General features: G+C 34.6%; 1 protein-coding gene across 1 annotated transcript; it reads right to left on the bottom strand.

The window, feature by feature from the left end:
- Positions 1-44,918: 44,918 nt before the first annotated feature.
- LOC142336518 (oxysterol-binding protein-related protein 9-like) lies at positions 44,919-115,598 on the bottom strand. The gene is made up of 19 exons (XM_075385420.1): positions 115,488-115,598; positions 115,365-115,415; positions 115,027-115,108; positions 112,811-112,887; positions 100,819-101,076; positions 100,071-100,100; positions 99,941-99,991; positions 99,817-99,853; positions 98,927-99,221; positions 80,507-80,792; positions 71,236-71,455; positions 70,702-70,864; positions 69,929-70,311; positions 61,901-61,990; positions 55,615-55,699; positions 55,401-55,497; positions 54,854-55,074; positions 52,430-52,565; positions 44,919-45,267 (listed from the first exon to the last, which is right to left on the bottom strand). The coding sequence occupies exons 1-19, from the start codon at positions 115,590-115,592 to the stop codon at positions 45,124-45,126; spliced, it is 2,811 nt and encodes a 936-aa protein (XP_075241535.1). The 5' UTR covers positions 115,593-115,598; the 3' UTR covers positions 44,919-45,123.
- Positions 115,599-144,179: the final 28,581 nt, after the last annotated feature.

Here is a 144,179-nt window from a genome sequence, read left to right on the forward strand (position 1 = left end):
TTTTTCAGGATTTTGTTCTTTTCAGCAACATTTCAATGGTCAATACAATACTGTCCTTTCAAAGCACCTGAAGACATCTGGATCTAACCGACAAAAAAGAATTGTTCTCCCCAACATCAAATATGGGTACCAAAGACAAAACTAAATATTAATAATAATAATAATAATAATAATAATAATAATAATAATAATAATATTAATAATAATAATAGTAAAAATAATAAAAATAATAAAAATAGTAATATAGTTCATGCCGATTTTCGTTGATTTTAGACAGGCAAAAACAAAAAAAGTAGTAGAAGACGTTTTGTTTGCATTTTAATCTGAATTAGGGAATTTTTTCAAAGAATTAAAATTTAGATTTTTTTCTTATCTCAAGTTTATAATTGATTGATTTCTACTCATAGGGCAACTTAATTCATTCATTGTAATATGAGAAATTATATTTTTTCTGGTAATATAACTCACCTATTGTCCTCTAAAAGAAATGCCAAAGTACCAGAAAAGGAACTCCTCTGATCAAGAGTCTCACAGAAGCTAGAAGCCCAATGCAATATTAACAGCTAAGGTTAGTACAAAAATAGGAAGAACGAAAGAAAGAAATCAACTATTACAAGAACAAGATATCGAATAAATTCTTTTTCAACAAACATTTGAGATAATCAATCAAACTTTTTAATGTTGTTTTGTCTTCGCAAACAAGATCAACAATGAAACCATTACCAATCAAGAATTTCAACATCGCTCATTCTCTTACGCAAATGTATTCTAAGCTGGGGCTTCAATCAGGGGTGGTCTCTTGAAGAGGCCAGATGAGGCGCTCCCCGCAGTCAACAAACCTTTCGTCACGCTGATAAAACCTGTTCAGATACCGAGTAGTCAATTCAGCGTTGACCGATTTCTAAACAAGTTTCAATTCCACACTTTATAAATTGTATACTTTTTGTTAAAAAAGCTACGTCAATTGTAAAATTTATTGTGCAGTTGTTTTTTACAATAAAAAAGTTTTTGCTATATCGGGCACCATCAGGAAAAATGCCACTCAAATTTATTCTATTTACAATTAAAATGATCTAAATTCACTTAAAAAAAAAAGTAGAATGAGAGGTTCTCGGAATATTGTTTATTGGTGAAACCAAAATTATCAGCAATGTCGTTTTCTAGTAAGTTTTAAATTTTTTATTTGAGATTGTTGATTTTGTTTATTGAGTTCTTAGTGACTTTCTATCGTTTCCGTAACCCTTTTTGAACAATTCAATATTTTGATTCCCTAAAATGTAATTTTCAAATTGAGCAACATGACAACTGTTGACTAGTTTTTCAATGTCAACTCTCGGCTACGGTACCCATCGCGCGTGTTAAGCATTGGCTTCCTTTGCGCTATATGTAGCGCTTCAAGAGTCATGACTTTGTGGCATATTGATCTATTATACGCCAATCAAATGCGGGTGATATGCCACAACATTGGCTCACATGCTGACCTACTAATGAGTTCTTTTTTTGATGCTCTGACGTCCGCGTGATTAAATGTCTGCAAGTTTGCCCATCATGGGTGGAATTGAATCTACTACATGTTATTTCGTATACCGCGTGTGATTTTAGATGCTGATCAAAACTCGAATTTAGTGATGGTTAACAGGTTTTTAGTTTCCGTTTTGTGTAGATCATTGTATGATTGGTTATCTTGTGCAATTTTCCTTAAGTATAAAGCTTAATTGGCCTCTATGCTATTGGAAAGGTCTGGATATCTATCTATGACAACCGTTTGATTTGTATTCCTCTGCTGTTTTTGTTGTCTTTTTATGTTCAACTAGAATTTTTACAATTTCAGACGACTTGTTGCGTTGCTCAGATGAAACATCGCTTATTACAAGTTTTTATTCATTATCTGAAACACAAACAATTAAATATAAACAATTACATAGAACAAATGATTACGATACAACAGAAGGTTGAATAAATGATTACGATACAGCTTTTTCGAGCGCTTTTTTGGGCACTTCGGACAATTCGCCTTTGGAAACATCAACTTTTCCAACAACAGCACTGTAATGGTTTCGTTCTGCGAGTTCAATGTGTTAATTGTTGCTTCCGAAAGAACAGCTTGCTGCTCATTCATTAAATAACATTCTGAAGAAGCAACTAAATCTCGAGCAAAGACAGTTGTTTCCCGTCCACTAGGATATTGGACTGGGACAACATTCTCGCTATTAACATCTGCTATTTTTACAGCTTCCACGAGAGAATCAGATTTCTCAGGTACGCTGCCTTGCCTTTAAACAACGTCAAAAATTCTCTGAAACTCAGATACCGGGTTAGTTACCCCAAAACGAAGACGATTGAATTCTTAAAATTTTCCCCAAACTTCAAAGGCTATGAACTGCTTATCTTCTTCTTTCAATGTTACCCGATGACAAGCGCTATAAAGAAACATCAACATTCTCCAACAATTGCACTGAAATAGTTTCGTTATGTGAGTTTGATGTGTTTTTTGGTTCTTCAGAAACAACAACTTCCTGCCCCTTAAATGCTGTCTCTCAAAAACATTCTGAGGACGGCGCTAAGTCTCGATTAGAAATAGCGCTTTCCCGCCCACAATGATATTGGACTTGGACAACATTTGTGCTAGTAACGTCTGTTATTTTCACAGCTTCAACGAGAGGATCAAAATTGCTTCGTATAAATTTTTTCAGGTACGATGTATTGCCTATAAACAGCCCCACTGGGAAATTAATATTTTCACACATTTTCCGCGAGAATTGGACTATAAATTTGTCTATAACGTTAAACAAATAGACGTTGCCTGACTTAGAAGACGAAATCCTGAGACCAACTAGATCTATAGATATCCTGTCAAACGGTTTTAAGGCCTTAATTTAATGACCAGAACGGCTCGGCTTGTAAAAATTGGGTTGTAATTGGCAACAGGTGTCACATGTGGCAATCACGAACTTAATGTCCTCGAGAGCGTACGGTAAGTGTTTAGATGTGATGTAGTGCCAAAATTTAGTCACTCTAGGATGTGCTAATTTATAGTGCAAAACCATTCTTTGTTTTTTGTCTTTACGTGAGCTATCCTAGAGAGAGCATCAACTCCTATAATTTTGCTTTCAAGTCTGTATTCAAATCAATAGTGAAATTCAGCAAGTTCAATTTGTCAGCGGTGGAGCTTCCCGTTCAATAACTTTGATTTTTGCTGCGAAGAATTAAATGCGATGCTCTTTTGATCGGTGTTAACACTAATCGTAAAAATCATCAGAAAAGTGGAAAATTCAGTTCATGCAGAAAGATTCAATACTGACTAAGGCTTCAATTTCCGCATCAGAATGATTCGGCTTATACTGCAATAATGTTGGCAAAAAATAACGCTATTGGTCTACCATTTTGGGATAATGATGAACCAATGGCGTTCCCAGAAGCGTCGGTTTTCAGGAAACAAACGACCAACATCTGCGCTGGGAAAAGTTGAACATGCATCAGCGATCTGCAACTTGATGCATTGAGACAAAAAATGACCAAAAAACTACGCGGAAAAACACTTTGCTTTTGATATTATAAGAGCGGCTGACTTTTGCTTGAGCTTTGCTGGACCTATTTCTCATTATACGAAAAAATCCAATTAAACGTCGCAGTTCTTTCAAACTGTCAGGAACTGGATGCACCTTCGGAGCCTTCAGTCTCTCTGAGTCCGACCGCTTAGAACTTGCTATGACAATTTGGCCTAGAATGGAAGTTTCCGTTAGATGTTTGTCCACATTTCAGTTGATTCCTTCATTTTCGTCAGGGAAACAAAGGCTTCAACGCTCTTGTCATGCTCATTTTTGGGGTGTCCGCCAATTCATCCATCGTAAAGGTAAAGGTACGTTCTCTATGGCTTGTTTCGGTCAAAGAAACCGTTTATTATTCTCTGAAACGCAGGTACCCCATTAGTTACCCCAAGAGGAAGACAATTAAATTCTTAAAATTTTTCTCCAGACTTCAAAAGCTGTGAACAGTTTATCTTCCTGTTTCAATGGTAGCTTATGATAAGCGCTCTTTAACTCACTGTTCGAGAAATTTCTGATAAGCGTTGTTCGGCAGTTCCTCCATAATTGGAAAGAGGTACGCGTCAAAACTGGTAAATAAAATCAGTGTTATGTCGATTACCACGCGTAGTTTTTGGACTTTTACAGCAAACGCCTGAGCTCGCCATGGATATGTTGTGCAGTGAACAATTTCTTTCTTTGCAGATCCAAAAATTATTTTGAAAAACTCTAAATCTTCTTTTATTGAGTGTCTGGATTTTGTTGCGATGGCTTTAGCCTTATAACTGTCAAAAAGTATCTTCGGTTGGTCAACTATCATTGGTCTAAACTCGTTACTTTCGGCAATAGCAGCCAAATTTGAAACGTCCAACTGAGTCTTCTTTTCCCCAAACTTAATTAAGTGTGTTTCATGTTGTGAGAGTACATCCCGGCCAATGATTGAGCTAATAATTAAGTGAATAACTTCAGAGGAGGAAACAGTGTAATAAAAGTTATTCCTGCTCACTAAGGCACTACAAACTCCATGAGCTGGAAATTCTGCTCCATTAGCAAAACAAGATTTTGACGTCTTGGCTGGATTGGTAATTGCAACTGCTCGCACGCATCAGTCCCTGTAAAGGAATGAATGGAGCTGGGATCAATAATTGCTCTAACATGAAGGTAGTTGTCTTCGCCAATAAAAACAAATTTGAAGATTCACTTGGGAAACCTTGTCACTCCGCTTTTTGTCTTTTCACTGCATAGTACAGAAGCTATTTATTCATCGTCATTCGAAGCAACAGATGCAACAGTTGATTTACATGATTCTGCCCAATGCCAATGTTTGCCGCATATCAGACACGCACTTCGTCGTTCTGGGCAGTTAGTCCATGAACAATCCTCCAGACCACAAAACCCACTTTTATGATTCGAAGTCTTTTAAGGTTGAGCTGTGTTTTATTGACAGCAGCGATATTTCCGACGCGTGCTTTAGATATAGATGGCAGAGTGTCTGAGCTGGAATTGAATGAGCGGGAGAAATTGGTAGATACTTCGATTGCATTAGCGAGCTAAAACCATTTCTCAAGCGAAGCTTCCGTGTCCGTCAACTCCAAAAGTTGAACACTTATTGCATCAAATTAAGGACCCGATACTAAATCATCGCAAAAGAGTATATCCCTGTGTTGCTGCACGGTGAGTTATGTGCATTCAAAGCGCTGAAGAAGAATCCGTAGTCGCTCCAAAAACGTTTTTATGCACTCATCATCTCACTGCTTGCCAGAAAGGACTTGATGTCTTGCTTATATAGTTGTCGAAGACGTCTTGAATTGAGCATTCAGAATACCAATTGCGTCGTCAACAGTAGTTGCTCCCGAGAGAATTGTGAAGAATCCCGCCCTGCGTAGGATCTGAGAATTGTCAACTTATGAGAGTCTTTCGTAATTCCATTGATTGTTAGACCGTCTACAAAACCTTCACCAAGTTTCCACCAAGACCATTTTTATTGGGCTGGCTCCATTGGAAAATCAGGAGGACCAAACGCCATGACAGATGTTGAATAAAATTATTGATTTGCTCAGATGAAATACCGCTTATTGCAAGCAATTATTCAACATCTGAAACATGAACAGATAATTTTTAAGCATTATGTTTAACATGTGATTACGATAAAACAGAAGGAACTCAATTATCATTACAAGCTTTGGGGTGACACAAAACAAAATAATCGACTGAAAATTTTTCAATTTTCTGATTAGCAGCGCTTGACGACCATTTTTCAGGATGCTGATTTTTTCGTTATTTTTTTCGTTAGTTTTTAGGGCGTCGTCAAAGTTGTGCCATTTGCTTGCAAATCAAAAAAGCCTATGGATTGTATCCTCCACAATATTTCTTTTATGCGGGAGAGGGAGAACAGCTACGGAAAAATAAAATTGTTTCAGTATCTGTTGGCTTCTGGTGCCATTTACACGAGATTGTTTGCTGTTGATCAAAGTAGACTGCCAAATCCAGGAAAACTAGTCCATGTTTGGATCCATTTTTGCCATTGTAAATTCCAAATTTTTATGCAGAGTGTCTCCTATTTGAAGCAATTCATTTGGGTCTTCTTTTACTGTGTAATTTGCGTTATCTACGTTTGTTTCCATTAGTTTTCATATTTTAGTTTGATAATCAGTTGGTGAATTTTCACATTCAAAGCATCTCCAATTAACATCCACCACTTTTTGTTTTTGCTCTCTACTTATGTTTTGAACTTTAATGTGATAACAGTTATCACATATGTCGCACCCGACGGCGTTGCTATCCCAAACCGCTTTTTTAATGACATGTGCGACATTTTTGTTTGGAGATTTTTGTTTCTCTCAAGCTCATCTCACCCTCATTAGTAAGTTTTTCTTCAAAATTTTTAATCCAAGTTTTGGCCAAGATAAACGCTATGGAACCCCCCCCATTGCCAAACCGTCTTTTTGACAGTACCAGTTACCATTTTTTTGAAAATAAAAATTTGTGACTCTTAGTTTGAGTAGCAGTTACAGTGTCAATCTTTCAGTATCAGGAGGAGTGCCACTGGAATAAAGACATATTACAACTTAGAATGTTAGATTCTGAGAAAAGACCGGATACACCTTCTTTCTGTTTTTGGAAAAATATCAACTTAAGCAGTTTTGTCGGCAACAAATAGATACAACATAACTTAGAAGATATTGTACATCGATATATTTAAGACCATATCGAATTATTGGTTCGATGAAAGAAAGCTATTAAAGAAAGAGAACATTTCTAATTACGAACTTCCTATTTCTTGAAACAACAAACACATGCTACTTCTTCTTCTTCTTTTGTGATTGCAACAGCTGCAAAAACTCGACATGACATTGTTTTCCAAGTGCTCCTTGAGAAGAAAGACCGTACCAGCCGTCTGAATCTACCATTTGACACCGTTCACATTTTTGAGGATCAGAGACCATGGCGCGCTCCAGCAAAACTATTGAAATTCTTTGTTATTAGGTCAACAATATCAGATTCAGGTTGTTGCTGGGAATTTAATTTAACCATTGAAAATTAAAATTTTCTTGTAGGCTATGAATACAAATGACCAAAGTTTAAAAATGCGGTCAGAAGTAAGTTTCTCGTAAAATGGCTTTGACTAATCTTTTTGATGTTCAGTGGCAGTTGCCTTTTCAGAACGCGCTTTTTCATACCAGCCCTCTAAGCCATGTCTGAAGGTTGAGTAAAAAACTTTCTCAACTTGAAGGAAATGGAGATCCGTGTGCGCCTACTGTTGAAGCTAAAAAACTGGGAAGAAGTTAAGATTGGTTGGATAAACTCATTTTTAATGCGCATCTAGTTTGTTAAAAATTTCTGACAATTTTAACAGATCTTTAAATTTTTCCAGGAGCAGAGAACGCCTCATGTTCTTTCCAAAAAATTGACTTCATTTGACTAAAGAGTGCATGTATAATTTTGGCGCTGTGTGGAGGTTTTTCTAGGTGCATTTTTTCAGTCCTTTTCTGCGACCAAAAATAGCATCTCCATAATATAGGAAAGTGAGTTGACTGTAGGCAGCGTATGTATAGTTGTAAACACTTGGTAGATTATTGCGGACATTTTAAAGCATTGTTTCCCTATATAAGGAGTTGAAGGCATTTCCAAAATCTAGTTTATGTAAAACATCAATTTTCGAGAGGGCAGTGACAGTAAATTTCCGAAAACATGTTCTGCTATTTCTGCACCCTTGCGATTTTCGCAGCAATCTTTTTATTAACAAAAATATGTATTGGGTGCGTTCTCGGCTTTGGGCGTTTGAAGAACTTCGTTTTGCATGTAATATGACAATTTAACCATTAAAGGCTTCTTGAACCAATAGCTGCACGTGCAATACTTTTTGTGATTGCAAACGCTGCAGAAAACTGGACATTGTTTTAACAATGACGCCGGATACAGTATCCCCAAAGCTGTGGCTGTAAATTACCTACAATAACAACGGGTGTTAGATTCCGGTCAAGAATAGGGCCGGTTTTCATAAAGATGGGGCACGCAAGCAAATATTTCAACAACTAAGGCAGCTAATTAAGAATTTTTAAAAAATAAATAATTGAAATGGGATATAAAACGGGTCGATAATCTGCATAGAGGCTCAAAAAAAATTCTGAAGTGATCTCAGTGATTAAAAATTGTTGGTAAATTTTATCAGACTTATTGAAATTTTTTGATGCTTTTAATTTTCGGGCTTTTAGATTTTGGCCTCCGCAGATGCTGTACCCTCGTTCAGACCTAATCCACTCTCAAGGCGAGCAAGATCAAGCGACTCCACCTCTGTAACATCCGATAAAAACTGCCTACATGTCTCTCATGGTACAAGTGTAAGCCCGCCGGTTTTCCTGCCGTATATTCTGTAGAGTTGACTTTGTTCTAGCACTGAGGGTATACGTCCTGAAGCTATGGTTTGCTTAATCGAATGTTTGAGGTTAGCCTGACGGGAGAATCTCCCTGCGCTCCTGGGAGAAGAAAAACAGTACCAGCCGTCCCACTCTACCATTGTACCACATACGTTTTTGTGACGTTCAGATACCCTGGCTCCCAGGCGCTTACCAATTGAAATTCTTGGTTGTTGATTCAAAATTTTTTTCCGGTTTCTGCAGGTAATTACATTTATTTATTGGGAAGCATTTTTGTCTTGAAAGCTGTTAAAACAATTGACTTGAAAAAGACAAATTTTAAAAACAAGCTCACGGTTGAGTTTCTTGTAAACACGATTCGACTGTTCTTTTTGTTGTCTAGTGCCAGGTGCCTCTTCGGACTTCGCTTTCTCATAGTAGCTCTCTAGGCCATGTTTGGAGATTAAGTTAACAATTTCCTGTCCAAAGTAGTGAACTACAGTACGGTGTGCACTCACAAGTGATGTTAAAAAGAGGGAAGGGCAAGTGTTAGCGGAGATGATACGCCAATTCCACCCCTTGAGCAGGACAAGACTGCTAGGAGAAAAGCATTTTCATCCAGATTTACACTTGTTACCATCCTGTTCTGATTTCGAAATAGTTTTCTAGTTCTCCAATAAATTTTGTCCTAAAAAGTAGAGAAATTTCAGATTATTGAAGCTGTTTTGAAGGTGTTTAAAAAAATGACGCGCATCTAATTTATCAACAATCTCGGACGATTTTGACAGAGCCTTATTTTTTCTGAGAGCAGAGAATGCATCAAGTTCTTTCCGATTGGGGCTCGTAATATTACAAGAGCGTCTTTCGTGGTATCTTTCGGTGCATAGTATTTAAAATTGTTTAATTTTTTTCTCTTGAGCATGAGTTGGTTATCCCAAAAAACATAAGCCTTATTTTACAAAGTTAAGACCCAAGTCGAACACTTCCACAGATCTTTTAACTTGTTTTAAATCTTGTAGAACAATTTTGTTGTCATCTCCCAGATTGCCATCGTCCACGTGCCATGTGTTGAGTTTTGACTTGATTTGATTAACCAGCGCCTGTTACGTCTCAGAGAACAATGAAGGCGTTTCTGCGTCCCCCTGTTGAGTCCATTCCTCCGATAAATTAGTAGCTATTCCACAAAATAGGAAACTGAGCTGACTTTAGGAAACGTATTTTTAGTTGTAAACAATTGACGTACTGTTATTGCTTACTTTTTAAAGCAAAGTTTCCCTATTTATTGAGTTGAAAGCGTTTTCAAAAACTAGTTTAATTAAAACATCAGATTTGGGGGAAGGCAGTGGCAGCAAAGTTCCAAAAAAGGAGCTGCCTTTTCTGCATCTTTGTTATTTCGGCAGCCAACTTGTGTATTGAAAAATTATGTCTCGCGTTCCTCCGTGGCTGTGGCACGCACATTTGGAAACAGCTCTACTTAAAGTATTTCCAACAGCTATTGGTCGAATACCACCGTCTTTTTTAATCAGTGTAATCGGTTTTGCTCAAAAGAAAGGGCCACTGTTTCAGGTTTTTTATTGTCTGAAATCACTAGTGGTTCTGCAGTTTTGTTAAGTTTTTCGAAAATTCTATAGCTCCATTACCGAAAGATTTACAGATCAGATCTTTCAGAACCTGGGTGCTAGACCGTCAGGTCCGGCTCCCAAGCCAAAAACAAAGCTTTGGGTGCTTTGCCAACAGCTTACGGTAGTTGCTTGTGTTGTATGTGGCAAACTTGTCGTCAGAAACGTCAATCAGATGCTCGTATGTTGCCTAATTCAATGTAGCGTGTTGTTCAATGTCGTTAATTTTGTTATCGGTGTTAGTTTTTTTCAGTCAAACCCGAAGAGGGTGACATTGTTTGCTCTCATCCTGTGTTTTGTGAGTAAGCTCAAGCTGGCCGTTTTTGTCCCAGCCACCTTGGGTTGGCTTAGAAAATACATAATTAACGCAAAAAAAACGTAATCCACTTCTGAGCGTTGTGGGGTTCACTTATTTTGACGTGAATTGTGTCCATGAGACAAATCGCCAGTTGAACAGTTACCTCTTCAGGAACGCGATTGAGGAAACGCGTTTCGAACAATGTAACAGTCCTATCAAGGCTCAAGCTTTTATCTGAGTGATCAGTCTCACCGACAAGTATTTTTTTATGCTTTTTGCACATCTGAACCATGCATCCACGTTTTTCAGAATCGTTTTGAGTTACGCCAGCACAATTAAAATGTTTCCAGAAGCTACAACAATCACACTGCATCCAGTTAACGAGTCCTGAAGGTCTTGCACAGTTCTCTGCAGTGCATACGAGTCAAATTCGGCGGTAAAATTGTAAAAAGTAATAATGAAAGTGGGAAGGTGTGTGCGCGAACAGATATGCCCCCTTCGGGCTAAAAAATACAAGAAAATAATGGGGCAACATTAAAAAATTGCGAAGTGAAGAAACAAGCTCACGCGAAACCGACTGACGGCCCGATTGTGCTGAAGCCTCATTTCAAAACGAATACTGGAGAGTCCGAGTTCAACTTTTCACCCCATTCTGCAGTTACGTCGAATCATATTCTAACTATTTAATAAGTCAATCACAACAATTAGGCTAAAAATTTTGTACAATAACCATTTTCATACCGGAAGCCGGTGAAAAATTATTAGGGATTTGATTGTCTTTGCCATTGGCGTAAGGTGAAATATTAGTCGCACAGCAGAATTAGGAGTAGGTTGTACCTCATCAACCAATCATTTTCGCAAGTCAATAAAACAAAGAACTCTTGCAGGCGATATCCAGCTCCATTTTAGTAAATAATGTGGTATGCTATTCATTCATTGTGGTCTGTGTATGATAATGCCGACAGTGAAGCAACTCTTAAAGAGGCCAAAAAAGCATTTAGTTGTCTCCACTGTCGGTTAGCTTTTTAAAATTTGTCCTGCTACAAGCTGTGTGGCTCGCAATTCATACAAGCCTCATCTGACCAGTTGGTCGCTGCACATGCATGCAGTCTCAAGAAGTTACTACCAAGAGAGATCCAGTTACGATGGCAATGTAAGATGTAGCTGTACTGCAATGGATTGATCTCATGCGCAGATTGAACGTAACGCAAAAAACGTTTTCTGGTAGACATCACGGAAATTTTATCACAGATTCAACTGTTGCCAAATAAAATATTAAAAACTTGGCATTTGTTATTAGGAATCCATTTGATTTTCGGAAAAAAAACCGGTTGAAAGTGTACTATACGGAGAATTACAATAACCGATACCGATAAGAACAGAAAAAAGGTAACTCCAGTAAAAGGACGTGATCAATCAATCCCATTGCTGCTCGGGAAAAACTTCCCGACTGTAATAAAATGAAATCTAACAGACTCATCAATTCAACAATTCGGGTAAATTTTGCGTCTTTGAATAGATCTTAACTACTAGCTGCATTTTGGACATGTTTGCTCTTGTTCAAAAACTCAGTTTTTCCGTGTTTAATATTAGTTTTGGTATTTGCAAAAAGCAATGTTTCTTCTGCTATTAATTGAAGTGAATTTGATGAGCAAAATCGAGGAATCAACTATGAAAGAACAACAAAATCATCGGCATTGAAATAAATGTTCAAACGCCGTTGAGAGATTTTTCTGGCAAATGATGACAAGAAAAAGCAGTGCACTCAACATTTGTCGCTTGTCCCGTTATCTTTTTTGTTAGGAAAGAAAAGATTTCATCGATGACAGCGGTTGATCAAATCACCTGTTAGTAAGACTGGAAAATTTGATAAAACTCCTAAACGGTTGGAAGGAAGAAATAGCACATTAACATGTTCAAAGTAATCCAACAAAGAAGAGATTTTATGTCCAATTTTTTAAAAAAGAAGAATTCAAGTGTTGCAACTGATCGGTCCGATTTTGCCGTGAAAGCGATAAAATTGTTTGTAAATTTTGGTAGCAGAGGACTCTTTCCTGCTTTTATTTCCAAAGCACTCTGCTGCGCTTCACTCACGGCTTTATCTAAAAAGAAAGGTGGGGTGTGTCCGATAGCAGTTGGCGAAGTGCTGCGACGCCTCATAGCAAAATGCTTGGTAAGTGAAGCTAAATCAGGAGCAACTGAGCTATTTGATAGTTTGCAATTGGGTGTCAGCATTAGCGGAAGCGCTGAAGCAATCATTCGTCAAAAATTACATACGATAACATAGTCAGTGCTCAGACGGACGAAGGCGTGCTTCAAATCGATTTCCAAAACAATTTTAACTCAGTCAAGCGTTCACACTTATTAAAAGCAACTTATGAATTTATTCCTGGAATTGCCGCCTTCGCCAATTTTTGCTACTCCCAGCACACACCACTCTTTTATAACAATTCAATCGTTCAAAATCAATCGGGTCCTCAGCAGGGTGATCCGCTGGGACCGTTTTTGTTCTCCTTAACGTTATGGCCAATCATACAGAAGATCAAGACTTCAGTTCCGGGTTTGTTACAGCACACTTGGTACTTAGATGATGGGTTTATTGCTGGGTCTGAAGATCAGATCAAATAAACGCTTGAAATCCTAGCCAATGAAGGCCCTGAGAGGCCTAATCTTGAGAAAAGACAAATGTGAGCTCTGGTCAATTAAAGATTTACCCTCCGTTGATCAGGCAGTTAAAAATAATTTGGGAAACGAATTTGAAGTTCTGGGTGCTGCAGTTGGTTCAAAAGACTTTGTCGCTTCTTGTTTGAAGAGGAAAATTCAGAAAATTTTATCTATGTTGGACAATTTACATCACCTCAACGATCCTCAATGTGTATTGGGTATCCTTCGTTACTGTTTGGGAACTCCGAAACTAGTATACTCTTTACAAACTAACACTCCATCAAACGAGATGCTCGAAGTATTGAAAAGTTTCGATGACGGCCAAAGAGAAGTGTTGGATCAAATTGTTGGCTCAATTATTGATGATGATGCATGAAAACAGTCTTCCTTTCCTATCGGTTTGTCGGGACTAGGCTCAGACAGTCACAAGAACAATACAAATGTGCATTTTTAGGCTCAGTTTTAGCCTCAGACGAGCTGGTCAACAAAATAACAAGTAGAAGTCCCTCAGAAAATGACACTTTTAAAGAGTTACACCAGAGTCTGGAACCAATCAGACTCCAATCACTGTGCCTGCCTCATTCCTGCGCGTGGCTTGTCGCGCCTCCAACTCCCGCTATAGGTCTACAGCTTTCGGCTAAGGAATTTGAAGTCAGTGTCAAGTACAGGCTCGGGATCGCGGTTTATGATCAAGAAAGAAAATGTTCTTATTGCAAGTCAGGTAAATTGGACACATTTGGTGACCATGCAGTTGCCTGCCATGGAAGGGGAGATGCGATTTCAAGGCATGATAGAATTCGCAATCGCATAGCTTCCGCCTGTTCAGCAGCTAATTTGTCTCCAGTAATTGAAAAACGCAATCTCATTGCGGAAAACAGCTCACGCCCAGGAGAAATCTATCTGCCTTCTTGGAAATCTGGTCAATCTGCTGCTCTAGACATAACTGTAACTTCCTTTCTGCAACCGAACATTATTTCTCATGCAGCAGAGAAGTCTGGCTATGCAATTGGAGCTGCTGAAGATCAAAAATACACTCAGTATGAAAATAGCTGTACTCAACACGGAATTTTGTTCGTCCCTCTGGCATTCGAAGTTTTGGGAGGTCTGTCGAGGACTCTGAAGAAGGCCCTACTACGCATGTTGTTGTTAGCTGATAGCAGAAATCATCAGTCAGGGGGACAATCCATTGACTTCAACAGAGCAGTTCAGTCACTTTCTGTTGTCATCATACGAGGGTCAGCTAATATGCTGTTGTCGCGAGCCCCATAGTTGAAGGCAGCAATTAGTTGAACTTGTCTGATAATCAGCGACCCGATTGTGTGGGACACAATGAGAAGATAACTTTTCCTAGGTGCTTGTGTTGAGCTGAATCAATCTCTTGATAGATTAGAAACGAGCCCGAATTTTTATTGAACTCACCAAATGAGAGGGGAGTCTTCTCGTAAGCAATGTCATCCAACAGTAGGGTACTTGAGCCCAGTTCATTAACGTGAGGAAAATAAAAAAAAACGAAAGTTAAAAGGCTGAGGGAGAGAGGAAGAAATGTCAGAGATCGGAGAAAACATTAAGATTGTTAATACGAAATAATCAGCAAACATTTAAATTTTAGATCAATATAAACCAAGATTATTTGATAATGGAGACCACGCAGATTGCAAGAATTCAGAATTGCTGTTGTCAAAAAAATTCAAGTGTTCATATGGGTCTTCAAGCATCGCTTTGCTATAAAATGATTAATGATTTTGATTCCAGATAACGTGCTAAATTTGTATAAATAGCTTTTTCATTGGAATTGGTAGATTGCTGCGGGTTGGTTATAAGCTGGTATTTTTATAAGATTAATGAACCAAAACTAAAATATTTGAAAAAATGCCTGACAATGTCATCAAATAATTGTTTGTACAAAGAATCAGACCTGCCAAACTAATAAAGCTAATAAGTCCAACTTATAAATTTATAGCAAAATTAGTATGCTTTATTGGCTTCTGATAGTATTTAAAACTAATTGTATCTTTACGTGAAATGCTTATTATGAGGCATTGGATATCGAGTAGACAACATCGCTAAATGATATCTCAATGAAAAACGCCACTGTCATGACAGATGTTTGATTAAAGAAATAAATTTTAATAACAACAGCCACAGCTTTACGAAACGCTCAAGTTTTTCCAACTCAAAATTTTGAACAACTCGTTTTTTTGAGCGTATCAAAGCACAAAAAGATTGAACTCAAAGATAGACTATTGTTTTTCATCGTCAAAGAACTGTTAGCTGTGTTCAGTTACAAGTCTTGATTGAACTGGATGCTTTTTTTAACATAATCGGACTTATTCATAAGCATATTTTTCCATGTTTATATCTCATTTTTAAGAATACTCGATTATATAATTACTAAAAGATTCTGTACTAAAGTTGCTCCAGTTTCGATAGTCAGTTTTGTTTCAAAGGCTTCAAACTCTTAACATTAGATATTGAGAAACTTTAGACACCATAGCCAGATCCCTTAAAAATGAAGACCACGAAATAGGCTGATCCCAGGATGAGGTGCGCGACCTAAGCCAGCTCTGATCAGACTATCCAGACCAAAATTCGATCTGATCGGACAAATTTGAGTCGTGCACTTGTGGTACCAGACCATCTTTAGTCGCGCACTGGGGGTGCCAGACCGACTTCGGTCGCGCACTGGAGGTGCCAAACCCACTTCGGTCGCGCATTGGCGGTACCCTGACTGACACTTTTGACTGTTGAAGTAGCAGTAATCATTGTTACAATATTTTGTTTTCAGAAAAATATAAGTCATTTTTTTGGACATGGTTTATGAGTTTTTCAGTAAAAAATATTAGTTTGAAACAAAAATGTCTTCAGCTCAACAACAATTATCAAAACTTCGTCTTTGGCGTGGTCTTTGATATTCATCAATTAAAATTGGGAAGTGCTCTTCAAAAAACATTCCCAGTGGGTTTAACTATATCTTCTTTTTTCGGGGGAGTGGCCGTTGTTTCGGCTGGAACTCGTGGTTCTGAGCAGGCTTTCCAGACTATGGAAAGATTTCTGAACAGACCGCGCAGACTCTGGAAATAACTCTGATCAGACTGTCCAGACCATAAGTGGTGCCCTGATCTGACCGTGCTGACTATGGATGGGGTCCTGATCAGACTATCCAGACCGTAGACAGTGATGCCAGAATCTGTGGAGTGGTCGCGCTTTACCCCCCCCCCCCCCCATGCGCGACCCAAGTTGGTCTGATCAGGGCTCGCTTGGGTCGGGCACTTCATCCTGGGGTTCAATGCCAGAAAGTGTTTTTACATGAGCTGATGTAGCACATGATTTATGCGTGAGAAAAATAGCAAGCTTCACTGGGCCAAATTCATTAAATAACAACGCCAATTGCTATCGGCGTTGTTGAAGGACAATATTGATAAGTTTTTGTCCCAAAAAACTAAAAAAAATTTAAAGATCAGGTAGACATCAAACAGAAAACTGCTCATATCATCAACAATTTGGAAGGTCAGTTCCTCGTGGGCGATAAAGTGAATTATTGAGACATATTATTTCACCAAAAAAACACCCTAATTGAGAGAACCTCCGCTTTCTTTTTTGAAGCAGTTTGTTTTCAATGTAGATTCAAATGCGAAAGCTAATCCAGCTGCAATCGTTCTTTCTTGCGGAGCACTTAGATAGGGTTAGCCTGGTGGGCCAATTTTATTGAAGATAATCTTGATATTCATAGGGGCTTCTGTCAAGACCAATTGTTGAAAATTTATCGAATCAATAACAGTTTGATCGATTGAGCGTTATGAAGGCAGGTTTCAGAAATAACTTAAACATTCCAGACCTCAATCTATAGTTTCTTGAAAGCGACGTAAATTCAATCGATTGTTGACAGCATCCGCCAATCAATTTTTTTTTAACAGATTCATGTTTACGTATTTAACTAAATGTTTTCATGTTTTTTGGAAATGAACTGCAATAGTTTTATGCTAGCCCGCCTTTTTCATCTTCAGAAACTCAGAGGGCTTCCCATACTGAAATTTGCAAGATCAAGTTAAAGCTTTATTGTCTCTAATTTTACTATAAGTATAATTTTACCAGTTTTTGGGTGCGCTCTTTGACCGATATTTAACAGCAAATAACCTGGCCTAAAGTTTATCCAAACTTGCCAAAAATTTGTTTGAATTTACGATAAATTGAGACAAGTTGCTGCTTTTTAATGGCATCCCAGAAAAAAAAACACAAAACTGTTGATGTCTGGTGTTCAAAAAGCTCTTAAAACATTTAATATAACAATTTTGGCCGCAATCATGTCAAATTAAACCAAAAGTTCTATCTTGGTTCTGTAAATTTATTTTCTATTTTCGTAACTCAAATAAATAGCAATTATTTTAAGAGCATCTGAGAACAACTGATATATTTCGAACACTGTCACAATCTGGAATCTGAAAAAAATGTAAAAAGAAGGAATTTTTAATAAAAAAACCGAGAAAAGTTTTCAGCACATGCAGCCATTTTGATCAATTTTTTAAAATTAATTAACATTGTTTGGCTTTCGGTGGATTTTGAGACAATGAGAAGCAAGAACAGAAAAATAGTTCTGAATTAATCTGCATTGATTCCTTGTTAATATTTGTTTGAGAAAGATCATGGAAGCTACGAAGATAACTATTAACGAACTCTACAACACTGGTAACAATTATGTGTTTTAGATATAGTTTTTGGGGTGGAGGATGGTTGAGTCACGCGGTTTATATTACTTCTGAGATGGCGGGTCATAATGACATTGACTGAAAGTAGACAGCATTGTGCATAGCGTTAAAGGCTTTCATGGCGAAATTTATTCGTCAGAATACAAAAATCTCATGTCATTCTCTTCAAAGTTCAGAACTTCGATCACGTAAAACCAATCTCAAATAAAACTCATCTAAAACAAGAAAAATTTTGAGCCTTGCGTCTGATTGAAACTACGGACAGCATGTCAGGAATTAAAATACATGTTACTGATAAGTAGCTCTGACATAAGTTCTTAGGTTTCAAGAAATCAACTCAGTATCAATCGAATGTTTACAATATATAGAAATAATTTTCATTTTTACGTCAAATAAGTATATTTATAACTTATTGTTCTCGATTTTTTTGGGTCCCAGACTAATATATGCGGGATCAAATAAAGCCACTGTACCTAAAATTTTACCATTAAGAAAAAATTTTGAGAATTTTGATCTTCTGGCAAGATCTGAAGGAAATTTGGCAACAATTATAGTCTAATTGACCTGAATTTTGTCCAAATTTGACAAAATAATATTTTTACGATCAATTTTGGCAATTTGCGCCTTTTTTTCATCTCGGACTAACCACTAGACAATTTCCCAAAAATATTGATGTCTAATATTCAATAACATCAACTATTCCTACAAAAGATATTTTGCAGCTTTTCATATCAAATTTTAAAGAAAAACCGCTATTTTCCTATTTTTAATTATTTTAATTTTGAGCAATGCCTTTAGCGAGCGACTTTATCGATCGGGAAATTTTTCACTATTTACAAATGATAAACGTAAAAAAGGGGATTCGAGAAAAAAATTCGAGAAGATTTTAGTTGCTTGGATCAAAGTTTGAAACTTGATATACACTGTTTGTCTTCAAAGATTTTGAAATTATTAAAAGCAGGAAAAAAATCGTCCGAAATCTGTCTGCGCGGATTAATGGCTCACGAGTTCTTGAGCAATTCCTGATAGTTAAAGAAAACTATTTACAAACTTCGTATAACCAGCATTGAACAATTTAAAAATAATTGAGCCCAGAAGCAAAATTGACAAAAAACAGACCAGAAATTGCTGTTTGCGCATTAACTACTCTTTTCTTTGCAACCTTTAGATTTGAAAGATAAGAAAACAAGGCGACTCGGTAATGTGCCATCGCACACAAGGTTCCGACCCCGCTCATCTACAATTTTGGCTTGATTGTCTACCAAATGAGGAACATAGAAAAACCCAAAAATTCAAGTATTTTAAAAAAAATTGGTATGAACGAAAAGAAAATCTCCAAAGCAAATAACTGTGGTGGAGTAAAAATAGCGCATTAGATTGATGAGATATGCAAATATTAAGAAAGCGAGTCAAGACGAACAACAAAATCAAACAACAGCAACAACAAAAATTAATTACATCAAAAACTGCATGTCCGTTTTAAAAAACGATACTTAATAACAAAGTCAAAATACCGTCAGATAAAACTGATATTAAACAAAATAACTTGTAATTCAAAAGAAAAGATTAGGGAGTAGTCAAAAAAAAGGCTTGGTAACAATTAGACAATAAAAAACAAAAACAGTACAGTTGAAAAATTCGCTTTTTTTTAAAACGATTAATTTCGAAATAATGAAAACCATTAGAAAGCAAATAAAATATCCCATAGATGTACGAATACCACTTTTTCCATAGAAGGAATTAAGAGCCGCCGGTATTCTATTTTTTACGCGGTTACAAAAAGAACATATAGACAACAAACCAAAAATCAAACAAAACTTGGCAGAAAACGCTTTCGAAACCGTAAAGCCATACTATGGCCTTCAAGATGTGTTCAATTGCACTTTCTGCAACCACCAACTATTTATATTGTGACTTCTCATTAATGAAGATAGGTCACAAGTAGACAAAAATGGAAGACAAAATGCAAAAATAAGTAACACTTTAAATTTTTTTCGAAAAAAAAATATTTCCAAAAACATGAACGCCATTAATTACAGAATAAAAAATTAATTAGATTAGTATTTTCTTCTAAAGGAAGCTCTTGAGAACTGCATTTATCCAGAATATGTCTTATGTCTACAAAAAGAACGTCAATCAAGACAAAAATCAAAAATTAATTTGGTTTTTTTTTCGTGTCGAAGCCAGTAAAGTCAACGAACTATTTAAAAACATTAGGTTGTGTGACACCAATCCCCTTTTGAAACCTTCCTTTGACAATAATATAGTCATAATTGGCCTGTAATTAATGACACTAGATAAGAACCCGACAGTAAAAGGAACAAAATTGCGAAGTTAAAAATTGATTTTTTTTCAATTTCGAAAAAACTGTTTTCAGAGTCATAAAAGCTATCAGCTATCTACTAACATCAGAATATCGTCTCATCTATTCTTCTATGAAAAGGCAACGAAACCGGGTCTTTGTACAGTAAAATTTCAAGTTTTAATTAACTAAAGTTTTAATTACAGAGCACTCTGAACGGAACTTGAAGTAAAAAAAGCCCCCTTTTGAGTCTACAAAAATTGTGTTAGTGGTGTTTGGGTCTGTATTTCCTGTAAATTAAATCAAAACGAACTAAAGAATCTTATTTCGTGCTGTTTTTGAAGAAAAAGTCTTAATTTTGAAATACTTAGCCAGAGTTTTTGACAAAAAAAAACAAATATAGCCTACAATATTCTTGTATTTTTTTTGTTTTTACAAAAAAAAATCAACAACACTTTCAGAAAAATTAACAAATTTTAGCAAAATTGGCGAAGTTTTATTCAAAAATTTCGGAAAAAGTGAATAAAATCTCGCCGGAATTCACACTATTTTCTCCAAAATTTAAACCTCGATAACTCCCTGTAAAAAAACGAAAATTAAAAAGATCTTTTTAATTCCATATTCTACGCTGCACAAGCTTTCTAATGATACCAGTCTCAACTCTCTACGATGAATATATCGATCGGCCAAAATTGACTGAACAAAAAAAAACCCGTTTGAGTATATAGTTCCTTCCCCCTCAAGAGGGGTCAGAACAAACAGTCTTTAGAAAACATTTGTTTAGCTTGATCATGGTTTCTTCGTCATTGACTTTGTTCTGAGTTCAATTTTTTATTGCTCAATCGCTGACATAAACCAAACACCTTGAAATCAATATTGGAGCGTTTTTTTTTTCAAGGGTGAGCAGATCAGGTAACACAAGTGAGCAGAGTATCAAAAAGCAAAGTAACTCAAGGACAGGAAATTCTACTTTGATTTAGGGACAAGATATTAAAACGTTTTCGCTTAAAAAAAATCACATGCAGTGTATTGTCTGCACTGTTTCTATTTAAACCTTTCACTTATAATTCGCCACTGCCATTATTGATTACTAAAGTTTATTGGCCATTTTAAAACTGAAAGTTGTTCACAATTCAATTTCATTTTATTATTGTAACTATCAGTTAGTTCAAAACAGAGATGGCAAAATTTTTGACAATCAGCCTACAAAATTATTCACTAAGGTAGTGTAGAGATCTAAAGTGAGCAATTATTAGAAGCACTTATTTGATGAAAGAAAGCGCAAAGGACTTTTTAAAATATTCGAATGATTTGATTTAACGAGAACTTTAAATTCGTTTTTTAGTTTTCAAGCAGCTTAGATATCTCCGCTTTAGATTTTGAAGCAGATTTTAGTAAAATAAATTTAACTATAATTCAACCATTTTCAAAGCATCCTTCATGTTTTGAATTTTGAGTATAAGCAACAAAGAAATGATACAAGAAAAAATCTTTGCACGGAAGCATATATGTTCAACTTTATGGGAGATGCAGTAGTTTTCTCAAATTTTTGGAATATTTTATGGTTATATCAACGAATCAATTCCCAATTCGAGTGATTTTCAGAGAACTTCAATGCCTTTTAGATAATAGATGCTACAAAAAATTTTAGAAATTTTCATTATGGCACAAAAACAAAAAAAATGTCAAATAAGAATTTTCAGATCAGTGCGCCATAGTTGAGAAAAATTTGCTTATCAATCTGACAAGTGTTTAATCACTAAATCATAAAACAATCACCTTCAATTCAAGAAAACGACAGGACACACAATCTCAACAAACTTTGAGAGCAATTAATGACTTCTAGAAATATTTTTCACTGATATAATTAAGGTCCATACAACTTATACAAGAAATTTTCTCGGCTTTAATTTTTCTTTAAAGAAAATTAAAAAAATTAACATAACCGACTAACGTCGGGCAAATTCCTCTCAAACGACCGGCGAGCGGTTGGCTTTGTCATTAGCTAGCCACGGTTTAGTGAGATTTAGCTTGACTCGACTCTGCAACTTTTAGTTTTCTAGCTTTGTTAGTAAATAAATCAAACAAAAAACTGATATTAAAAAAAATTTCAAAATTTTACAAAACTAAAAACAAAAACCTTCCAGATTTCGCAGTGAAAATGTTCCGAAATATTTTTTGTCTCTGGAGTTATGTCAAATAATTCATCTTCAAGACTTGAAAAGCTTCGTTGGCCACTAATGATCGTTAAACTCAGAAAAGGACAAAATTATTCAAAAATTTCAAAAACAATAGCAATTTAAACAGAATCTTGCTAAAATTCAAGATATTAAAATCTTTGAAACAATTTAACTGTCTCAAGAGACTTTCCAGTATCTATGTTCCAAGCTTTAAATAGTTTCACTGGCTTATGAAGATCCATAAACTTGGAACATGATAACAATTTTCAAAAAACTTGAAAATTACTTTTTACCAAAAAAGTCCTAAAGCTAGTGAAATTAAAATATTGATAACCATTCCATTAACTCTAAAAACTATGCAATAGCTTATCATCAAGCCTTGAGCATGTCCCTTGGACCCTGGTGCCGGAAAAAGTTATAAATTCAAAAGGATTAGTAAAAACTTGCAAAAATTATTAAAAAATAGAATTACAAAATTTTCAAAAAAATTGATAAAATTTGTAACAAATTGAAAGCTATTCCATGGCAAATGAAAATTTTTCAGTAATTTTTTATCGAACCCTTAAGGACGTTTTCTGGCCCCTGCGTCTGAAAAAACGCGGATAAGTAAAAACAAATTGAAAAAATTAGCACGTTTTGTCAAAAAAAAGCTACAATTCGTAATGTGAAAATCGTGGAAAACATTCCACTACATCTAGAAACTATACAGTAACCTATTCTCAAACCCTAGAGGAGGTTATGTGGCTCTTGAGGCTAGAGAAACTTGAAGACCGACAAAATTTTCAAAAAAATTGATAAAATTTGTAACAAATTGAAAGCTATTCCATGGCAAATGAAAACTTTTCAGTAATTTATTATTGAACCCTTCAGGACGTTTTCTGGCCCCTTCGTCTGAAAAGACACGGATAATTAAAACTAAATTGAAAAAATTTGCACTTTTTGTCAAAAAAAAACGCTAAAATTCGTGATGTTAAAATCGTGAAAAACTATCCATTACATTTAGACACCATACAGTTACCTATTCTCAAACCCTAGAGGAGGTAATGTGGCCCTTGAGGCAGATGAAACTTAAAGACCGAAAAAAATTTTCAAAAAAATTTTAAAAATTGGTCATTTTAAGAAATTGAAAAATTCCATTATATATAAAATTTTTTCAGTAATTTAATATCAAACCCTTAAGGACATTTTCTGGCCCCTTCCTCTGTAAAAACGTGGATAGTGAAAAAAAATATCCAGAAAATTGAAAAATTTTGCAAGGTTTGTCAAAAAGGCTAAAATTTGTGATGTTAAAATGTTAAAACCATTCCACTACCACTAGAAACTATGGAGTAAACTATTATAAATCCCTAGAGGAGTTTCCTTGAAACCTGGTGCTGAAAATACTCAAATGACAAAAATTGTCAAAAAGCTTGAAAAAAATTGTGAAAATTAGTATAAATTTGCGTGTTTTTAGCAATCGGTTGTTCGTCGTCGGGGTCGGTGCATCGGGGCCTGATTGGGGGGGGGGGTCACCGGGGGGGGGGGGCAACAGCGTGGTGGGGGGCGGTGTCGGCAATAGTGGGGGGGTCAACAGTGGGGGTGTCTTCACCCTCTAAGAACCGCCCTTCACACCATAAGTATAGGTCTCCAAAACAGTTTGAGCTGAAACAGAATTGAAAGGCTCTAAGAGCACTTAGTGCTCGCTGGGCGCTACCTGTTTATCCCATTTTTGAGGACGAAAAGTCAATAGCGCCAGACGAAAGATTGGTCTAGCGAAAAATCGCATAAGACCGACAGGACTAATATAATTGCTACTAACTTCGTTTGAGAGCAATTAAAAATTGCCTATAGGAGTGATTCTGTTTTCAGTGAACTTTTTCTTGTACGCATTTGTAAAATAGATCGTTCTGCTACCTTGCGATCATTAACAACTTCAGTATTATTCAAATCTCCAACGTGATCCAAACAAAGCGCAAAGGACTTTTTTAAAATATTGGAATGATTTGATTTAACGAGAAACTTAAATTCGTTTTTTAGTTTTCATGCAGCTTAGTTATCTCCGCTTTAGATTTTGAAGCAGATTTTAGTAAAATAAATTTAACTATAATTCAACCATTTTCAAAGCATCTTTCATGTTTTGAATTTTGAGTATAAGCAACGAAGAAATGATACAAGAAAAAATCTTTGCACTGAAGCATATAAGTTCAACTTTATGGGAGATGCAGTAGTTTTCTCAAATTTTTGGAATATTTTGTGGTTATATCAACGAATCAATTCCCAATTCGAGTGATTTTCAGAGAACTTCTATGCCTTTTAGATAATAGATGCTACAGAAAATTTTATAAATTTTCATTATGACACAAAAACAAAAAAAAATGTCAAAAAAAGAATTTTCAGATCAGTGCGCCAAAGTTGAGAAAAATTTGCTTATCAATCTGACAAGAGTTTAATCACTAAATCATAAAACAATCACCTTCAATTCAAGAAAACGACAGCACACACAATCTCTACAAACTTTGAGAGCAATTGATGACTTCTAGAAATATTTTTCACTGATATAATTAAGGTCCATACAAGAAATTTTCTCGGCTTTAATTTTTCTTTTAAAAAATTTAAAAAAATTAACATAACCGTCTAACGTCGGGCAAATTCCTCTCAAACGACCGGCGAGCGGTTGGCTTTGTCATTAGCTAGCCATGGTTTAGTGAGATTTAGCTTGATTCGACTGTGCAACTTTTAGTTTTCTAGCTTTGTTAGTAAATAAATCAAACAAAAAACTAATATTAAAATTTCAAAATTTTACAAAATTAAAAAGAAAACCTTCCAGATTTCGCGGTGAAAATGTTCCGAAACATTTTTTGTCTCTGGAGTTATGTCAAATAATTCATCTTCAAGACTTGAAAAGCTTCGTTGGCCACAAATGATCGTTAAACTCAGAAAAGGACAAAATTATTCAAAAATTTCAAAAACAATAGCAATTTAAACAAAATCTTGCTAAAATTCAAGATATTAAAATCTTTGAAACAATTTAACTGTCTCAAGAGACTATCCAGTATCCATGTTCCAAGCTTTAAATAGTTTCACTGGCTTATGAAGATCCATAAACTTGGAACATGATAACAATTTTCCAAAAATTTGAAAATTACATTTTACCAAAAAAAGTCCTAAAGCTAGTGGAATTAAAATATTGATAATCAGCCTTGAGCATGTCCCTAGGACCCTGGTGCCGGAAAAAGGTATATATTCAAAAGGACTAAAAAAACTTGCAAAAATTATTAAAAACTAGAATTACAAAATTTTCAAAAAAATTGATAAAATTTGTAACAAATTGAAAGCTATTCCATGGCAAATGAAAACTTTTCAGTAATTTACTAGCAGGCCCGCAAATGCATCGCAAGAAAATCATTTAAAAGAATAGGTTTAGAACTGAGACTTTTTTCGTACCAGCTCGAGCTGTAAGCCATGTCCCTCGTTCAACAGCCACAGGTATTACGTTACGTTACCGATGTGTTTGGTTTAGTATATTATACCAAGTAACACCAATTTCTTGATTAAAGACTTAATTGGCTGAGCTGTCTTGCATATTTAAGTACCGCTAAGACCGCTAACGAATTTCTACATGATGGCAGAGCTCAACTCCTATAAAACAATAATCTACATGTTTAAGGTGCGGTAAAACAGGCGAAGAGCGGATGAGAATAAAATCCTAATTTTTCGAAAAAAATTGCATCTTTAGAGATCACATTTCATACTCCTAAATTACCTATAAAATCCAAGTCCAACACTCTAACACAAATGAACGATTCATCTCCCCCATACTCAAAAGAGCTGCGGCATTTACAGCTGAAAGCCCCGAGGGGATTACATGTGCTGCAAGTGCCGACCAACTGGGAGCGCAGAAGCTGGAGATGAAAAGTCCAAAAGTGTCCAAGTGAAGGACTTGGCCAATCTACCTCCATCATAATTGGAGGTGAACATTAACAATCTATTACAATAGATGACGTCGTCACATACGACGTAATCTTAAATTCGTGCTTAAAGAAAGTGAGAAAAGAAAGTGAGAAAATAAAGTGAGAAAAGAAAGTGAGAAAAAAGTGAGAAAAAGTGAGAAAAGAAAGTGAGAAAAGATAGTGATGAAAGAAAAAGAGAAAACAAAGTGGAAGAAGAAAGTGAAGGAAAAAAGTGAGGAAAAACAGTGAGAAAAGAAAGTGAGAAAAGAAAGTGAGAAAAGAAAGTGAGAAAAGAAAGTGAGAAAAGAAAGTGAGAAAAGAAAGTGAGAAAAGAAAGTGAGAAAAAAGGAGGAAAAAAAGAGAAAAGAAAATCAGAAAAGAAAGTGAGAAAAGAAAGTGAGAGAAGAACGTGAGAAAAGTGAAAAAAGAAAGTGAGAAAAGAATGTGAGAAGAGAAAGTGAGAAAAGTGAGAAAAAAAGGGAGAAAAGAAAGTGAGAAAAGAAAATGAGAAAAGAAAGTGAGAAAAAAAACGAGAAAAGAAAAAGAGAAAAGAAAGTGAGAGAAAAAAAAGAGAAAAGAAAAAGAGAAAAGAAAGTGGGAAAAGAAAAAGAGAAAAGAAAGTGAGAAAAGAATGTGAGAAAAGAAAGTGAGCAAAGAAAGTGAGAAATGAAAGTGAGAAAAGAAAGTAAGAAAAGGAAGTGAGAAAAGAAAGTGAGAAAAAAAAGTGAAAAAAGAAAGTGAGAAAAAAAAGGGAAAAAAGAAAGTGAGAAAAGAAAGTGAAGAAAGAAAATGAGAAACGAAAGTGAGGAAAGAAATTGAGAAAAGAAAAAGTGAAAAGAAAAAGAGAAAAGAAAGAGAGAAAAGAAAAAGAGAAAAGACAGTGAGAAAAGAGAGAAAAGAAAGTGAGATAAGAAAGTGAGAAAAGAAAGTGAGAAAAGAAAGCGAGAAAAGAAAGTGAGAAAAGAAAGTGAGAAAAGAAAGTGAGAAAAGAAAGTGAGAAAAGAAAGTGAGAAAAGAAAGTGAGAAAAGAAAGTGAGAAAAAATGAGAAAAAAAGTGAGAAAAGATAGTGAGGAAGGAAAAAGAGAAAAGAAAGTGGAAGAAGAAAGTGAGGGAAAAAAGTGAGGGAAAAAAGAAAAGAAAGTGAGCAAAGAAAGTGTGAAAAAAAGTTAGAAAAGAAAGTGAGAAAAGAAAGTGAGAAAAGAAAGTGAGAACAGAAATTGAGAAAAGAAAGTGAGAAAAAAAGTGAGAAAAAGGGGAGGAAAAAAATGAGAAAAGAACATGAGAAAAGAAAGTGAGAAAAGTGAGAAAAGAAAGCGAGAGAAGAAAGTGAGAAAAGAAAGTAAGAAAAGAAAGTGAGAAAAGAGAGAAAAAAAGGGACAAAAGAAAGTGAGAAAAGAAAGTAAGAAAAAAACGAGAAAAGAAAAAGAGAAAAGAAAGTGAGAAAAGAAAAGAGAAAAGAAAAAGAGAGAAGAAAAAGAGAAAAGAAAAAGAGAAAAGAAAGTGAGAAAAGAGAGTAAAAAAAGAAAAAGAGAAAAGAAAGTGAGAAAAGAAAGTGAGAAAAGAAAGTGAGAAAAGAAAACGAAACGAAAGTGAGAAAAGAAAGTGAGAAAAAAAGTGAGAAAAGAAAGTGAGAAAAAAAGTGAGAAAGAAGGGAGGAAAAAAATGAGAAAAGGAAATGAGAAAAGAAAGTGAGAAAAGTGAGAAAAGAAAGCGAGAGAATAAAGTGAGAAAAGAAAGTGAGAAAAGAAAGTGAGAAAAGAGAGAAAAAAGGGAGAAAAGAAAGTGAGAAAAGAAAGTGAGAAAAGAAAATGAGAAAAGAAAGTGAGAAAAAAAAACGAGAAAAGAAAAAGAGAAAAGAAAGTGAGAAAAGAAAAGAGAAAACAAAAAGAGAAAAGAAAAGGAGAAAAAAAAGAGAAAAGAAAGTGAGAAAAGAGAGTAAAAAAAGAAAAAGAGAAAAGAAAGTGAGAAAAGAAAGTGAGAAAAGAAAGTGAGAAAAGAAAGTGAGAAAAGAAAACGAAACGAAAGTGAGAAAAGAAAGTGAGAAAAGAAAGTGAGCAAAGAAAGTGAGAAAAAAAGTGAGAAAAGAAAGTGAGAAAAGAAAGTGAGAAAAGAAAGTGAGAAAAGGAAGTGAGAAAAGAAAACGAAACGAAAGTGAGAAAAGAAAGTGAGAAAAGAAAGTGAGCAAAGAAAGTGAGAAAAGAAAGTGAGAAAAGAAAGTGAGAAAATAAAGTGAGAAAAGAAAGTGAGAAAAGAAAACGAAACGAAAGTGAGAAAAGAAAGTGAGAAAAGAAAGTGAGAAAAGAAAGTGAGAAAAGTGATAAAAGAAAGCAAGAGAAGAAAGTGAGAAAAGAAAGTGAGAAAAGAGAGTGAGAAAAGAGAGAAAAAAGGGAGAAAAGAAAGTGAGAAAAGAAAGTGAGAAAAGAAAATGAGAAAAGAAAGTGAGAAAAAAAACGAGAAGAGAAAAAGAGAAAAGAAAGTGAGAAAAGAAAAGAGAAAACAAAAAGAGAAAAGAAAAAGAGAAAAGAAAAAGAGAAAAGAAAGTGAGAAAAGAGAGTAAAAAAAGAAAAAGAGAAAAGAAAGTGAGAAAAGAAAGTGAGAAAAGAAAGTGAGAAAAGAAAGTGAGAAAAGAAAGTGAGAGAAGAAAACGAAACGAAAGTGAGAAAAGAAAGTGAGAAACGAAAATGAGCAAAGAAAGTGAGAAAAGAAAGTGAGAAAATAAAGTGAGAAAAAATGAGAAAAAAGGGAGGAAAAAAATGAGAAAAGAAAGTGAGAAAAGAGAGAAAAAAAGGGAGAAAAGAAAGTGAGAAAAGAAAGTGAGAAAAGAAAAAGAGAAAAGAAAGTGAGAAAAGAAAAGAGAAAACAAAAAGAGAAAAGAAAAAGAGAAAAGAAAACGAAAAAAGAAAGTGAGAAAAGAGAGTAAAAAAGAAAAAGAGAAAAGAAAGTGAGAAAAGAAAGTGAGAAAAGAAAGTGAGAAAAGAAAGTGAGAAAAAAAAGTGAGAAAAGAAAGTGAGAAAAGAAAGTGAGAAAAGAAAGTGAGAAAAGAAAGTGAGAAAAGAAAACGAAACGAAAGTGAGGAAAGAAAGTGAGAAAAGAAAGTGAGAAAAAAACGAAAAAAGAGAGTAAAAAAGAGAAAGAGAAAAGAAAGTGAGAAAAGAAAGTGAGAAAAGAAAGTGAGAAAAGAAAGTGAGAAAAAAAAGTGAGAAAAGAAAGTGAGAAAAGAAAGTGAGAAAAGAAAGTGAGAAAAGAAAGTGAGAAAAGAAAACGAAACGAAAGTGAGAAAAGAAAGTGAGAAAAGAAAGTGAGAAAAGAATGTGAGAAAAGAAAGTGAGAAAAGAAAGTGAGAAAAAAAAGTGAGAAAAGAAAGTGAGAAAAGAAAGTGAGAAAAGAAAGTGAGAAAAGAAAGTGAGAAAAGAAAACGAAACGAAAGTGAGAAAAGAGAGTAAAAAAGAAAAAGAGAAAAGAAAGTGAGAAAAGAAAGTGAGAAAAGAAAGTGAGAAAAGAAAGTGAGAAAAAAAAGTGAGAAAAGAAAGTGAGAAAAGAAAGTGAGAAAAGAAAGTGAGAAAAGAAAGTGAGAAAAGAAAACGAAACGAAAGTGAGAAAAGAAAGTGAGAAAAGAAAGTGAGAAAAGAGTGTGAGAAAAGAAAGTGAGAAAAGAAAGTGAGAAAAGAAAGTGAGAAAAAAAAGTGAGAAAAGAAAGTGAGAAAAGAAAGTGAGAAAAGAAATTGAGAAAAGAAAGTGAGAAAAGAAAAAGAGAAAAAAAAGAGAAAAGAAAGTGAGAAAAGAAAGTGAAAAAGAAAGTGACCCAAAAAATTGAGAAAAGAAAGTGAGAAAAGAAAGTGAGAAAAGAAAGTGAGAAAAAAAGGAGAAATGAAAAGGAGAAAAGAAAAGGAGAAAAGAAAAGGAGAAAAGAAAAGAACAAAAGAAAAGGAGAAAAGAAAGTGAGAAGAGAAAGTGAGAAAAAAAAGTGAGAAAAAAAGTGAGAAAAGAAAGTGAGAAAAGAAAGTGAGAAAAGAAATTGAGAAAAGAAAGTGAGAAAAGAAAAAGAGAAAAAAAAGAGAAAAGAAAGGGAGAAAAAAAAGTGAGAAAAGAAAGTGAGAAAAGAAAGTGAAAGTGAGAAAAGAAATTGAGAAAAGAAAGTGAGAAAAAAAAGTGAGAAAAGAAAGTGAGAAAAGAAAGTGAGAAAAGAAAGTGAGAAAAGAAAGTGAGAAAAGAAAACGAAACGAAAGTGAGGAAAGAAAGTGAGAAAAGAAAGTGAGAAAAGAAAATGAGAAAAGAAAGTGAGAAAAAAAAGTGAGAAAAGAAAGTGAGAAAAGAAATTGAGAAAAGAAAGTGAGAAAAGAAAAAGAGAAAAAAAAAGAGAAAAGAAAGTGAGAAAAAAAAGTGAGAAAAGAAAGTGAGAAAAGAAAGTGAGAAAAGAAATTGAGAAAAGAAAGTGAGAAAAAAAAGCGAGAAAAGAAAGTGAGAAAAGAAAGTGAGAAAAGAAAGTGAGAAAAGAAAGTGAGAAAAGAAAACGAAACGAAAGTGAGGAAAGAAAGTGAGAAAAGAAAGTGAGAAAAGAAAGTGAGAAAAGAAATTGAGAAAAGAAAGTGAGAAAAGAAAAAGAGAAAAAAAAGAGAAAAGAAAGTGAGAAAAGAAAGTGAAAAAAGAAAGTGACCCAAAAAATTGAGAAAAGAAAGTGAGAAAAGAAAGTGAGAAAAGAAAGTGAGAAAAAAAAGGAGAAAAGAAAGTGAGAAAAGAAAGTGAGAAAAAAAAGTGAGAAAAGAAATTGAGAAAAGAAAGTGAGAAAAGAAAGTGAGAAAAAAAAGTGAGAAAAGAAAGTGAGAAAAGAAAGTGAGAAAAGAAAGTGAGAAAAGAAAGTGAGAAAAAAAAGTGAGAAAAGAAAGTGAGAAAAGAAAGTGAGAAAAGAAATTGAGAAAAGAAAGTGAGAAAAGAAAAAGAGAAAAAAAAGAGAAAAGAAAGTGAGAAAAGAAAGTGAAAAAAGAAAGTGACCCAAAAAATTGAGAAAAGAAAGTGAGAAAAGAAAGTGAGAAAAGAAAGTGAGAAAAAAAAGGAGAAAAGAAAAGGAGAAAAGAAAAGGAGAAAAGAAAAGGAGAAAAGAAAAGGAGAAAAGAAAAGAAGAAAAGAAAAGGAGAAAAGAAAGTGAGAAGAGAAAGTGAGAAAAAAAGCGAGGGAAAAAAAGAAAAGAAAGTGAGAAAAGAAATTGAGAAAAGAAAGTGAGAAAAAAAAGCGAGAAAAGAAAGTGAGAAAAGAAAGTGAGAAAAGAAAGTGAGAAAAGAAAGTGAGAAAAGAAAACGAAACGAAAGTGAGGAAAGAAAGTGAGAAAAGAAAGTGAGAAAAAAACGAGAAAAGAGAGTAAAAAAGAAAAAGAGAAAAGAAAGTGAGAAAAGAAAGTGAGAAAAGAAAGTGAGAAAAGAAAGTGAGAAAAAAAAGTGAGAAAAGAAAGTGAGAAAAGAAAGTGAGAAAAGAAATTGAGAAAAGAAAGTGAGAAAAGAAAAAGAGAAAAAAAAGAGAAAAGAAAGTGAGAAAAGAAAGTGAAAAAAGAAAGTGACCCAAAAAATTGAGAAAAGAAAGTGAGAAAAGAAAGTGAGAAAAGATAGTGAGAAAAAAAAGGAGAAAAGAAAAGGAGAAAAGAAAAGGAGAAAAGAAAAGGAGAAAAGAAAAGGAGAAAAGAAAAGAAGAAAAGAAAAGGAGAAAAGAAAGTGAGAAGAGAAAGTGAGAAAAAAAAGCGAGGGAAAAAAAGAAAAGAAAGTGAGAAAAGAAAATGAGAAAAAAAAGTGAGAAAAGAAAGTGAGGAAAGAAAGTGAGAAAAGAAAGTGAGGAAAAAAGGAGAAAAGAAAGTGAGAAAAGAAAAAGAAAAGAAAAAGAGAAAAGAAAGTGAGAAAAAAGGGAGGAAAAAATGAGAAAAGAATGTGATAAAAGGAACTGAGAATAGGAAGTGTAGGAAGTGAGAAAAGGAAGAGAGAAAAAGAAAGTGAGAAAAAGAAAGTGAGAAGAAGAAAGTGAGAAAAAGAAAGTGAGAAAAGAAAGTGAGAAGAGAAAGTGAGAAAAAAGTGAGAAAAGAAAGTGAGAAAAGAAGGTGAGAAAAAATTTAGAAAAGATAGTGAGAGAAGAAAGTGAGAAAAGAAAGTGAGAAAAAAGAGAAAAGAAAGTGAGAAAAAAAGTGAGAAAAGAAAGTGAGAAAAAAGGGAGGAAAAAATGAGAAAAGAATGTGAGAAAAGAAAGTGAGAAAAGAAAGTGAGAAAAGAAAGTGAGAAAAGAAAGTGAGAAAAAAAAGAGAAAAGAAAGTGAGAAAAAAAAGTGAGAAAAGAAAGTGAGAAAAGAAAGTGAGAAGAGAAAGTGGGAAAAAAGTGAGAAAAGAAAGTGAGAAGAAAAAGTTAGAAAAGATAGTGAGAGAAGGAAGTGAGAAAAGAAAGTGAGCAGAGAAAGTGAGAAGGGAAAGTGAGAAAAGAAAGTGAGAAGAGAAAGTCAGAAAAGAAAGTGAGAAAAGAAAGTGTGGAAAGTGAGCAAAAAATGTCTTTTTGATAGTTGCTCTCAATCTATCTATTTAGTAGCATTTCTTAACTTTTTACTCTTAACTTTTTTACTTTCAACTTTTTGAGTTTCTTTCTGTCAGACTCTTGGCTTTTTGTTTTATAGACAGAATAATTCAATGTTGTCTGAAACCGCTCAACAGCGACCATAATTTGCTGCTCAAATTTTGTGATCTCAGCTTTAAAGCTTTGCTGCAGTCCTTTTATTGGTAGGGCACTCATTTCTGAAAGTTATCTTTAACGAAGAAAAGCGAAGAACTTTTTAGCCAAGAAAAGCGAAGAAAAGTTTTAGCGAAGGAAAGTCAGGAGGGTAACTGAATTTCAGGATAAGTGTCTGAGACAATGAAAAAAATCTGAGCAAAACCTCACAACACTTTAGACCAGTTAAGGGAGGAAAAAAATGAGAAAAGAAAATGAGAAAAGAAAGTGAGAAAAGTGAGAAAAGAAAGCGAGAGAAGAAAGTGAGAAAAGAAAGTGAGAAAAGAAAGTGAGAAAAGAGATAAAAAAAAGGAGAAAAGAAAGTGAGAACAGAAAGTGAGAAAAGAAAATGAGAAAAGAAAGTGAGAAAAAAACGAGAAAAGGAAAAGAGAAAGGAAAGTGAGAAAAGAAAAGAGAAAACAAAAAGAGAATAGAAAAAGAGAAAAGAAAAAGAGAAAAGAAAGTGAGAAAAGAGAATAAAAAGAGAAAAAGAGAAAAGGAAGTGAGAAAAGAAAGTGAGAAAAGAAAGTGAGAAAAGAAAGTGAGAAAAGTGAGAAAAAAAGCGAGAGAAGAAAGTGAGAAAAGAAAGTGAGAAAAGAAAGTGAGAAAAGAGAGAAAATAAGGGAGAAAAGAAGGTGAGAAAAGAAAGTGAGAAAAGAAAATGAGAAAAGAAAGTGAGAAAAAAACGAGAAAAGAAAAAGAGAAAAGAAAGTGAGAAAAGAGAGTAAAAAAGAAAAAGAGAAAAGGAAGTGAGAAAAGAAAGTGAGAAAAGAAATTGAGAAAAGAAAGTGAGAAAAGAAAAAGAGAGAAAAAAAGAGAAAAGAAAGTGAAAAAAGAAAGTGAAAAAAGAAAGTAACCCAAAAAATTGAGAAGAAAGTGAGAAAAGAAAGTGAGAAAAGAAAGTGAGAAAAGAAAGTGAGAAAAGAAAAGGAGAAAAGAAAAGGAGAAAAGAAAAGGAGAAAAGAAAAGGAGAAAAGAAAGTGAGAAAAGAAAGTGAGAAAAAAAAGTGAGGAAAAAAGAGAAAAGAAAGTGAGAAAAGAAAGTGAGAAAAAAAAGTGAGAAAAGAAAGTGAGGAAAGAAAGTGAGAAAAGAAAGTGAGGAAAAAAGGAGAAAAGAAAGTGAGAAAAGGAAAAGAGAAAAGAAAAAGAGAAAAGAAAGTGAGAAAAGAAAGTGAGAAAAGAAAGTGAGAAAAGAAAGTGAGAAAAGAAAGTGAGAAAAAAGGGAGGAAAAATGAGAAAAGAATGTGAGAAAAGGAAGTGAGAAAAGCAAGAGAGAAAAAGAAAGTGAGAAGAAGAAAGTGAGAAAAAGAAAGTGAGAAAAAGAAAGTGAGAAAAGAAAGTGAGAAAAGAAAGTGAGAAAAAAAAGAGAAAAGAAAGTGAGAAAAAAAAGTGAGAAAAGAAAGTAAAAAAAGAAAAAGAGAAAAGGAAGTGAGAAAAGAAAGTGAGAAAAGAAATTGAGAAAAGAAAGTGAGAAAAGCAAAAAGAGAAAAAAAAGAGAAAAGAAAGTGAAAAAAGAAAGTAACCCAAAAAATTGAGAAAAGAAAGTGAAAAAAGAAAGTGAAAAAAAGAAAGTGAGAAAAGAAAGTGAGAAAAGAAGAGGAGAAAAGAAAAGGAGAAAAGAAAAGGAGAAAAGAAAAGGAGAAAAGAAAAGGAGAAAAGAAAGTGAGAAGAGAAAGTGAGAAAAAAAAGTGCGGAAAAGAGAAAAGAAAGTGAGAAAAGAAAGTGAGAAAAAAAAGTGAGAAAAGAAAGTGAGGAAAGAAAGTGAGAAAAGAAAGTGAGGAAAAAAGGAGAAAAGAAAGTGAGAAAAGAAAAAGAGAAAAGAAAAAGAGAAAAGAAAGTGAGAAAAGAAAGTGAGAAAAGAAAGTGAGAAAAGAAAGTGAGAAAAGAAAGTGAGAAAAGAAAGTGAGAAAAAAGGGAGGAAAAATGAGAAAAGAATGTGAGAAAAGGAAGTGAGAAAAGGAAGTGAGAAAAGGAAGAGAGAAAAAGAAAGTGACAAAAAGAAAGTGAGAAGAAGAAAGTGAGAAAAAGAAAGTGAGAAAAAGAAAGTGAGAAAAGAAAGTGAGGAAAGAAAGTGAGAAAGAAAGTGAGAAAAAAGGGAGGAAAAATGAGAAAAGAATGTGAGAAAAGGAAGTGAGAAAAGGAAGTGAGAAAAGGAAGAGAGAAAAAGAAAGTGACAAAAAGAAAGTGAGAAGAAGAAAGTGAGAAAAAGAAAGTGAGAAAAAGAAAGCGAGAGAAGAAAGTGAGAAAAGAAAGTGAGAAAAGAAAGTGAGAAAAGAGAGAAAATAAGGGAGAAAAGAAGGTGAGAAAAGAAAGTGAGAAAAGAAAATGAGAAAAGAAAGTGAGAAAAAAACGAGAAAAGAAAAAGAGAAAAGAAAGTGAGAAAAGAGAGTAAAAAAAGAAAAAGAGAAAAGGAAGTGAGAAAAGAAAGTGAGAAAAGAAATTGAGAAAAGAAAGTGAGAAAAGAAAAAGAGAGAAAAAAAGAGAAAAGAAAGTGAGAAAAGAAAGTGAAAAAAGAAAGTAACCCAAAAAATTGAGAAAAGAAAGTGAGAAAAGAAAGTGAGAAAAGAAAGTGAGAAAAGAAAGTGAGAAAAGAAAAGGAGAAAAGAAAAGGAGAAAAGAAAAAGAGAAAAGAAAGTGAGAAAAGAAAGTGAGAAAAAAAAGTGAGGAAAAAAGAGAAAAGAAAGTGAGAAAAGAAAGTGAGAAAAAAAAGTGAGAAAAGAAAGTGAGGAAAGAAAGTGAGAAAAGAAAGTGAGGAAAAAAGGAGAAAAGAAAGTGAGAAAAGAAAAAGAGAAAAGAAAAAGAGAAAAGAAAGTGAGAAAAGAAAGTGAGAAAAGAAAGTGAGAAAAGAAAGTGAGAAAAGAAAGTGAGAAAAAAGGGAGGAAAAATGAGAAAAGAATGTGAGAAAAGGAAGTGAGAAAAGCAAGAGAGAAAAAGAAAGTGAGAAAAAGAAAGTGAGAAGAAGAAAGTGAGAAAAAGAAAGTGAGAAAAAGAAAGTGAGAAAAGAAAGTGAGAAAAGAAAGTGAGAAAAAAAGAGAAAAGAAAGTGAGAAAAAAAAGTGAGAAAAGAAAGTAAAAAAAGAAAAAGAGAAAAGGAAGTGAGAAAAGAAAGTGAGAAAAGAAATTGAGAAAAGAAAGTGAGAAAAGCAAAAAGAGAAAAAAAAAGAGAAAAGAAAGTGAAAAAAGAAAGTAACCCAAAAAATTGAGAAAAGAAAGTGAGAAAAGAAAGTGAGAAAAGAAAGTGAAAAAAGAAAGTGAGAAAAGAAGAGGAGAAAAGAAAAGGAGAAGAGAAAAGGAGAAAAGAAAAGGAGAAAAGAAAAGGAGAAAAGAAAGTGAGAAGAGAAAGTGAGAAAAAAAAGTGAGGAAAAGAGAAAAGAAAGTGAGAAAAGAAAGTGAGAAAAAAAAGTGAGAAAAGAAAGTGAGGAAAGAAAGTGAGAAAAGAAAGTGAGGAAAAAAGGAGAAAAGAAAGTGAGAAAAGAAAAAGAGAAAAGAAAAAGAGAAAAGAAAGTGAGAAAAAAAAGTGAGAAAAGAAAGTGAGAAAAGAAAGTGAGAAAAGAAAGTGAGAAAAGAAAGTGAGAAAAAAGGGAGGAAAAATGAGAAAAGAATGTGAGAAAAGGAAGTGAGAAAAGGAAGTGAGAAAAGGAAGAGAGAAAAAGAAAGTGACAAAAAGAAAGTGAGAAGAAGAAAGTGAGAAAAAAAAAGTGAGAAAAAAAAGTGAGAAAAGAAAGTGAGAAGAGAAAGTGAGAAAAAAAGTGAGAAAAGAAAGTGAGAAAAGAAAGTGAGAAGAAAAGTTAGAAAAGATAGTGAGAAAAGAAAGTGAGCAGAGAAAGTGAGAAGAGAAAGTGAGAAAAGAAAGTGAGAAGAGAAAGTGAGAAAAGAAAGTGAGAAAAGAAAGTGTGGAAAGTGAGAAAAAAATGTCTTTTTGATAGTTGCTCTCAATCTATCCATTTCGTAGCACTTTCTTAACTTTTTACTCTTAACTTTGTTACTTTCAACTTTTTGAGTTTCTTTCTGTCAGACTCTTGGCTTTTTGTTTTATAGACAGAATAATTTAATGTTGTCTGAAACGGCTCAACAGCAACCATATATTGCTGCTCAAATTTTGTGATCTCAGCTTTAAAGCTTTGCTGCAGTCCTTTTATTGGTAGAGCACTCATTTCTGAAAGTTATCTTTAACGAAGAAAAGCGAAGAACGTTTTAGGCAAGAAAAGCGAAGAAAAGTTTTAGCGAAGAAAAGTCAGGAGGATAACTGAATTTCAGGATAAGAGTCTGAGACAATGAAAAAAATCTGAGCAAAACCTCACAAAATTTTAGACCAATTAAGGGAGGAAAAAATGAGAAAAGAAAATGAGAAAAGAAAGTGAGAAAAGTGAGAAAAGAAAGTGAGAAAAGAAAGTGAGAAAAGAGAGAAAAAAAGGGAGAAAAGAAAGTAAGAAAAGAAAGTGAGAAAAAAAGTGAGAAAAGAAAACGAAACGAAAGTGAGGAAAGAAAGTGAGAAAAGAAAGTGGGAAAAAAACGAAAAAAGAGAGTAAAAAAGAGAAAGAGAAAAGAAAGTGAGAACAGAAAGTGAGAAAAGAAAGTGAGAAAAGTGAGAAAAGAATGCGAGAGAAGAAAGTGAGAAAAGAAAGTGAGAAAAGAAAGTGAGAAAAGAAAGTGAGAAAAGAAAACGAAACGAAAGTGAGGAAAGAAAGTGAGAAAAGAAAGTGGGAAAAAAACGAAAAAAGAGAGTAAAAAAGAGAAAGAGAAAAGAAAGTGAGAACAGAAAGTGAGAACAGAAAGTGAGAAAAGAAAGTGAGAAAAAAAAGTGAGAAAAGAAAGTGAGAAAAGAAAGTGAGAAAAGAAATTGAGAAAAGAAAGTGAGAAAAGAAAAGAGAAAACAAAAAGAGAAAAGAAAAAGAGAAAAGAAAGTCAGAAAAGAAAGTGAGAAAAGAAAATGAGAAAAGAAAGTGAGAAAAAAACGAGAAAAGAAAAGAGAAAAGAAAGTGAGAAAAGAAAAGAGAAAACAAAAAGAGAAAAGAAAAAGAGAAAAGAAAGTCAGAAAAGAGAGTAAAAAAGAAAAAGAGAAAAGGAAGTGAGAAAGGAAAGTGAGAAAAGAAAGTGAGAACAGAAAGTGAGAAAAGTGAGAAAACAAAGCGAGAGAAGAAAGTGATAAAAGAAAGTGAGAAAAGAAAGTGAGAAAAGAGAGAAAAAAAGGGAGAAAAGAAAGTGAGAAAAGAAAGTGAGAAAAGAAAATGAGAAACGAAAGTGAGAAAAAAACGAGAAAAGAAAAAGAGAAAAGAAAGTGAGAAAAGAAAAGAGAAAGCAAAAAGAGAAAAGAAAAAGACAAAAGAAAAAGAGAAAAGAAAGTGAGAAAAGAGAGTAAAAAAAGAAAAAGAGAAAAGGAAGTGAGAAAAGAAAGTGAGAAAAGAAGGTGAGAAAAAAATTGAGAAAAGAAAGTGAGAAAAGAAAGTGAGAGGAGAAAGTGAGAAAAAAAGTTAGAAAAAGAAAGTGAGAAAAAGAAAGTGAGAAAAAGAAAGTGAGAAAAGAAAGTGAGAAAAGATAGTGAGAGAAGAAAGTGAGAAAAGAAAGTGAGCAGAGAAAGTAAGAAAAGAAAGTGAGAAGAGAAAGTGAGAAAAGAAAGTGAGAGAAGAAAGTGTGGAAAGTGAGCGAAAAATGTCTTTTTGATAGTTGCTCTCAATATATCTATTTCGTAGCACTTTCTTAACTTTACTCTTATCTTTTTTACTTTCAACTTTTTGAGTTTCTTTCTGTCAGACTCTTGGCTTTTTGTTTTATAGACAGAATAATTCAATGTTGTCTGAAACCACTTAATGGCAACCACAATTTGCTGCTCAAATTTTGTGATCTCAGCTTTAAAGCTTTGCTGCAGTCCTTTTATTGGTAGAGCACTCATTTCTGAAAGTTATCTTTAACGAAGAAAAGCGAAGAACGTTTTAGCCAAGAAAAGCGAAGAAAAGTTTTAGCGAAGGAAAGTCAGGAGGGTAACTGAATTTCAGGATAAGTGTCTGAGACAATGAAAAAAATCTGAGCAAAACCTCACAAAATTTTAGACCAATTAAGGGAGGAAAAAATGAGAAAAGAAAATGAGAAATGAAAGTGAGAAAAGTGAGAAAAGAAAGTGAGAAAAGAGAGAAAAAAAGGGAGAAAAGAAAGTAAGAAAAGAAAGTGAGAAAAAAAGTGAGAAAAGAAAATGAGAAAACAAAAAGAGAAAAGAAAAAGAGAAAAGAAAAAGAGAAAAGAAAGTGAGAAAAGAGAGTAAAAAAAGAAAAAGAGAAAAGGAAGTGAGAAAAGAAAGTGAGAAAAGAAAGTGAGAAAAGAAAAGAGAAAACAAAAAGAGAAAAGAAAAAGAGAAAAGAAAAAGAGAAAAAAGTGAGAAAAGAGAGTAAAAAAAGAAAAAGAGAAAAGGAAGTGAGAAAAGAAAGTGAGAAAAGAAAGTGAGAAAGGAAAGTGAGAAAAAAAGTGAGAAAAAAAGTGAGAAAAGAAAGTGAGAAAAGAAAGTGAGAAGAGAAAGTGAGAAAAAAAGTGAGAAAAAGAAAGTGAGAAAAAGAAAGTGAGAAAAAGAAAGTGAGAAAAGAAAGTGAGAAAAGAAAGTGAGAAAAAAGTTAGAAAAGATAGTGAGAGAAGAAAGTGAGAAAAGGAAGTGAGAAAAAAGAGAGAAAAGAAAGTGAGAAAAAAAACTGAGAAAAGAAAGTGAGAAAAGAAAGTGAGAAGAGAAAGTGAGAAAAAAGTGAGAAAAGAAAGTGAGAAAAGAAAGTGAGAAAAAAAGTTAGAAAAGATAGTGAGAGAAGAAAGTGAGAAAAGAAAGTGAGCAGAGAAAGTGAGAAGAGAATGTGAGAAAAGAAAGTGAGAAGAGAAAGTGAGAAAAGAAAGTGAGAAAAGAAAGTGTGGAAAGTGAGCAAAAAATGTCTTTTTGATAGTTGCTCTCAATCTATCTATTTCGTAGCACTTTCTTAACTTTTTACTCTTAACTTTTTTACTTTCAACTTTTTGAGTTTCTTTCTGTCAGACTCTTGGCTTTTTGTTTTATAGACAGAAGAATTCAATGTTGTCTGAAACCACTTAATGGCAACCACAATTTGCTGCTCAAATTTTGTGATCTCAGCTTTAAAGCTTTGCTGCAGTCCTTTTATTGGTAGAGCACTCATTTCTGAAAGTTATCTTTAACGAAGAAAAGCGAAGAACGTTTTAGCCAAGAAAAGCGAAGAAAAGTTTTCGCGAAGAAAAGTCAGGAGGATAACTGAATTTCAGGATAAGAGTCTGAGACAATGAAAAAAATCTGACCAAAACCTCACAAAACTTTAGACCAGTTAAGGGAGAAAAAAATGAGAAAAGAAAATGAGAAAAGAAAGTGAGAAAAGTGAGAAAAGAAAGCGAGAGAAGAAAGTGAGAAAAGAAAGTGAGAAAAGAGAGAAAAAAAGGAGAAAAAAGTGAGAAAAGGAAGTGAGAAAAGAAGGTGAGAAAAGAAAGTGAGAAAAGAAAGTGAGAAAAGAAAACGAAACGAAAGTGAGGAAAGAAGGTGAGAAAAGAAAGTGAGAAAAGAAAGTGAGAAAAGAAAAAGAGAAAAAAAGAAAAGAAAGTGAGAAAAGATAGTGAGAAAAGAAAGTGAAAAAAGAAACTGAGCCAAAAAATTGAGAAAAGAAAGTGAGAAAGGAAAGTGAGAAAAAAAAGTGAGAAAAGAAAACGAAACGTAAGTGAGGAAAGAAGGTGAGAAAAGAAAGTGAGAAAAGAAAGTGAGAAAAAAAAACGAAAAAAGAGAGTAAAAAAAGAAAAAGAGAAAAGAAAGTGAGAAAAGAAAAAGAGAAAAAAAGAAAAGAAAGTGAGAAAAGAAAGTGAGAAAAGAAAGTGAAAAAAGAAAGTGAGCCAAAAAATTGAGAAAAGAAAGTGAGAAAAGAAAGTGAGAAAAGAAAGTGAGAAAAGAAAGTGAGAAAAGAAAGTGAGAAAAGAAAGTGAGAAAAGAAAGTGAGAAAAGAAAAGGAGAAAAGAAAACGAAACGAAAGTGAGGAAAGAAGGTGAGAAAAGAAAGTGAGAAAAGAAAGTGAGAAAAGAAAAAGAGAAAAAAGAAAAGAAAGTGAGAAAAGAAAGTGAGAAAAGAAAGTGAAAAAAAAACTGAGCCAAAAAATTGAGAAAAGAAAGTGAGAAAAGAAAGTGAGAAAAGAAAGTGAGAAACGAAAACGAAAAAACTGAGCCAAAAAATTGAGAAAAGAAAGTGAGGAAAGAAGGTGAGAAAAGAAAGTGAGAAAAGAAAGTGAGAAAAAAAACGAAAAAAGAGAGTAAAAAAAGAAAAAGAGAAAAGAAAGTGAGAAAAGAAAAAGAGAAAAAAAGAAAAGAAAGTGAGAAAAGAAAGTGAAAAAAAAGTGAGCCAAAAAATTGAGAAAAGAAAGTGAGAAAAGAAAGTGAGAAAAGAAAGTGAGAAAAGAAAGTGAGAAAAGAAAGTGAGAAAAGAAAAGGAGAAAAGAAAAGGAGAAAAGAAAAGGAAAAAAGAAAAGGAGCAAAGAAAAGGAGAAAAGAAAGTGAGAAAAGAAAGTGAGAAAAAAAAGTTAGAAAAGATAGTGATAGAAGAAAATGAGAAAAGAAAGTGAGCAGAGAAAGTGAGAAGAGAAAGTGAGAAAAGAAAGTGAGAAAAGAAAGTGAGGAAAAAAAGAGAAAAGAGAGTGAGAAAAGAAAAAGAGAAAATAAAGTGAGAAAAGAAAGTGAGAAAAGAAAGTGAGAAAAGAAAGTGAGAAAAAAGGGAGGAAAAAATGAGAAAAGAATGTGAGAAAAGGAAGAGAGAAAAGGAAGTGAGAAAAAAGAAAGTGAGAAAAAGAAAGTGAGAACAAGAAAGTGAGAAAAAGAAAGTGAGAAAAAGAAAGTGGGAAAAGAAAGTGAGAAAAGAAAGTGAGAAAAGAAAGTGAGAAATAAAGAGAAAAGAAAGTGAGAAAAAAAAGTGAGAAAAGAAAGTGAGAAAAGAAAGTGAGAAGAGAAAGTGAGAAAAAAAGTGAGGAAAGTAAGAAAAAAAAAGTTAGAAAAGATAGTGATAGAAGAAAGTGAGAAAAGAAAGTGAGCAGAGAAAGTGAGAAGAGAAAGTGAGAAAAGAAAGTGAGAAGAGAAAGTGAGAAAAGAAAGTGAGAAAAAAAGGGAAAAGAAAGTGAGAAAAGAAAGTGAGGAAAGTGAGCAAAAAATGTCTTTTTGATAGTTGCTCTCAATCTATCTATTTCGTAGCACTTTCTTAACTTTTTACTCTTAACTTTTTTACTTTCAGCTTTTTGAGTTTCTTTCTGTCAGACTCTTGGTTTTTTGCTTTATAGACAGAATAATTCAATGTTGTCTGAAACCGCTCAACAGCAACCATAATTTGTTGCTCAAATTTTGTGATCTCAGCTTTAAAGCTTTGCTGCAGTCCTTTTATTGGTAGAGCACTCATTTCTGAAAGTTATCCTTAACAAAGAAAAGCGAAGAACGTTTTAGCCAAGAAAAGCGAAAAGTTTTAGCGAAGAAAAGTCAGGAGGATAACTGAATTTCAGGATAAGAGTCTGAGAAAATGAAAAAAATCTGAGCAAAACCTCACAAACCTTTAGACCACTTAAGACCTGCCTGCCCTAATTAATTTTAATCACCAATGGATGCTCACCAAATCGTTGGCCATCTGGGATATGCAAAAAAGGAATGATAATATGTAAAAAGAACAATCAGTATTGCATTAAAGCAACTCAATGTAACGATTAACCTCAGTTAAATGTCAAAATATCAAGGTCTCACACGCGTGCACGCAAACACAATTACATACACACACGCTTGCGCAAACAGGTTAACACACAAACGCACAAAGATAAAATTCAGTGGTTGTACTCCAAGCCATGGTTAACGTCAGTTAAATTTTATCAGTTGAAGGTCACAAACACACACACACACACACAAACAGAGTTACATAGACGTAAGCGGTCAAGTAAAAAAAAACGTTCGAAAACAAATTGAACGTTTGAAAAGCAAGCAAACGTTCGAAAACGAATTGAACGTCCCAAAACCGAAAAGAGCACAAACACATACACACACATACGCATGCATGCTCACGGACACACGCACGCACACACATAAAACCAAGCCACAGAACACGCTGCATGTTTAAGGACCGTTAAAACATGTGAAGATTGGCGCTTAAACATGGTGGTATAGGATGCATGCAATACGCTAGGCTGCATGTTTAAGGGACGTTAAAACATGTGAAGATAGGCACTTAAACATGGTGGAATAGCATTCGAGTTAGAATTAATATATAGATTATTGAACCCTTAAGGACGTTTTCTGGCCCCTGCGTCTGAAAAGACGCGGATAAGTAAAATCAAATTGAAAAAATTAGCACGTTTTGTCAAAAAAAAGCTACAATTCGTAATGTGAAAATCGTGGAAAACATTCCACTACATCTAGAAACTATACAGTAACCTATTCTCAAACCCTAGAGGAGGTTATGTGGCTCTTGAGGCTAGAGAAACTTGAAGACCGACAAAATTTTCAAAAAAATTGATAAAATTTGTAACAAATTGAAAGCTATTCCATGGCAAATGAAAACTTTTCAGTAATTTATTATTGAACCCTTCAGGACGTTTTCTGGCCCCTTCGTCTGAAAAGACACGGATAATTAAAACTAAATTGAAAAAATTTGCACTTTTTGTCAAAAAAAACGCTAAAATTCGTGATGTTAAAATCGTGAAAAACAATCCATTACATTTAGAAACTATAGTTACCTATTCTCAAACCCTAGAGGAGGTTATGTGGCCCTTGAGGCTGATGAAACTTGAAGACCGACAAAAATTTTCGAAAAAGTTATAAAATTTGGTCATTTTAAAAAATCGAAAAATTCCATTATATATAAAATTTTTTCAGTAATTTAATATCAAACCCTTAAGGACATTTTCTGGCCCCTGCCTCTGTAAAGACGTGGAGGAGGTTCCTTGAAACCTGGTGCTGAAAAAACTCAAATAATGACAAAAATTGTCATTTTCTGGCCCCTGCCAGTAAATGACAATTAAGGACAATTTCTGGCCCCTGCCTCTGTAAAGACGGGGCGGAGGAGGTTCCTTGAAACCTGGTGCTGAAAAAACTCAAATAATGACAAAAATTGTCAAAAAGCTTAAAAAAAATTGTGAAAATTATAAAATTGCGTGTTTTTAGCAATCGGTTGTTCGTTGTCGAGGGCGGTGCACCGGGGGCTGATTGGGGGCACCGGTGGGGGGCAACAGCGTGGTGGGGGGCGGTGTCGGCAATAGTGGGGGGGGGGGGGGGGTCAACAGTGGGGGTGTCTTCACCCTCTAAGAACCGCCCTTCACACCATAAGTATAGGTCTCCAAAACAGTTTGAGCTGAAACAGATTTGAAAGGCTCTAAGAGCACTTAGTGCTCGCTGGGCGCTACCTGTTTATCCCGTTTTTGAGGACGAAAAGTCAAAAGCGTCAGACGAAAAATTGGTCAAGCGAAAAATCGCATAAAAAAAGACCGACAGGACTAATATAATTGCTACTAATTTCGTTTGAGAGCAATTAAAAATTGCCTATAGGAGTGATTCTGTTTTCAGTGAACTTTTTCTTGTACGCATTTGTAAAATAGATCGTTCTGCTACCTTACGATCATTAACAACTTCAGTATTATTCAAATCTCCGACGTGATCCAAACAAAAAAAAATTAATTTGAACGAATTGTTCTGCATTTGATGGTTTGAAATTTTACCAGCTATCGTGTATTACCCATCACGTTTGTTTTGGTTTTAGCATGATAACGGTAACTTCAGTCCAATTAATCGACGACAGATGCACATCCGCAAGTTATAGTTGAAATAGTTTTTCAGTACTTAACAGATCTTGAAGAATCCAATTCACGTGCACAGCTATTTTACTAGCAAAAACAGAATCTCCACAACTTTGATTTTATTTTGAGGAGGGCGGGGGTGTGTAACATAAGCTTACCACGGCTTATGCACATTCTCTCCTTGTGTTAATTAAATTTTTGTACACAAATAGCGTCAATAGTTCAAAAATCTGAAATCCAGTTGCCTCGAAAAAAAAATTGCTTCCTGGCTAGCTCCGTCTAGATTGTGAATTTGCACCTCAACTCTTGTAATGAACTCATCATTTTCAGGCGACAGCGAAAGAGTACTGTACGAAGAATATATTGAATCTGAATTGAACATAAAATCCCATTGAGAAATATTTTCACAGCTAATGGATAAATTAAGGAAGGCAACTAATTTAAAATATATTTTTACACTGATATTTATATTTTCTGCGATTATAAAGTCATGTAATATTAATAATAATAATAATTATAAGAGTAGTTGTCGATTAGCCATTGGCACCATTTAAGTTGATGTTAGTTGCTCAGAAGATGCTTCAGTTGCTGATGACGCAACTGTTTTTGATTTGAGTTCTGCGACTCTCGTACTCAGGTCTCTTTTGAAGCGATAATAGTCAATTCCATTCACATTTTTGTACACTTCGAAGTACTGAAACAGAGAAGATTGGTAAGAAGCATGTTCAAGAAATCGACACAAAACCGTTTCAAAGCTTCACACAAATGGACACAAAATCGTTATAAGCTAAAAATTACAATGCACCTAACTGATACGCACGAACATCTCTTAATTGGCATTTAACTACTAAGCTAACTGGTAGTTACCGGAACCCTTGCAAGCTGATTATGAGGCAGAACTTGTTTTGAAATCTAACCTAGGTTCAGAAAATTACAGCTTCGCAGCTTTAAAAAGACAGCGCTCAAATAAACACAAGCCGACTAACGTCAGATAAATTGCTCTCAGACGACAGGCGGGGCAATTTAATTCAGGGACTGTATCAAGGATAATTTTTTATGAGTGCAAAAAAAACCGCCAGCGAACGATTGAACCCCGAATTCCGGAGTTCTCGGCAGAACCATTAACCACGAGGCTATCAAGGCATTGTACTTCACTCTATTACAATCTCTCTCTCTCTCTCTCTCATTTTAGCAACAACCTTTACTTAGGAGTGAGAGCAATTGATCAAACTCAAAAACTAAGAAAGGAAGCGTGAAAAATTCACTTGAGAACTCAAGGAATGTCCTACAACAAAAACGTTCAAGCAATATTGACGCAAAAATGTCCCAAAAAACAAGAGACAATTAATAACAGCAGAACACAGGCTATTAACCAAAATAAGCATTTCCGAAAAATTCATCCAACAAAACGAATAGTGAGACGCCAAAGCCCCCTAAATTTTGAAAGTACGGGGTGTTCAAAAGTCACGAAATTGCTCTTTGCACCTTTAAACATTGACTACTGAGCAATCATTGTAAAGTATGCACTTCAGACACCAGTCAAGTTCTAAGAGGAAGATAAGAAGACCAACCGGACCCAAATCATATGATACAAACTTTGTTCAAGAACAATTTGTTGAATAATAATCAAAACATAGCTGGCAGATCGCCAGACATTAGCCGCAGTAGCTTCGTAGATCTGCACTTTCAAAAAGATAGTAAACGAAACAGACCAAAAGTGAAACTTGATTGGGAAAACCGTTTAGAAAAAAATCCCAGCAAAAAAACTAAAACGTAGCCGGCAGATTGCCAGAAAAATGCCGCGATAGACGCTTGTGGCCTTTCATGAATTGAAGCAACTAAAGAAATAAGATAGACAAATTGACCACAAGTCCTTTATTAGACCACTAGACTTTTTGGTTAGATTCTGATTGTCAATTTTATGAACACACACGCTTATTCAAAATTAATATTCGAAATCAAAAACTCAAGACTCTAATACTCAAGAACTAGGGCACATACGTTTCGCAATAGTTAGATGCACACTATTGACCTTTAACTAGTAAATGCTCACAAAATTTATAGTTCATTAAGCGAGTTCAGAAGTCATTTTGTTGAGTGAGGTAAGTCACACAATTGACCTAAAAGCAGGAAAATGACGTCACGCACAAAACTCAAAGCAGCAGAAATCACTTAAATTGGAAACGTCAATTCCAAGAAGTCAGGTCGCAAGAATCATCGATGGATCGCAAGGATCGTCAATTTCAGAGAGAGGAAGTCATTTTTGAGAGTGAGGTAAGTCACCTGCAGATTTGAAGTGATTGACTTCATATGATCTGAACAAAATAAAAATCTGAACAAAATCCGACGAAATAAAAAAACATAGCAGGACAAGTCCTGACGTACAATTCAAAGAATTTTGATTGACTAAACAAAAAAGTAGACCTAGAACGGACTATGAGTGACCTGGAAAAATCATTTCTAAAAAAATCAGATCAAAATATTTTAAAAAACCGAAAAATCAATGTAAAAATGCTGCATGGGCACAAAAACCACTAGTGAGAAATGGAAATTTGGTTCAAACAAAAAACAAGGTCTAGAATGAACTAGGAATGGATTTGGAAAACCATTTAGAAAAAAATCCGAACCAAAAAATTCGAAAAAACAGTACAAATTAAAGCGAAATTGCCGCATGTGAAAAAACCACTACCGAGAAAGCGAATTTTTGTTCAAACTCCGTTTTTCACTACTTTAAAAATAGAGCAAAAAATGTCACTCCGCAAAACCACTCGTTTTTTCGCTCCACTTCTGTTTCGGCGTGACTAAAATCACTACTAAAATTTGACTTCAAAAAACATGTGTGAACATATTTTAAAAAAAAGACAGCGCCCCAATACAATTTTCAAATTCTTTGAATTGTAAAAAGATAGCACAAGTCCTGAAACAATTCAAAGAATTTTAATTGACCAAACAAAAAATACAAGACCTAGATTGGACTAAAAATAGATTGGAAAAACCAATTAGGAAAAAACTATTAAAATCGAAAAAATCACTTAAAATCGAACTCATTATGCCGCATGTGAACAAAAAACACCCAATAAAAAAATGCTCTTCAAAAACCATTTTCTGACTCTACTTGACGCGGCAAATGAACAATGAAAAAACTTCACGCTGCAAAACCATTCATTTTTTCGCTACACCTGTTTTAGCGTGACCAAAATCATCGCTTCAATTTGACTTCAGAAATCAAGAAAATGTGTGAACAGGTCTTAGAAAGACAGCGCCCCAATACAATTCAAATTCTTAGAATTGCAAAAAAGGAGAGCTCCTAAATAATAGCCGTTGAGAGGCTGACGGCGGCTATTAAAAGGGAAAGAAAACGATACCAACTGACTGGCTTTTTCAAAGATTACCAAATTGGTTGAATTTGTTGTGCAGATTTAGTTAGATTACGCAATTATACATAATCCACTGTTTACAACATTTATGAATAACAAGCTGAATGCCAATACCATTGAGCATTGGCTCTCATAAACTTTTATAATCTAATGCACTATGACTTTATACCTTATTGTCGGGCTCATCCGTTCATCTATTTCTTTTGAGTTTAAACTTGACCGTAACAACTATATTGCGTACGAGAAACAAATTTCAAATAGCTGAAAAGGTTATTCAGGTACGTAATTCCATTGAGGTTAAACAGTGAGTGAGGTTAGTCAGAAGTCAAACAAGAAAATCTTGACTTATCTAAAACGAAAAACGTAATCAAAGGGTAGAGCGAATTTTAAAAAAAAACAAAACAGGACAAGTCATGACCTACTATTTAAAGAATATTCATCGACTAAACAAAAAACTAGACCTAGAATGAACTATGAATGGATTGGGAAAACCATCTAGACAAAAATGCAATAAATTTCGAGAAAAAAAAACAAAAACAGAAGTCAAAATTCCACGTGGGAACAAAAAACCACTAGCGAGAAAGCAAAGCCAATTGTCGTTCAACCACCGTTTTCTCATTCTACTTTAGAATTAGAGCAAAAAAATTTCACGCCGCAAAAGCAGTCTCTTTGACAATCCAATTTCTGTTTTGGTATGACCAAATAGATCACAACAATTTTACTTCAAACATGAGAATTTTTGAACAGATCTTTAAAAAAGACAGTGCTCTACAATTCAAATTCGTTTGCACATAATGTTTCCACCCCGTTCATCCACATTCTTGACTTAAGTGGCTACCAAATGATGAAATAGAAAACTTTCAAAAACATACATATCGTTAAATAAACCACTAAAGGATTAAAAAAATGCCACGTTAGAGGGTCGAAGAAACTTGTTGTTAATAGGACTACTAGAAAAGACATTAATAGAAACCAAATAACAAACAATAATTACGACCAAAACTCGATGTCTATATTAAAGAAATTCATATAATCAAACTCGCATCAGATAAAACCTAAACGAAAACAATTAACCGATACTTCATTAGAAAAGATATGGGACCTGTCCATAATCGACTGGATAACAGGTCGACAGAAAAGAGCGAAAAGGTTGCGAAGTTCAAAAGTAGCTTTCCATTTTTGAAAATAATTAATTTCAAAAAGATTATTATCATTAAATTTTAACTGAAATCACTAAAATGGTAAATTATATTTCCATAGGAAGCAATTGAGACTTATCATTATCTAGTGTACGTCTTACGACTACAAAAAGAACGACAAACACCGGCAAAATTTCGAAAAGTCAATTCAACTTTACGCGACTTGTCCCAAAGAGCATTAAAAATGTTCAATTGCGCAATATTTCAAACACAATGAAACCTACCATTAATGTTATAATTCAAAACGAGAATCCTTTAAAAGGTACAAATAGAAAATCTCGTAAAACATTTTAAGAAATCTCGTAGTAACAGTAGTAACAAGGCCGAGAAACACAAGGTTGAAATTAAATCCGGTAAAAAGATTAAATTATAGCTCAATTGGACCTGCCAAAAAGGTGGAAATTTGACAAGGAAGCAAAATGAACCTATAAAGTACGCAATTATGCTCAAAAATCAAACAAAAAATGAAAACTTGTAGTATCAAAACCAAGAAACTGTTAGTTAAATATAAAACTATTACAGACATTAAAGTATTACTCACAGGAAAAGGGCTTCCGCCTGTTTTTACTGAAAATACGCCAGTGGTTGAAAAATGCTAAAATACTGGAAAATTTCAGAAATTCACCGACATTTTCTTTAAACAGATATATTCAAATTCATAGGAGACTGAAAGCATTGTTCAATTATACCTCATAAAAAATCCAATTGCATTTTTGATTGCGGAGACTAAGTCATTGGAATACAAAAAGTGTTGGACTAAGTCATTGGACTACAAAAAAAAATGAAAACAAAACATAAAGAGTCCATAAAAATTTACGAAAATAGTCGGTCAGGGCCATAAAATTAACTCTGAAACCATATTATAACGTTATATATATTATATGTTTGCTGGGGCTTCATTTTTGTAAAGTCAAAATTTTTGTAACATAGCTGGCAGATTGCCAGAAAATAGCCGCAATAGATTTGTAGACCGTCAGTCTAAAAAAAACAGTAAAAAAGACAGACCAAAAAAATTCGTCTTTTCATTGAAGGCTGATCTGTTATACTTTGATTAAAAATCTGTAAAGTTATTGCTGTCTCTATTAGCTGATCTCAAATAACCTTCATTTAGAGTGACACACACCCATTTGACCTTATCTCTTTGAATTAAAGTAAATAAAAGTCAATTACAAAGTGAGGAAGTCATTTTTGAGAGTGAGGTAAGTCAAGTGTGACCAAAAATTTAATCACGCGCATGAACAAAAAACTCGCTCCACTAAGAGCGAAAAATGACGTCACACATTGAACGAATGAACAAAATTGCATGACAACAGTTGAAATTGCATGAACGAATGAACAAAAAGTGGCTGTGACGTCATATGGTCGTAACAAAAATCATGACGACGAAATAAAAAAAACCAAGAGAAGGCCAATAATAGCCCCAGCTATCGCTGTGCGGCTATTAAAAAAAATTGAGCCGTGATTTGAAATTCTTGTCAGTAATTTACATAAAATCTATACAAGCGGAGTGTTTTGAAAAAAGGCCGCGCCCCATTAAAATGTCGAGATCGAGATCAGCCCTGATATTGCTATCAGTCTAAGTGCCCTCTATGTCTTATAGTTGAGACCATAGGTTTGAGTTTAACACAAGCTTAGACTTTAGCTCGAGTTGAGACTATCTGCGGCGAGGGGGGCTTCGCCCTTGGTTCCCCAAGCTGTTTCTCTGATAGCTCGAGTTAATAAAATCAATCAATCTAAACCAAAATTAAAATCTAAACAAAAACAATAGAGTAAGTAAAAGCCATAGTTGTGACTGGGTTTCCCATTCACAACTAAGGCATAGATAGAGATATAACCAGAACTATAGTTAGAGATAAAATGTAGGGTATCAGTAGAATAAAAAAGAAAATTTTAATTTGTGTGAAAACATGAGACAAATGCCCATTTTTGATGATGATTTGAGGGCTCCAGATTGTGCAAAAAGAGTATTTTATAAAATCCTAAAATTGAGATAAGCATTAGAGATAATAACTATGAACAAAGTTCGAGTAACTGGCATCTAAAATCGGGCTTTATCCCGTTTCTATTTCTGATTCGTTTTTTGATACTGACTCTGTTCATTTTGAATTGCTTTGCTGAGCAACTGCTGTCTAAAAACACTTAGCAGAATGAGAAGAGAACTAGCCTAGAGAAATCAAAAAGATTTCACACAAAATGTCATAAAGGCGGCAACATGAGATAAAGCAAAAAATTTTTATCCAACTAAGCAAAAAAATAGCAGGACAAGTCTTGACGTACAATTCAAACAATTTTCATTGACTAAACAAAAGACTAGACCTAGTAGGGACTATGAGTGAAATGGGAAAACCATTTCTAAAAAAAATCAGATCAAAAAATTAAAAAACAAAATCAAAGTTAAAATGCAGCATGTGAACAAAAAAAACCACTAGCGAAAAAGTGAATTTGGTTAACACAAAAAACTAGACCTAAAATGAACTATGAATGGGTTCGGAAAACCATTAAGAAAAAAATCCGATCCAAAAAATCGGAAAACAGTAAAAATCAAAGATGTGAACAAAAATCACTAGCGAGAAAGCGAATTTTTGTTCAAACACCGTTTTCTCACTCTACTTTAAAATTAGAGTTAAAAAATTTCACGCCACAAAACCACTCGCTTTTTCGCTCCGCTTCCTGTTTCGGCGTGACCAAAATCACTACTCCAAATTGACTTCAAAAAATCATGAAAATGTGTGAACAGATAAAAAAGAGCGCCCCAATCAATTCAAATTCTTTGAATTGTAAAAGAAATAGAAGCGCTATAATAGCCGGCTGAGAAGCTGAGGCGGCTACTAATAAACTCAGGCCAAAAAACTCGGATCCAATAATTCAGCAACCCTCCTATAACTTTAAAGATAAAATCAATCCCACAACCGTTAACAATTTAAACATTGGTGAAAATTAGATAAAAAAAACGGAAAATGTGAATAAAACTACGCAATCTCGTCTCCTATTCGCAAAAATTTTAAACCTCGATAACTCCCTGTAGCGAAAATAAAAAAAAATCTTTTAAATTCCATATTATACGCTGGACGGGCTTTCTAATGATACCACTCACAACTCTCTACGATGAATACATCGATCGGCCAAAATTGACAGAACAAAAAAAAGAAATAACACATCTGACTATATACTCCCCCCACTAAAGTGGGTCAGGACAAAAATCCAAGAGCAGGCCAATAATAGCCTCGGTTATTAGTTATTTCGCTGCAAAATAGTAAGACGCTAGCAACTGTGTACATACATTTGGCTTGAACTTTTCGTTGTTCTTCTTCCTCGCACCCTCCTCTGCCCTCTGCACGTCCTCCAAAGCCTTTTTGTGCTTCTGTGCCTCCTCTATGTTCTTCTCACCCAGGTAGTGTGTCACGTGCCGCCATTTACTAGAGACAAAAGTTACAAAATTAAGCATATATTTGATATATTACCTAACATTGACAAATACTAAGGATACGACATTAAACGTATACCTGGCAGATTAACGGAAAACTGTCGTTATTGATTCCCATCACCTCGTTTGAGAATGAAACACTACCAGAAAAAAATTTATTGCTACACAAGAGAAAAATGTTATGTTCACTTAAATTTAGACTCTAAATTTAGAGTAAGTAAAGCTAATATAAGAAATTTTAGAAATTTCCACTAAATAAATTCTGTGGATATATAACGCTGCATTCCAAAGAAATATGGAGAAAAATCTTTTCATCAAAGATTATCTAAATGATGTATCGTAAAGTGATAACGTTAATGCTCTTGCAGCTTGGTCTTGCATACCAGGATAACTTTAACCGAACATTTAACAACATAGCTGGCAGATTGCCAGAAAATAGCCGCAATAGATTCGTAGATCGGCAGTCTAAAAAACCAGTAAAAAAGACAGACCAAAAAAATTCGTCTTTTCATTGAAGGCTGATCTGTTATACTTTGATTAAAAATCTGTAAAGTTATTGCTGCCTCTATTAGCTGATCTCAAATAACCTTCATTTAGAGTGACACACACCCATTTGACCTCATCTCTTTGAATTAAAGTAAATAAAAGTCAATTTCAAAGTGAGGAAGTCATTTTTGAGAGTGAGGTAAGTCAAGTGTGACCAAAAATTTATCACGCGCGAGAACAAAAGAACTCGCTCCACTAAGAGCGAAAAATGACGTCACACATGCAATTCAGTTGAAATTGCATGAACGAATGAACAAAAAGTGGCTGTGACGTCATATGGTCGTAACAAAAATCATGACGACGAAATAAAAAAAAAACCAAGAGAAGGCCAATAATAGCCCCAGCTATCGCTGTGCGGCTATTAATAAACCGACTAACGTCGGAAAAATTGCTCTCGATTGACAGGCGGGGCAATTTAATTCGAGGGCTGTAGAGTGCAAAAACATCAGCCGAAGGTAGGGCTCGAAGCCCGACCTCTTGAGTCGGCTTCCGTCACCTCGACGGAGGTATTAACCACCCGGCTACCAGGGCCTTGTCATCTACTCTCTAACAATCAGTTTTGTTTGAACAAACTTTAGTTCGGAGTGAGAGCAATTGCAATCGCTCAAAAATCAAGAAGTGAGTAAAAAAGTCACTTGAGAAGTCAAAGATTATTCTAGAAGAACAGCGCAAAAAACGGTCAAGCGAAAATCTGCATAAAAAAGACACAGACCTTAACAATGATTGCTTCTCATTCGAGAGCAATTAAAAATTTCCTAGTTTCTCGAATTGGATTCTTCACAAATCAATCAGTATTTGTAACAATTTATACGCGCCATTTGAGTGAGAGCTGTGTTACAAGATATTTATGGCCAGATTTTCGCGCCATTGTCAGACATATTATGAGTAGGAACGGCCAATTCCTTTATATAAATAGCATGGAAACAAAGTCAAACATTAGGTGACTGATTGGAACAAGATTTAGCGACTTACAAAATTATTCCAAACAAGGGGGCGAGTGTTAGGGGTTGGGGAGAGGTCAAACCACCCTTCATAGCATGAAATTTTGTCTCTGAACTGCTTCGGTGAATCGCATACTTAGATAATAGTGAGCCGTAAGACTACGCTAACTTAATGCCCTCCGGACCCTAACTGTTTCTAATGTTTTTGAGAACAAAAAGGCAAATTGTAAGATGAAAACATTAAGCAACTAATGTCGGGGAAGAATTGCTCTCGAACGAACAAGCAGGTAGAAAAAAATTAGCTCCCGCCGGGATTCGAACCATTGGCCTCCGATTCATTACCAAAAGCACTGACCACTCGTCCATCAGACCCTTAGTATTTATATGCTGCAAACAAATTTATTTTAGCAACACGCTCTACTTTGGAGTGAGAGCAATACAGATCACTCAAAAATGAAGAACGAAAGCGTGAAAAAGTCACTTGCGAAGTCAAAGAATGTTCTAGAATAAAAACGCAAATTGGTCAAGCGAAAAATTTGCATAAAAAGGCCAACATGTTTACAATAATTGCTATGAACTTCGTTCAAGAGCAATTAAAAACAGTCCGTCAAAAAGTCGATAGTACAAAAAATCGCATTTTGAAAAGACCAGCTGGATTGATATAATTGCTACAAACTTCGTTTGAGAACAATTAAAAACATGGTTTAGGCAAATTTTTAATTGCACTTACAGACCCGTACGACTTGTGTGTCGGCATTTAATGAAAAGAGCAATACTCTAAGGACAGCCTTACTTTCTTGATTCATTTGACAACTGTTCATTCAGAGGTCGCACTCTCTTCTTTGAGGATTTCATCTCATTCGTGTCCACAAACACAACTTCTCCCGAGGTGCCAAAAGTGCTGGTGAGAAGCCCTGTCCACAGTCCCTGTATTGTGCCTATCTGCTTGTTGCCTGCCTCGAACACCCGAACTCGCACAGAATCACGCTCGATACTCGTGAATTTGAGACCACCCTGGAAAAAGACAACAACTTGTTCTCAATACCTAACAAGATACACAAGTTTTAACACAACTTGTGACCCCAGTAACTGTAGTTTCCGAGAGCATAAACTATCTGTCCAATGAAACAGAAACGCTTGATTTGGTCAAAATTTAGGGCAACTTTAATTTAAGAGCGCGAGAAGATGTATCTTTTTTTAACTTGTTTGTTTTCCTTTCAACAACTTGGAACTATCCACCTAACGTTTTATTCGCCAAAACATAAAACAAAAATGTTTTCCAAAACAGCAGAAAGAAATTTCATTTCGCAAGTTGAAGTATATAGGTTAAAAATACTTACTCTAGTTCTGAACTCGATCTCTGCTTTGTAGCCCGATTCCAGGCACTCCAGCTGACACAAGCCACCCAACTCAGACCACGGCACTGCCAAAATGTTTCTAAACACACTTCGCACTCAAAAAAGCAGAATTTAGTCTTCCAAATGGGAGCGCAAAACAGATTGTGTTGTTGATTATTTAAAACATCAGGAGGTCTGAGAAGGTGGAAACACTCACCTTCCATAGGCACTTGGAAATGTGACTCGATATGACTCATTGTGGCCCAGAAGTTTAATGATCGCTTCTCCTACCATATCAACAGCTGAAACAAAACACGCATTCAGAAAAAAATATTTGTCAATTTTGATATGTACACATAACGAACATCTTTTGATGGAAAAATAACATTACTATTGGAAGGGCCATCACAAGTTAAACTCAGAAGCTTAAGACAAAATTGTCATCAAAGGACTAAGTACCTCTAAGGATTAATAAGGACATTGCAAAAAAAAGACATTACAAGTCAACTAACACAAAAAGATGAAATAAGTAAATAGTTTGGTGACAGATTAACATTAAGCTACACAATCACTGCATCTACATTTCAAATTCAGCCTGCAGGGGTTTTTGCAATCATTTTTAAAATAAGTAGCATGTAAAGTAGGAACAACAGGTTAGCTTGTATTGAACTTGAAATAGCTGATAATGGGGCTAAGAAGCTCTACGGTGTAATTACAATTCAAACCATTTCTTCAATTGACATAAATCATAAAAGTCACCTAAAACCTGACGCAAAAGAGTAAGCAGTCAAGTCACTGAAAAATGAAATCAAACTGTCGCAAGAATCATTGGCGAGGACAACTTCGGGAAACAGTAGCTTGACAAGTACTGAAAAACAATCCCGGAAATTGATCCCACTTTAAACTTAAAGTCAAAATCTCCGACTCAAAGAAATAAATGAAGTAAACAAAAAGAAATAAACACCGAAAAAAGAACCAGATTGCCGCAATAGCTACGAAATAGACTTCCTCGCTCTAGAATTCAGATGTAAAGATACAGATATGTTGATGAATCTTTATAACACAAGAATTTCTTTGGTATTAAACAATTTAAAGTAAATTCCAGATTTAAAGTGCTAGCCATTATTTCCAGCGAAGTAAAACATTTTCGATCACCAATCTATTCACGCAAATGACACAAAACTGACAGAAAAATGAAAAATGACACCACGTTCCCGAATGCTTGTAGTAAGAGGAAGAAGCAATTTTAAAAAAAATGAACTATTCAAATTTGCTGCGCGAAACAAAAAAGCGTCAGATCAAAAAAGCGTCAGAAAAATGAAACCAATCTATAACTTCATTAAATAAACCGCTTCAAAGCTAGAAAAAGTACAAAACGAAACACCTCCTTTATTGAATTTATCATGTAATTCGAATATGAAATCAGCAAACAAAGATACCTTACCGGAAGTATTTTGTGAATGTAAAAAGATTCCAAATCAGCTGTCTATGATTACTGAGAGCAAACAGAAACACAAAAGTTTTAAAAAGTTTTTCAAAAAGTTTAAAAAACAAACATTAAATGCATTCAAAATCTATGGTAATAAATTTTCCAGAACAACAACTCAGCTTAAACCGGCACTTCAAAAAACATTAAAAAATCATCAAAAATCACCCAGTATTTGATGTTTATCATTAGCGACCACCAAAAAAGTTAAATTTGGAATTTTCAACTTTATATCAACAATAGAAACGGTTACTTACTTTAATCAAATCAACACCCCACAGAAAAGTGAAAAAACCTGAAAAATTAGAGCAATGACTTAAAATTTTGAAAATTGACTTTCATAATTTGAAAATCAGCCAGTCCAGCAAACTCAGTATTTTTGAAACACCAAAGACAGCTTAATGGCTTCACCTCGCCTTATTGCCTTCCGGCTACTCCAGTTCATGTAAATACAAAAAAGGTGCAAAATTCTTACAAAAAACAGCAGGCAGATGGTCGGAATATCTGCGATAAAGATTTCCGTGCTCTAGTATTCTGATATAAATAAACAGATGTGTTGATGAAGTTATGTACACCCCTTAAACTACTATGAAAAAATGTTTCAGCGATAAATTTCTATGGCTTCTTGAATTTCATTCCGCAAACCCTTTTCAAAAGGAATCTTCACAGCACAAGAACTTCTTTTGGTATTAAGTAATTCCATTAAAATCCCAGATTAAAAGTGCTAGAAATTAATTTGCGTGAGGTAAAACACGTTTGATCAAAATATAAGCAAACAAATGACCATAAGAATATCCTTAAATAGAATGAAAAAATGAAGCCACGTTCCCGAAAGCCATTAATCTTAATACTAATTTCAGCTAGCAATCACTAATGAACGTGCATAACCTAATGCTCTATGACTTAATGGTCGCGCGTTATAAAACTATCCCATTTTCGATTCTGCTCTCACTTTGACTGCATTCACTACAATTCGTACTTCAATGAAAAAGTCAAGCGTGAAAACCGTGACTTAAGTAAAAAGAAAAACGTGAGCAAAAGGTAAAGTGAATTAAAAAGGAGAGCGCTTAAATAATAGCTGCTGAGACTGACGGCGGCTATTAAAAAATTACCGCAATGTAGCTTTACTCAACTTACCGCTTCAAAGCTGGAGAAAAGTACGAAACGAAACATGGATTTATCGAACTTATCAGTATATGAAATCAGCGAAAAAGAAAATAAAGGATACCTTATCGAGATCACTTTTTTAAAAGATTTTGCATGCTTCATAATCAGTATCTAGTAACCGAAACTTGCTACTAAAAAGTCTGTAATAAACAAAGCTGTCTCTGATTCCTGAAAGCAAACAAAAACACGAAATCTTTTCAAAAAGGTTAAAAACATACTATAAATGCGTTTAAAATGTAGGGTAACAACTTTTCAAGACCAAAAACTCCGCTTAAAGCCGCAATTTAATGCCCTCTTAAACCATAAAAAATTTTCGCACGTTAACTTTTAAAGTAAAAAAATGAAACAATTCCTTTTGATGAAGTTGTATGGATTTTCCAATTTCATGGATTGGTCAACGTTGGCATGGATCGTTCAGTTTCTTCTACAGAGGCCTCTTTATTAGGGACATTTATTACACACATTGCGCTTCTTGGACTTTAAGCTAAGCTTATTTTTATTTTGTCGCAGGGGTTATATCGTTTTGCACACCCCTTAAACTACTATGAAAAAAAGTTTCAGCGTTAAATTTCTATAGCTTCTTTAATTTCATTCCGCAAACCCTTTTCCTAAGGAAGCTTCACAGCACAAGAACTTCTTTTGGTACTAAACAATTTCATCTAAATTCCAGATTTGAAGTGCTAGTAACTAGTTTGCGTAAGGTAAAACACGTTTGATGAAAACAATGAAACAAATGACAATAAAACTATCCTTAAATAGGATGAAAAAATGAAGCCACGTTCCCGAAAGCCATTAATCTCAATACTAATTTCAACTAGCAATCACTAATAAACGTGCATAACCTAATGCTCTATGACATAAGGATCGGGCATTACGAAATTATCCCATTTTAAATTTTGCTCTTTTGGCTTTGACCGCATTCAATACATTGCGTATATCAATGAAAAAGAATTTTAAATCCATTCAGTTGAAAGTGCGAGTGAGGTCAGTCAGAAGTCAAGCGTGAAAATCGTTACTTATATAAAACGAAAAACGTGATCAAAAGGTACAGCGAATTAAAAAGGAGAGCGCCTCAATAATAGCTGCTGAGGCTGACGGCAGCTATTAAAATACTACCGCACCATATCTTCACTCAACTTACCGCTTCAACGCTGGAGAAAAGTACGAAACGAAACACGGCTTTATCGAACTTATCATCTAATCAGAATATGAAATTAGCCAAAAATGAAAATAAGGGATACCTTATCGAAAACATTTTCTTAAAAGACTTTGCATGCTTCAAAATCAGCACCTAGTAACCAAAACTTGCTACTAAAAACTTGCTTGCAATAAACAAAGCTGTTTTTGATTACTGAAAGCGAACAAAAACACGAAAACTTTTTTTCAAAAGGTTAAGAACAAAGTATAAATGCGTTCAAAATGTAGTGTAACGATTTTTCAAGACCAAAAACTCCGCTTAAAGCTGCAATTTAATGCACTCTTAAACTCTAAAACTTTTTCGCATGTTAACTTTTTAAAAAAATTACAAAACAATTCCTTTTGATGAAGTTGTATGGATTGTCCAATTTCGTGGATTGTTCGATGTTGGCATGGATTGTTCAGTTTCTTCTACAGAGGCCTCTTTATTAGGGACATTTGTAACACACATTGCGCTTCTTGGACTTTAAGCTAAGCTTACTTTTATTTTGTCGCAGGGGTTATATCGTTTTGCACACCCCTTAAACTACTATGAAAAAAATGTTTCAGCGTTAAATTTCTATGGCTTCTTTAATTTCATTCCGCAAACCCTTCTCAAAAGGAATCTTCACAGCACAAGAACTTCTTTTGGTATTAAACAATTTCATCTAAATTCCAGATTTGAAGTGCTAGTAACTAGTTTGCGTGAGGTAAAACACGTTTGATCAAAACATAATGAAACAAATGACAATAAAACTATCTTTAAATAGAATGAAAACATGAAGCCACGTTCCCGAAAGCCATTAACCTTAATACTAATTTCAACTAGCAATCACTAATGAACGTGCATAACCTAATGCTCTATGACTTAAGGATCGGGCATTACAAAAAAATCCCATTTTTAATTTTGCTCTTTTGACTTTGACCGCATTCACATTGCGTATATCAATGAAGAAGAATTTTAAATCCATTCAGTTGAAAGTGCGAGTGAGGTCAGTAAAAAGTCAAGCGTGAAAATCGTTACTTATATAAAACGAAAAACGTGATCAAAAGGTACAGCGAATTAAAAAGGAGAGCGCCTCAATAATAGCTGCTGAGGCTGACGGCAGCTATTAAAATACTACCGCAACATATCTTCACCCAAGTTACCGCTTCAAAGCTGGAGAAAAGTACGAAACGAAACACGGCTTTATCGAACTTATCATCTAATCAGAATATGAAATTAGCGAAAAATGAAAACAAGGGATACCTTATCGAAAACACTTTCTTAAAAGACTTTGCATGCTTCAAAATCAGCACCTAGTAACCAAAACTTGCTACTAAAAACTTGCTTGCAATAAACAGAGCTGTCTTTGATTACTGAAAGCGAACAAAAACACGAAATCTTTTTTCAAAAGGTTGAGAAAAAACTATAAATGCGTTCAAAATGTAGTGCAACGATTTTTCAAGACCAAAAACTCCGCTTAAAGCCGCAATTTAATGCACTTTTAAACTCTAAAACTTTTTCGCACGTTCACTTTTTAAAAAAAATTAGAAAACAATTCCTTTTGATGAAGTTGTATGGATTGTCCAATCTCTTGGATTGTTCAATGTTGGCATGGATTGTTCAGTTTCTTCTACAGAGGCCTCTTTATTAGGGACATTTATTACACACATTGCGTTTCTTAAACTTTAAGCTAAGCTCATTTTTATTTTGTTGCAGGGGGTAAATCTTTTTGTAATCAAAGTTTAACTATGTAAATGACCTGAAGGCTATTGCTAAAGAGAATTAGAAATGGCGTCACAAGCGCCATTTTATAACTAAAAAAGTGATAGATTACAAAACTAAAAACTAAGGGGGCGACGTTGGCGGTAGAAGCGCCCTTCAAATCATAAAACTGTCTCCTCAAAGCACTCGGTAAATGGCATACTTAGCGACTAGTAAAGAGTAAGGCTCTAAGAGAGCTTTTCAGCCACTTAAAGCCCTCCTGTCTTCACCTGATAATCATGTTCTGGAGGGAAAAAAAGTTAAAACGGTCTGACAAAAAATCGGCCAGCCGCAAAATCGCAAATAAGAGCAGAGTACTAATATAACTGCTACAAACTTCGTTTGAGAGAAATTAATCAGATTAAGCAACATCCTCTATTTTCTATTGTTTGTGATGCGTCGCTCACCATTAGTGTTTAATAATTTCAAAATAATTAGTTGAAGACACAGAAATATTTGCTTACTGTCAACGATATTGCAGGAAATTATTTATCAAAACACGATTCGTAACATTTTTTTTCGAACAATGGGTCACTTAAAATATTGCATAAAAAGATGTGCACTTGAAAAATTTTTTTGAAGGCAATTAACAAGGAAACGTTTCTTGAAAGAACAGCATTCAGTTTTATCTGAAAGCTTTTCACTTAAATTTCTGAAAAAAAATTACTTGAAAAATCTTGATTGCTTGTCGTTTTCAAGTCAAATTTACATGAGTTCATTAGACCAAGACATTAATTATTAGCATGCAGTTTTAAACCATACATTATTTAAATAGCCTTCAACAAAAAGTATCTAGATTTTATGTGCGAACATTTGAAAGGAGGCACCTATTTTCTCAGCTGTTTACTTTGAATGAAAAACAGGCTAAATGCTCAAGGAAGCAAAAAAATGCAGAGTCCACTAAATTGCAGATCGTGACCAACTTACCAATTGAGAGGCCGAGGAACTTGGATTTTGTCCAGACATGCCCCGTCATTTCAAAATTGTAAGAGGGCGACTCCGCGTAGAAACACGAAACTGAAACAAAGAAAGCAATTCATGACGTGTAGGTGACTGCAATAGTGGTCGGACATTAGATTATAAACAGTCAAATTGGGACAGTGAATTGCGGCCCTAATTTTTCAAATTGGCTTAAAAAGGGTTCATTAAAGGCTTTTACACAAGATTAGAAAATTTGGCCACGTTTCGCGATTCATGTTCAAACCACTAAGACCCGATGGACTTGATATCAACCTATAACAATTGCAATATTATAAATACTCTCTTAATCAAATTGGCAACACCAACTTTAACGAAAATTTGATTTCGATCTACTCTTTCAAAGTTTGACTTCAATTTACTGCCCACAGTCCAAGCTCCATCAAATGCCGAACACTACAATAGCCGGCAGATTGCGGGAAGGGCCCCAAAATAGACATGCGTGCCGTAAAATACCGACAGTAACCGATACAGAAATGAGTGCAAAAATAGGAAAGCATCCCCGCCACCTAAAAAACTTACAGAATTAATTCGTTGCATCACTCAGAACATTTTTGGTTGGGTGAGAAAACTTTTGACAATGGAGAGGTTCGAACCCGCGATCTCCGGCTTAGTAAACTAAAGCATTAACAATTCGTCTATCAGGCCCTTATGCTCAGACTTAATTTATTTTTATTAAGCAAAATACCGAATAAGAGCAATTTAGGTCACGCAAAAAGCAAGAAATCAAGCGTGAAAAAGTCAATGAGGAAGTGAAGCGAAAGAATGTTCTAGAAAAAAAATAAAACGAAAAAATAGCGCCAAACAACGAAACAAAAAAACATAGCGAGACAAGAAGTCCTTAATTATAATTCAAAGCATTTTCGTTGATTAGGCAAAAAGACTAAACCTAGAAATGACTAAGATTGGATTTATAAAACCACTTTGAAAAAAACGATTAAAACCCAAACGAACAGTAAAAATGGAAATCAAATTGCTTTATTACACATTAGCTCCTCTGACCTTAAACTAATTCTAATTAAATTTAGTCTTTAAGTCCAAAAAACATTTTATTGAGTGAGGTAAATCACGCATGATTAAAATCTAATCACGCAAATGACCTAAAAATTTCGGCTTAAGAGAAAGAAATAAAGTCACGCGCGCGAACAACGTTGGAGAGGAAAAAGTCATTCAGAACACTTTTTCAGGTTTGCTGCGTGAAGATTTGTGTCAACGAAAAAAGCGTCAGTCGACGAAATAAAAACAAATAGCAGAACAACTCCTGAAAAGCAATCCGAAGAAATGAAAACGAATAATACACTATCTGACCAGCAAAACAAACGAACATTACAAATTAAAAAGGCAAAAATAGTTTAACAAATTAAGAGTAAAACAATAGCGGCTTTGATAAATGCTTTGAAAATCATGCTTTTGATTTAAAAATGTCAGATGTCAAGGCAAAAAATGGTATCGAAGACAAAAATGCTTGATAAAAGGGCAGAAGCAGGAAAAATAAAATATAAACTAGAAATTAGCAAAAAAATTACAGAAGATTCCATACATCTTCTTGATGCTTTGATGTCAATGTCATCAAACTAAAGTTGTAATTCTATTAATTTCACATATCGGCAGCGCAAAGCCGGAAAAAAATTCATTGGCGACATGATTTCTAAAATTTTAAAAACTTGAAAAAGGAAGAAAATCATTGCGAATTTCTCTGAATTATTCAAACTAATTTTGGCACCACTATTTCATTTTGCTAAAATATACAGAATTTGCAGGCCAGCAGGAACCTATTTGCACATATCAGATACAAATAGAAGGAAAAACGACAGAAATGACACGATAAAAAATTAGACGACATTAAAAACGCTGACGTTCTGCCATTCAAAGTCATCCAAGGAAAGTGTATACCTAAATATACCATTCGCCCCTAAAATTGAAAAAAAACTACAAAAAAATTTCAAAAAAATGTCAGAATTCAATAAAAGAATGCTGAAATTTCTCATTCTTATATCTGGAAAAAATTTTTTAAGGAAAAGTCGCAAGCTTTCCCGATATTAATGCATTCAAAACTATTTCGACGAAACTAAAAACTATCCATCAACCCATTTTAAGCCCTTAAAACAACTGATTGGCCCCTTATCATCAAAAAACGGCAAAAATAAACATACCGGGCAGATTGCCGGAAAATAGCCGCCGTTGATTTCCATAACTCTATTGGGATTGAAAGAAAAAATATCAACAAAAATTGATTTTTGTATAAAAACATTAAGTGCAATTTATTTTGGTGTCATTTCGTAATTAAACATACTCCTGTCTCTCAGTGAGAGGCTAAAGGGTCTAGTATCAATACCAATAAGCATTATAGATAGTAACTAAAACTTATGAGAACAAAGTTCAAGTACCGGGCATCAAAAAATGGGCTTTATGGGTTTATCCCGTTTCTATTTCTGACTTTGATTTTTTTATACTAACTCTCTTCATTTTTAAATGCTTTGCTGAGCAGCTGCTGTTTAAAAGGACTTTGAACAATATGACAGAAGAGTGAAACTAGCCTAGAGAAGTCAAAAAGATTTCACGCAAAATGTCGAAAAAGCGGCAAAATGGGTAAAGCGAAAAAAAAGTTCGACGAAGTAAAAAAAATAGGAGCGCTATTCTGATCACAAAAGCTTCAAAAACCATTTGGTCGTCACAACAATTTATCCATTTAGCCATCTTCAAACCCACAAAACTCTTCAATTACCCCTAAAGATGGCAAATAATGAAACAAGGCAAACTTAAAAAGACCAGCGAATTTAACGAAATCTTCAAAATTTACTAAGTCCTAGAAAAATGATTAAAACTAGTATAAACATAACCGACTAACGTCGGGCGAATTGCTCTCAAACGACCGGCGAGCGGTTGGCTTCGTCAGTAGCTAGCCACGGGGGGGGGGTGCACTGGGGGCAACACTGGGTTGGGGGGGGGGGGGCAACAGCGCGGTGGGGATGGGGGTCAACGGGGGGGGGGGGGGGGGGGGTTCTCAACCTCTCAGAACCGTCCTTCACACCATAAGTATAAGTATAAGTCTCCAAAACAGTTTGAGCTGAAACAGAGCTGAAAGGCTCTAAGAGCACTTAATGCCCGCTGGGCGCTACCTGTTTATCCCGTTTTTGAGGACAAAAAGTCAAAAGCGTCAGACGAAAAATCGGTCAAGCGAAAAATCGCATAAAAAAAAGACCAACAGGACCAATATAATGGCTACAAACTTCGTTTGAGAGCAATTAATTACTTTCAATTTCACCGTAAAAAGCTATCCAGCATCCCATTTTGAAGCCCTTGAAACAATTCATTGACCACTAAAGTTGAAAAAACCTCAAAAGGTCTAAAAATTTCAAACTTACCCGGCAAATCGCCGCTGTTGATTCCGATAACCGCGATCGGGATTGAAAGAAGAAAAAATAATGGAAAAATGATTTTTATAGAAAAACCATTTTAAAGTGAGAACTATTTTAAGTAGTTGAACATTCTCTTAAGTAGATGTCATTTAGTAGTTGAACATTCTCCTGTTCCATAGTGAGACAATGCAGGAGCCAGTAACAATGCCAATAAGCATTAGAGATGGTAATTAAGAACAAAGTTTGGGCAACGAGAATATAAAAATGGTCTTTATAGCTTTGTCCCGTTTCTATTTCTGATTTCGTCTTTTGATACTGACTCTGTTCATTTTGAATTGTTTTGCTGAGCAACTGCTGTCTAACAACACTTTTAGCAGAATGTGAGAAGAGTGAAACTAGCCTAGAGAAGTCAAAAAGATTTCACGCAAAATGGTGAACAAGTTGTAAAGCGCAAAGTTTTTATAGCAAAGTTGTTAAAACATTGGATGCTTCAAAACTATTTGGTTGTCACCAAAAATTGTCCATTAGGCCATATGCAAACCTTAAAATGTTCAACCTTAAAAAATCTTCAACAAATTCAAAAGTGACCTTTCTAGTAGCTTGAAAAAGGACATTTCCAGCAGCTTCAGTACATCAATCACCTAACGGACAAACAAAGACAATTGAGGGCCTCTGTTGCAACTTAACTCCCGCCAAAAGCTATGTCATCAAAAAAATGTGTAAAAACATCTAAAAACATAGCAGAAAGAATTCCTGAAACAACTCGAAGGATGACACTGGCCAAATTAACTAATATAATAAAAATCCTACTTAAAAATAGCAATCATTTTTACAAAACAGGAAAAAAGATGGAGAAGTTACCTATCCAGAAAAGCTGATAAATCATCTGATAAAAAATTATTAATAACTTGCAGCACCAAAATAGCTATTGGCAAAAACCCAAGCGACGTGGTTAGTTGTCATTCATCATAACACTACCAATCGACAGACAAACAGTCAGGAACAATTCGTAAGATAAAACGGAGGTAAGGGAAAGGAAAAAATCGAAAACTTCTAAAATTTCAAAATTTAGCTTCAAACTATGCGCACATTACTAAAAGCCTACTTCCCAGCAATTATTTTAAAGAAACATTACTAATGCCTCTAGTCAAGCATTTAACCATCCAAGGCTTTGCAGATTTATGAAACAAACAAAAACGAATGCAAAGAACTAAACAGAAAATTAAAATTTGTATTATTTATTTTGTCATAAGGAAGTCCCCAGCCAAGCTTCCACAGGCAACATTGAAGAGCAACAGCTCTAGACAACAAGATTCAACAAGAAAAACAGCTAAAAGCACAAAGTCAGAAGAAACAAGCAGAAAAGCAAAAAATGCAAAAAGCGGTCAAAATTAGCTCGAAAGAACTCAATTATCTATAACAAAAACATCTCAAAATCAAATTATTTCAATCAAAAGTCAGCCAAAACAACAAGAACAACTAATTAGAATCATAAACCTCTTAACATGTTATAAAAATTTGAAAGCGTATTTAAAAAGCACTTAAACCAACTTGAACTATAAAAAACTAGAAAACCTATTGAATTAACTAATATTACAAAAGCACACGAAGCCAAAAAAATATTTGAGGAACTAGAGTTTTTAAATGCTCGATAAAAAATAGGCAAGTCAAAATAGGCTAAGCAACTTGTCTAGTAACGAAAAATAGGTTGAGAAACTCGTCTAGTAAAAACAACGAAAAACTGCAAAACGGTTCAAAATTTCTCAATATTTGCCAATTTTCTAAAAAAGACCGCGCACCAATACAATCGAAATCGCTATATTGCAGCTATGATTAAAAGAACTACTCCTTTGCTTCCAATAATTTTCCTTAAAAGCATGGTTTTTAATTTACGGCTTCTGTAACCCAAGCGATGATCGCCAACATAAGCAATCTTTTCACATGAAGCATTTTAATTTAACAAACAAAACCGGTAGATTGCCGCAATAGCTCTGAAGGAATAGACTTTCGTGCCGCGTAATAGGGATAGAAACAAAGCTAAAAATTGAAAGTTATCGACGCCGCTTAAAAAGCTATGTAAAAAAAACAATCAGAGATGACATAAAAAGCTTGTTAAAATTCATTGCGTAGAAGCTTTTTCATTAGAGACCATTATTACCCAGAGGAGCTCCTTTGACCTTAAACTAATTCAAATTAAACTTGAATTTTAAAAAGCAAAAGTCATTTTATTGAGTGAGGTAAGTCACGTATGATCAAAATCTAATCAGGCAAATCAGCTGAAAATGTTGGCTAAAGAGAGAGAGATAACGTTCAAATGCCGTTAATGAGAGGAAGAAGTCACTCAGAAAATACCAGGACAAGTCTTTACGATTAATTCAAAGAATTTTCGACTATACAAAAATTAGACCTAGAATGGACTATGAGTGAATAGGGAAAACCATTTCCAAAATATGAACATAATGAACAAAAAAACACTATCGAGCAAGAGAAATTTGGTTCAAACAAAAAATTAGGACCAAAATGAATAATGAATGGATTCGGAAAACCATTTAGAAAAAAATCGATCAAAAAAATCGAAAAAACAGAAAAAGTGAAATTGACGCATGTGAACAAAAAACCACAAGCAAGAGAGCAAAATTTTGTTGAAGCACCGTTTTCTCACTCCACGTTAAAATTACAGCGAAAAAATTCGTAAGATAAAACGGAGGTAAGGGAAAGGAAAAAAATCGAAAACTTCTAAAATTTCAAAATTTAGCTTCAAACTAAGCGCACATTACTAAAAGCCTACTTCCCAGCAATTATTTTAAAGAAACATTACTAATGCCTCTAGTCAAGCATTTAACCATCCAAGGCTTTGCAGATTTATGAAACAAACAAAAACGAATGCAAAGAACTAAACAGAAAATTAAAATTTGTATTATTTATTTTGTCATAAGGAAGTCCCCTGCCAAGCTTCCACAGGCAACATTGAAGAGCAACAGCTCTACACAACAAGATTCAACAAGAAAAACAGCTAAAAGCACAAAGTCAGAAGAAACAAGCAGAAAAGCAAAAAATGCGAAAAGCGGTCAAAATTAGCTCGAAAGAACTCAATTATCTATAACAAAAACATCTCAAAATCAAATTATTTCAATCAAAAGTCAGCCAAAATAACAAGAACAACTAATTAGAATCATAAACCTCTTAACATGTTATAAAAATTTGAAAGCGTATTTAAAAAGCACTTAAATCAACTTGAACTATAAAAAACTAGAAAACCTATTGAATTAACTAATATTACAAAAGCACACGAAGCCAAAAAAATATTTGAGGAACTAGAGTTTTTAAATGCTCGATAAAAAATAGGCAAGTCAAAATAGGCTAAGAAACTTGTCTAGTAACGAAAAATAGGTTGAGAAACTCGTCTAGTAAAAACAACGAAAAACTGCAAAACGGTTCAAAATTTCTCAATATTTGCCAATTTTTAAAAAAAGACCGCGCACCAATACAATCGAAATCGCTATATTGCAGCTATGATTAAAAGAACTACTCCTTTGCTTCCAATAATTTTCCTTGAAAGCATGGTTTTTAATTTACGGCTTCTGTAACCCAAGCGATGATCGCCAACATAAGCAATCTTTTCACATGAAGCATTTTAATTTAACAAACACAGCCGGTAGATTGCCGCAATAGCTCTGAAGGAATAGACTTTAGTGCCGCGTAATAGGGATAGAAACAAAGCTAAAAATTGAAAGTTATCGACGCCGCTCAAAAAGCTATGTAAAAAAAAACAATCAGAGATGACATAAAAAGCTTGTTAAAATTCATTGGGTAGAAGCTTTTTCATTAGAGACCATTATTACCCATAGGAGCTCCTTTGACCTTAAACTAATTCAAATTAAACTTGAATTTTAAAAATCAAAAGTCATTTTATTGAGTGAGGTAAGTCACGTATGATCAAAATGTTATCAGGCAAATCAGCTGAAAATGTTGGCTAAAGAGAGAGAGAGAGAGAGAGAGAGAGAGAGAGAGATAACGTTCAAATGCCGTTAATGAGAGGAAGAAGTCACTCAGAAAATAGCAGGACAAGTCTTTACGTTTTATTCAAAGAATTTTCGACTAAACAAAAATTAGACCTAGAATGGACTATGAGTGAATAGGGAAAACCGTTTCCAAAATATGAACATAATGAACAAAAAACCACTATCGAGCAAGCGAAATTTGGTTCAAACAAAAAATTAGGACTAAAATGAATAATGAATGGATTCGGAAAACCATTTAGAAAAAAACCGATCAAAAAAATCGAAAAAACAGAAAAAGTGAAATTGACGCATGTGAACAAAAAACCACAAGCAAGAAAGCAAAATTTTGTTGAAGCACCGTTTTCTCACTCTACTTTAAAATTACAGCGAAAAAATTTCACCCCGCAAAACCACTCGCTTTTTCGCTCCACTTTCTGTTTCGGCGTGACCAAAATCAGTGCTCCAATTTGACTTCAAAAATCATGAAAATGTGTGAACAGATCTTTAAGACAGCGCCCCAATACAATTAAATTCTTTGAATTGTAAAAAAAACAAAGAGAACCGCAATATAGCTTCTCTCAGCTTACAGCTTCGTAGCAATAAAAAAGTGTAAGCACTTGGTGGGTGATGGGAGACTTGTTCTGCGATGAAAGCGACGTCATCACATCCTGCCCAAGGAACAGGTCCCGATTGTGGCAGTTCATCCAAGAAATCTCTACAACCACTCCTGTCTCCACTCAGTACCCGTGAAGCGTCAGTTTCATCATTGTCAGTAGTATCCTCTTGTTGTTCAATGATTTCCGACTCCTGGCAGCTAGTTTCGGCACCAATTGCTGGGCCGCTGGAGGTGGAAGGCAGCGTGTAGTAGCACTGGAACACTTCGCCTATTATAGGGTTGTAGGGCTTCTTCGAAATGGGTTTGCGACCAGTCTTGAATGCTGAGAAGTACCACTTGAGTAGCATGAGGAATCTCTCTTTTGGGGTTTTGCACTCGGCAATACTAAACATAAGCGATAATTGCTCTTGAACGACTAGTGAGAGCTCTAATGTATTGTAGCCTGCTTCAGTCGGGGTTGGGAGGAGTGTAACTACAATCGCAAAGGGGCTTAAATGACGTCATTTTATACCATTATAACCACTAATAACAAGCCAAAAAAGAAAGAATATGTCAAACCATGTCAATACGCAGATATCATGCCCTAATACTACCAACTCGATGCATTCCGAATTAAAGCATCGCGCTGAAAAAATAAACCACTCCGATGTTCTCGGCTGATGTGACGCATTTTCCAACAAGTCAAATACCAAAGTGCCGGAGAGGTGCATAAGAGGTGCAATAGATTCTGTGGGGGTTACCCTACTTCTCAATGCCAAATGATGATTGACTTACTTGCACACGTATTGAGGCGTGGCACAGAAGTCGGCGAACATTTCGAGAAGACTCCTCCTTTCCAATATCTGAATAGGAAGGGTGATGGTGGTGAGGTCAAAGCCTATCCTGATCTGAGACAGCAAATGAGTTATGATACTGCGGGGCAACGTATCCATGTCCACTGCAATCACAACACATCAACTTTTCAAACCGATCCATTTTCTTTTAATTTTCAAAACAATCATAGTTAAGTTAAGAACTTCGTTGGTAGTATTTAACTCAAGCTTTGAGCATTATTATCTATCTCGGTGATTATCTTCGCATACATACATATTTGCTTCATGGCAATTCTTGAACGTTCTACTTGTTCAAAAATTGCTGTCCACAACTTTTTTTAAAAACGACTTAATGGGAAATGAAACATTACTGCTTTCAAAAGGGTATCAATTTTTCTGCCCATTTTAAAGATTAAAAGTGCATTACATTAAGCCGAAACGAATTAGAATTTGTTTTCATTTTTACTTGAAAGTTGCTTTGAAATCAAAGACTTACAATCTTCCTCTTCCTGATCTTCATCATAAGTAGTCTTGGATACAGCCGAGGTCGTCGTAGAAGATGTTGATTGGTAATTGGAGCCTGAATTTTGACTTGAGGCAGCGCTATTGTCAAGCAGAACATCACCAACCGTACCACTGCTATTCGTACTGTTGTTGTTTGCTTCTGGAATTTTGCGGAAAGTATTGAACAGGTCATCGCAGTCGATACTCCCGTTCTAAAGCAGTTCTTTTCTTTAAAATTACAAAAAGCTCATCTTTTCAAAACTTTCAACAAATGGGGTTCATAAAACCTTCCCTGATAAGTAATTTCTGATAAGAACCTGATAACTTTCCAGACATATTTGACAAGGGCGGGTTTGACAAGAATATGCACTCTATTAGAACATTGCGCTCACCCCTTGTCATCAACTACATCTATAACTCTGCTTAAAGTTGTTAATCATCAATTCATATTGTCTTGGTGTGTTATCTTGGTCTTACTCATTTTTGCACGTTCTATTTACAAATTATGGCTCTGACTGCTCAAAAGTCAAGTTCATTATGAGTTCATTACAGTCCGAGGGGTACTGTAATGAACTCGTAATGAACTTGACTTTTGAGCAGTCAGAGCCATAATTTGTAAATAGAACGTGCAAAAATGAGTAAGACCAAGATAACACACCAAGACAATATGAATTGATGATTAACAACTTTAAGCAGAGTTATAGATGTAGTTGATGACACCCCTTCAACCACGTGGTTGAGTTAAAAGTGACAGTGTTCTCCTTTTAATCAGAGCCCGTGTAGAATCCCGCATAAGATATTTAATAGTTTTTTGAGAGTTATCGTTGAAACTAGTCAAAGACGTTGAAACACGATTTAATCCTTTAAATTACTCTAAACGTAGCGTGTCCTAGAAAAAATATAAACAGAAAGAGAAATGATTTGGATCAATTGATCGACACCCCTGAAAACTATGAAAATTAAAGAGCATACCCGGCAGATTGCCGGAAGTCAGCCGCCATTGATTCCCATAACCCCGATTACTGAAAGAACAGAAAAAAGTAAAAAAAAAAAAACTGATTGATGTAAAAACTTATAGTAAGAACTATTTTGATTGTTGTTAGACATACTCTTGTTACTTAATGAGAGCATACAAGGGCTAGTATCAATACCTGTAAGCAATAGAGATGGTAACTGTAACTACGAAACTTCAAGTAGCGGGCATCTAAAATTGGGCTTTATGGGTTTATCCCATTTCTAGTTTTGATTTCATTTTTATGACTCCTTTCATTTTAGATCACTTTGCTGAGCAACTGCAATTAAAAAGCACTTTGAGAAAAATGGGAGTTAATATACCCAAAAACCAACGAACAATTCTTGAAAGAAGTTTATTGGACTAAAAAGATAGAAAAAAAATCTAAACAAGAAAAACACTTAAATTATACATTGAAAAAATGGAAGATTCTGAATTTCGAAATATTTAAATAATCCAAACACATTTTGAGCTCTGGAATCTGTCCAGTAACTCATCTGCAAGGCATAAAAAGATTCATTGCCCGTAAAGATGGATGAAAATAGAAAATGACAAAAAATTTCAAAAAAAAAATCGAAAACAATGGCAAATTTTAATGAAAAGTTGATTAAATTTGAGATAATAATGTCGTCAAAACCATTTCCTTTGATCCAGAGGCTATCCAGTAACCCAATTTCATGCGAAAAAACTTTCATTGGCTGATGTAGCTCAATAACTAGGAACATGAAAAATCAGAATTTGAAAAAATTTTCTCAAATTGCCAAAAAAAATTCGTGTATGAAAATAATGAAAATCATTCCAGTGCACTAAGAAACTCCAAAGTAAAACACAATCAAAACTTAGAGAGGCTATCTGGCCGCTGAGAAAAAAACTGAGCAAAAAACATAATTTCAAAAAATTTGTTGCAATTTATATGAAAGAAATTGCTAAAATTCGTAAAATTAAAATGTTGAAAACAATTCCATTGCGAGTAAAAACTATGCAGTGACCTTTTATCAGACCCTACCGCAAGTTCTATTGAGGAAAGAAAAAACTCGAAAACTGACAAAAAATTTAGAAATACTTTGCCAAATTTTATCAAAAAATTTTAAAAAAATATGTCACATTAAAATGTTGAAAACCGTTCCGCATCCACTAGTAACTATGCAATAAATTATTATCAAACCTTGGTGGAGGTTTTATGGATCCGACTCTCAAAAACACAAACAATTTTCACAAAATTTTCGAAGGATGATTTTTTATTTATGTTTGCAAAACCAAAACATAACTCACAAAACGGACAAACGTCAATTCAAACTGGTGATTCAAAATGCACCAGTTTGAATCATATAAAACAAAAAACGTGATCAAAGTTAAAGCAAATTGAAAAAAACGAACCACCTAATGTCGGAAGAATTGCTCTCGAACAATAGGCGGGTGGAAAAACATTTGACCACGCCGGGATTCGAACTATTGACCTCCCGATCCCCAACCAGAAGCACTGTTCACTCGGCTATCAGGCTCTTCTTGTTGTTATGCTGCAACCGATTTTATGTTAGCAAAAAGCTTTACTTCGGCAAGAGAGCAATAGAGATCACTCAAAAGTGAAGAACGAAAGCGTGAAAAAGTCACTTGAGAAGTCAAAGAATGTTCTAGAAAAGAGCAAAAACGGTCTAGCGTCATATTCGCATAAAAAAGACAATACCTTTAAAATAATTGCTATGAACTTCGTTCAGGGGCAATTAAAAACATAGCTGAACAAGTCAAACAATAAAAAGAATTTTCATTGACTAAACAAAATACTGCGACAATGAATGGACTAAGAATGGATTGTAAAAACAATTTAGAAAGAAAATCGAATCGTAAAAACCGAAAAGCTCGAATTTTTGTTAATGACACCTTTTTTCTCGCTCGACTTTAAATTTAAAACGAAAAAAATTTACCCTCAAAACCACTCACTTTTTCACTCCATTTCCTGTTTCGGCTTGACCAACACTATCTCTTCAAATTGGCGTCAAAATCAAGATAATGTGTGCAAAAGATCTTAAAAACAGACAGCACCCCAATACAATTCAAAATCTTTGAATTATTAAAAATTGAGAGAGCCTTAATAATAGCCATGGAGAGGCTGACGGCGGCTATTGAAAATATTTCTGCAAAGACAAACATTGCACCAAAATTAACAATGAATGAGGTAAGCCATGAGTCTACCGTAAAATCGTAACTTATGTAAACGAAAAACTATCAAAAGGTAAAGCGAATTACATAAAAGAAGAGCGTAATAAAAAGCCGTTGCGAGGCTTATGGCGGCTATGAAAAATATTTTGGTTAAATTTTAATTTTCCGAAAAGTGTTGTTTTTATCCCCTTAATCAACAATTAATAGCTACTAAAAGCAACAAAGAAACAGCAAAACTAATTCCAAATAAGGAGAAAAATGGAAAAATAACTACATTTTTCAACACTATGTTAAAATCTTTGTTGTTAATGACTTAAAAACGTTAGCTGGCAATCAAACCTCCCCAAACGCAAAAAGTAACCTCTAATTAACTAGAAATTGTCTTTCTGCAAAAAACAAATAAACTGCAAAATAAAACTCTGATAAATTAAAAGAATAATTAAAGAAATTGACGCACGTGGCCAAAACATCTCGCCCTGGACCACAAAAACAAAATGCACTGTTTTCAAAATTGAATTAAAATTCAAACTAAAAAAAAACTTCACGTCTGAAAACTGATCGTTTTCGTTCTACTTACTACTTTATCGTAACCCAAATCACGATATCAATTTGACTCAGGGACATTAAAAAAACATAACCAACTAACGACGGGCGAATCGTTCTCAAACGACCGGCGAGCGGTTGGCTTCGTCAGTAGCTAGCCACGGTTCAGTGAGGTTAGCTCTAGCTTGATTCGACTATGCAACTTTTATTTTTCATGTTAGTAAATAAATCAAATAAATGATATTTTAAAAAATTTAAAAATTTTAAAAGCTTCCAGATTTTGCAGTGAAAATGTTCAAAACTATTTTTTGTCTCTGGAGATATGTCAAGTAACCTATCTGCACGATTTAAAAAGCTTCGTTGGCCAGTAATGATCGTTAAACTAGGAAAAGGACAATAAGTCAAAAATTTTGAAAACAATCGCAAACTCTAAAATGTTGCTGAAATTCAAGATATTAAAATCTTCAACACTAATTTATTGTCTCAGAGACTATCCATCATCCCTATTTCAAGCTTTAAATAGTTTCACTGGCTCAAAGAACCATAAAACATGAACATGATAATTATTTCCTGAAATTTTGAAAAATTAAAAGTTATAAAAAAAACACTAAAGCTGAAGTCATTAAAATATTGATACCCATTCCATTAGTTCTAGAAACTATGCGACAGCTTATTATCAAGCCTTGGAGAAGATCCCTAGGACCCCGATGCCAGAAAATTAACAAAAATTCGAAAAGATTCAAAAAACTTTGAATCACAAACATTTTCTGAAAAAGGCTGATATTTAAATTTTGAAAAACATCCCCTTACATCTAGACGCTATGAAGTGACCTATAACGAAAACCCAGAGGAGGTTGCTTGGCTCTTAAGGCGTGGGAAACCTAAGAAATGACAAAATTTTTAAAAAAAACTTTAAAAAAACTATGTTTTCTCAAAAAATTGCTTATATTCGTGATGCTAAAATGCTGAAAACTATTCATTGCCGATAAAAAATCGTCATTACTTTATTAGCCTCAAGAAAGTTCTGCTCCCTGGGTAGCCAATTTTGAATAATGACACTAAATGTCAAAAACACTGAAAAAAATTGCAAGTTGCATAAAAAACTGCTGAAAATTGTGAAAATAAAAGTTGAAAACCAATCCATGACCAAAAAACATTTTCCAGTAGTTTATTATCAAATCCTAACGGATATTTTATGTTAGGCTGAAAAACCTGAATAATGACAATTTAGCAAAAATAGCAACTTTTGTAAAAAAAAAAAATGCTAAAATTCTTGGTGTTGAAATGTTGAAAGGCATTCCATTACAAATAGAAACAATACAGTAACCTATTGTCAAACCCTAGAGGAAGTTCCTCGGCCCTTGAGGCTGGAGAAACCTAAAAACTGGCAAACATTTTCAAAAAAAAAACTTAAAAAATTCAAGTTATTTAAAAAAAAAATGGTAAAATTCGTGATGTTAAAGTGTTGAAAACTATCCCATGACCGGTAAAAAATTTTCGTCAACCTATTATCAAACATTAGAGGAGGCTATGTGGCTCTTGAGGCTGAATAAACCTAAAAGATGACAAAAAATTTCAAAAAAACTTAAAAAAATTGCAAGTTGCATAAAAAACTGCTGAAAATTGTGAAAATAAAAGTTGAAAACCAATCCATGACCAAAAAACATTTTCCAGTAGCTTATTATCAAACCCTAACAGATATTTTATGTTAGGCTGAAAAACCTGAATAATGACAATTCAGCAAAAATTGCAACATTTGTAAAAAATCCTAAAATTCTTGGTGTTGAAATGTTGAAAAGTATTCCATTACAAATAGAAACTATACAGTAACCTATTGTCAAACCCTAGAGGAAGTTCCTCGGCCCTTGAGGCTGGAGAAACCTAAAAACTGGCAAAAATTGTCAAAAAAAACTTAAAAAATTCAAGTTTTATCAAAAAAAAATTGCTAAAATTTGTCATATTCAAAAATTGAAAACTAATCCACGGCAAATAAAACTTTTTCAGTAACTTATTATCAAACCCTTAAGCACATTTTCTGGCCCCTGCGTCTGGAAATGCTAAATTTTGTGTAAAGTTGAAAACATTCCACTGCCACCTAGAACCTAAAAAACTCAAAAAATGACAAAGTTTTCAAAAAACTTGAAAAATAATGAAAATTAGTATAAAATTGCGGGTTTTTAGCGATCGGTTTTTCGTCAGTAGCCACCGGGGATGGGGGCGTGCACTGTGGGGCTGATGGGGAGGGAGGGGGTGGGCAAAGTGGAGTGGAGGCAACAACGTGGTGGGGGGTGGGGGCAATAGTGGGGGGTCCACAGTGGTGGTGTCTTCAACGTCTAAGAAACGCCCTTCACACCATTAGTTTAATTCTCCAAAACAGTTTGAGCTGAATCAGAGCTAAAAGGCTCCAAGAGCATTTAATGCCCGCTGGGCCCTATCCGCTAATCCCGTTTTTGAGGACGAAAAGTCAAAAACATCAGACAAAAATCGGTCCAGCGAAAAATCGCATAAAAAAAGACCGACAATTAGTAATATAAATGCTACAACCTTCGTTTGAGAGCAATTAAAAAGACAAATGTTCCAAGATCTTGAAAAAATATAGCCAGAAGACTCTGGAATCAACTCGAACAAAAACTTGACTGGATTCCCAGGCAGGTAATCAAAAACCGCAAAGGAACTATCTATCTATTTCATTATACTAAACAAATTTAAATAAAAAAATAAGCACAAACCTGATATTTTCCTGTTGCAACTCCAAAAAATCTATACTCAACAGGTTTGTTATTATTTTTTGTTAGACCACTGACTTACACATGGTATACAAAACAACATACATAAAAGATGGTGACAGGGAAAAGGCAAGAACCATTTATTCAAAATCGCTCATTTTTGATCAATATGAGAAGCGACGTCCCATAATTTTTCTACACAGCCCTTGAGATACTATTCTGTTCAATATATGAGCAACAAAATTACATTGAAAAACGAAAGAAAACAAAACATAACCGACTAACGTCGGGCGAATTGCTCTAAAACGACAGGCCACGGACTGCTTCGTGCGAGGGTGTCGTTGGCTGCACGGGGCCCTTTCGGATTGAACCATGTGCAGGGGTGGGGATTGGGGGTGGGATGCAGTGAGGGGAGGGCTGAAGTGGGTGGGGGAGGGTTTGTGGGGGGTGAGGGGTGGGTGGGGGTCAATCTCAAAGATCCGTCCATCACACCATAAGTATAAGTCTCCACAACAGTTTCTGTGAATCGCATACATGGCAATTAGTGAGCTGAAAAGCTCTAAAGAACTTAATGCACCGGGCGCTACCTGTTTATCCCGTTTTAAAGGAGAGAGTCAAATGGTCAGACGAAAAACCTATCAGGCAAAAAACCGCAATAAAAAAAGATCAACAGGACTAATATAATTGCTACAAACTTCGTTTGAGAGCAATTAATTAAGCATAAAAAATTCTGTTAAAATTATAGATTTGATTTGTTTGTGTCAGTGAAAACTGGCTCAACTAACATAAAAGTTTCTTCTTCTAATAACAACACCCATGGAAATTCTTAATGAAGTTTATCGAGAGAAATGTTTAAAAACAAACCGACTTATGTCTCGGAGGAATTGATCTTGAACAACAGGCGGGGCAATTTAAAGCAGGGGCTGTAGCCTAGATCAATTTTTTGTTGTGTGCAAAAACAGTTGCCTACTCCGGGATTCGAACCAGGGACCTCTCGATCCCTCACCCCTCACCAGAAGTACTGTCCACTCGGCTATCAGGCCCCATTTGTTACTATACTGCAACCAATTTTATAATGGCAACAAGCTTTACTTCGGCGTGAGAGCAATAGAGATCACTGAAAAATGAAGAACGAAAGCGTGAAAAAGTCACTTGAGAAGTCAAAGATTGTTCTAGAAGAAAAGCGCAAAAACAGTTAAGCGCAAAATTCTCATTAAAAAAACACCAACACGTTTACAATAATTGCTATGGACTTCGTTCAAGAGCAATTGAACATAAAACGACTAACGTCGGATAATCTGCTCTCGCACGACAGACGTGGGCAGTTTAACTTAGTGGGGTTTAGCTTAGAAATGTTCTATGGAAGCAAAAAAAAACTCCAGGTTCGCAGTTTGACAGCCTAACCACTCACCTACAAAGGCTTTGCTTTCCTTTCGCTCACAGTCCGTGTAAGCAACAAACCTTATTTCAGAACGAGAGCAACTTAGATTACTAAAAAAAATGAAAAAGAGTGAAACATACCCGGCAGATTGCCGGAAAATAGCCGCCGTTGATTCCAATAAGCATGATTGGGATTGAACGAATAGAATATATTGAAAAAAAAAAAAGATTTTTGTACAAAAATATTTTTAAGTCCGATTTATTTTGATGGCATTTCGTAGTTGAACATACTTCTGTTTCTTAGAGAGAGGCTACAGGGGCTACTATCAACACCAATAAGCAATAGAGGTGGTAACTAAGACTTATAGGAACGACGTTCAAATAGCGGGCATCTAAAATTGGGCTTTATGGGTTTATCCCGTTTCTATTTCTGACTTCAATTTTTTATACCGACTCTGTTCATTTTGAATTGCTTTGCTTAGCAACTGATGTTCAAATTCACTTTTAGCAGAATGAGAGAAGAGAGAAACTAGCCTAGAGAAGTCAAAAAGATTTCACGCAAAATGTCGAAAAAGCGGCAAAATGGTAAAGCGAAAAAAAGTTTGACGAAGTAAAAAAACATAGCAGGACAAGTCCTGACGCACAATTCAAAGAATTTTCATTGACTTAACAAACAACTAGACCTAGAAAGGACAATGAGTGAATTGGGAAAACCATTTCTAAAAAAATCAGATGAAAAAACAAAAAAAAAAACAGAAAATCAATGTCAAAATGCTGCTATGGAGAACAAAAAACCACTAGTGAGATATGTAATTTTGATTCTAACAAAAAACTAGGTCCAGAATGAGCTGTGAATGGATTGAGAAAACTATTTAGAAAAAAATCCGACCCAAAAAATTGAAAAAACAGTAAAAATCAGAGTGAAATTGCCGCATGTGAACAAAAAACCACTACCGAGAAACCGAATTTTTGTTCAAACACCGTTTTCTCACTCTACTTTAAAATAAGAGCTAAAAAATTTCACGCCGCAAAACCACTCGCTTTTTCGCTCCATTTCCTGTTTCGGCGTGACCAAAATCACCACTCCAATTTGACTTCAAAAATCATGAAAATGTGTGAACAGATCTTAAAAAAAAAAAGACAGCGCCCCAATACAATTCAAATTCTTTGAATTTTAAAAAAAAATACGAGCGCAATAATAGCCGGCTGAGAAGATGAGGGCGGCTATTAATAAAAAGTCAAGTAAAAAATATTCCAGAAAAGCGTCAAGCAAAAATGTTGCATAAAAAGACACTCACGTTTAGAATAATTGCTTCAAACTTTGTTCGAGAGCACTTAAAAAACATGAAGAGGAAAAATAGGCAGAAAACTTGATGCGCAAATAGTGAAACTTAAGAACAGTACTCGAATAACTGTTTGCAACTTAAGAAACAGAAATTACTCACCCGTTCAAAATCCTTGAGGTTAATTGTAGTGCCATTTTGTCCGTGGTCACCTGCGTCACCACTACTCCTTTTCGTCTCAATTATGCATCCTTCCGAAACTGCCATTCTTTCAGTCCTCAAGGTCTCATCTCCATTACCAGACAAATTTTTCTGATTCGATTTTGGTGACGTAAGAGAAGTTCTACTGTTGTCAATAGCACTGGCAGATTGGCTTTCGATCACTTCAAATGTTTCCTCATCTTCGTTCACGTCGTCCTCACTTGAGAGAATTTCATCTGGGAAACCCCTGAACAGGAAGCATAATAATCCAGATAAAGGGAGTCAGTCGCATACACTTGAACGCTTTTCAATAACAGTCCGCTTTTAATAGCGTGGGTAAAATATGCATTCAAATTTATAAATAATTGCAATTAATTTTTCATATAAAAGAAAGAGCGGTTAGTAGGTCAAGAACAATTTAGACCCTTTTCTGATGACGTATAAGAAAGAAAAACTTTAGCAGAGGTAAGTAGGCAGTAATCAATGGGTGCAAAAAAACAATTCGCACCTTTTTCTGCAATGGACGAAAGAAAGCACTAAAGCAAAGCAGCCGGTACGTTGGCACAAAAAGTTAGAGTAAAATTAAGTTGCACGATCAAGAATTATTTTATTAATCGAAAGTACCAATATTTAATAGTATGTTATGGTCAACATATATTGTTATGACCAATTTATAAACCCTAATTCTAAAGAATAGAATTTATGACTAGAACTTTAGCCGTCCAAAATACAACTGAAACTGACTCCAATGAGTGAAAAGCGCCTGGAACAATTTCCACTCATAGCATTGTATATGCTATCAACAGCCGTCAAACTGCGCATTTGAGCGCCTCTTATGGACCATTCAAATCTCAACAAACGTATAGAGGCCTAAATGTAAAGTTATACTTAAACGGGTACATTTCATATATTTGGTAACCATTTAGACAAGCCAATTCAGTAGTATACATTCATACATACACATACAACGTATGCACACACGTGTCAACAAAGTTTATCACAGAAAGGTTCACCAAATGTGAATCCTCTTCAACTTTTGGAACAGTTCATAAAACTGACCAAATGCTTACATAATTCAAACTTTCAGAGTAATGCCATCGACACAGTATAGTAACTTGTACTATCATTGTTCCAACATTCCACAAATCTAATTGGGGGTTAGGTACTTTACGCGAGAATAGCTTTTTGTTAAGTCAATTCTGGCCCATGGGTATATCTTCCGGAGAGATAAAAAAGGACACCATTGGAAACCTCTGGGAACTGAATCAATCATTGCATAAAATTTACATTTAACAAAAAAACGAGGCTGAAAGTTTTCAAAATTTTCTACTCTTCTTGCGCTTGTTCCAATTTTGTTCCAATTTGGCCCGCAAGTCTTTTTGTTCATTTGCTAGAAAAAAGATTGCGAATTTGGCTTTAATAAAAAAAATGTCCGAACCTCGATTTGTAGTCCCACAGCTACAAACTTCGATCAATTTTTTTTTTAAAAAAAATGAGAACAATAAAAAATGCGAGAACGTTAGGGAGCACAATTTTGTTCGCGTACGTTTTCTCAAGCAGTGATTTTTTGGGTTAAGCTAACATACTGAAAAAAATAGTTGTTTTCCGTGTAAGTTTTTCGGTAATAAATTATTGGCCTTTGAAGCCTCAGGAGTACAAATGAAGTCTATAAAAATTATATAAACATTCTGGTAACGTTTCGAAGGCCGATATTTTAAACATAACTGACTAACGTCGGGCGAATTGCTCTCAAACGACCGGCGAGCGGTTGGCTTCGTCAACAGCTAGCCACGGTTTAGCGACCTCAGGGCGCTACCTCTTTATCCCGTTTCTGAATACGAAAGTCAAATGAGTCAGACAAAAAATCGGCCAGGCGAAAAATTGCGTAAGACTAACAGGATTAATATATTTGCTACAAATTGCTTTTGAGATCAATTAACAAGGGTTTCCTAAAAGTGCCTGTTTGATCATTTATGATAAAAAAACATTTCAACTATAACTCATTGATAATGAGGATCAGAGATGGTGACATTACGCCACATAACAGCAGCTGAAGTGCAGAATCAACAAAAAGAGAGAGAGGGAGAGAGAGAAAGAGAGAGATAAAACGTGAACGAGAAAGAGAAGGAAAGGAACCCTAACCGAAAGAGAGAGCAGGAGACAGGAATATCTTCCATGATTGGATTAGACACTGCAACATCTAGTTTTCTAACCTTGTTAATAAATAGATCATATAGAAAAAAACTGAAGCAAATTAAAAAGAAAAGTTTTCAACTTCGCAATAACAAAAACAAAACCATTTTTTGTCTCGAAAGTTCTGTCAAGTAACCCATGTCCGAGACTTGAAAAGTTTCGTTGGCCAGTAATGGTCGTTAAACTCAAAGAAAAAAATATTGAAAAAACTTGAAAAAAGAAAAAAAATTTGCAAATTTTAACAAAATCTTGCCAAAATTTAAGACATTAATATCTTAAGAACCAATTCATTGTCTCAAGAGAGTATCCAGTATCCCTGTTTCAAGCCTGAAATAGTTTCACTGGCTCAAAGATCCATACGCTTGGAACAAAAAATTTGAAAAGTTTAAATTTTATTCAAATATTACTACAACTGGAGTCATGAAAAATGTTGATTAGAATCACATTAACTCTAGAAAATATGCAGCAGCTTATTATCACGCCTTGGAGGAGGTCGCAGGGCCTGTTGCCGCAAAACAAATCAAAAACATGAAAAAATTGCAAACATTTTTTAAAAATTGCTTAAATTCGAGATATTGAAATCTTGAAAAACATTCCATTACATCTATAAACTATGCAGTAACATATTGTCAAACTCTAGAGGAAATTCTGCGGTTCTTGAGGCTAGAGAACCTAAAAATGACAATTTTTCAAAAACTTTAATAGAAATGCAAGTTTTATAAAAAAAAAATGCTAAAACTTGTGATATATTCAAAATTGAAAATTAATCAACGGCCAAAGGAAGTTTTCCAGTAACTTATTCTCAAACCCTAACGGAGGCTTTTCTGACCCTTGAGTATCAAAAAAAATCTGAATAATGACAATGTTAAAAAATTGGAAAAAAATGGCAAAAAATATCCAAAATATGCTAAAATTCGTGATGTTAAAATCTTGCAGGACGTTCTATTTAATCAAGAATTCTTCAATAACCTATTCTCAAACCCTGGAGCAGGTTCCTTGGCTCTTAAGGCTGAAAAATCTAAAAACGACAAAAAAAATTGAAAAAAAAACTTGGAAAAAGCAAGTTTTATTAAAAAAATTGCTAAAATTTGTGACATTAAAAAGCTGAAAAAATATTCTATGACCATTACAAATTTGTCAGTAACTTATTATCTAAAACCATAGGATGTTTTCCGGCCCCTGGGTCTAGAAAGAACTGAATAAGGAAAAAATGTCAAAAAATAGAAAAAATTGCACGTTTTGTCAAAAAATTACTAAAACTCGTGATGTTAAAATGTTGAAACCAGTCTATTACCACTAGAATCAATGCAGTAACCTGTTGCCAAACCCTAGAGGAGGTTCCTTGACACCTAGGGCTGATAAATACAAAAAATGGCAAAAATTTTCAAAAAGCTTGAAAAAAATTGCAAAATAGTACAAATGTGCGTTTTTAGCAAGCGGTTGTTCGTCAGTAGCTAGCCACGGGAGGGGGAGGTGGGTTGCACCTGGGGCTCATTGGGGGGTAACACTGGAGTGGGGGGCAACAGCGCGGTGTGGGGCAATAGTGGGGAGGGGGTCTACAATGGGGGTGTCTTCAACCTCCAAGAACCGCCCTTCACACCATAAGTTTAAGTCTCCAAAACAGTTTGAGCTGAAACAGAGCTCAAAGGCTCTAAGAGCACTTATTGCCTGCTGGGCACTACCTGTTTATCCCGGTTTTGGGGACGAAAAGTCAAAAGCGTCAGACGAAAAATCGGCCAGGCGAAAAATTGCGTAAAAGACTAACAGGATTAATATATTTGCTACAAATTGCTTTTGAGATCAATTAACAATGGTTTCCTAAAAGTGCCTGTTTGATCTGGCCGTTTTCTGGGACGTTTTCTGGCCCCTGCGTCCGGAAAGAAGTGGATAATAAAACATAAATGTCGAAAAAATTGGAAAAATTTGCACGTTCTGCCAAAAAAAGGCTAAAATTCGTGATGTTAAAATGTTGACACCATTACACTACCCCTAGAAACTATGCAGTAACGTAATATAAAACCAATGAGGAGGTTTCTTGACACCTAGGGCTGAAAAAAACACAAAAAATGACAAAAATTTTCAAAAAAAACTTGAAAAAATTTGTGAAAATTAGAATAAAATTGGGTGTTTTTAGCAACCGATCGCTAAAAACACCCAATTTTATTCTAATTTTCAAAAATTTTTTCAAGTTTTTTTTGAAAATTTTGGTCATTTTTTGTGTTCGTCAGTAGCCACGGGAGGTGGGGTGGGGGGGGGGGGGGGTTGTACACCGGGGGTCTGATGGTGAGGGGGGCTTACAACAGTGGGGTGGGGGGCAACAGCGCCGTGGGGGGGGGGGGGGGGGGGGGGTGGCGGCAATAGGGGGGGGGGGTCAACAGTGGGGGTGTCGTCAACCTCTAAGAACCGCCCTTCACAACATAAGTATTAAGTCTCCAAAACAGTTTCAGCTGAAACAGAGCTGAAAGGCTCTAGGAGCACTTAATGCCCGCTGGGCGCTACCTGTTTATCCCGTTTTTGAGGACGAAAAGTCAAAAGCGTCAGACGAAAAATCGGTCAAGCGAAAAATCGCATAAAAAAGACCTACAGGACTAATATAATTGTTACAAACTTCGTTTGAGAGCAATTAATTACCGAATAACGTTAGAACTCTATGAAAGAAACTTTAGTCTAAAATTTTTCAATCGCAAAAAGCTCAAGACCAAAAAAACACTACTTGAAAAATTGGATCTTTTCAACAATTGCCCCACGTCCTTTGTTAACCAGTAGAGATTCCCCCTCCCCCTTCCGTGCTACACATAAACACAATATTACTCGTCCTACAGTTTAGATAGCCAAAATCAGTTTAGGACAATTGCGGACCAATGTTCACGGCCATGCCTCTCAAGCGTTGTGGGATTTAATCCGGAAGTCGCGGGTCGGTGATTGCGGCAAACGCAACGCCCGCTCACCGACCCGCCAATACGAAATTCGTTTCGCTTTGTATTCCAATACGGCTAATTAAATGGCATGGCATACTTTATTCTATTCAGTCTAGCATAGTATGCACATGCGTGGGAAGTTATTAGTCGTCTCTGATTGGTTAATAAATAGCTCACTTCAATTCTATTCAAGAATAGACCCGCCTTTTGCAAAAGGGTGGGCAATTATTAAAAATATCCTCTTTTCACTCCACTACTTGAATTTGACCAGCAGTAACACCATATTTTCCACGCGTTCTATTTGATTTATTGCGCGTAATATTGACTTCCACGCGTAATATTGATTTAAAATACTCTCCTACTGTACTCCCCTTAGAGTTATAAAAAGGACAGCGCCCAAAACAGTTCAAATTCTTTGAAATGTAAAGGAGATTCCCTAATTAATAGCAGTTTAAGATGACGGCGGATATCATTTGACGGGTAGGATCATTATGTGCGAACGCACAAGGTCAATTCCACTGTTTTACAATGTTGTAGCCACCATCATACCCTAGAAATCCGTGGCAACTGATACGAAATTAATACAATCCAAAGCAAAAATTTAATATCCGGCTAAGAGTGATGGGTATGTTAGCACGGTGTCGTGTCAAGACAATTTACCTAATTCGATTTTTCCCAATGTCATTATACCCAACCTGCCCAATTCGATTTTTACCCAATGCCAACTTGAATGTACTCTACTGGTCAAATTACCAGAACAACTATTTAGCCGACTATGTTATTAAATGGCACATGGGACTTGTTATGAAACTATCACAACCGAACGTGGGATAATCGAACGAAAATATCAAAGAGCATTGGATAAAATGACATTCGGTACAATGGAAGCTTGCGTAAAATGGCATTGGGTACAATGGAATTGGGTAAATTGTCATATAACCGTTAAATTCTACCAAAAACGACCAATTTTGAATTGTAACTTTAATTAATCGAAACATATCATAATTCTTGATAAAAACTTAATGAAACAAAAAAAATCAACGGAAGTTTAAGGCTGCATCATTTTTGACACCCGTTTTGTCAAAAATAACTGCTATTATGATACTTCAGATCAAAGAGTGTAACTTTGCTGCACAGAAAATCACAACTCTTAATTCAAATATTCAAAAGACAACTGTTAATAAAAAAAAACAGAAGAATATATAAAACATACCCGGCAGATTGCCGGAAAATAGCCGCCGTTGATTCCAATAAGCATGATTGGGATTGAACGAATAGAATATATTGAAAAAAAAAGATTTTTGTACAAAAATATCTTTTAAGTCCGATTTATTTTGATGGCATTTCGTAGTTGAACATACTTCTGTTTCTTAGAGAGAAGCTACAGGGGCTACTATCAACACCAATAAGCATTAGAGGTGGTAACTAAGACTTATAGGAACGACGTTCAAATAGCGGGCATCTAAAGTTGGGCTTTATAGGTTTATCCAGTTTCTATTTCTAATTTCAATTTTTTATACTGACTCTTCATTTTGAATTGCTTTGCTTAGCAACTGATGTTCAAATTCACTTTTAGCAGAATGAGAGAAGAGAGAAACTAGCCTAGATAAGTCAAAAAGATTTCACGCAAAATGTCGAAAAAGCGGCAAAATGGTAAAGCGAAAAAAAGTTTGACGAAGTAAAAAAACATAGCAGGACAATTCCTGACGTACAATTCATACAAAAGAATTTTCATTGACTAAACAGAAAAACTAGACCTAGAATGGGCTATGAGTGAATTGATAAAAAACCATTTTAAAAAAAAATCAGAACAAAAAAAATAAGAAATAAACAGAAAATCAATGTCAAAATGCCGCATGTGAACAAAAAAACCACTAGCGAGAATTGAAATATTAATTCAAACAAAAACCTAGGCCTAGAATGAGCTGTGAATGATCGGGAAAACCATTTAGAAAAAAAATCCGACCCAAAAAATCGAAAAAACAGCAAAAAATCAGAGTGAAATTGCCGCATGTGAACAAAAAACCACTACCGAGAAACCGACTTTTTGTTCAAACACCGTTTTCTCACTCTACTTTAAAATTAGAGCGAAAATAATTCACGCCGCAAAACCACTCGCTTTTTCGCTCCATTTCCTGTTTCGGCGTGACCAAAATCACTACTCCAATTTGACTTCAAAAATCATGAAAATGTGTGAACAGATCTTAAAAAAAAACACAGCGCCCCAATACAATTCAAATTCTTTGAATTGTAAAAAAAACGAGCGCAATAATAGCCGGCTGAGAAGATGAGGGCGGCTATTAAACAAGTAACAAACATAGCCGGCAGATTGCCAGAAAATAGCTGCAATAACTTTGTAGATCTGCCGTCTAAAAATACAGTTAAAGACAGACCAAAAATCATCTTTTCATTAAAGGATGAGACATTATATTTTGATCTGTATAAGCTATTGTTAACCATTTGTATAAACTATTGCTGCTTCCATTAGCTGCTCTTAAAAAACCTTCAATTAGAGTGACACACACTCAATTGACCTTATCTCTTTGAATTAAATTTTAAAAAGTCACTTTTGAGAGTGAGGTAAGTCACGTGTGACAAAACACTTAATCACGCAAATGAACGCAAAACTCGCTCCACTAAGAGAGAAACGACATGGCATGAACGAATGAATAAAAAGCAGATTTGAAGTGGTTGTGACGTCATACGGTCGTAAAAAACTTGATGACGAACTAAAAAACAAGAGAAGACCAATAATAGCCCCAGCTATCGCTGTGCAACTATTAAACAAAAATACCAGTTGACAGTCAAGGTTCCGAAAAGTGTCAAAAGTACGAAAAAAAATTAACTTTATAATTCAATAAATCTTTTGAATCTTTAAGAAAATTTTCTAAGCGTATAAAAGTCTTTCCTCAAAAATCTCAATTTTAAAAATTGACTGAACGTCAGAAAATCCGCGCCTCCGCTTTGTGGGTTATTGGCAAACATGTGTCCTCTTTTTGGGAAGCCTTTATTAACTCCAAATTGATGGCCAACTGTTTTGTTGCTTATGTTCAATTGACAAACCAAATTCACATGTACAGGTATCAATTTTCGTCCAATTTGGTCTCCAGTATAGAAATTTTATAACCAAATTAAAAAAACTGCACAATTTAAAAGAAATTCTATTAATCGGATCAGAACTAATGCAGCAACTGAGCAGCCACGGCTTAGTATTTTGAGGGAAATTGCAGCAATTAAGCAGTGGTGGTGGTGGCCCCTCCCTTTGGCAGGATATAAGTACTCCATACCGCAGGTATTTAGTCTAACAGACCTTCGAGGGGATATATGCAAGTTCACTTTGAATATTCATTCACCAATAGACTCCCACTTGCAAGTGCTCGCCGGGGGCCTTCGGCACGGTTGGAGGTGAGTTTTCGGGCTTCAGAGCCTCCAGTCTCTACCACGCGTTGCTTGGTTTCTTGTATATGTCCAGCCATGCACTCTAGCACAGTGATTTTGAAGATTTCTTGACAAACAAAATAGGTCTTTGAGCAGAGGGGCAACTAAATATCTCTGCTGTCAGTTTCACTTGACTCCATATCTTTAGGAACGACAACAACCTGGGCTGAGGAGAACTGTTTTGTGGTTGAGCGTTCTGATTCAGTGACATCGATCGGGGCTGCGCTACCCTCATCTACAATTGTGCACTGTGGGTGGACACTTCTCATGTGCCCTGTCCACCACCCTACAGTCTTGTAGGTCTTATTGCACCCGGTCAATAGACATTGATAGGGCGGGTTTCTTGGGGTAGTCACACTTTCCTGAACATGATCCGTAGATTGACAAGTCAGATAATGATCATTCCTCATATGACGCTGCATTTCGTTATTTGTTGCAAACAAGCGGCAGGAGTTTCTTGCCATGCACTCCATTGTGAGGTTTCTCTAGCCGACATTTGTTACTGACTTATCAACTTCATCAAATATGCCAGTTGCCTGGGTGCTTCCACCCACCCATCAACATCTCCCTCTTTCAACAGTTTCAGGTTCAACAGTTAAAGCCCTTGCCCAATCCTCGGCGTAAGTCATTCTTTGCTTGCAGTCTGATATTACTCGATGTAATTCAGTCTCTTAATGCTGATCCATAAATTTGCCCGTTGAACAGCCAGCTGGGTTCTGATGCTCTTTATCGGGACTTTTTTCTCGAGTTCAGTCACTTTTAACTCGGATTTGCTATTGAGTTTTAGGATCATTCTCCTAGCTTTATTGAGCACAGCACTGAGTTTGTATGTTAGTATGTCTACTTTTCGTATGATTAAAGTTTCTAAGCCGTAGAGAATCACAGGTTTGATGAACATTTCTATAATCAACTTTTGTGTTCATCTTCAGTACACCACTTGTCAGTGCCGGTCTAAGCTTATACAGAGCTACTTTGCTTTGACACAGTTTGCTGACACTGCTCTGGAGGGATCTGAGTCTGTAGTGATCACGCTGCCAAGATATTAAAGTGTGTGCTACTTTAATTTGACTTTCGTTCTTTATGTCCTCGTGATCTTTGAGATTAATCCAGGACTTTGCCGCTTCGCTAGACAGAAGTCTACCCAGGATGGCCCACGCGGAGGTTACGGCGACAGTAGAGACCCTTCCGGCAATCTATTCTATCCCAATTGAAGTGTGTGCTACTTGCATTAAGCGGCAAAGTCCTCGATTGATCTCACAAATCACGAGGACTTAAAGGACGAAAGTCAAAATGCAATTAAGCAGTAAAATGGTTTACACCATTACAACAAAATTACACTCAAATGCCGAGGTGGTTTATAAATCTGATTAAAATAATTTGTTAGTTTAACCACTTAAGTTAATCACGGCATGATTAACTCACCTTATTTGCAAATGATACAAACATATCACGTATCACATCAAAGCAGTTAGTTCACTTATACCATTCAAGCTCAGCTAAAAATCGAGTACCAAGGTTGTCATAATTGAATTTTTAAAAATTCCAAAAACTTCACATAACCATGATCTGTTTCAGTTCCAAGGAAAAAAATACACCTCAATTAAATTTGCTGCCCCTTAGCATCCTGCCTTAACAATACCTCTTTCGCAATCTTGCCAAAAATTTACTTTTGGTGCTGGCCTTAAAAATATATAAATTAATTCACATTTCGAAAAATACGCATTAAAAAAGCTCCCAATTGTTGACAACCTGGCTTCAAATCCCTCCACCTGATGTAATTTTGCGTCGACAAATTCATGCTTCATGTGCTCGATGATATCATGTAAAATTAATTTGAAAGTGAAAGTGATTCTCAACAAATGCGTTAGCTTTGAGTATTTACTCGACTTACTCCTTTAAATTCATTAGGGGTAGATTAAAGAACGGATTAAAGAACTTAAAGATCAAACTGAAATCTAAGAATAGCTGGTAATGCTGCTGTCTGACTCAATTCAATATCGTATTTCACACAATCGCACAATCAGACACATACTTTTGTTCTGTAAACTTAAACCTCCCCAAAACCCAAATCCCACAATAGACTATATAGACCAGTGATCATTTTAGTTTCACTCAGATCTCCAACAATAGTCACATAAATGAGCAATGAAAAAGGCAAAGCACCTTAAATGACTTCCAGCATATTAAATGGATTAGAAGAGCAAACGATCTCAGCTTTAAGGTTGACGCATACAGCGAAACATCAACCAAAGAACGCGGAAAAGCTAATCAAGGGTTTTAAGTGACAAAAACGAAACATAACCGACTAAGACTGAGCCAACTACTCTCAAACAACAAGAATGTTAAGATCTTTTCCGTTTGTGCCCCCCAGTACGTTATGCGCCCCCCAGTTACAGAGCACGTGCCATTATATAGTGCCATTACATATTGCACCCACTAAGCGGGGGGGGGGGGGGGCTCAAACGGAAAAGATCCGAATGTTGATATTGCCCACAATCAGCTAAGAAAGTCCATAGCCACACAAGGGGAGGTGATAATTACTTAAACAATTAGGCAAATGTCAATCAAAAATGCTGAAAATGTGAGCAAAAGTCCCTTAACATAATGAATTGAAAGCAATATTGATTCAACATAGACTCCAGAGCAACCCGGGTCAACGATCACACAACTTTCTTTGATTTCGTACTAGGTCATATATGATTCTTAGTAATCATACTAGGTCATATATGATTTGTATGATTTCTTGGTAGTCATAAAAGGACCATATATGATTTCCTAGAAATCATACAAGGATCATACAAAAAAGTTCAAAGACTAAAAACTGTATAATTTTGATTTTCCATTGAAGTTGAAAAAATTTCTTGGATTTCATACAAGGTCATATATGACACATAATACAATGACTGGTGCCATAAATTCTCGTATAATGTAGTCAGAGGACTTATTAAATTAGTATATCGCATTTGCAATCCACATTTGATTTTTTGTGTGCGCTAAAAGAAAAACTTCGTGGTTTAAATGTATTCACAAAACGAAAATGACGTGATATGCATTTTATTTCTTGATTTATTTACTTTATAAATGAGCATTTATATGTATAAACTGGCTTCAGAGTATGTCAAAAATTTTGTTATTTGTTTGGACTTACTCTTTTATTTTGTGCCCAACTTGCAATTGATGTTGTACGTTAGGGTCTTTTGGCGGATCACAATGTGATTCCGGGGTATCATATATGTGATGCCCTACCGAATATAAACAAGAAAACATAAATGGTTAAAGATTTTCAAAAAATAGATGTATGATTCTTGGTATTTGTACTAGGATCATATATGATTTCTTGGTAGTCATACAAAGATCATATATGATTTCTTTGGTCTCATACAAGGATCGTACTAAGAAATCAAGTATGGACAGTATGAACGCATATATGATCCTTGTATGAAATCAAAGAAACTTCAACCCGGGAAACAATTACAAATTTTAACAAAATCTTACTAAAATTCAAGATATTATTATCTTAAGAACCATTTAATTGTCTTAAGAGACTATACAGTATCCCTGACTGAAGCCTGAAATAGTTTTAGTTGCTCATAAAGATCCAGACACTTGGAACATGATAAAAATTTGAAAAATTAAAATTTTAACTAAAAATTACTTTAACTGGAGTCATAAAAAATATTCAGCACCATTCCATTAACTCTAAAAACTATGCATTAGCTGATTATCAATCCTTGCAGGAGGTCCAGGGCCCATGATGTCGGAACAAAATCACAAACATGAAAAAAATGCTAATATTAAAAAATTGCTGAAATTCCTGATATAAAAATCTTGAAGAACATTCCATTACATCTATAAACTATACAGTAACAAATTATCAAACCCCAGAGGAGAGGAAGTTCGGTGGCTCTTGAGGCTAGAGAAACCTAAAACAAGGCAAAAACTTTTAAAAAAACTTGGATTACTTGATTGGGAAAACCGTTTAGAAAAAAAATTTCGGCAATAAAACTAAAACAAAGCCGGCAGGTTGCAAACAACTGAAGAAAAAGGATAGATAGAATAACCACCAGTCCTTTAATAGACCACTAGACTTTTTGGGTTTAAATTCGGTCTGTCAATTTTATGAGACACATACGCTCTCTAATGAAAAAGCCCAAAGTGCTTTTTCAAAATTAATATTCGAAATCAAAGACTTTAATACTGAAGAATTAGGGCATATACTTTTGGCTCTTCTCTGATATACATTATTGATCTTTAAATAGTACATTTTCAATATAAAGTTCATTAAGTGACTTCAGAAGTCGTTTTTTGAGTGAGGTAAGTCACGCTAGTGACCTAAAAGCAGAACAAATGACGTCACACTTGAAATTTTAACTGCAAAGCAGTAGAAGTTATTGAAATTGAAAAAGTCAATTTCAAGAAACCAGGTCGTAAGCATCATAAACTGACACGACGAATAAAAATCCCCGATGTCCCCAATAATAACCGCTATCGCTTCCGGCTATTAAAAACAGTAAAAATCAAAGCGAAAATGACTCAAAAAACCTCTCGTGAACAAAAAACCTCTCGCGAGAAAGCAAATTTCATACACCGTTTTGTTACTCAACTATAAAATAAGAGCAAAAACTCACGCGGCGAAACCAATCGGTTTCTCGTTCCAATTCCTGTTTCAGCGTGACCAAAATCAACGCTTCAATTTGACTTCAAAAATGAGAATGCATGAACAGATCAAAAAGACAGCGCCCAAAATAATTCAAATTCTTTGAATATTAAAAAAACTTTGTCCCAATACAATTCAAATTCTTTGAACTGTAAAATACACCCGGCAGATTGCAGGAAAATAGCCGCCGTTTATTCCAATAAGCATCATTGGAATTGAAAGAATAGAAGATATTGAAAAAAAAAAATTGTACAAAAACATTTTTTAAGTCCGATTTATTTTGATGGCATTTCCTAGTTGAACATACTTCTGTTTCTTAGAGGGGCTATAAGGGCTACTATCAATACCAATAAGCATTAGAGATGGTAACTAAGACTTATAGGAACGAGGTTCAAATAGCGGGCATCTAAAGTTGGGCTTTATAGGTTTATCCAGTTTCTATTTCTGATTTCAATTTTTTATACTGACTCTTCATTTTCAATTGCTTTGCTGAGCAACTGATGTTCATAATCACTTTTAGCAGAACGAGAGAAGAGAGAATCTAGCCTAGAGAAGTCAAAAGGATTTCACGCGAAATGTTGAAAAAGCGGCAAAACGAGGTAAAGCGAAACATTTTTTTGTTCGACGAAGTAAACAATGAACATAGCAGGACAAGTTCTGCCGTACAATTCAAAGAAATTACATTGACTAAACAGAAAACTAGACCTCGAACGGACCATGAATGGATTGGGAAAACCAATTAGAAAAAATCCGATCCAAAAAATCGAAAAAACAGTAAAAATCAGAGAAATTGCCGCATGTGAACAAAAAAACCACTAGCGAGAAAGCGAATATTTGTTCAAAAACCGTTTTCTCACTCTACTTGATATTAGAGCGAAATAATTTCACGCCTCAAAACCAATCGCTTTTTCTCTCCACTTCCTGTTTTGACATGACCAAAATCAGTACTCCAATTTGACTTCAATAATCATGTATATGTGTGAACAGATCTTAAAAAAAGACAGCGCCCAATACAATTCAAATTCTTTGACCTGTAAAAATTCTTTGAATTGTAAAAAAAAATAGGAGCGCTCAACATAAGCAATCTTTTTACGTAAAGCATTTTAATTTAACAAACATTAAGAGCAACAGCTCTAGACAACAAGATTCAACAAGAAAAACTGCTAAAAGCACAAAGTCAGAAGAAACAAGCAGAAAAGCAAAAAATGCGAAAACCGGACAAAATTAGCTTGAAAGAACTCAATTATCTATATCAAAAACATCTCAAAATCAAATCATTTCAATCAAAAGTCAGCAAAAACAACAAGAACAACTAATTAGAATCATAAACCTCCTACCATGTCATAAAAATTTGAAGGCGTATTTAAAAAGCAATTAAAACAACTTGAACTATAGAAAACTAGAAAACCCATGGAATTAACTCATATTACAAAAGCACATGAAGCCAAAAAAAAATTGAGCAACTAGAGTTTTGAAATGCTTGATAAAAAATAGGCAAGTCAAAATAGGCTAAGAAACTTGTCTAGTAACGAAAAGTAGGTTAAGAAACTCGTCTAGTAAAAACAACGAAAAACTGCAAAAATTAAAACGGTAAAAACGGTAAAATTTCTTAATATTTGCCAATTTTCTAAAAAAGACCGCTCACCAATACAATCGAAATCGCTATATTGCAGCTATGATTAAATGAACTACTCCTTCGCTTCCAATAACTTTCCTTAAAAGCATGGTTTTTAATTTACGGCTTCTGTAACCCAAGCGATCATCGCCAACTTAAGCAATCTTTTCACATGAAGCATTTTAATTTAACAAACAAAGCCGGTAGATTGCCGCAATAGCTGTGAACGAATAGACTTTCGTGCCGCATAATAGGGATAGAAACAAAGCTAAAAATTGAAAGTTATCGACGCCGCTCAAAAAGCTATGTAAAAAAACAATCAGCGATGACATAAAAGCTTGTTAAAATTCATTGCGTAGAAGCTTCTTCATTAGGGACCATTATTACACATAGGAACTCCTTTGACCTTAAACTAATTCAAATTAAACTTGAATTTTGAAGTGCAAAAGTCATTTCATTGAGTGAGGTAAGTCAGGTATGATCCAAATGTAATCAAGCAAATCAGCTGAAAATGTTGGCTAAAGAGAGTGAGAGATAACGTTCAAATGCCGTTAATGAGAGGAAGAAGTCACTCATAAAATAGCAGGACAAATCTTTACGTTTAATTCAAAGAATTTTCATTGACTAAACAAAAATTAGACCTAGAATGGACTATGAGTGAACAGGGAAAACCTTTTCCAAAATATATATGAACATAATGAACAAAAAACACCATCAAGAAAAAGAAAATTGGTTCAAACAAAAAATTAGGACTAAAATGAATAATGAATGGATTGGGAAAACCATTTACAAAAAAAAACCGATCCACAAAATCGAAAAAACATAACCGACTAACGTCGGGCGGATTGCTTTCAAACGACCGGCGAGCGGTTGGCTTCGTCAACAGCTAGCCACCGTTTAGTGACCTCAGGGCACTATCTCATTATGCCGTTTCTGAAGACGGAAGTCAAATGGATCAGACGAAAAATCGGCCATGCGAAAAATTGCATAAAAGACAAACAGCACTATTATATTTGCTACAAATTGCTTTTGACAGCAATTACAACGATTTCCTAAAAATTACCTGTTAGCACAATTATGATAAAAAAATATTTCAACTATAACTCATTAATAATGAGGATCAGAGATTATGACATTACGCCACATAACAGCAGCTGAAGTGCTGCATCAACAAAAAGAGAGTGTGTGTTTGTGTGAGGGAAAGAGAGAAAGCTAAAACGTGAACGAGAAAGAGAAGGAAAGGAACCCTAATCGAAAAAGAGAGAAAGAGACAGTAATATCTTCCATGATTGGATTCGACACTGCAACTTCTAGTTTTCCAACCTTGTTAATATATAAATCATATAGAAAAAAATGAAAGGCAAAATTTAACTTCGCAATAAAAAAGTTCAAAAAACCATTTTTTGTCTCGAAAGGTCTGTCAATTAACCCACCTCCGAGACTTGAAAAGTTTTGTTTGCCGGTAATGGTCGTTAAACTCAGAAAAGGACAAAATATTGAAAAATTTTGAAAATTGCAAATTTTAACAAAATCTTGCTAAAATTCAAGACATTAATATCTTAGGAACCAGTTCATTATCTCAAGAGACTATCCGGTATCCCTGTTTCAAGCCTGAAACAGTTTCACAGGCTCATAAAGATCCATACACTTGCAAAGTAAAAACTTTCCAAAACTTTGAAACGTTTAAATTTTATCCAAAAAGTTACTAAAACAGGAGTCATAAAAAACATTGATCAACACCCCGTTAACTCTAGAAATTATGCAGCAGGTTATTATCAAACATTGGAGGAGTTCCCAGGGCCTCTGTTGCCCGAAAAAATTGAAAAATGAAAAAATTGCAAATACTTTGAAAAATTTCTTAAATTCGTGAAATTAAAATCTTGAAGAACATTCCATTACATCTATAAATATTGCAGTAAAACAGTATCAAACCCTAGAGAAAGTTCCGTAGCCCTTGAAGCTAGAGAAACCTAAAACCTGACAAAAATTCCATAACTTTGAAAAAAACTGCAAGTTCTATAAAAAAAAATTGGGATCTATTCTGTTTCCCCCCCAGCTTAGTGAGCATAAATCTTTTGACCCACAGGCGCACGTGCAATTTCTTACATAGTAACGTGCTATATAACAACATAAAATTTGTAACTGGGGGTCATAAAAAAGACTGGGGGCCAAAACAGAATAGATCCAAAAATTGCAAAAACTTGTGATATTAAAGTTGAAAATTAATCCATGACCAACAAAAATTTTCCAGTAACTTAATATTAAACTCTAACGAGGCTCAAAAAATCTGAAGAATACCTATAAATGTAAAAAAAATTGGAAAAAAACTGTCAAAAACTATCAAAAATATGCTAAAATTCGTGATGTTAAAACTTTGCAAGACATTCCGTTCAAGCTAGAAATTATTCAGTAACCTTTTTTCAAACCCTAGAGGAGGTTCCTTGGCTCTTGAGGCTGAAAAAATCTAAAAACTACAAAAAATTTCAAAAAAAACTTGAAAAAAAAACAAGTTTTATCAAAAAATTGCTAATATTTGTGACATTAAAAAGTTGAAAAACTATTCCACGACCATTAAAAATTTGTCAGTAACTTATTATCAAACCTCTTAGGATGTTTCATGGCCCCTGGGTCTGGAAAGACCTGAATAAGGAAAAAAAACTTGAGAAAATTGCACGTTTTGTCAAAAAATTGCTAAAATTCGTGATGTTAAAATGTTGAAATCATTCCATTACCACTAGAAACAATGCAGTAAATTATTATCAAACCTTAGAGGAGGTTTTTTGACACCTAAGACAGATAAAAATTAAAAATTGTCAAAAATTTTCAAAAAGCTTGAAAAAAATTGCAAAAAAGTATAAATTTGCGTTTTTAGCAAGCGGTTGTTCGTCAGTAGCTAGCCACGGGAGGGGAGGGGGGGGGGGGGGGGTTGCACCAGGGGCTGATTGGCGGGCAACACTGGGTTGGGGGGCAACAGCCCCCGGGGGGACAATAGGGGGTCAACAGAGGGGGTGTCTACAACCTTTAAGAACCGCCCTTCACACAATAAGTATAAGTCTCCAAAACAGTTTGAGCTGAAACAGAGTTGAAAAGCTCTAGGAGCACTTAATGCCCGCTGGGCGCTACCTGTTTATCCCGAAGTCAAAAGCTTCGGACGAAAAATAGGTCAAGCGAAAAATCGCATAAAAAAGACTGACAGGACTAATATAATTGCTACAAACTTCTTTTGAGAGCAATTACACAGAAAATCAAAGTGAAATTGCCGCATGTGAACAAAAAACCACTAGCGATAAAGCGAGTTTTTGTTCAAAAACCGAATGTGTCAACAGATCAAAAGAACAGCGCCCCAATACAGTTCCAATTCTTTGAATTGTAATAGGAGCGCTATAATAGCCGGCTAAGAAGATGAGGGCGGCTATTAAAAAACCAAGAGAAGGCCAACAATAGCCCCAGCTATCACTTTGCGGGTATTAAAAACCAAGAGCCTAGCAGTTAAACATGACTTAGAGTTGCAAAGGATTGGTAATAACAAAACGGACTTCAACTTTCAAGGTATCACTCACATATCAGCATCGAAGAACTCATCAGAGCTTTCGTCTCCACTAGAGTAGGAGCACACAGGGGGCATCCCAACAGCAGCCATTTTGCCATTCTGCAATCCGGCAGAGAACGCGGCAGAATTGTCAATAAGAACGTCACTGGTATTCAGGACATATGGATTGTTGAGTTGAGAAGAGTCCACAGCGTCTGTTTTATCTTGAGGTGGGGTATCGTCCAGGATAGTGGACGGGCACATATCGCTATGAGTACTACTCTGACTATTGTCAGGCATGGGCAGCGTAGAGAATGAGGATATTGCTGTAAAAAAAATATTGAAATAACCATTGAACTAAGGAAAAATTATTTAGTTGAAAAGGATCTTTTCAGTTTGTGCCCGGGCATGTTGTCCACACCTCAGTTATTGATCCGTTTGCACATTATTTAGTTCGGAATTGGGTTGCTTAACATTTGTTGGCAAACTAAAGTCCGCGAACTAGTGCGTACCAAAATATTGCCGCTAAGTCATTAACAGCATGCGCTCTGAGAAGAACTAAAAAGATTATAGATTCCCGGTTGCTGATAACTCCATTTTATTCACACTTAAAGACTAACCTCAGAAGCATCAGAATGGCCTTATATCATGGTAATATTTCTAATTTAATGCATCATTCTATTTCGATTGTGATAAGGAACTATCACTACCAAACAATCTATCACAACCAAAATTCATTGTTAATATGGGGGTTCAATTCCTATTAGAATCAGATTGAGTTTTCCACTTTCCAAGGATGCTTATTTCCTAGACCACTTCTATGTAATGAATTACGCACGAAGCGTACATATTACTATAGCCCAGGAAACATAATATTAGTTAAACCTGAATTTTATGAAATGTATGCACATCACAACTTACGATATGTACTGATTCGATCTTGACTGAACACATTTTTCTGAAACAAAACAACTCAACACAAAATTTGTTAAACAATTTAGGACTCAGAAAATTTCTTCAAGTATGGGTTCAATTTTCAACTTACTTTGGCTATCTGTAGGTTAATGATGGCGTTGTTGATAGCATGAACAAACACCTGAAACAAGATCCAGATGAACTGGATTTTGAATGTGAAAATATTCAACAAATATTTAAATATCAAACCAGTGACTTACCTCACTTTGCTGAAGGAATGCATCGACTTTCTGAAAAAGGAGTCGAAACTCATCATGAGAGAATAAAACAGCAATTAAAAGAGAGGGACACGCAAAACTACAATCACCGAAAAATATTCAACGACAATAGATTTTTATGGCACTTATATACTATTACTGTTAATATCGTATTAATATCTCAGTGGTATTAATATACACCTCCAATTAACTTAATTCTCAAATTTATGATGTTCACTTAAAATAGATTTAGTTATTGTTGAGGTTTTGCAGAGCAATCATAAATTTTCTGAATGCTGTTTGCAACACCGTATGGTTTATCCGCTGAGGAAAGATCAAAAGCAACGTATAACGTTCAAAAAAAGTTTTCGACACCCACCATTGAACACGACATCTTACTCTTATAACTTGGAGCAATAGGCAGTCAAGAAATTGTCTTGGAATGGTTCACATCATACTTAGTAGACAGACAGCAACGCGTGGTTGTTCACAACTTTTCTTCCTGGAAGAAAATCAACTGTGGTGAACCCCAGGATTCAATTCCAAATTGTTTCACGCGTTTCATTTCCCGCTTCAAAAATCACTCCAATAAAATTGATTAAAAAAAAGGACTTCTCCAATACTCCCCTTCGAGTCGTAAAAAGACAGCGCCCCAATACAATTCAAATTCTTTGAATTGTAAAAAAAATACGAGCGCAATAATAGCCGGCTGAGATGAGGGCGGCTATTAATTAAAAGAGATCTGTTTGACCTTTTGAGAAAGTGCAGCGTCTGACTGTCCTTGTAGTTGGTGTTGCTTTCTAGTAATCAAGTCATTCGTTGACTTCTCAATCAACTGGTAATACTGATCTGCCTCTCGCATTTTATCCTCAAAGTTCTGTTCAGCCGCTTCCCGCCTCTTAACATGGTCCTCAACAGTTACTTCATCTGCTTCTTGGTTCCCCGCGACGACTGTAGTGTTTGAGGAAACCGGAGGCTCGTTCATTTGCAACCTGTTCAGGGTACGTTGCTAAAACATGTTTATCTGTGTCTCAGTTTAAAAGCCATATGAAACTCATAGTAAATAGCACGCCCGCTTCATCATCAAATAGCTAACCAACTCAAGCGATATTTTAATGTGGTTAAGTAAAGCGTTCAAGCGTAGCATTTAAGTTCTATCTTATGTCTCTGGTATTATAATAGCAACGTCTTATACAAATTACATTAAGCTTTGATCTCTACAGCTCTTGCCTGAGAAACTAACGATCTTGTTCGGCTGAAGCTGGCCGAGCATCTTGAACGTTTTTTTTCATTCTTCTGACTTGCATTATTTGATCGATATATTCTCATGAAACAAAACTTTTCGATCTTATAGCAGAGCATTACCAATACAGATTTAAGTCTCATCAGCTGTTACCTGAACCAAACGCCACCCTAATAAATAAATCGACTTTGACTTAGTTTTGTCTTAACGCCATTTTGTAAATGTATTTTTTGAATTTGTTTTTTTTTGATAAATTGCTCTATGACTCTACAGGGCAGCATCACACAAGCCTTAGAGGGCTTTCCGCTTTTTCTTTCTGGAGAATATCGTTGATGTCCTCCCACCTTGTTCTCAATATGTGTATTTATTCCGCTCAAGATAAATTCAACTACTAAATTTACCAACAGAACTTTCTAGAGTTGTGTACAATAGTAACTAACTCTTTGATGATAAAAAAGCAAAACAAACTTAAAAATCTAAGAAAAAATACTCAACAAAATAAACCAGAGCAGACGCTTGCAAACTGTCTAAGGGGCGTTATAAATGAATGACACCACAATTTGGTATCAAATGGATGGTATCAAATAATTAATACATGAAAAATCTCAATATGCGCTGATAAATTACTCCTAGTTGACGGGTGGGGGCACGCTGCGACGCCGCGGCAACCGGCCCGTTATATCTGGATTACGTCCCAAAGCGCCAGAGAGACATGGTCATGTCCAGATGAAACAACACAGTGTCCGCCATTTGATTTGTCTTGTTGATCGGCCTCTATAAACAGGCTATTCCAAAAAGCATTTTTACATAACTATCGAAATTTCAGATTTATCACCAATCAATAGGTATTAAAGGAGAATTTTTAAATTTTTAAAAAAAACTTTACAAGAGAATTTTCTGATCTTTTTCGGATCTGTTTGCAAATAATACTCACCCACTAAGCTTGGGGTGGGGGAGGGAACTGTGATTCTAAACAAGACCACATTCGGTTTTTAATGGCGGAGGTTTTTCGGGTATTAAGTTTACAGTAGTGTTTCAATTGAATAATCCGTGGATTGTTTTTTCCAGTAATTCTTAAGGTGTTCATACTGAAATTATGAACTGGCATAAATCGCTGGTGATAGCTAGGGAAGTAAATCAAGGGAAATTTGTTAGTTGAAAAAAATACTGAGGAAGCAGGATAGTTTTAACATATTGTGCCCGACCCTATCCTGCTTCCTCGGTATTTTAGTTCCTTTAATTTACTTCCCTAAGGATCACCAGCGATTTATGCCAGTTCATAATCTCAGTATGAACAACTTAAGAATTACTAAAAAAACAGTACACGAATTATTCAATTGAAACACTACTGTAAACCTAATACCCGAAAAACCTCCGCCATTAAAAACTGAATGTGGTATTGTTTAGAATCACAGTTCCCTCCCCCATCCCAAGCTTAGTGGGTGAATATTATTTGCAAACAGATCCCAAAAAGATAAGAAAATTCTCTTGTAAACTTTTTTAAAAGTTATAAAAATTCTCCTTTAATACCTATTGATTGGTGTTAAATCTGAAAATTCGATAGTTATGTAAAATTGCTTTTTGGACAGTTTGGAAGAGCCTGTCTATAGAGGCCGATCAACAGGACAAATCAAATAGTGGACACTATGTTGTTTCATCTGGACGCTCCATACATATGAAAGCACCGTTCGCTGGTTTAGGCTTAAAAGTATGAGAAACATATGAAAGCACTGAAAGCTTCGGTTCGAGACTAATAAGTGAAGGAATCATTTTTCTGCGATAGACCTCCCCATTTCTCACTACTCCTATATAAGCTCTCGTGACCTCATTTGAAGCCATCAGTGGACCTTTTGTCCCGCTAAACTGCAACCCCCGAAGCAGATCGCAGTAAATCTAGCACCCCTTCCCGTCAGCGATCGAGCGTATATTGTCTGACTTTAGTCAATTTTTAAAAAAAAATTAGCGATTAGTCAACTTTTTAAATTGAGTTTCGGGAATTTTTGATAAAATCTGTAAGATATTCAATATTAAAACACCCATGTAGATGTTGAAGGGTGCTTGATATGTACATGGAGTTCATCCATTTCTTGTCCTGCGCTACAAAATAGTGTAATACTTCATCTGGCTGATTAGTTTTAACATATTGCGCCCGTCCCTAATCAGCCAGATGAAGTATCACACGATTTTATAGCGCAGGACAAGAAATGGATGAACTCGATGTACATATCAAGCACCCTTCAACGTCTACATGGGTGTTTTAATATTGAATATCTTACAGATTTTATCAAAAATTCCTGAAACTCAATTTAAAAAGTTGACTATTCACTAATATTAAAAAAAATTGACTAAAGTCAGACAATATACGCTCGATCGACTGACGGGAAGGGGTGCTAGATTTACTGCGATCTGCTTCGGGGGGGGGGGGGGGGAGGGGGTTGCAGTTTAGCGGGACAATAGGTCCACTTATGGCTTCAAATGAGTTCACGAGAGCTTATATAGGAGTAGTGAGAAATGGGGTGGTCTACCGCACAGAAAAAGGATCCCTTCACTTATTAGTCTTGAACCCAAGCTTTCGGTGCTTTCATATGTTTCTCATACTTTTTAGCCTAAACCACCGAACGGTGCTTTCATATGTAGGAAGCGTTCTAGGTGTTAAATAGAGTGATTTTGGCGTAGGTTCGAGACCAGGTAGGGAGGGATCCTATATCTGTGCGGTAGACCACCCCATTTTTCACTACTTATAGGCAACTATGTTAGGATTCAAAGTGAAAAATCTAATCAATTTCCTTGCCCTTTTCATTTAAATTTTGGTCGTAAACTGCCCCCAATTGAGTTGAGGGGCTAAAAGATCTGAATTTCTCAATGTATAGTTCCCCTTACCCTAAAATACCATAATGAGGGCTAAAATACAGTGAGTGGGTGAGGTGGCTATAAAGTGAAAGACCCAAATATTCGACAAGCAAAAATCAAGAAGAATAGTGTGGTACTAATCAATAAATTGTTCTCAGATACTATCATACATGCTATCATACTATCATATCAAAGTAGTATCTGAAAGGACGCCAAAAGGTCTGAACTTGTTTGGTGGCGCCTAAGAGCAAAATTTTTAAATTTCCATTTATCATTACAGCGACGTCATATAGCGAATTTTTTCTTTCTTTCCTTCTCATCGATCAATAAACACCAAAAAAACCCAAAAAATCACTACTTATGTGAAAAGAAACAGAAAAATCCTGCAAGAAAAATTGGATCTTTTCCGTTTGTGCCCCCAGTACGTTATAAATATGACGCGCTCTTAGGGGTTGAAACAGTATGCACCCACTAAGCGGGGGGGGGGGGCACAGACGGAAAAGATCCGAAAATTCTTGTGATTAAGCTTCTAATTTGGTGTTTCACCAAAAGGAAGAAGACAGCTATGTAATATGGTAGATGAAATTATCTCATCAATTTATGCAATATGGGTTCAAGTTTACACTGTTAACAACAGACCAATTTCATGATAAGGGAAATATCCCATTTCGCAGAATATTAAAAAGTTTACGTACTCGCATAGTAAGCAATTGTTTCTACTTTTGTGACCACCATGCTACTTTTTTTAAGATTAGATGCCTTTATCGTTGATTAAGATTTGATTTATTTCCTTTTCATTAATAATATTACTAAGCAATTTACTAGTTATGTCCCTGCGGAGTGATTCACATTAAAATTTTAGTAATTCATACACATGCAACTCTTTCACTGAAAGTTGTTTATATTTTGTCTAATTTCATTGATTGAGTCCATATAGCGATCACCAAAAACAATCCTCCAAATCATTCGTGTGCGTTCAAACTTATTAATATCGGAATGTTTCCCAATCCTATTGATAAACACTCCTTATTTGAAAAAATGACATTAATTTATATAGATGATAGAGTTTTTCCATTCACAAATAACCTCAAGTACCTAATACGTTGAATAGTTTCAAAGATTTTTGTCATACGAATGGGTAACTGTCATTAATTTTGTTTATTTTGTTTAAACTTCATTCTCATTCTCTCATTTGCGCTCAAACAGATCAGTTGAAATTTAACTTAGTCAACTGCTTTTCAAATCTAAGCTCAACAAGTAAAGTACTCATTCGGGTCGCGAATAACGAATTTCAAAAGTGAAATTCTAACTCAATCTCGAAAGTTAGGCAATCGTACCGCAACTGAGCAATTCAAACAAGCAGTGGTCAATTGTGACTCAATTGACTTAATACTCAGCTAAGGAGCATAACATGGCGCAGTCAGCAACTAATTGACGAAAAATTCCCCTGCATATTGAAGTTTTTTGAGAAAAAGCAACCATAACACCTTTTTCGTTGGAGAAATGGACGCAACAATGGAAATTGGCATTGTTGGCTAAATGGATCCAATTGGAGATAATCTCAACGGACCACCTACGGCGGTCACATATCAACCCGAGCCTGTGTATGGAGAACCAGTGGAGAATCACGCTCAGTTATCTGAACGCAAAGAAAGTTACGAAACCAACAACTGAAGGTGACATGGCAAAACAGATATAAGAAGATTGACGAAATCCCCATTTTGTGCGGCGGTAAGCCTTGAGAGCGTTGCCACCAAAAGGCAACCTCGCTCCTCTACCTCTGTATTGTAACAGCGGACCGTAGGATTTTCAAAAACAAACACCCGCATTTCCTAATTGAAGAGTCAATGAAAGAACTTTGGCTCGTGATGGAGGAATCATTGATAAAAAACGGATAACTTATGACGTTTTGTTTTCTTCTCTTCAAATGAGCAAAAAGGAGAATCTGTGGAAAGTTTCTATGGGAGACTCATAGAACAGTCAGAAAATTGTAGCTAGGGAGATGAGGAAACAACACTAATTCGAGATACTTTCATTTTGAATATGCTGGACTTGGATACCCAAAAAGAACTTCCTAAAGAAACCGTGTCACTAACAAAAGCACTTGAAGCAGCTATTCACATGGAGATGGGAGCTCAATATCAGCAAAAGAGAAATCAAAATCTTAACACAAACGCCCAATCAGTAAACAGTCAACAATTTTCAAAACCGCAATCGCACTACGAACTACCAACATCAACGAAAAGAATTCACTCGCTATCCGACTGCTTCCCAAAACTACCAATATATCAGTGTTTGCGCAAATTGTGGTCAACACTGGAGTCACAGTCACTGTCAAATATGTCCCGCAAAAGGCAGGAAATGCAGCAATTGTGGAATTCTTGGTCTTAAAATGAAGAAAACCAAAGATATCGCAATCTCACATCGCAGTCTCAATGAACGAATGTCAACCAGATTGACGCGCCAACTACTTTGTGTTGATGAAGAATCTGTGATTTACATAACCAGTTATCAACAACTATACGATAAAGTATATGACTCCAACAACGACAGTGATTCTGATAACTATGTCGCTGCTATCTCTAGTGACGCAATAAATCAACTCGAACCACTTAAAGCAAAAATTCAATAAGAAAAAATCACTGCAAATTCCATGCTCGACTCTGGCAGTGTGTGTAGCATAATCACAAAAACATTGGTTAACAAAATCCTACAGATATAAAAAGACGCATGCTTTACAGTTGTTGATGTACACAAACTCATCATCGGAAGTGACCTTTTCAGTAGTCTTGGTCTGGCAGTGGTGTAGCATCAACCAAAAGGGGTAAATGTCTTAACAAAATTGATAATTCTATATGCAAAGCAAAACAGGCAAACGCGTTGCAATTTCCTCACCTTGTTTCAAGAATCGGACTATCAAAGACACATGTCGTTAAATCAAAGTTTCATCAAAAGTTTACAGCAAAGCATCAAAAAGGTCGTCGCGTCCCAATTTACTTACAACCTCGAGTTTGTGTTGAATTAGACCGATTACAGAAAGAAAAACATATCGAAAAATTATCTAGTTGCTCTGACGAAAATTTCATTTCACCCATAGTAATTACAGTGAAGAAAGATCAATCAGTAAAAATAGCATCAGATTCTGAAGTCCTCAACAAATCAATTCATAAAAATAAATATCAAATGCCCAACATTGAAATGTTAATAGATTCAATCTCACAACACCAAACCAACACACAAAACACTCAAGAAGCATAATTTCAATCAAAGACCTTGAATACGCATATAGCTAACTACAATTACACAAAGACACTGCAAAACATTGTAACTTCAATAACATTTGTGGAGAATCTACAGGTACATACAGATTTAAAACTGGATTTTATGGCTTCACAGACATGCCAGCTGAATTTAAAAAAGCAATGGACTACAATGCTTTGTATGCCCTCAAAACACATTGTTTTCTAGACGATATCATAATAGTTAGTACTTGATGAGAACCTGACCATATCAATTATGTCCACAAAGGTCTTAAAAAATTAGATGAGGATAAACTGCAAATCAATCTTCAAAAATGTCATTTTGCTAAGACAGAAATCGATTGGCTAGGTTAAAAATTCACACAAACAGGTATATCACTACTAGAAAATAAAAATGAGGATATTTTAGCTATAACACCAACAACCACACTGAAGTTAAAGATCATTCCTCGGATCAGTACCTTGAATAAACAAACTTATACCAAACTTAGCACATCTCTGTCATCCCCTTAGACCACTTTAAAAAAAGTGTTCCAAATTTCTGTGGACTGAGATACACACCAAACATTTTGACAGTATTAAAGATAAAATAGCGAAAAGCACTGAAAACTGCCATTATAATCAAAAATTGGATGTCAGCGTAAAGTGCGACGCCTCACGTTCTGGACTTGATGCAGCATTTGAGCAAAAAACTCCTGGTGGGTGGAAACCTATAGCATTCGCATCGTGTTTTCTCAATCCCACAGAAGAAAGATACAGTATATACGAATTAGAACTATTGGGAGTTGTCTGGTCAATTGATTATTTCAAACACTACTTATGGTAAAGATTTCAGTCATTACAGACCACAGAGCACTATTGTCAATACTTCAGGAACATCGCTCCAGTAAATCGGACAATAGCCGACTTTCTAGATGAATTGATCGTCTACTTCCTTATATTTATTCCATAGAACACATGCCAGGAGCAAAAAATGGGACTTGTGGATTACATCTCCCGAAAATCCTTTGGAAAAGCCAGCAAAATTTCATCATACGATGAACATTTTGTGGTGGCACCAAAATCCAAAGATTGTGATTTTAAATTTATTGAACATAAACCACTCACATTACATGAATTAAATAGCATCCTAAAGTCAAATTCGCCCATCTGAAAACCGAAAAATCGCAAATACAGAAAAAGTTAAGTGCACCGCATTTACCGTATCCTAATACTTCATTGCCAATTCCATCGCAATCTACACTACCATTTAAGTATAATATTCCTCACTGAAAAACGCCAATCGCGTCGCAAATGCCCTCTTACATTCTAAATTACAATTTGCACTAAATAATCTACCATTACATAAATTGAAATCCATTCACAAATTTACTGCAAATACATTGCAAAAGTCAGACAGTAAAGAATGCGAACAAACTGAACCAATTAAGCCCAATAAGCCCCATATTTGATACCGAATCAACTAATCACCACAAGTTCTTTAAATTGGGCGCGAAAATTCAAAATTCCTTCTATAAATACCGAACACCCAAAAATAATTCGCTTTTTGCCCAAAATTCTTCTACAATCAACTACTCTGATAATCACTCTAGAAATTCTACCTCAAAAATGCCACGAGGAAAGTCTGCAAAATCTACACCCACTAAAGCCCGAGTAATCTTCTCGGACAATTCACCCACTAATACAACGCCAGGGATAAACTCTTCCTATACGGAGAAAACACCTTTAACGAGCGCACAGAAACACGCCGGACGATCTAAGGCTTTCGGAAAAAATCAACCGCATCTTCAGCAAGAAGTTGTTGGCCATCCTAACAGGAAAGAACGTCATCCTAAAAGAAGTAAGGGACTGCGTGATTAGACATGACGGAGAGGCTCAAGGATATCAGTCCCTACATGTACTCATATTGGCGCGATATGAGTGTTCGACACCGTGTTTATGCATTGACGAGCACATAGTCATGCCAAAAGCTATCAAGGATGCCGTGCTAGAAGAAATCCACACCACCCACCCAGGGATCTTTGCCATGCTTTCTCAAAATATATGGCTCAAAATTTATGGTGGCCATTAATTCACTGAGACATACTAGCTAAGGCTAGTGAGTGCAAAGCTTGCACGGGAATTGGTAGGATCTTAAAACCAGTGATTCCGCATAGCAAATGGTCACCATTACCTAAAAGTATTGAACCAAATGACAAACTCGAACGAGTATTGAACCAAATGACAAGGTATAGAGCAATATTTCTTAACAGGCATTGATCGCTACGCAAAAAATAGAAAAAGTAAATAATGCTTCCAGTCCAAATGTAACTAAGTTTCTAAAGACATACATATATAATCACGGAGTACCTAGAACAATTAGATTACACCAAGCCAGATGTTTAACATGCGAAAAGTGTGAAGATTTTTGTTTATAAAACAATATAGAACCAAAATATGCCCCTGCATATGATCACAGGGCAATAGGCCCTGTTGAACGTCTTATTCAAACCATTATACAACAATTATCGTGTATTAAAGCCCATTTGAATAAAAAATTTAAATCTACAACATGCAATCATTCAAAAACTTAGAATAACTAAACAAAAAACAAATATAACACCATTTGAAGCACATTTTGGTAGAAAATGCAATATTCCAGCATCTAATATTACAACAAAATCAAATAGTAAAACGTTATATTATAAAAAAATAATTCATTATTCTTAGACGAAGATATGATACCAGGCCGATCGTACCTCAGATGCACCGTGGACTGATACTGGAATGTGCTCGGACGTAGAAATAGAACGAGTCATTGCGCCGCAAACGCCCGTGCACATGATGAACAACTGAAAATGAAGGACGAAGAGAACAGACTAATGTGGTCGAAGGTATTTCTCGACCTATACCACGGAGGGAAAGGAGTGTTCAAGTACAGATCGCACGAAAATTCACGCCGCAAATCAACAAAAGAAGAACTTAGACAAGCTCTATGACGCTTTGGCTCCGGTGAGCACAGTTGGAAAGTTCAGCCCGACAACCAGCATAATAAACGAGCCGAATAAACCGAAAGTACGAGTACGTAACTCGATATCGCTAAACTCGGAACGAAAAACGAGCGAGAAACAGAATCAGCCCACTAAGCTGACAGGAGACCACCGAAGATTAGCGAGAAAACCCTTGAACAAAAGATCCAGAACTAAAAAAAGGATCTTTTAAGAAAGAACCTTGGTAGCAAAAAGATGAAGCGATCAAGGAAACAGCCTGATGATTTCAGCGTAATATCATCAGTTCGTTCATGCATTTCAACAGCAAGCAATTTGGCGAGTGCTTTAAAAATGCAAATCCCCAAAAGAAATCCTAAGCACGACGAGGCATTTCTTAACCGGCCAGATTTGACTCAAACATTGCATTTCACTCCTGCCCAACCAATCGCAGCTCCACCATCACAACCATGTCAGGACCATCCGCGCCTCAAATAACACCAATACTTAGAAAAGAAAAACGCTCCACTCAACTATCAAGTAAGCGATACGTCTGATTCTGACACATCCTCAGTTAGTCGATGCAAAAAGCAGCTCAAGAAACAAAAGAAAGACTCAAGCCATCAGACACACTGAAAATCCAGGAAATAAAGGATACTCAAGGATACTTCCTGTATCTGATACAACATTTATAGGAACGGTCTCTCCAAGAAACCCTAACGAGCGTTGGACGATTGACCCCAATCCAAATCTTCCAACTGAGAGAGATGACTGTTCTTGAGGCTGAGCAACAATCTGACAATTCAGACAAACTATCTTAAAACTCAATATACTTCATATAATCATTTAATACATTAATATTTTAATACTATTTAACAGGAGAATAAGTACTAATTTTCTGATTTTATTTTATTAATCTTTGCGACTTCCTCAACAGGGGGAATGTCATACGGACTGGATATTTGTCAATAAAATATCCATTACCTTATTTAGTTCATGTTTTAGTTTTCCCATTTTCAAGGACAATTTATTTAGATCATTTCATAAAATTCATTTGAGTTGCAATTATCCTTTTTCAAGTTCCAGACAGGAAACTGTATTCACGTGTATAAACGAATCTAACTTCCTTTCTTGTGTATGAATAACTTATGATCTCTTTTAATTTCCTTTGATCTTAATTTTGTTTAAGCTTCATTCTCATTCTCTCATTTGCGCTCAAACAGATCAGTTGTAATTTAACTTAGTCAACTGCTCTTCAAATCTAAGCTCAACACGTAAAGTAGTCATTCGGGTTGCGAATAACGAATTTCAAAAGTGAAATTCTAACTCAATCTCGAAAATTAGGCAATCGCACCGCAATTGCCCAATTTAAACAAGCAGTGGTCAATTGTGACTCAATTGACTTAAAACTCAGCTAAGGAGCATAACAATTTTTATTGTTTGTTTTCAATGTGTTCCTTAACGATTGAAGTGGGTGCTCTCCACAAAACCTAAACTTTTATCAAGAAATTGATATTTCTCTTTTTCATTTTTAGCAAAACAGTTTGTCATTATTTGAGGTAAATCTAATTCTTCCTTGCCATGCCTGAACTGAATCAAAATAATTTTGCACCTCTTGTTCTTAATCATCATTGAAATTAGTGTGCAATCAATTGTCTGGGAAAAGAATAGCTTTCGTTTTTTGATAGGCATCCGGAATGTAGTTTACGTAAATTAGAAAAAAAGAATTGGCCCAAGCACTGCACCCTGAGATACACCAAACGTTGTTATTTTACCAGAAAAACGATCTATTCCGTTTGTGCCCTTCCCCAAATACAGTACGTCATGTACCTCCAGTTACAGAGCACAAGCCATTCATAGCCCCTCCACCTTAGTGGTCAGATAACCTATAGCTCCCCAATCACGGTAAATATACCATAATGGGGGTCTATAATTTCATGGGAGGCTATAATGGGAAACACCGATATTTTTACGCCCCCAGGCGCTCGTGCTATTTATATTTTTTTACATAATAACGTGCTATCTATAATTTGTAAGTGGGGGGGGGGGGCGTAAAAAAACACTGGGGAACTGGGGCGTAAAAAACACTGGGGGGGGGAACAGAATAGATCCGCAAATATGCTCCCACTGGGCTGTGGAGACAAACGGAAAAAATCCGAAAAGTCAGACAAACAATCTGCCGTACGAAAGAGCTCATAAAAAGAATGACCGACAGGAGTAATATAATTGTTAAAAACTTCGTAAGAGGTGAGACCGACAATACAAGTAAACAAAATTTTAAAGGTACAAACATAACAATTATAGACAGCTATGTTATATGGGGGGATGAAAGTTCAACCTGATCATTAAAATTGTCAGGCCACTGCATCCCTCCCTCAAGCTCCAAAGGTTCATGTTCTAGCTAGCATACACAAAACAACTTACCAGGTTGATCACTGAATGCTGAGCAATTGTATTTTGAATCAAATTCACCCACACGTTTTTGCTCTCCAAAGTTTGAGCTAAAACAATGATCACGTGCAAAATTATCTCAACCAAAATACCCTATTTTTCTAAACTCAAGGGATTCATCAGGTACATGTGGAGAAGTAAGAAACCAATTCAAAAGTGCCAAATTTTAAAACATGAAAAGTTCGTGTTTTACACAAGGGCACGTATTTCTGCATGGGCACGTATTTCTGCATAAGTCACTTAGCCCCACAGTGACTTCGATAAAATTCTCGTGACATGTACAACGAAATTATACAGTGTCCTTCTCAAAGAATAACTATATTGCTGCTACACAATAGAGGCACTCTTATAGGGTAACTAACTGGACATTTTCTAACGTTTTCATAATTGTGCAAATCTAGTTATTCTAATTGTTCCAACAATTTTTTCTTTAAATGGGGGAATGTATATGCGAGGCCTGCTTCTTTTCAGTCAAATTATGCACTTTCGTTTACGCATCCTAGTGAAAAAAGAGAAACATCATTTCTTAGGCCTTAAGAGCTAGTTACGATTTCTAATAAAAAGCTACAAACTATAGTGCGTATTGAAAAAGGTGAACTGTTTAAAAAATTATTAAAAATTACCATTGGAAAATAACGGGAAAAAGTTTGTGGGATGGGGTTGAAGACAATATTAAATTTTCATATTAATTTGATGTAATTGCAAGCGAGATTGTTATTAAGTTACATAAATATAATTGAAGTTGGTTAATTAAATTTGTTTGAGAAAAAAACAAAGAAAGGTTTCTTAAAAAAATTAATTACAAGGAAAATGAAAGAAAACATTTTTTTAACTGTTTCCGTGCTCTTTTCTTAGTTCGAAGACAAAAAACACAGAAAAAAAACAGAAAAAAAAACATTTAATTTCTTTTCTTTCTGAAATATTAAACGCCTTTTTAAACTATGTATTGCCTAATAATCATTTTCTATAATTTCAAGTATGGAAAGATTACCAAAACAGTATTACGAAAGAACGACCAAACGTTTTGATTTTTTAAGCAAAAACTTATTTTGGTGAAAAATCTATGGGAAGCCACTCTAAACCTCAAAACCCCTTCCCATGTTTTATTTGAAAATTTAATAGATTGGAATTTTACAGAGTTCACCAATTGTGATCTCTGAGACCAGAACAACAGAAAACAATGGTGAGAAAAAAGAATTTTTTTCCATTATTTTTCTGTTGATAGTTTTTGATGCTTCCGGTGGCTTAATAATTCAGGCTCAGCGTTGGTCTCCGTTTGACTCCCAGTTTTAGTAAATACAAAAAATTTGTTCACATAAGGGGAATTTGCAACAAGAAGTAGAACAGTCATTAGAGAAAAAACAAATATTATTATTGCCACCACTGCAACCGTTTCCTCAATTATTTGAGGTTGACTTTAAATAGTTTTTCCTCCAAATAACTGAAATTTGATTGAATAATCAAAATACAGAATCCATCTGCGTGTGATAAAAAATCAAACAAAAATGCAAAAAAAACTTCCATTTTTTTCTTTGAATTGTCGCGTTAAATATTGAACAGTAATTTTTTTGATTGAATAGGTTCATAATTAGTATTTTCCGAATATAGCACACATTAACTGCAAATAATTTTGATACAGTTCTAGTCAAAGAGACAAAATTTGAAATATTTGACCGCTCGAATTTTTGGTGTCTTCTTAATATTCGGTGAAAATTTTAAGGAAACATTTCAACTGGATTATTTAAGTCAAACTAATTGGTGAATAGTTCATCAGTTGTGCATCTGCTTAATAAGAAAAATACAGATGAGTAAACTGATCCCCTTACATTTATTTCAAGTTTTTCTTTGTGTTTTAAGATAAAAATTTTTAGCGACTGATTGCTCGTGCTAGCTTCAACTGAGGAACTGCTAAATGTTTAAAAAATAATTGACAATGCATGTAATTAAACATGTATGTTAAAGTCATAACAAAATTAGCGTTGTGATGTTTTTCAGTTTTCAAATTAAAGAATGTAATAAAGGTTACTCCAGAAAAGCTCGGCAAACTGACTGTCAAGAACTTCTATCAGAACAAAAACCAATTTTGACGAACTTGGGAGGTATGCTGATACATTCTGTGCTACGCACAGTCTCGCACTAGCCGTCTTGTTTTAGTTCCATGCTTGGTAAATAAAAAATTGCATCCATACCTTCAAAATAAAATATCTTCGAGTCCTCATCAGTGATTGTGAAATGTTTGCTCACATCATCATCAATTCCAATTATGGCATTCTAAAACATATACTCCAATCTCTACTATTTTCTTCGTGAGGGAAGGCTTGATACCTATTTACTGTAGCAATAATTCAACGCTTTGAAGCGGCTCCTAGAGCCTAGCATATTGCTGTGAGTTTATAACACAAATTGCTGTGAGTTTATAATACAAATTTTGCGACAATTATATACACTGCTGTGGTGTTTCATAGTTGGGTCTCATTTTCCCGTCTATTGGGTGGATCATACCAAGTTTTTTTAGACTATAAGTTACCTTTAACTTTACACAGCCTTTCCTGTTTCCACCAGCCGCATTGCTTTTTGTCTGAAATCAAATTTTTCAAGATTCCGCACTTTTGAAAACCTGATTTTGAAAACTTATCTAAAATTAGCTCACAAGATAATACGACAATATTCCAACGTCCATTTGTAGAACGCAATAGCGGTACTGCCACCCGTTAACAACATTTGTCCACTTTAGCAATGGGCCTCTTTGATGCATTAAGACCTTAAATTGAAACTAACCATTATAATTATCTCAACTGGAAACATGAATTGTCTCAACATTGGAAATCTCAATTAAAACACTAACGAGCACATTTTAAAATGCGTAGACTGCGTGCATGGCACAGCGTAGACTGCGTGCATGGCACAGCTGCAACTTCTCAGACCTGTTCTGTGAAGTGAAAGCAATCGAAATGAGAATGAATTCAAGGAACAAAACGCAACACTCTGACCTCAAGATGTTCAACGATTTCATGTCTCGTGGTAAGATCAGTAATGCTATTCGCGTTCTTTCGGATGAGCATAAAGGCAGCGTGCTCGCACCTACCGATCTCAGACGGTAGACCGGTCCTCGGGATTTTACGCGACAAACATCCTGAAGGGCAACCATTGGAGCCCAACTGCATTCAGAGCCAACATCCACGCACGCTTCCCTACCACCCAGCTGTTTTCGACAAAATCAGTGCGAGGCTTCTCCGAAGACATGCAATGAAGACTCATGGCAGTGCCGGGCCTTCAGGTCTCGATGCCGATGACTGGCGTAGACTACTTTCTGCTTTCGGGCAGACCTCCACGAACCTGTGCAAGCTTGTTGCCAAGTTTGCTAAGAGGTTGGCCACGTCCATAATACCACCAGATGATTTGATTGCATACAATGGTTGTCGACTAGTGGCTCTGGATAAATGTCCGGGTGTGAGATCTATTGGTATTGGTGAAGTAATGCGTCGCATCACCGGTCGTCTAATCGTCGACTTTATCAGACAAGATCTATCATCCCTCGATGAAAACATGCAGCTGTTCCTGGGCCAGAAATGCGGCATAGAACATGCCATATATTTGTTGCCTTACAGAATTCCTATAGCCATCCGTCTCATCTCTACATCGGTAAGTCGACCATTCTGTCTCAGGGAGGTACGACACAAGGCGATCCCCTTGCGATGGCAATGTATGGAATTGCAATCCCACCCCTAATATCAAGACTTCACAATGACTCCTTGACACAAAAATGGTATGCTGATGATGGTAGCGTCGTCGGTAAGTTGAAAAATATCAGGGCACTCTTCGACAAGCTCACCCAGCTTGGTCCCAAGTACGGATATCTTGTCAATCCTCCGAAGTGTCAGTTGATAATTAAGCCAGGAGGCGAGTGCCAAGCGTCAATTGAGCTTGCAGGCACAAATGTGGAAATCACGCAGGGCGCTCGAGTCCTGGGATCAGTAATCGGAAGCTCTGAGGCCAGTGAAAATTTCCTGAAAGATGCAAAAATTAAATACACAAAAATTTTGGACAGACTTGGTCAATTTGCTCTCACCTCTCCCCAGAATGCCTATGCATGTTTGACGAAGGGGGTTCAACAGAAGTTGAGCTTCCTCTCGCGTACTACACCCTCCATGGACGGGGTTCTGAACAAGGTAGAGGAGCGGCTTGGCCGAGTCATACCGAACATCGTCGGCACAGAAATAATCCAAGAGGAAAGAGAACTTTTTTCTCTCCCTCTCAGAATGGGTGGGCTTAACATCGCCCTCCCAGAAGATCTTCATAAAAACTTTGAGAAATCAATCGAACTCTCAACTCCGTTGGCGTCATTTAATAATGATTCATTCGAAATTTAACAATGTGAATTAGAACAAACCAAGATCAGTCTCAGACAGAAAGCAGACATGCAACGTGAACTCATCTCGAAAAAACACAGAATTGAAAACAATCTACCAGAAATGAAGTATACTATCCAGCTGGCCTCGGAGAAAGGAGCATCTAGCTGGCTTAACGCGCTTCCGTTATCAAAACATGGTTTCGACCTCACGAAGACTGAGTTCCGTGATGGAATAACACTTCGCTACACCTGGGAAGCGAAGAACATGCTAGCTATATGCCCATGCGGGAAAAAATTTAGCCTCACGCATGCCCTTCATTGCGCTAAAGGCGCGTATACGCACCTATGACACAACGAAATCAGAGACGTGTTTTCAAATCTGATGGATGACGTCTGCCACGATGTCCAGATAGAGCCAAAACTTCAACCGCTCAATGGAGAAATATTCTCAAGTAATTCCACCACTACTGATGATGACGCTCGACTGGACATCAAGGCAAACGGTCTGTGGGGCTCCCGCTTTAATTCGCAACCAAGATCAGCGAAAAACGTGGAGAGCCGTACGCCGACACTATAAGCTACATCCAAACGGAAATCAGCTTCGCACTTTTGAGGAGCTGTGTTCTCTGCTTGAGGGGAACAGCTTGGAGTGCAGCATCCGGCTAAATGCAACTCATCATTGCCTACATTCCGACCTACATCCATCGTTGCCGGATGGTGTACACGGTCCTTTTTATATATATATCTCATCAATTGTAAAGAAAAAGATAAATACAATTTTTTAAAATGCCGAAAGTCTGCAGTGCCAGAAGTCAAAATGCCAGAAGTTGCTACTTAGCCAGAAGTTAAATTTCGTTGACTTTCGTCATTTCAAAACTTGCGCGTTTCGTGCTTTAAGCATGGTTAAGTGAATCTGCCGAAGTCGCTTCGAAATTCTGAATTAATATCTCGGAACGCTTCGCGGTTCTCGATAAACGTAAGAAGTTCTCAGTGACTAAAGAACATTTTAAGAGCAGACGTTGTTAACAGTGAACTGGCTGTCTGTCTCCCCGTAGTTTTCAAGGCTAAACTAAAGATTTCAAATCAGAGCTAAGGCATCATACCTCTAACGAGAGCCACTAAAGCGTTTTCCGTTTCAGAACCGAACTGGAGTGCATTGTGAAATTCAGCTCCTATAAAAAGGCACAGAGAGCTTGCCATCATATACGATCGAAATTAGTGGATAAAACAAGGGATTCAACCACCAGTAAAATTTGTCCCTTTCTCCTAACGCTAATCGCGCATGTCGAATCAGACCAAATTTTACTGTTTGTTGAATCCCTTGTTTTATCCACTACTATATATTAGCTCTAAATTCACTTCTTTTATATTTTAAATCTATCATTTCTTGTCTCACTTAGTGCAGACCACTAGTACAGAGTTAAGCTGGTAATTAACTGTTATCAGACGGATCCGTGAAGCGGTTTCACCGATAGTTTGGGTTCTATCCCCACCGACTCCGGTGGACGTCTCCAGATACTAGCATAAAACTAATCAGTGAAACTGCTTCGCAGATGAGACCGTGTAAAAAGCACGTAAAACCAACTTGCGAAAAAACTTGAACAAAAATTGAAAGAAATATTAAATTAATAAAAATTTTCATATATCCCCTAATCAATATTTAATCAATTTAAAACTAAAACTTTCTGTCTCACTTAGCGTAGTGGTTAAATCATCGAGTCTAGTTAAGTTGCTTTAGCAAACGGAAGGTTTGGGGTTCCTTCCTCACTGACTCCAGTGAACGTCCCCCGACTCTAATGAATTACTATGAAACGAAGAGAGATAAAAAAACCAAATTCACAGTTCTTAAAAAGGATGATCCCTGCTGTGAGACTGTATATGGGACATACTGTGATGGGTACACAGTCAAAAACACTGAGATCGGTGGAAACACAGTGATTAGTGTTTTTCGGTGTCTTCTTGAACATTATACTTATAAACATGCTCTCTGAATTGATTTCTAGTGTGACCATATCTATATCTATGAAGATAAATACATAGTCTAGATTTCCTATTTCTAAATCTATATAAAGATATAAGTTTATAAACGTTACACAAACTACATGTTAGATATTGATCAGGATGAGAATAATGATATCCCAAATGTTCTATATAATATTTCACTTTAACCATATTTTTACAAACATAACAAGAATATTCTAATTCTTTACAATTATTACAACATTCTTTCCAAGGTTTATTTATACACTTTTTGAATTTCATTTTCATTTTTCGAAATATTAGTTTTTGATTATTTCTCTAAAAAAATACATAATGTCTCAATCAACTAATAATAGTGTCATAAACTTCTGCGATGTCTGTAATCTATCCTTTGAATCAAAGAAGGCTTTATACAGGCATCAATCATACGATCTCAAACATAAGGAACTATTGGAGAAAATGTACGAGACTGAAGAAGAGGAAATCTCGGAGAGGGTGTATAGTTTGGATGAAGATGATTATATTATTAAAACTAAACCAGCCACCAAACCTAAAACTAAAACTGAAGAGGATATCTACACCAGAATTAAATGGGCGAAGCCGTTTCACGGATATGAAAGTAAAGAATGTCATGAAGAATTTAGAAGTAAAGTAGCTCCAACTACTCATTCATATAGTCACAATCGCATGTATCTAGAAAACACAGACTTCGATATAAACTCAAGTCAGATCATGAGAGAATTTTATATTACTGATAAAGGTGGGAATTACATTGAAGATATAGATGAAGCAACTAATTACTCTTTAGAAGAAATTAAAAACTGTTACCAGTTTTGTAAAGTAAAGAGTTTTAAATATAAGATCACGGCTGAATGTGATTATAATAAGAGAACCAAAGAAGAAGTTAAAAGTACTAAATTATTTTTCAATACTGATTATATTATAATAATGCAATATATGAATATGGTGACTTCAATCGGTGGCTAGATTTCGAAAAGGAAATATATGAAGGTTATGGTTATGATTTTGAGTTTCTTGGAATAAGAATTATTCAGTTAAACATTGAACTAACTAAAGCATCTATTGGTAGTTATATAGATTTACCTCCAGATCTCAAAAACTCTAAATCGATATTAAATATACGTAGTTATAAATACAATTGCTTACAACTAACTATAACTGCTTGGCTACATCCCGCCCCACACCACGCAACTCGAGAAAGTAAATAGGTAGATAAACTAATTGAACCAAGACAACAACATGAAGATGATTTTGCTTATATAATAAGAACACAGAAATTGTATAATATTAATATTTGGGTATACACACCTCGTGGTAATGGTAAAATAGAATTGTTTAAACAAGTGGATGATTTTAAAAAAGATAGAAAAGATGTAAGAATACTAGTTTGGAGTAATGGTCAAATAGAACACTGTGCCCTAATAAAAAATATAGAAACCTTGTTAAAACGACCAAATAAAAACAATATTAAATATTATTATTGTGATAGGTGTACCTATTGGTTTAACTAACAAATTAAATATAATAATCACGAATGCAGCACCTCATTCAAACCAGAGATTGTTTGTCCTAAGAAAAAACATTTTACTTTTGTAAATGAACACAAACGTCATCATATAAAAAATATTATAACTGCCGATATAGAATGTTGCATTGTTGAAGTCTCAACTAATGATTTAAAATATGTAATAGCTGAACATATACCAATAGCTGTGGGTTACACCTGGCAAGGTAACTTCAAGCACTACTTCGGTCCAGGCTGCATCAAAAGATTTGCTAGAGATCTGTTTGAAATAGAAACTAAGAATAATTTCAAACATAATGAAAAGATGATATTCACAGAAGAAGATAAATTATATCTTGAAACTAATAACACTTGTCATATCTGCAGCAAAACATGTATTAATAAACTAAGAGATCATTGTCATGAAACTGGTAAATATAGAGGACCAGCATGTAAAATATGTAACCTAAGATACAAACAACAAAACTTCATTCCAGTAATATTCCATAATGGCTCTGGCTATGACTTCAACCTACTATACAGTGAACTTTTTAAACAGAATAATGATAAAAAAGTAGATAACATACCACTAGCTGCTGGTAAATCTAAGATGTTTAGCATTGGTTGTCTCAAATTCTTAGACAGTTATAACTTCTTAGCTATGCCTCTAGATCAAATGGCAAAGATATAGGGATGTAAAACTAAAACATTATATCCATATGAATACTTTGGTTTGGATGATTATGACAGCGAAGATGCCAATGGTAGCAAAGCTACCTACCAAGAAGTTATAGGTAATCTAAAAATAGAAGACTTTAAATCCTCGATACATAATAAATTACCAACACAAGAAGAAGTAGATAACTTTAATAATGAAAACAGTCATAAAACTGGAAAAGATCTAACTATAGAGTATTTACAGAATGATGTGGAAATATTAGACTATTGCATGAATGAATATGTTAAACTAAGTATGAAAGAATTCAAGCTCAATCCACTACATTACGTTAGTCTCCCGGGTTATAGTTTTGATTGTTGGTTAATGTCAAGCGGTGTAACATTAGATACATTACAAGATAAACAAATGCTAGATGATTCTGTTGGAGCAAAGCGAGGTGGTATATGTGGAATAATGGGATATAGATATAAAAATAATCAGGGAACCTGCTTCGCAGATAGTAATACTAATACTAATGCTAATATTAATGATAATACTAATACTAATACTAATACTAATACTAATACTAATACTAGTATTAATACTAATACTAATCAGGGAACCTGCTTCGCAGATACTATTGATAAAGTTATTAATAGAAATATATGGCACATAGACGCAAACAACCTACATAGTTATTCAATGATGCAAAAGTTACCTTATAAGGATTTTGAGTTTATTATTACTACTACTCTAGATGTAATATTGAATACTCCAGATGATAGTGATCATGGTTACTATATAGTTTGTGATATTGATTATACTAATGAATGTAAAGAGAGAACAGAACAGTTAGCACTAATGCCTAATAAAGGAAAGATAAATGACAATGAATTAGGTTACAGAGAAAGAGATGGAGGCAAAGCAAGATCAGGGAAACTGCTTCACAGATCAGAGAAATTAATCTTAGACCAAAACAACAAAAGAGAATATATGGTTCATTATAGGATGTTAAAGTTCTATGTTAAGATGGGAGTAAAAGTAACAAAAATACATAGAGTAATTAAATTTAAACAAGATAATATATGTAGCAATTATATACAAAACAATACAAATAAATGAGCAACAGCTAAAACTGAAGCAGAAAAGGATGTAAGGAAGTTAATGAATAACTCATTATATGGAAGAATGTGCATGAATCCTCTACACTTCTTTCAAAGCAAGTTCTTGCATGATGAAGAAAAGATAATGAAAAGCGTAAGTAAACCAACATTTAAGAATATAACTAGATATAGAGATTATAGCCAAATAGAATATATAAAGAAAAAAAAGAATATGATTCTCCAGTATATGTAGGTGTTACTATCTTAGAATTAATTAAATTACACATGTATGATGTATTCTATAATATTCTACAACCATCCCTCAAAGATCTATCACTTCACTATATGGATACGGACAGTTTCGTATTAAGTTATAGTGAAGGTAAAGTTAGTGATGAGCATATGGACTTAAGTAATCTAGACATACCTATAAAAACTAACAATAAAGTTCCCGGCAAGTTTAAGCACGAGCTGGGAAGTAGGATTACTGAGGAATTTATAGAATTATCCCCCAAAACATATAGCTTCAAAAAGTATCCTAAAAACACTAAAGAAAAAGGAATAAAGAAGCATAATAATGCTAGGCACATAGATTATTATGATGCATTAATGAATAATACACAGAGAACAGTAGATGAATGTATAATACAAAAAGTTGGTGATAACATGACAACAACAAAAACAAGTAAGATAAGTCTGAACACATTTGATGATAAAAGATTTTATGTAAATAATATTAAAAGCTATCCTCATGATGAGAATCTATATCTATTCAAAAGAGATTTAATAAAAATGATCCGCCAAGCATCAGTGAAACTGCTTCGCAGATCATTAGATGGAGACAAAGACCTACTGGTTAATTATTTTCTAGAACTAACCATTAATGATGATAGAAAGTTAATTGAACTTGCTATTATATTATATAATGAGCTTTGTTAATTTTTATAACAAATAATTATAGACCTTATTCATTCATTACATCCATATGGTTGGTAGTTAGTATATTATAAATCATTATCTGAGCCATATATTTTTCCATAGTGTCTCCCATGATTGTATTCTTATGAAGTGTAGCTCCAGCTATTATATTTTTATTATATTCTAGAAATTTTATTATCTTCTTAGCCCATCTACATATTTAGAACAAGTTGAATTTATTAAATCATCATGATTTGGTTCCTTAATATGATCAATAAACTCATCTATAGTATTACAACGTCTTTTACAAGCTAAACATCTTTTTAGATTAAGAGAGAAGCTGTTTTCATTATCCATTTTTTTACTCTTATTATAATTTTTCAATACATATAAAATGACTAAAGTAGATAAACTTATAGAATTAAACAATCTAAAAAAAACAAAACAGAAGACATAGATTAGAAGATAAATTAAAACAACAAGAATTTTATGGTGAAATAGAAGAGTTATTTGATCCTCTAACCAAAACTATCAGTGAAACTGCTTCCCAGATAAACGCAAACAATGAACAGAATCTAGCATTAAATGAAAAAACATTAAGAGCAATAGATTGGCAAAATCAAGAGTTAGATAAACAAACTAAGATGATCGAGCAAGCTGGTCCCCAGTTTAATGAAACTGCTTCAAAGATGGGTGAAACTGCTTCGCAGATTGGTGAAACGTTAAAGGGGACCATAAAGCAAACTCAAGATATAGCACCAGTTTATGTTGATACAAAAACAGCCAAACTTCTTCATGACATGGGGGCTCAAACTAATCCTCAATTAAAATTAGAACTCGTAGATTTACCTGGTAGGAGATATAAAATGAATGGTGTTGATATAACTCTAGAGCAGGGCGCATTTTTAGTTAGGGATAATGTATATGAGCTTTCAGAAGAATTTACTAACTTTCCTACTAAATCAAATGTAACATATGATGATAAGGTTGAGGAAGATGAAAACAAAATTAAAAGGTTTTTAAAGGATATTAGATATGATTTAGGAAAAGGGGATAAGAAAAGCGCTAGATATAGAACAATAAAACGTATAATGGAAGTAAAAGATGATATATTTGGCAGGGGATTAAATGGCAACCCTAATAATTTAGTGGAAAGACTAGAATTATTAATACTAGAAACAAAAGCTGGTCATGATGGGTTATATGACGAAATGCTAGATATATCTAAGCAACTATTATCTATGAATATTATTAATCAAAACCAACTAGATAATTTTGTTTTTAATTATGGTGAAACCATGACTACGTCCATCAGGGAACCTGCTTCGCAGATGACTATGTCCATAAAAAAAACGTTAGAAAAACAACAACAACAACTAGCTAAAGAAGTATTCAGTCCTCAAATAACAAAGTTTAAAAGACAAAGCATAAACATATAATACCACTATATAAAGATGAAACATGGTCAGCTGATTTAATTGATAAGTCATCTCTAAGTAAATACAATAATAATTAAAAGTTTATAATAACAGTTATAGATATATTCACAAAATATGCATGGACTATTCCTTTAAAGAATAAATTTGGTTTATCTATAACTAATGGTTTTAAAATAGTATTAAGTAAAAATCCACAAGGTGTCTCTGAACCTAGAAAACCAGAAAAGTTATGGGTAGATAGAGATAGTGAGTTTTACAATAAAACATTTAAATCTTTACTTAAAGAATATGGAACCGGCAAAGCCGCTTCAGAGATAGAGCTATATTCTACTTATTGTGATTTAAAGGCTGTGTTTATAGAGAGATTTTATAGAACATTATTACACATAATAAATAAACCAATGTTCATCAACGGTGATGGTAATTGGAAAAATATATTAAATGATGCTGTTGTAACATATAACAATAACATTCACTCAACAATTAATATGTCACCAGTTGACGCTTCTAATAATCCTGATAAAGTTAAATACACTTTTAGTTTTAAGAATATTAAACCTAAACTTAAAGTTGGTGATTATGTTAGAAATGCAGATAAACCTAATATCTTCTCTAAAGATTACACTTCTAATTGGAATAGAGAATTGTTTAAAGTGAATGAAGTTCTAAAAACACATCCACCAACATATCAAATAGAAGATATTAATGGAGAGATAATAGAAGGTAAATATTATGAACAGGAACTGTTGAAATCCGAGTTTGATTTTGAATATAATAATAAGGTTTTAAAATCATTAAATATAGACCCACGATCCTAAGCCGGCAAGCCGGATTTATTTCTTAATATAAATAATGACAGGAAATAGATTTAACCAAGCGAAACGTCATATAGGGAATGGAAACAACTTAACACTAAGTAAGGCTCGTGGGTTATTCCTAGAAGATAATGATGATATTGATATGAAGGATACCTATAAAATTACAAATTTTCATCCTCCTAGAGATGAAAAAGATGTTGTTAATAAAGAGTATTGTGACAATAATTTTTTATCCTCTTCTAATAAAATAGACATTTTAAGTAGAAACATAACTGAACTAAGAAAGGGTGACTTTGATAAAGAGACAACTAAAACATTACAACTAAATGAAACACAAGTCAATGAAGAACTTATTAATGAGTTTATTGAATCAACAAATGAAGTCAGAAATACTGTTAACTTTTGTAATAAAGTTGCTGCAGATACTATCCCTAAATATAATCCATTAAAGCAAGAATTTGATAATAATAAGTTTAATCAGAATATAACTAACATACACTAAGATGAAATGTTTACTAACGGTCTGAGAGAAATGAAAGAATACAATAAATCTCTTAGAGGTGTTATAGTACAATATATAATTGCTATACTTCTATAAAGTAAGTTACTTGATAATAAAGAGAAAGACAGACTTGAGATGCATTATAGTTTTAATCAAGAAGATATAATGAAAGAAATAGAAAGAATTTTTACTAATGAAAATAAGGAAAGCAATGACCAATCCAACAGCACCGAGTGAGAGATTACTATATCCAGATTTGTCATCAGTATCAGAAAGATTGATAAACCAAAAGATTCAAGCTAATAACAAATTTAACAACAATATTAACATTATAAAAGATATTAGAAATTATTATGAAGTTGAAACTAATAACTATAAAAAGAAGTTAAGTACATATAAGAATTATATTAACATAGCTGAGATAACAGAAATAGTATTATCATCAATAGCAACAACTGCAACAACAACATCAGTTTCATTAACAGGTATAGGCTTAGCTTATTCTATACCAACAGCTTTTGCTACAGCAACTGTTTGTGGTTCATTATCAAAAACAATTAATACTAAAATTATAAATAAAATTATAAAGTATTCACAAATGTATGTTTTAAGTAAACAGTTTTGTGATAAGTTTAATAAACTATATACTAAATCAATGAATGATAATAAAATAGATAATGATGAGTATAATAAATTTGTTAAGTTATACTAGGGTTATAAGAACAATAAAAAAAACAAGCTGAGTAATTTTTTAGATTAAAGATATTAGTGCTTAGTAATAACAATGTTTTTAGTAATAATAATATTAGTTGTAATATTTATCCGCGAAGCGGTTACATCGATCGATAAATATATAATCATAATCATAGCTATAATCATAATCATAAACATAATATAATCATGGGTATAATCATGGATATAATCATAATCATAATCATAAACATAATCATAAACATAAATATAAACATAATCATAATCATAATCATAATCAAATAATTAAATAATTATCTTTTCTTTGTACCTAAGTATAACCCTCTACCTTTTTGTACTACCTTTATACCTTCACCAGTAGATGCAAATTTAATTAAATCAGGTGTAGCCGCTAGAGCTGCTTTAGGGTTTCTAGATGCAGCTGCACTTCCTATTTTACTTGCTATTTCTAATGCTCTTAATGGATTATTAGCTACTTCCTTTCCAAAGTTAACTGTAGCCCTTACAACAATTTTAAAAAATTTTTTAAGTCCTTTTGCTTCTATTGTTGCATCAGATACTGTCATTGATTTATTCCTTCTACATAAAACACAATTACCGTTTAACATTTTAGTACCTTTTGAAGTGATAGCTCCTCTTTTGTTATTAGTACCACTATAATGTCTACCTCCAACACAATATGAATTAGTTTTAAACTTATTTAAAAGACTCATTTCTATATATAAAAAATAATGGAAGTTAAAAAGTATAATCCCTTTGTTGTTATTGAAACCAAGGGTTCCACCCACGAGCGAAGCTCGAAGCCCAAGCCTAGGCCTAAGCCCAAGGTTATGGTTGAAGCTAGAGGCTTAGCTCTAGAGAATAAAAAGAAATTAGACATTATTTATGCTAAAATTTTTGTTAATACTAATAAGAAATAGTTAGGTATTTACAAGAGTAACAAGAGTAACAATTGGAGCTGACTAGCTATAAGTATAAGTATAAGTATATGGTTATGTATATAATTATAACAATAACTATATTATACTATAATTATAAATTATCGCTAGAGTTATATCTAAAATTATAATTATCGCTAGAGTTATATCTAAAATTATAATTATCGCTAGAGTTATTTCTATGACTTAAATTATATCTATGACTTAAATAATATCTATGACTTAAATTATATCTATGATATTATGTCTACCATCTTATTACCATCACTATTCACACTAATAACCTTTCTAGTTAATACTAATGCATGACATATAACATCTGCAACTGCAGCACTAAATTTAAATTTAAGTTGTATTGGTTATGGACCTATATGATCCCTTTGATATCTAGTATTGAATACATATATTCTATAGTTACTTTTGAATGTTCTATGATTTATATATCGTTTTATTTTATGTGGTAGCCCATTATAATCTTCATTAAAGCTAACAATCTCTTCAAAAGCCTCATTATAATTCTTCGTTCCATAATTAATATTCCTTCTATCCTCGGGATAAAACTCACTACCAATCTTACAATAACATTCATTAACATTCTTTACATCAAATGTACATGCATCATGAGTTTGTTCATTAACATTATTATTTTCAAAACCAACTGTTATATATTGTGGTCATTCCATACCACTTTCCACACCAAGATCAAACAAGAAGTTAGTAGCATTGGACACATTCTTATAAAATGTCTTTCTTTCATAATAACTAAAGTCTACATTATTCTTTTTACTTAAACCCGTTTGTAAATGAATTCTATTATCATTAATAGGATCAAAATTAGGTACACACCATGATATATCTCTAATTTCTATATTACCATCAATGGCAACTGCACCAAGATTAGCATTAACTCTATATAGAGCTCTATCATTATTATTTCTTTTTAATAATAGTTTAAATCCTAAACCATATATAATCTTTTCTAAATCATTTACGAAACCAAATAGATCACTCATCTTAATCATCATATACATATGTCCTCGTTGTGCAGCAATATGGTCACCTTTAAGTGGACTATCTCTATTGCCCTGATTTCTAACAAAAGCACTCTCATATTCATCACCAGTACTAGTTAATAACTTATACATCAATAGATTAGGATGACAATGATCTATATATTCAATAGTCCTACCACCACTAGTTTCAAGTTTTATTGAACTCAACAATGCCATCATACCATAATTAACTAATCTAATATTAGCATCATTAGCAAATACACCACCAGCATCATCTGATACAACAAACTCTATCTCTAGATATGAATCACGCAAATTTAAGTGATTCTCTTCTCTATTGAGTATGATATAAATGTTAGTATTAACCGTATTCTTTGTTGCCAGATTATTAGGTTGATATTTTGTAATTTTACTTTTGTGTATATCATTATTATAACTATAAGTTGTATCCAAATTAAAATCCATTTTTATTAGATAAAAAATGACAGACAACTTGATATTATATGAACTACAAAAGATACATGAAGCTTTAACTAAAACTAAAGAAGAGCATACATTTCACATTAGAATGATAAAACCAACAGAAAAGTTTAACTTTAGTGAACCTATACTTAATACAACAAAATTAGGTTTAATTAGATTATCTGTTTTTAATTCGGTGTTTAATGTGAACAGGAGAAACAATCAATTCTTATATGCTAGTACTGTTATAGAAGATGCTGAAGCTTTACCTCAGGCTCTTAGCTCTGACCCTAACCTTAACCCTATCTCTACCTCAAGCCCAAACATTACATCTATACTTAATCATAATTATAAAGGAATCCCGTTGCTATATTCAACTATTACACCGGGAGCATATGAGTTAACTGATACAGCAGAATTAATAAAAGAAGAAACTGATGGTAATGTTATAATAGAACCCGAAAAGAATACGATGAAATGTTTAATGGAAATAAAACAAGGAGCACTCAGCTTTGATATAGAAAACTCACTAGCCTCATTACTAGTATTTAGAAAAATAATTTAATAAAAAAAAGGTAGATATAGATCTCAGAAAATTATTGATATTATGGGTTTTAGTACTATTAACATTTATTGTAATGTGATATCTGGAGCTAAAGATAATGGTAAAGATACAGACATACTATATACTTTTAATCTAACTGAACCACCAGGTTACTTGATAAATATTATACCAACTAATATCTTATATCAAAATGTAACTAAAGATAGAATAGATTATATAGAATTTCATATTAAAGATGAGCATGGAAGACATATAGACTTAAATGGTGATGTATTAAGTTTTGCGTTACATCTAGTTTAGTCTTTATCTTTATCTTTATCTTAATCTTAATCTTTGACTTAACTTAAACTAAACTACAAAATTTTCCTATCCCAATTAATTCTTAGTTTACCATTAACATTTTTATTTTTAGTTATATCAATGACAATATAATTATAAGGCTCTTTCCATAGCTTATTACATATATTACCAAAATCATTACAACTAAGTTCAACATTATTAAAGAAATCTTGATATATAGATATGAGGACTTTACCTCTCTGTTCAAATAAAATAAATAGATTACAGTTCTCTCTAACACTCTGCCTATCCAGAGAGAACAGGTTTTGATTAAGATACATCAAATTGCAATTATTATGTCTATCTCTACAAAAGTATTCATTAATAACTGGTTCTTTGGCTCTAACATCATCGAATATCATTAGTTTCTTTAAGTCTTTGGGTAGTCTGTCGGGAAATGGTAAATCTTTTATATCTTTGATAAATTCAACATCTGCTTTTGGGTTTATTCTTTCTATACCATGTTAACGATCACCAATAGGTCCAATGATGTATAGCTTATCAAAGTATATACTAGCTAGAATTAGTTTTTGTAATAAGAATGTCTTACCACATTCACTAGGACCAGATATTATACATCTAAAGTTATCTGGGAATGCGGCTTCAGTAATTATATCATCATCATCATTTAACTATGAATATAGATCATTATTTATGTTTATAGAGATACTGTTAGTAGGACTATTGTTATTAGGTTTGAACTTTTGATGAGGCTTCACCCATGTTTCACCATGTTTTTCATCCAATATATATATAAATTTATCATCATCATTATCATTATCATTATCATTATCTTTATCATTAGCATTATCAATGTCATTACCACTATCATTAGCATTATCATTATCATTATCATTATCAATGACATTATCATTATCATTAACATTAATATTATCTTTATCATTAAATTTATCATTATCATTAACATTAATATTATCTTTATCTTTAACATTATCTTTATCATTAACATTAACATTATCTTTATCATTAACACTAACCTCATCATTATCTTGCTACAACCTAAACAAAAACACTCATTATATATTCCTGGATATTTACATTGATTAACTAGAATATTCAAAGCACTTTTAATTCTAAATCCTCTATCAAAAAGATAGATCATATATAAACAATAAGCCCCACAATAAGATTCATCATATTGTTGTATTCTCTCATTAGAGCCTAGATCAACATATTCTTCTAAAAATAAAGGTGGAGTTTTTACACCAAAACTATCAAAGTAATACATAGGACCATTTTCTCTTCTTATAACTAAAACCCAATGTATACCTTCAGATGGATGTAGATTTACAATAATGTAGGAGTTAGGTTCACTTACCATTTCTGGTTTATCATCTGTCATTACAATCTCAATTTGTGTTAGACTTATATCTTTACCTATATCTTTTATTCTGATATCACTCATAGCATTATTATCAATATTAAATTTATTATTGAATTCCTCAAAAGTTAGGATGAGATTTTTATATAATAAATTTATTAAATCTAAGTCTAATTATAAGTCTAAGTTTAAATCTAAATCAAATCTATATTTATTGTTTAAAAATGGAAACAGGTAGTGCAGTTTTTATTTTTATTATTATAATTGGAATTTGATATATAATATATGATTCAAGACCAAGTAAGTATACAAAACTAGAACAAAGCTTTGGTGGATTTATGAATAGGAGTCTAGTCAGATTTGAATATGAAAAGTCACCATTACATACTTTGTTTATGGTGGAACTGGTACAGGCAAAACATATTTTATTAGACAATATTTAAAATTATACTCAGTCCAAAATCAAGATCAAGATCAAGATCAAAATCAAGATCGAGATCAAGTTCAAGATCAAGCTAAAATTATAGTTAAAGTGTGTAAAGATGACAGAGACTGGATAGATCCTGAGTGTAATAAGTTTTATACTGGGTTTAATAAATGTGATATAAATATGATCACAAAAAATAATATGCATAAATTTAAAAATTGTGTAATAGTATTTGATGATATGTGTGATAGGTTAAATAAGGATATAGGTTATTATTTTACTGAAGGTAGACATTATAATTTTCAAATGATTGTAATGTGTCATAAACCAGCTGAAATAATTAATACAGCAAGAATGAGTTGTGATACTATTTATTTAACAACTTACTTATAATGGACCTGACCTATTTAAAAACTTTAATGAGATATATAAATGTGAACATGACTTCAATAAAAAAATTTGTGAATTAAATAGTAACTATTATAACTGTACAGATGGAATGTCAGATGAACTTCGTTATGGTATAATTAAACATAATAAAAAGGAAAATACTTTTATTATTATTAGTAGTAATAGAACAATGATATATGAGTCAAGAGTTGGTTTCCTTGATTTAAAAGCTCTTAGTTTAAAAGATGATTTAAAAAGAGAAGATATAAATAAATTTATAGCATATATGGAACCACTAATGATTAATGCAACAGATAGAAATGTTATTATTCATGATAATTATCAGTTTTATTTTATTAACTTCATACTTTAAATAATATTAAAATTCAGAATGATGTTTTAACAAAAGAGATGATTAAGGGAAAGGGTATGAAAATTTTATCAAATATTGGTGGAATTATAGGCACAGGTTAATTCATATTTAATTGTTTTTATCCTAATTCAATATCAAGAAATGCTGGAACTGTAGCAATGGGAGCAAGCACAATGTTGAGTAGATTAAATACATTAGTTAATATTGGATATGGAGAAGAGTTGAAAGGTGAAACACGAAGCAGTTATACTGATCAGGGAAACAGTTTGGTAAGTCATGAACTTTGTTCGTATATTGATCAGTGTAACTGTGACTTCGTCAATGAAGAGATGGGAATTTTGAATAGAAAGGGGGGAAAGTTTTTAAACAAATTATATATAAATAATGAAGAATTTAGAGAAGAGATTATAAATTTTGTTAAAGATAAAAAAGAACTAGACCTTGATCTTAGATAAGAGATGTAAAACTAATACACTCAATACTTTAGGAAATAAATATTTAGCAGAGTGTATCACATCTAAAGATAATACTAAAGATTTAATTGAAATCATGGCTAAATATTATCTGCGAAGCAGTTTCACTGATCCACAAAGTTTGTACACCGATTCTACAGCATAGCTAATATTATCTGTGAATTTGCAAAACAACTCCGTTGAGCAGTTTGGTAAACCACGAACAAAGTTCGTTGGAGAACCACGAGCAAAGCTCGTTCACTGATAATTTTATCTATTAAAAATGCTTTTACAATGTTTAGAGTGTAACTATAAATGTGAAAACATTGCTGTTTTAAAATAACATTATGAATCATTTCATAAAGATAAAACTGATAAATGTATGTGTGGTAACATAATATTAAGTGATATTTGTGCTAATGATTTTTACCCATGGGGTTGTTCTTTAAAAAATGAATCTGGTTCTAGTTCTAATTCTAGTTCTAATCCTAGTTCTAACTCTAATTCTAATTCTAGTTCTAACCCTAGTTCTAGTTCTAACCCTAATTCTAACTCTAGTTCTAACCCTAGTTCTAGCTCTAGTTCTAGTTCTGGTTCTGGTTCTAACCCCAGTTCTAGCTCTAGTTCTGGTTCTGGTTCTATCTATGACTATAACTCTAACTCAGATCCTAACCCCAACCCTAACCCTAACCTTAACCCCAGCTCAGAAGTTTTAACAAGATGTTGTAATAAGTGTAATTATATAAAACCACTAAATAATTTTGATGAGGGTAAGTATACATGTAGAGGTTGTACTTCAGCTAAAGTTAATTGTCCATATTGTACTTCTGTTGTGAGATATGATGGGATACGGGCTCATGTAAAGAAACAACATCCAGGTATAGAATTGACTAGAGGATTTAGTAGAAATCTGCAAAGCAGGTTCCCTGATATAACTGATCGGTGTAACCGCTTCGCGGATAAAACAATTAATCCTAGTTGGCAAAGTCCTAGAGCTGTAAGTCCGTTAGTTGTTAACCAAACAGAGGATCTGCGAAGCAGTTTCACTGATAGTTGTTCATGTAAATACTATAATTTTGTATCATTTCTTATTAATAATGGAATAAATATAGAAAAAATAAAAGAAAATATAAATTTATTGAAAAGTATAGATAATTTGAAATAAAAAGTATAAAAAAAATTTATATCAAAAAAGAGGGATTCACTCTTTAAGAGCAAAAAAGAGCGATCTTTTCTACTGGGGATCACTCCGAATAAAAGTGAATCACTCTTAAAGAGTGAAATGTAAATTTTGCTTTGATTTTTTGATTTTTTGTTTTTATTTTTGATTTTAATTAATTTTTTTATTGAATTTAGAGCTAATATATAGTAGTGGATAAAACAAGGGATTCAACAAACAGTAAAATTTGGCCCGATTCGACATGCGCGATTAGCGTTAGGAGAAAGGGACAAATTTTACTGGTGGTTGAATCCCTTGTTTTATCCACTACTATCGAAATGTACAGTTCAAAAGAATGGTTGAACCCGCATATTCTTCACCCGTCCCAATTTATGGAAGAGGAGTAGAATGTGAGGAAGAAGAGTAGAGGAAAAGGAGTAGAATGTGAATCCTGCAAAAACAGCTTTCAAGCAAAATACCAAAAGATAACGAATGAGGAATTTGCCAATATGCAGGTTGTTGTTTGGTTTTGTACTTATTGCAGCAATCAACAGACAGTGGGGTGTTATGAGGAGATGAAATTGTTTAAAAGGTATGTGGATGATATTATATGCAAGGACCGTCTTGATTTGGACGAGTACAGCAAAAGCAACATCAACTGTCATTGGTATCAGAAATCAACTGACACTGGAAAAAAATTGAATTTTTGCAGCTGTGCACCGCTTCAGCGTAAGAAAAATGCGATTCAAGGGACGGTTCACAGAGTTTTTAACGCTACCTTTAATTGTTTGGCCTTCGATCAGGCTTTTGAAGAGAACAAAACTTGCTGAACCGAAAATCAGTATTCAGAGGATTGTTCTTCAAAAATAGTGAACCAGACTTTAGAACATAGCTGGCAGATTGCCAGAAAATAGCCACAATAGATTCGTAGATCAATAGTCTAAAAGAAAACAGTAAAAAAACAGACCAGCACAAAAATCGTTCCAGCACAAATTGACCTTCTCAGCTCTTACAACCCCTTATACTGAAGAGCTCATAACAAAACTAACCAACGACCAGCTTTTATCGAATCTAATAGGTAATCCAACCATCTACAAAATTGGAGTATATTTTCGTTGAGGTAAGGAGAATGACCTAAACTTCCTTAAAGATTAGGACCGTGTAGAAGAAGACAAACGGTCAATGCAACTTTAACTACCTTTATCCCCATCCCTGTCCGAAGTCGAACTAAAGTAACAACAAATCCTATAAACAATTTTAAAAAAAGCAGCGAGCTTGATAACAAAATGAAAGAGACGCACATTAAGAAAAACTTGAATGAAAACGATATTCGCACAATTGAATTAGCGAATGGAAAAAAGCATCAAGTCCGTTGAACGGTATGCCTCTGAAACGATATCATTTTGACATAACGAAAAGGGAATTTTCTAATGCCAACTCCTTTCGCTGTAATTTCAACCCAGTAAATATGCCATAATGAAGCGCAATTTCACTGAGTCACCTGCCCTCAATTAACCAAAAGGAGGATGCATCCACGAGAAAGATAGTCAATTTTGTAAAAGAAACCAATTAGTCAAACATTTCTAGGAACTATTCTATAAAAATCAATCGAAAATTTTTTCCTATATACAACATTTAGCCTATTTACAACTCATATTTGCATCTGTTATCAATTTCCTTAAAAACAGTCCTATTCCGGATATTTCTATTTGGGTGCTGTTTTTGTATTTTAAGGGGTATTTCGAATTTGCTGTAACCCTAAGTATCACTCTTGTGGAGGTTTTGCAAATTTCGTTTTGACATATACAAAATGTTTTTTGCCCTATGTATCCTTATCTAGTAACAAAAATTATGAGATGAATAAGGTTGCCTCTGTATTGTCTTATCATGAGATCTAGTCTTGCTTTTTTGACGCTCTTTTGATGTTGTTCTCAATTGGTCTCTACGGTCACTTAATATCTTTTCTAAAGTCTGGTTCACTATTTTTGAAGACCCTTCCTCTGGATACTGATTTTTGGTCCAGCAATTTTTGTTCTTCTCAAGGGCTTGATCGAAGGCCAACCAATCGAGGTTGCAATTAAAACACTGTGATCCGTCCCTGTGAATCACCTTTTTTGAGAGTCCAGCAAAACGGTTTCCATTTCAGAACCGAACTGGAGTGCATTGTGGAATTCAGCTCCTATAAAAAAGCACAGAGAGCTTGCCATCATATACTATCGAAATGTACACTTCAAAAGAATGGTTTAACCCGCATATTCTTCAACCGTCCCAATTTATGGAAGAGGAGTAGAATGTGAATCCTGCAAAAACAGCTTTCATGCAAAATGCCAAAAGATAACGAATGAGGAATACGCCAATATGCAGGTTGTTGTTTGGATTTGTATTTATTGCAGCAATCAACAGACAGAGGGTGTTATGAGGAGATGAAATTGTTTAAAAGGTATGTGGATGATATTATATGCAAGGACCGTGGTGATTTGGACGAGTATAGCAAAAGCAACATCAACTGTCATTGGTACAAGAAACCAACTGACACTGGACAAATATTGAATTTTTGCAGCTGTGCACCGCTTCAGCGTAAGAAAAATGCGATTCAAGGGACGGTTCAGAGAGTTTTTAACGCTACCTTTAATTGGTTGGCCTTCGATCAGGCTTTTGAATAGTGAACCAGACTATAGAAAAGATAATAAGTGGCCGTAGAGACCAATTGAGAACAACACCAAAAGGGCATCAAAAAAGCAAGATTAGATCTCATGATAAGACAACAATTTTTCTACAAAAAAACACAACCTCACTCAAAAATTTGCAAGCAAATTGAAGGAACTATGCAAATTGCAAGTGGTCTTGAAAAAAATTGAAACCTGATGAATGAGCCGGGTTTTTTCTGAACCGAATTTCACAGGTTCCGTTGGCCTTGTTGTCTGGTCTTGCATCGTTATCAGTTTTCTTCGATTGAAGCGCGAATTTCTCTCCTTGCAAAATCTGAAGATGAAATTTGAGTCTCAAATTTTTTTTGGATATCAAACAACATTTTTGCAATGCAATGCGCTCCTTAGAAACGCAAAGCTGATTGCTCTTACATAAGACTTGATGTCAACAAGCTGTCCTTGTTTCGCACAGAGAGGAGAGCTCTGATGCTAGTTTTCTCAGCGCTATTGAGGCCGATTGTCCAGCTCCTCGTGTGCACGCATAAACAAGAGTACGAAACGTTGCTTTCACAACATCAACTATTATTTTTACTTATTTGTTCTTCTTTCCATGGACTTCAAAGCTTGACCACTGCTTTCGGGGATCTGATTGAAATTGCAATGAAATTTTTTGAAAATTTTTTGTGGAACCTGGTTTCACAAGGTCCGTTGGGCTTGTTGTCTGACCTTGCATCATCATCAGCTTTCTTCGATTTAAGCGCAAATGTCTCTCCTTGCGAAGTCTGAAGATGAAGTTGGAATCTGAAATTTTTTTTGGATATCAAACAACATTTTTGCAAAGCAATGCGCTCCTTAGAAACGCAAAGCTGATTGCTCCTACATAAGACTTGATGTCAGCAAAACTTTCTCAACAAAATTTATTTTTTTAAAATATTTGTTCTTCTTTCTATGGACTCCAAAGATTGACTACTGTTTATGGGTTCTGATTAAAAATGTACTGACGTTTATTGAAAGCGTTTTTGTTGAACCTGGTTTCACAAGTTCTGTTGGCCTTTTTGTCTGATCCTGCATCATCATCAGTTTTCTTCGATTGGAGCGCAATTGTATCTTCTTGCAAAGTCTGAAAATGATCGAATCTCAAAATTTATCAGATATCAAACAACACTTTTGCAAAATAGTGAACCAGACATTAGAAAAGAGCATCAAAAAAGCAAGACTAGATCTCATGATAAGACAACAAATTTTCTACAATACAGAGGCAACCTTACTCAAAACTTTGCAAGGAAATTGAAAAAACTATGCCAAGTGCTATTGGTTTTTTTGACGCTTAAATTAAGATCATGTCTCCCCACCCTGAAATCATCTGAAATCCCACGTGGTATATGAAATAAAATTTAATGGAAGCAAATCCGACTATGTTGGGCAAACAAACCGGTATGCTACAACAATGAAAACATAACATCAAAAGAAGGGTTCACAGGTGGGTCAAAATCTGGTTGAAAGTTGTGGCGCCACGAATGTCATTGAATGGAAAACTTTGGACGACTGTCGGAAAGTAGAAAAGCTAATGGCTATCGAAGCAATATACATCAGCAAGCTGAAGCCGGCACTAAACACACGAGATGAAAATAAGGGTTTGGAACTCACGCTAAAAGTTTAGTTCAAATCATAATTTTGACTAGATAATGATACATAGGGCAAAAAACATTTTGTGCATAACAAAACAAAATTTGCAAAACCTCCACAAAAGTGATACTTAGAGTTAGGACAAATTCGAAATACACCTTAAAATACAAAAGCATGGCCCAAATAGAAAAATCCGGAAAAGGAATGTTTTTAAAGAAATTGATAACAGATGTAAATATTAGTTGTAAATAGGCTAAATGTTGTATATAGGAAAATTTTTGATTGAATTTGTTAGAATAGTTCCTAAAACTGTTTTAATTGTGGTCTCAGACAAATGTAAATACATTCATCTTATCTTTTAACAATTTGTGAAACAATTTCCACCTGACGATGAACATAAAGTTCGAAAACGTTTGTTTTAAATATCGGAAGTAATTTTAATTTGACAAATTGGTTTTTCACCAATTTATGGTCTTCCGGGCTTCAAGAATTAAGCTCAATAATGACAGGGCACTTCGATTACGATGCTTTGATATTTAATAATACCGATTCAGAAGCGATAATGCTTATTGCCAAAAAGTCTTCAATAGTCTCATCCGTGACCTTGCTTTGAGAAATATCGAAAGAGTACGGCCTTCCCTGTATGATTTTACATTAGTTCATATCGTAAATCATCAAAATTGTTCATTAACAAACAGGCAGTACTCTCTCAGGAAGTTACAACCCAAGGTGACCCCTTGCAATGTCGATGTACGGTATTGCCATAATACCCTCAATTGAAATTCTTGACGATCGAGTCACAGTTCAAAAATGTTATGCGGACGACGGCAACTCTGTCGTCTCTTCGTAAACTGAAAAACTTTTTTCATTCATCGAAGAAACATGGTCCTGCTTTCGGTTTTCATCACAAAAGGGTTTACCTCAAAATGTTCATAAATCGTTCCAGCACAAATTGACGTTCTCAGCTCTTATAAACCCTTATACTGAAGACTTCATGAGGAAATTAATCAACGACCAGCTTTTATCGAATCGAATAGGTAATGCAACAATCTATAAAATTGGAGTATAGTTTCGTTGAGATAAGGCGAATGACCTAAACTTCCTTAAACATTAAGACCGTGTAGAAGAAGACAAACGGTCAATGCAACTTTAACTACCTTTATCCCCATCCCTGTCCGAAGTCGAACTAAAGTAACAACAAATCCTATAAACAATTTTAAAAAAAGCAGCGAGCTTGATAACAAAATGAAAAAGACGCACATTAAGAAAAACTTGAATGAAAAAGATATTCGCACAATTGAATTAGTGAATGAACAAAGCATCAATTCGGTTGAACGGTATGCCTCTGAAACGATATTATTTTGACATAACGAAAAGCGAATCAGTTAATGCCATTTCCCTTCGCTGTGATTGGAACCCAGTAAAGATGCCATAATGAAGCGCAATCAGACCAAAATTTCACTGAGTCACCTGCCCTCAATTAACCAAAAGAAGGATGCATCCACGAGAATGATAGCTAATTTTGTAAAAGAAACCAATTAGTCAAACATTTTTAGGAGCTATTCTAAAGAGTTCAATAAAATTTTTTTCCTATATACAACATTTAGTCTATTTAGAACTCATATTTACATCTGTTATCAATTTCTTTGAAAACATTCCTATTCCGGATTTTCCTATTTTGGCCATGTTTTTGTATTTTAAGGGGTATTCTGAATTTGCCATAACCCTAGGTATCCCTCTTGTAGAGGTTTTGCTAATTTCGTGTTGTCATGCACAAAATGTTTGTTGCCCTATGTATCCTTATCAAGTCAAAATTATGATTTGAACTAATTTTTTAGAGTGAGTTCCCACCCCCTATATTCATTGCGTGTGTCTAGAGCTGCCGGCTTCAGCTTGCTGACGCATATAGCTACGATAGGCTTTAGCTTTTCTACTGTCTAACTGACGTCCAGAATTTTCCATTCAATGTCATTCGTGGTGTCACAACATTCAACCAAATGTTGACCCCCTGTGAATCCTTCTTTTGATGTTTTTTTATCTTTGTGGTAGCATGCCGGTTTGTTTGCCCAACATAGATGGATCTGCTCCCATTAAATTTTATCTCATAAACCACGTGGGATTTCAGGTCTCTGCCGAAAGATGATTTCAGGGTGGGGAGGCATGATCTCAATTTAAGCGTTAAAAAAACCACTAGCACTTGGCAGAGTTTGCTTGCAAAATTTGAGTAAGGTTGCCTCTGTATTGTAGAAAAATTGTTGTCTTATCATGAGATCTAGTCTTGATTTTTTGATGCTCTTTTGGTGTTGTTATCAATTGGTCTCTACCGCCACTCATTATCTTTTCTAAATTCTGGTTCACTGTTTTTGAAGACCTTTCCTCTGGATACTGATTTTTGGTCCAGCAAGTTTTGTTCTTTTCAAGAGCTTGATCGAAGGCCAACCAATTAGAGATTGCATTAAAAATCATGCGAACCGTCCCTTGAATCACATTTTGCTTACCTTGAAGCGGTGCACAGCTGCCAAAATTGAGTATTATTCCAGTGTCAGATCGTTCTTGATACAAATGACAGCTGATATTGCTATTGCTGCTCACATTTGTGTTAATGTCAAGAAAAACCAAATCTCCTTCCATGTTAACTTTTTCTAAGGTAAATTGTAACCGACTCACCACGTACCGTGCAGATAATATCATCCACATACCTTTTAAACAATTTCATCTGCTCATAACAACCCACTGTCTGTTGATTGCTGCAATAGGCCCAAATCCAAACAACATCCTGCACGTTGGCGTGTTCCTCATTCGTTATCTTTTGGCATTTAGCATGAAACCAGTTTTTGCATGATTCATATTCTACTCCTCTTCCTCGGAAAGTCAATCTTCGGTTACAGTCTTTGCACTTCCCGTTATGGTCGGATAGCTAATTTTGCCACTACTTTGCAAAAATGCTGTTTGATATCTGTTTAATTTTGAGATTCGATCCTCAAGACATTGCAGGGTCAGACAACAAGCCCAACGGACCTTGTGAAACCAGATTCAACAAAAAAATTTCAAAAAATGTCATTACAATTTCAATCAGAACCCCGAAAGCAGTGGTCAAATTTTGAAGTCCATAGAAAGAAGAACAAATATGTAAAAAAAAGTTGATGTTGAGAAAGCAACGTTTCGTACTCTTGTTTATGCGTGCACACGAGGAGCTGGACAATCGGCCTCAAAAGCGCTGAGACAACTAGCATCAGAGCTCTCCTCTCTGTGCGAAACAAGGACAGCTTGTTGACATCAAGTCTTATGTAAGAGCAATCAGCTTTGCGTTCTTAAGGAGCGCATTGCTTTGCAAAAATGTTGTTTGATATCCAAAAAAATTTGAGACTCAAATTTCATCTTCAGATTTTGCAAGGAGAGACATTCGCGCTTAAATCGAAGAAAACTGATGACGATGCCAGATCAGACAAAAAGGCCAACGGAACTTGTGAAATCCGGTTCAGAAAAAACCCGGCTCATTCATCGAAGAAACAAGGTCCTGCTTTCGGTTTTCATCTCAAAATGGTTCAACTCAAAACGTTCATAAATCGTTCCAGCACAAATTGACCTTCTCAGCTCCTACAACCCCTTAAGCTGAGGAGCTCATAAATAAAATAATCAACGACGAGCTGCTATCGAATCTAGTAGGTAATCCAATCATCTACAAAATTGCAGTATATTTTCGTTCAGCTAAGGAGAATGACCTAAACTTCCCTAAACATTAAGACAGTGTAGAAGAAGACAAACAGTCAATGCAACTTTAACTACCTTTATCACCATCCCTGTCCGAAGTCGAACTAAAGTATGAACAAATCCTATAAACAAAAAAATGGAGTGAGCTTAATATGAAATTGAAAAAGGCGCTTATTTAGAAAAACTTGGACAAAAACGATATTCGCACAATTGAATTAGCGAATGGAAAAAGCATCAAGTCGGTTGAACGGTATGCCTCTGAAACGATATCATTTTGACATAACGAAAAGCGAATCACTTAATGTGACTGGAACCCAGTAAATATGCAATAATGAAGCGCAATCAGACCAAAACTTCACTGAGTCATCTGCAATTAACCAAAAAGAGGATGCATCCACGAGAAAGATAGCTAATTTCGAAAAAGCTAATTTAGTCAAACGTTTCTAGGAACTATTCTAAAAAGTTCAATCGAAAATTTTTTCCTAATACAACATTTAATCAATCAACAGCTCTTTTTTACATCTGTTATCAATTTCTTTAAAAACATTTTTATTCCGAATTTTTCTTTTTGGGCCATGTTTTTGTATTTTAAGGTGTAATTCGAATTTTTCCTAACTCTAAGTATCACTATTGTGGAGGTTCTGAAATTTTCGTTTTGTCATGCACAAAACATTTTTTGCCCTATGTATCCTTATATAGTCAAAATTATGATTTGAACTAATTTTAACTAATAATTTTAGCGTGCGTTCCCAACCCTTAAGTTCATCGCGTGTGTTTAGTGCCAGTTTCAAATTGCTGATGTATATAGCTTCGATAGTCTTTAGCTTTTCTACTGTCTAACTGGCGTCCAGAATTTTCCATTCAATGTCATTTGTGGCGCCACAACATTCAACCAAATGTTGACCCCCCTGTGAATCCTTCTTTTGATGTTCTTTTATCTTTGTGGTAGCATGCCGGTTTGTTTGCCCAACATAGATGGATCTGCTTCCATTAAATTTTATCTCATATACCACGTGGGATTTCAGATGATTTCAGGGTGGGGAGACATGATCTTAATTTAAGCGCTAAAAAAACCACTAGCACTTGGCATAGTTTCTTCAATTTGCTTGCAAAGTTTTGAGTAAGGTTGCCTCTGTATTGTAGAAAAATTGTTGTCTTATCATGAGATCTAATCTGGTTTTTTTGATGCTCTTTTCTAATGTCTGGTTCACTATTTTGCAAAAGTGTTACTTGATATCTGATAAATTTTGAGATTCGATCGTCATTTTCAGAATTTGCAAGGAGAGACAATTCCGCTCCAATCGAAGAAAACTGATGATGATTCAGGATCAGACAAAAAAGCCAACGGAACTTGTGAAACCAGGTTCAACAAAACGCTTTCAATAAACGTCAGTACATTTTTAATCAGAACCCATAAGCAGTAGTCAATCTTTGGAGTCCATAGAAAGAAGAACAAATATTTAAAAAGAATAAATGATGTTGAGAAAGCTTTGCTGCCATCAAGTCTTATGTAGGAGCAATAAGCTTTGCGTTTCTAAGGAGCGCATTGCTTCGCAAAAATATTGTTTGATATCCAAAAAAAATTGAGATTCAAACTTCGTCTTCACACTTTGCAAGGAGAGACATTTGCGCTTAAATTGAAGAAAACTGATGATGATGCAAGATCAGACAACAAGGCCAACGGAACTTGTGAAAGCCGGTTGAAAAAATTTTTAAAAAAAGTCAGTTGATTTTCAATCAGAACCCCTAAAGCTGTTGTCAAGCTTTGGAGTCCATAGAAAGTGGAACAAATTTGTAAAAAGAATAATTGATGTTGAGAAAGCAACGTTTCGTACTCTTGTCTATGCTTGCACCCTGATGAAATGGACAATCGGCGTCAATAGCGCTGAAAC

The sequence above is a fragment of the Convolutriloba macropyga genome, chromosome 3, assembly GCF_964194025.1.
Source record: "Convolutriloba macropyga chromosome 3, txConMacr16.3, whole genome shotgun sequence".
Lineage (NCBI taxonomy): Eukaryota > Metazoa > Xenacoelomorpha > Acoela > Convolutidae > Convolutriloba > Convolutriloba macropyga.

What these genes read in the sequence shown, in the direction of transcription:
- LOC142336518 (XM_075385420.1), bottom strand. Translation starts at nt 115,592, where the DNA reads ATGCATCAAAGAGGCCCATTGCTAAAGTGGACAAATGTTGTTAACGGG. An exon ending in AAGGCTGTGTAAAGTTAAAG is followed by an intron (nt 115,109 to 115,364) that starts GTAACTTATAGT and finishes TATATGTTTTAG; the next exon opens with AATGCCATAATTGGAATTGA. An exon ending in AGATCGAGTTCAGAACTAGA is followed by an intron (nt 55,075 to 55,400) that starts GTAAGTATTTTT and finishes GTCTTTTTCCAG; the next exon opens with GGTGGTCTCAAATTCACGAG.